The sequence below is a fragment of the Jaculus jaculus genome, chromosome 6 (genome assembly GCF_020740685.1).
Source record: "Jaculus jaculus isolate mJacJac1 chromosome 6, mJacJac1.mat.Y.cur, whole genome shotgun sequence".
Lineage (NCBI taxonomy): Eukaryota > Metazoa > Chordata > Mammalia > Rodentia > Dipodidae > Jaculus > Jaculus jaculus.
In genome coordinates this window covers 14,015,748-14,128,880 of record NC_059107.1, presented here as the reverse complement: position 1 = coordinate 14,128,880, position 113,133 = coordinate 14,015,748, and the positions used below count along the sequence as shown (strand labels likewise).

Genomic DNA, 113,133 nt, shown 5'->3' with positions numbered 1-113,133 from the left:
GAACCCAGGGCTTTGTACATGCTGGACAAGTGCTCTTCCTCTGAGCTACATACATCTCCAGCACTTGGTTTTGAGACAGAATCTAGCCAGGTAGTTGTGTGCCAACTCAAGTGCTGGCATCGCAGGCATGTGCCATGCCTGGACCAATGTGACTTTTTTCTGCCTGTCCTGGCAGGACACCCTGGGCAGCTCGGCGTTCTGCACACAGCACAGAGGAGGCGGTGGCAAGTTCATGGGCGTCTAGAGGCATGTGTGGATAAAGGGGCAGAATCAGCGGTGATTTCAGCCGATGGTGACGAGGAGGGCTGATGTTGGTGCGCATCGGGCAGAGGAGGGGGACATCAGGACAGGTACCACTGCTTGGGGCTTGGGAGAGAGAACTCAGAGCATGGGCCAAGTTCCTTGCCTGAGCACAAACGTCAAACACACTTGGGCAGAAAGGTGACCTCATGGATGGAGATCCAGATGTGTACCTTGGCCTGAAAAGGCACAAGGTCACAACAGGGAGACTACAACCAGAATGAAACATTTAACTTTCTATGTGTGACTTCTCTTGGCAATGGACTCCCCTGACTCCTCCCAACAGCCCCCCCCCCCAAATCAGCAGAGACAAAGTAGCAATATACCAATACAGTCATATTTATTCCAGGTTCCAGACCTCCAGACACATACATAAGCAGAACAGTGTAAACGGGTGTTACTAGCAGCAGCCTTCCTAAACAGGAAGGGTGTGGGTCAACTAAACAATGGGGTTCTCTCAGCAGTTGCTATATGAACACTCAGTTACACACACAGAGTTCCCCACTACTGAAAGACAAGTCGCTGTGCAGATGGGGATCCCATCCCCATGGTTGCCTAATAGAAGGCTGAAGTCTTTAGGTGTCATTATGGAATAAACAAATTATCATTATTACTTTTGAGGAAGGATCTAAACTCTGTATCCCAGGTTGGAACTCACAGAAATCCTCCTGCCTCAGCCTCCTAAGAGCTGGATTATAAGCATAATCCACTTTACCCAGCTGGCAGACCACTTCCTATCAGGACGACAGAAAAAGAAGTGAACAGCTGCTCTGGAGCCCAGCTCGACAGAATGCAGCCAGATAATCACTGCGTGAGGAAGATCCTCAAATCTTCCAGACGGTTTTCTCACAGCTCCAGAAACACAACATGAGACACATACACCAAAAGACTAGAAATCTAAAGAAACTGCAACGTGTTGGGAATCACTTTTACAGCTCTCCTAAGGGACAGTTCCCAAGTTCTCAAAGGGAGTTTTTAAAGGAACACTAACTCTTATCAAACTACTTTTTATTCTGAATACATAAAAGACCAGCTGAAGGTCTCGCGTGTACTTACTATTCTTTCCCTAGATCTTCCAACTGTCCCACGCCATTTCTTGACAGACAGCATTCGTTTTCATTAGGAGGGTACAAGAGAATCTACAGACATTTGAAAAGGTACTCAGAAGACAGAGTAAAGGAGATTGACTCCCCAGAACCCAGAAAGGTGTGCCAGGCCCCCCAAAGGCTCATCATCCATCCATCACTTCAACTTGTCAGACAGTAATGAGACTGCCCACCTTGGCCACGCAGGCTCAGATTAGAGGTTTTGGCTTTCAACCACTAAAACAAGCCTTCTGGGAGAAGAATGCAGGCAGGTAGGCAATTGTTACTGAAAAGAGCTGGTTGCATTCGAGACCCGGTGCGAAATGCAAACGCCACACAGCTGCCAAACTCCCGCACTCATCTCACGACACTCAGGTGAGCCCGGCTTCCCACAGCAGCCGCTTCATTCACGGAAAGTACAGAAAACGGAAAGCTCTGAGGGCAGCACCAGTGACAGCCAGCTGTCTTTTAAGAATTGTATTTTTTTTTCCCCAAAAGAGCAAAATTTAGAGAAAATTTAATGAAGCAATTCATAGAACCAATTGTCCCTTGTGTTGGTGCCTGGGTGGGCCGCTGCGGGATCAGGGCTGGCGGCGATACGAACACCCGCTTTGCGTGGTCAGGCCGCGTCTCTTTTCCTCGGGGGCAGAAGTGGACATGCAGACCTCTGCGAGGCTCACGAGGCTTAAGGGCCGCGAGCTGCTCGGGACTGGACCATCTCTACCAGTGGAATCTTTCAGCACAAGGAAGATAGTCGGGGCTGCTCCTGACCTGCCAGCGCTCACAGCAAAGATCTAGAAGGACTGCACGTTAATGTTGACGTGCAGCGTGCGCAGACAGCAAGGGGACCCGCAGGTCCGCAGCCTTGTCGGGAGCGCCTGCGCAGCTCTGAAGCGAGGCCTTCGCAGAGACTAACCCAGCCACGTGCAGCTGGGCTGGGGACACGCCGCGGGGCCACCGCTGAGGACAAAGGACATGGGAAAGTGTTCTGGGGAGAGATACACCTTCCATCCCTAGTCACCTGGCCCGGGGCGGGGCAGGAAGAGCCCTGTCTTCCACACCAAGATTCCCCAGCAACTCAGACCACTTCGGGAAACAAAGATTCCAGTGTCAAGTTCAGAAGCAGTTGCGTTGCCCCTCGCACGCTTTCCTTGAACCTTCATGCACAGCGCGTCTGAACTTGACCTCTGCTGACCTTCCTGGGTGACGGCCGTGACCGGCTGCAACACCTTGGAGCACAGGCCAGGCCAGCATGCCGCTGGGTCACACCCCAGTGCTGGCAGCAAAGAGCTGACGAGATCTGTGCAGAGACCCCGGGACAGTGGACACAACTGACACTGTGTCGGGGTGGCGACTGCCACTGCCCTCGCCTGTGTTTTGTTCCTTGAGTCCCTAAGACAGCAGCGCAGGGGTCGGTGCGCTGTCTTCCTGATGCTGGAGCGGGCCCGGGAAGCCTTGTTCCGGCTCTTGCCTCCTGCCTCTGCGTCATTGCTATCTGAGACAGAGCCAAGAGCCGGCAGGACTGTGACCTACATTATGGAACAAAGCCCGGCACCCCTGAGAAGACCTCGCCAAGTATACAGGTATTTCTGTGAACGGTGTTCACGTGTCTAGAGATTATTTTAAGCAATCAAAGCTGGCTGTTCAAAATAAGTACTATTCTTAACAAACTGGTCGAGCCAGAACCCTGACCACAGAACAATTTTGCTGCACTCCAGCCGTGTTAAGGTGAAGGAGGGGCGGTACTTCTAGTGTTCTATGTCATTTCTCCTAGGAAAAACCTGTTATTGCCATGGCAACTGTTCATGTGTTGTCTCATTCCCTCACTGACTGGGGTTGGAGACTGGACCAGGGCTTCATGCATGCCGGGCCCGTGTTCTACCATTGAGTCTCCCTCACCAGCCACCATAGCAACTTACTGTCATGGCCTTTCTGCTAACAGTTTTTGAGCAGCAATGCATGACTAGGACCTATTTTTTCTTTATTTTTTGAAAAATTTATCTAATAATACAGAAAAGGCAGTAACTTTTATAAACTGACTTCTCTAAAAATAATTACCATGCTTTGCACAAAGTAGCACATTTACTAAGGTATTCATTCCAAATCACTGTCCAAACTAAACCAATACATGGAGGGCAAATAACAGAGCCCACGAGAGAGCACACAGTTTAAAGAGAATTTTCACGGCCAGAGTGGTCGTGTTGGGGAGAAAATTGTAAATCGATTCTCAATTGGACTTGCGAGAGCTGTACATAAACACAAAAACAGGCGTGTGTACAAAACCAACCAGGTAGATTTAACCCAGCATTAGAATGAATAGAATTCATCACACTCCCTTTGATTGCACATTTCTACATTATTGGGAACATAGGGAATATCTGCTACAGGGTCTGACTGAGGACTAACAGGGCAGATAGGAGAGGCTAGCCACCAAGGTGACGCCAGTAGAGATCTGGGCATGGATACCTGTTCATTTAGACTTGAGAACTGAGATCTGGGACACACTACTGAGAGAATCTCGACTGGCAGGTGCCAAAGATAACGGTCACCTTGAGTTTGTACTTAGAAACTCCGCCAACTTGAGCGCATCTGATCTGTCTGCAGAACGTAAGATACGTTCAAAAATAAAAACAAGTAAACAAAAAAACAAACAAAAAGTCCACAGATTCCCCTTTGGGGATAATGTCATTTTTAAATGCACCTTCTCCCATTGGTACTATCATATAACCTTGGAAAGTTCAAGGGAACTCTTTCTGATCAATATCAGAAAAGGGCGGGGCTGGGTCGTGGGGGAAGCAGCAACATCCCTCTCCCTGCACTGACGGTGTCCTTCTGACGACTGCCACTGTCCCTCCCGAGGAGGGCATGGAGTAAGAAAACTAGCTCCTGGAGTTTTCGCTGCCTTCTGGTGACAGTTACAAGACCAGTGCGTGGCACCCAGGAAGACTCCTGTCTTATATAGCACCTGCCTTGCTCATAAGACACAGAATTCTTACAGAGCTTTGAAACAGGAGTGAGCAAAAATTGCTCATGGCACTTTGACATGTTTAGAGGCTGTAATATGTCTTCTAAAAATTCTACCACATTGCCCCTGTGAGGTAGGTGTCTGATGGGGAAACTGAGGCACGGCGGGGTACTCCTCTCAGTCTTATTTGGCTGGCGAGGCAGTGGTCCAGCTAGCAGAAGAATCAGGTGGCCCGGCTCCCTCCACTTTATCCGCCCTGCTTCTCAGAAGGCTTATCCATGTTGCACAACACACGCAGGGGGGAAAAGTTTCTTTATCACCCATTTTAACTAATTAGTAACTTCTTATTCTCACTCTGAACATAAGTTATCTAAGAGAAAGCAAATATAAACAAAATTAAGAAATCAATGTTGCCTAACAGTTTGTGTCAAGATGCAGCCCACTCGGCACTGGTGATCGAGATGCATATGGAAATAAAGTTCCAGTAGGCGCACTTGTGAGTCCTACAGACCTACTCAAGCCTAGCTGTGAATGAAAGGTCTTTTACGATGTGCCCACTCTACTTTCTAAGCATGTCTTTGGCCTGGCACAGGGAATAAAAGCACACCCCTTTTTCACGGTGAGACCATTCTGAAAGATACGTGACACATGCCAGCCCCGTCTGGAAGGGGGACTCTCGGCCATGCGGTGTATGTACATTACTGAGTTCACGCAGGACTCTGAGGTCAGACATGGAGTCACATCAGGACAGGTTCACACACTACATATAGGGGCAATAAATACCACAGCACATGCACTAGCACCGCGCCACAGAGGTCAGAGGGGACAGAAGCCACCACACAAGCATGTCATAGTCCCATCTGGCATACCACTTACAGAGGCTACCTCTGGTGAGGGGAGACCGCTGAGGTCCTGTGTTCCTTCCCACGGGAGGAGAGGGGCCGAAGTGGAGCTGTCACCCCTGCATCAGTAATAGTTCTTCTAGATTGTATTGATATGAGCTTAATTTCTTGATCAAGAGAGGATGGTGTAGCACACAATTCAAAGGTCAGTTATAAGACATGGAGGGGGCCGCCAGGCAACTTAGAACTACTCTTAAGAGTCAAGTTCACGGCGCTCAGGGCACTGGTGGTTAAGAAATGAGCTCATCCACTGAGAGTATCTGCTTCCTATATAGTTTCTAGAAGTGGATCTTGCTCCCACTGTGACCCGTGACAAAGGGAAGAACTGACCCTTGGCTTGAGAGTCAGAAGCAGACATTGACACCCAACTAGATGCACCCACGAATGGTTCCTGCCTGTGAATGAACTCAAATGCCCGTCCTCCCTTCGCCCGTCCTCCCTCGCGCTCATCTTCCAGAGGCTGAGCCTGCTCTGGCCTCCGCACCTGTACGACCAGAGGGACTCATTCCGACTCAAGAGTTTCAATGGGATGCTAGTATATGGCACAGAAGCAACTCATGCACTTTCTCTCTACACACCAGAGCCCAAGCGAGGCGGAGCTCGTCACTGTGCAAGATGCACCAGCAGGACGTTCTCGCCTCGAATGAAAATCTGGTTTATATGTCGAGTAAATACCTGCTGGTAATCCACCTTGGGCTTTCGCTTTTTCTTACGGGGCTGGCCCCTGGAAAGGGTGGTGGCCCTGGACAAGGTACCTCCCACACTAGACCCTTCTGTCCGAGTTGTCCTCCCAGACAGCTCCGACCTGGACTCCTCCCTTGCAGATGTCTGCATGGAAGAAGGGACAGAGCGGGAACGCTTGTGGGAGCCGCGATCAGTGTCTCCTCGTCCCCACACTGAAGCCACCTTCCACGTGGACGTCTGGGAGTATCTAGACAGAGTGGAGTCTTCAACTGCAGACTTAGAATCTGCTTCCTTCTTGGAGGAATCTTGAAGCTTCAGCCGATCAAACAGCTATAAACAAAGCCATGACAAGTATTATATTCCTCAATATCCATACTCTCCTTCTTTTAACATTCCTTAAAAAAAAATCCTTAATTATGCCCTGTGGGCTCCTTGCTTTGCAGTTTTTTTAAAAAGTTCATTATAGGCTGGCGAGATGGCTCAGCAGTTAAGGTTGTTGCCTGCAAAGCCTAAGGATACAGGTTTAATTACCCAGTATCCATGTAAAGCCAGACAGACAAAGTGGCTCATGCATCTCAAGTTCATTTGCAGTGGCTTGAGGACCTGTCATGCCCATTCCTTCTGTCTCTGTTTCTCTCTGCTTCCAAATAAATAAATAAAAATATTTTTAAAAGTCAGGTGTGGTGGTGCATACCTTTAATCCCAGCACTTGGGAGGCAGAGGTAAGAGGATTGCCATGAGTTCAAGGCCATTCTGAGACTACACAGTGAATTCCAGGTCAGCCTGGGCCAGAGAGAGACTCTACCTCAGAAATTTTTTTTTAAATATTTTAATTAATTTATTTATTTGACAGAGAAAGGGGGAGGAGAGAATGGGTGTGCCAGGCCCTCCAGCCACTGCAAACGAACTCCAGACATGTGTGCCCCCTTGTGCATCTGGCTAACGTAGGTCCTGGGGAATGCCTTAACCACTAAGCCATCCCTCCAGCCATTTTTGTTTTGTTTTTCTAGGTAGGGTCTCACTCTAGCACAGGCTGACCAGGAATTCACTATGTAGTCTCAGGGTGGCCTTGAACTCATGGTGATCCTCTTACCTCAGCCTCTTGAGTGCTGGGATTCAAGGCGTGGACCACTACGCCCAGCTTAAAAAAAAAATTTTTTTAAGTTAGTTATGACATTGATTTCTAGCCATAACTCAGATAAACTGAGCCACCTGTCAAGAGAAAAGGCATCTCCCTATGTTGGTGGGTAGCGTTGGAAGACTTCAATGCCTCCTCCAGGAAACACATCGCTCATAGATGTACTTGGGAAGCAAGATGTGAGAGACAACAAAGACTTGCATAAGCAGCCTGGCACCGGGCTCAGTGGTCTTCACTGCTAAGCCAGAAAGCAGGATGGGTCCCCAGGAGCGAGGTCAGGGGAAACTACCTACCCTGGTAAGAGTCAACGAGGAATCTCGCTCGTACGCTCTGCCTAGGACAGGTTTCCGGTAGGTCTCGTCCACATCTGTGAGTGCCTAGAGGATCAGCCCGGAGAGGAGAGGAGAGGGAAACAGAGCAATTTCATTCCTTGTTTAGGAGCAAAAGGAAAAATATCTACGAGTAGCAGAACTGAACAGGAATCCCAGCTCTTGGGCATGGAAAATGGTCACAGCTGGCACTCGGCCTGGCTGTTCCCAGCTACTACCTTGGCCCCCTCCATGCCACTGTGAGTCCTGACGCTTCCATGTGCACAAACCAGAAGCGGATTAAAATGCAAACCCAAGGCTATTCTTAGAGATGCTTCTTCAGCAGATCTAGGACGAAACCCAGGACACTTTGGTTTAGACCAGAAACCCTGCATGGTTCTGCGGGTGGACACTACAGATCACACCCTGAGAACCCCAAGAAGCAGAAATACACTACTGCTTTCACCCTTCAGTTTCTGTCTCATGGTATCAGGAACGACTGGCCAGGCAGAATTCCCAGTGCAGTGCGCATCAGCAACATCAACCACACAGGCCAACGGCCAGACTCAAATGGGACTGTAGCATGGAGATCACTCTGAAAAAATGCAAATCACCCTACAAACCTAAGGAGACAGTAATTAGAACCATCACTGATAATCAGTATAATCTCGTCAATGCTTCCCTGCAGGGCAGGTACTGTGGCTCACAGATGCAACACTGGCACTTGGGAGGCTGAGGCAGGAGGATTACCAAAGCTTCAAGGTGAACTTGGGCTATATAATGAGTTTCAGGCTCAACACCTCCTCACAATATTCTAAAAAGCCCTGGGCGCAGTGTCTGGCACACAGCAAGAACTCAGGGCTAGCAACAGCGCTAGGAGAACGCACTGCCAGGATGGAGCGTGGCAAGTACAGCTGGAGATGGAAGAGACTAGAAGAGCCTCGGCGGCTCTGTTGACTACGTCCCATTACAGCTGTACCATGAGCACCGTCTGCACAGTGAGCCTCGGTAACGCTAAGCCACGCGGTGCTCAGGGAAGGAAACACTGACCCAGCGCCTCGCTTCTGTGCTGTGCCCCGCCCCCTCCGCTGCTCTTCCTAGCCCAGGACAGGGAGATGCCTCTCTGACACTTCGGCACCAAGCACTGGGCCCTGCTAAGGTGGGAAGTCAATAAGCATTTTCAAATGAATAAAAGAACACTGGCAGGCAACACATCTAAAATTACTAAATAGATGAAATAATTATTCTCCAGGGCTAGCTCTCCAACCCTGGCACTAACGACTTTAGGACAGGCCGATTATTTGGTGGGGGTGTTCTATATTGTAGGGTGCTTAGCAGCATCCCTGACCTTGACCCACTGGGTAGCAGCAGCACCTCACAGCTATGACAACAAAAAAATAATAAGCCACGCATGGTAGTTCACACCTCTATTCCAAGCACTGGGGAGGCTGAGGTAGGTGGCTACCCTGAGACTACATAGGGAATTCCAGGTCAGCCTGGGCTAGTGTGAGACCCTAACTCAAAAAAAAAAAAGAAAATTCCAGGTGTGGTGGCCCATGCCTTTAATCCCAGCACTCAGGAGGCAGACGTAGGAGGCCATGAGTTTAAGGCCACCTTGAGACTACATAGTAAATTCCAGGTCACCCTGGACTAGAGTGAAAGCCTACCTGAAAAAAAGAGAAGGGGAAGGGGCTGGAGGGATGGCTTAACCATTAAGGCGTTTGCCTGCAAAGCCAAAGGACCCAGGTTCAATTCCCCAGGACCCACGTTAGCCAGATGCACAAGGGGGCGCACGCGTCTAGAGTTCCTTTGCAGTGGCTGGCGGCCCTAGTACACCCATTCTCTCTCTCTCCCTCTTTCTCTGTCAAATAAATAAAATAAATTTTTTAAAATCCCTAGTACCCATGTAAAGTTAGATGTAAAAGTGGTGCATGCATGTGGAGTTTGTTTACAGTGGCTAGAGGCCCCGGTGCACCCATTCTCCCTATTTCTCTCTCTCTCTCTCTCTCTGCTTGCAAATAAATTAAAAAGAATATAGCTCCTAGACACTGCCAAATGTCTTTGTGGGGAGAGAGCAGAGCTGCCTTGGTTGAGAACCACTATTGTAGGGAAAGGAAGCAAGAAAGGTTAATTTTTTTCTTGTTATTGTCTGAAAGTATAAAAAGATTTCAGTTCTGACACCTTATTCTGAAGGTTCTGCTCACACATTACAGGAGCTTTCACATTTTGAGCAGGGTTTCCAGCCCTCTTAAGAAAAGTTAATTATCCAGCTGGAGAGGCGGCTCAGTGGTTAAGACAATTGCCTGCAAAGCCCAAGGACTCAAGTTCAATTCCCCGGTACCCACATAAAGCCAGATGCACAAGGTGGCACATGTGTCTGGAGTTTGTTTGCAGTGGTGACAGGTCCTGGCATCCCCATTCTTTCTCTCTCAAATGAATCAATAATTTTTTTTAAAGAAGCTCATTACCATATTCCAGAACTTGTCAAACGCAACGAGGAAGCCTGTGCACACGCCGCGGAGGCCTTTGAAAGTGCGGATGTGCACGTTGACCTTCACCCCCTCCCGGATGCAGCGGTGGAGTTCACCCAGAGGGCTGCCTTCGTGCACTGAAACGAGAGGAGGACGGTCAACACAGCGTGAGCTCCCACATGAACAGCCAAGACCACCCAAAAGACCAGCAAAGCCAAGCCAACAAGCACATAAGAGCCCCAGGAGCAAGCAGCAAAGCCAGTGTGGTGGGCACTGAGGCCGGGTCCCCACAGAGGGTCGGCCAGGCATGTGGATGCCAGAACATAGCTCATAGCTGACACAGCCTTTCCTTAATTACGCCAGAATCCAACATGTATCATCATTTAAGATATTTCTAGGGGGGGCTGGAGAAATTGCTCAATGGTTAAAGGCACTTGTTTGCAAAGCCTAACTGCCAGGAATTTGATTCCCCGGTGAAGCCAGACGCACAGCTGTGTATGCATTGGGACTTCATTTGCAGTTGCAGGAGGCTCCGGTGCTCCCATTCTCCCTCTGCTTATAATTAAATAAGTTTTATTTTATTTTATTTTTTTGAGGTAGGGTCTTGCTCTAGTCCAGGCTGACCTGGAATTTACTCTGTAGTCCCAGGGTAGCCTTGAACTCACGGTGATCCTCCTACCTCTGCCTCCCAAGTGCTGGGATTAAAGGCGTGCGCCACCATGCCCAGCTAAGTTTTTTAATTTTTTTAAAATAAAGTATTTCTGGGACCAAAAAGAAACAAACAAATCTACAAACCAGCAGCTACAGTCCCCTTAATTCTGTGTTTTTCAGCCTAATTCCTGTGAACCACATACAAAGCTTAAAACTTTCCCAAGAACCAAAAGCCTTGTTCATATTGAAGGGAAATTAACACGCCTGCCTTTTAAGAACATACCCTTTTCTCAAGGAGAAGGACTTTTAAAAATTATTTATTTACTGTAGAGAGAAGCATAAACAGAGAGAGAGAATGGACACACCAAGGTCTCCAGCCACTGCAAACAAACTCCAGATGCATGCACCACTTTGTGCATCTGGCTTTACATGGGTACCGGGGAATTGAACCTGGGTCCTTAGGTTTTGCAGTCAAGCACCTTGACCACTAAGCCGTCTCTCTAGCCCAAGAATGGCTTTTTCTAGTATGTGGGTGTGCACAAGTGCCACGATGTGCAGACGGAGGTCAGAGGTCAAACTCAGGTGCTGACCTGTGAGATTTTGGGGTAACGGTGTCTTCTCCCCTCTACCCGTAGGCATGCTGGGATGACAGATAGTCATGCTGCAGGGACTCTGGGGATGTGAACTCAGGTCCTCACACTTGTACAACGAATACTTTATCCACTGAGCCACCTCCCAGCCCAGCAATGTCCTCCACTCTGAGCTCTCAGGCGCAGGCGCTTCCACATCCATCACCAGCACGCGGAGAGCAGCAGGGGACTAGCTGAGCCCCAACCTTTGAGGGTGAAGGGGCACCTGCCGAGCAACTGAGATTCCCAGTAAATACCAGATGAAAAGAACGTATGATGCCGGGCGTGGTGGCGCACGCCTTTAATCCCAGCACTCGGGAGGCAGAGGTAGGAGGATAGCGGAGAGTTCGGGGCCACCCTGAGACTACATAGCTAATTCCAGGTCAGCCTGGACCAGAGTGAGACCCTACCTCGGGAAACCAAAAAAGGGGAAAAAAAAAAAAAAGAGCATATGATGATTCAAGGGGAGAATAATGGATTCTACATGGATATTTTTATCTTGCAGGAGCATTTTCTTAGACACAGCAGAGCAGAGATGGGTTTGGGGGGCTTTTTCTTCTTATTTCACGTTAACTTAGCTCTCACAATATGTTGCTCTGGTATATATACATATATAAAACTTCCAAAAGAACCCTCATCCCACACCCACAGAGTTATCAGGTTTTTTTTTTTCTCCCCAGTTTGCAAGCCAAAATTCTTTGGAGTATCTGTGATGAATAGTAAACAAGTAGAAAAACAGCACTTTTGTTGCTGAGAGTGTAAAAGAAAATACCATCCTGGATTCCAACTCGGATAACTAAGTTGGCTCCTCTCAACCACCTTATCCCTCATTCATGAGCTGGCATAGAAATGACAGAAAATACCCTGGGAAGCATGGCTTAGCAGACGAAAAGTGGGAGCTGGTGTCAGATTGGAAATTTGGCAGTAAAGTACAGTTGGAAGCAAAGTGACAGAAAGAGCGGTGTTGGGGGATAAGGATGGAGCTCAGTTAATAAAGGACTTGCCTGGCATGAAGCCACATCCAATCCCAGAACTGCACAATCCCAGTACTTGGGAGGTAGAGACAGGAGGATCAGAAAGGTCAAATTCAAGGTCATCCTCAGTTATAAAGTGAGTTCCAGGCCAGCTACATGAGACTATTTAAGAAAAAAAAAAAAAAAAAAGGCGAACTAGAGAATATTGATCTAACCATTCTGTTAGCAATGGCTTGAAGTCCTTTGGATCTTTGATGGAGAAGGGTGTGTGCGTGCATGGGCATATACAAGTCAGCTGTGATGTGGAGGTCAGAGGACAACCTTGGGTGTCTGTCCTCACCTCCACCTGGTCTGAGACGGGGTCTCTGGCACCCCACTGCGTTTGCTGGGCTACTTGTCTTCACCTCCCATCTCACCCTAGGAGGGCTGGGATTCCAGGCCCCTGCCACCACGTCCTGGGGAATGTGGGTGCCGGTCCTCATGCTCGTACGGCAGGCACTGGGCCACTGAGCCCATCTTCTTTTCAGTTTCTTTCATGGATCTAACAAGGCGAAATTCCACAAAGCGTCTCCTTCCTTATGTTCTAACACCTACGCTACTTATAAGCTCCTCATTCGAAATCAGAATACACATTCGCTTTCCAGCCATCCCTGTGACAGACTTCAAATGGAAAGGGGCCAGGCTTCTAAAATTTAATGTGACCCAAAAAGTACATGCCTTATTTTGAAGAGACTTATTCTTCTAAATTCCTTTCTCTGTTACGAGCTCTTGGGCTGACGTCTTTCCAAATGCAGGTCACTTCTAGCTCACGTCTTCATCCGTCTGTTCATGGCTATCACCAAGTTCAGACCGCAGAGTCTTAAGAACTGACACCTTTTCCAACTTTCTCTTTCCAGAGCCTTATGAGATGGTTTACTGCAGGCCTCGGGTTCCCCTCACCAATATCATCAACAGACACCAATCTCTGGTCCCGGTGCGGGAGCCAGGCCTCTGGGGACTTTCACCTGACACATATGACTTCATGCCATCTGCCCAAGCCTAACCCCCAGGTGCCACATTACCACCAGGCTGAGGTGCTGCACTTGGACGAGACAGGCAGCTCCGGGTGGGCACCAGCAACTTGCACCTCGTGACGGCTTCTCACAGCAGGGCTCTGGCTCGGTGGTCTGCCAGCGCCCTTCCGATGGCCGGGGCTCACGACTCTCCCACAGTCGGGGCTCTCGGCAGCCCGTCGCCTTCCCTGCGCTAGGCTCTCTCCTGCTTTCTCAGCACTTCCTAACCCTCGCTCTCTGCATTCTCTCTCCCCTGTCGCTCTGTGGAGTGCTTCGGTCTCTTCTGGCTGCTGTTGGCTGCACCGAGAGCTGAGAGCCCCAGCTGTCCGCTCTTCCTGTTACGGCCCCCCCCCCCACCCCCGATTCAGACCCGGAGCAGTCGGCGTGACCATGCGCATGAGGCTTGCCTGGGGCCTGGCGCTGCAGCTCAGGCGCGTGGGCGGGCTTGTGTGGCCAGGCTCGCAAGTGCGCAGCCTCTGGACTGCTGGACCTGGCTGTCCTGGCCAGACGGGTGACCCTCTCCTCATCTGAAGCCATCTGCAAGGTGGGCAGGGCCGTGTGAAGCTGTGGGGCTGATGCAGCACCTCTGGGAGCCTTGGCAGGGTGACTGGAGGCGTCCCTGGCTGAAGCACTCCCTCTAGGTTGAAGGCCTCCACGGGAGATGGCTTTTGGAATGGCCATGGCAGCAACAGCGATTTCTGAGAGGGAATCAGATGGAAGTCTCCCTGGGGAAACCACGGCCCACAAGGGGCTCACACAATGCGTCCCTGAGCACACATGAGGCGTGTAAAGTAGGCAAGGCTGTCAGGAAAACAATTCCCTAGTCATGAAGTCAAAGCAAGCATGAATGGCAGCTCCATGGTTTCCACTGCCACGGTGACAAAATCCTTCACAGCCCCACTGGGCTCAGTGACCACACAGGTGACCACAGAAGCTTCCCTCCTGGCCGCCTTCCCTGCCTGAGCTGGGCCCCTGATCCCTTTGTCTCCTGGGCAGTTTCTGCTAGGGCAGGGCTCTGGGAAGAGTGTGACAGCTGCCCATCAAGCTGTTGAACTGCTTCAGTCACTTCAAAGGGACAGAGAGAAGCGCTTATAGCACGAACCCAGCATGAACCTCACATCCTTCTTTAGGGAGCTTCATCTAACATGGTTAATCCCCAGCCAGATGCCCCAGGAGAGGCTGGCTCCCCCTGATGTTTCACCACCATCTCACTTCCCATTTGTAGACAAGGAAACCGAGGCCCATGAGCAGAAGTTCACGTTACATACATTCTGATTTCTAAATACATCAATCTAACAATACTAATGAACATCACCACAACCTGCAATAACAGTGACACTATTTGGTTGAAATCTCAAATACATTTAAAAAATATATTTTTAAATCACTTTAGGGCCCAGGAGATGGCTTATATGGTTAAAGGTGTTCGCATGCAAAACCTGACAGCCCAGGTTTGATTCCCCAGTACCCACCTAAGAGCAGGTGCACAAAGTGGTGCATGTATTTGAAGTCTGTTTGCAGCAGCAGGAGGCCCTGGTGTGCCCATCCCCACCTCCATTCTCTCTCTCATTCTTTCTCTGCTTATATATCTAAATATCTTAAATATATTTTATTTATTTGAGAGAAAGAGAAAGAGAATGGGCATGCCAAAGCCTCTAGCCACTGCAAATGAACTCCAGATGCATATGTCACCTTGTACATCTGGCTTATGAGGGTTCTGGGGAATCGAACCCGGGTCCTTAGGCTCTGCAGGCAAACACCTTAACCTTTAAGCCATCTTTCCAGCCCTAAATACTTTTTAAACATCTTACTCATACCCTTCTCTAATTTCAAGACCTAAAGCTTACCTTTTGCAAAACTTTTTCCTTAATAAATATAATCCTCACCCATGGATTTTTTTTGGGGGGGGTGGGAGAGGTTTGAGGTAGAGTCTCACTCTAGTCCACACTGACCTGGAATTCACTATGGAGTCTCAGAGTGGCCTTGAACTCACGGCGATCCTCCTACCTCTGCCTCCCGAGTGCTGGGATTAAAGGTGTGCGCCACCACGCCCGTCTCCTCACTCATGCTTTTGTCATTTCCTTGCTTTCTGAAGGTCATTATCTCTTTGTGATATCAACCCAACTTTCATGGTATTCCCAATTGTTTCCAGACCTCTGATTAAATGTTCCAGTGCCTATAGAGGGTAGATTTTGAGATCTGATTCCAGCAACATATTTAACCATGAGAAGCACAAAGCTGGTCTTCACACCATCGTAACAAAGTGCTCCAAGGTAAAGCCCTCACCACACTTACGTATTTCTCTTGGAAAGTGTGGTAGTAAGGCAGTACCTGAAAACATGGGGATAAATGTTACAATCTGAGACTTGGAATGCATATTATTAATAGCCCAACAGTGGCAAAACACAGGTGAAATAAGGTGCCCAGACTGAAATAAGGGGCACAGACACTTCTGCCTTTCTGCTACTGCTGTGCAAGCAGGCTGGGGACCGCAGGGATGCTGGCACCGGAAATCCTCCAACAAGACACCCACAAACCAGCTTTCCAGGATGTTCGTTTCTCTAACACACTTCCAGGAACCACAGAAAGCAACCTTTTTTTTTTCTTTTTTTTTTTTTTTTGGCTTTTCGAGGTAGGGTCTTGTTCTGACCTGGGATTCACTATGTAGTCTCAGTGTGGCCTCGAACTCACGGTTGATCCTCCTACCTCTGCCTCCCAAGTGCTGGGATTAAAGGTGTGCGCCACCACACCCGGCTCCTTTTTATTTTTATTTTTTTTCTTTTTTGTTTGTTCGTTTTTCGAGGCAGGTTCTTGCTCTAGGGCAGACTGACCTGGAATTCACTATCTAGTCTCAGGGTGGCATCGAACTCTTGGCTGACAATCTTCCTACCTTGCCTCCCCAGTGCTGGGATTAAAGGCGTGCACCACCACGCCCAGCTTCAAAACAACCTCTTGCTTAGTCCACTCCTCCATTCACACAGAACTCATTTAACTGTGTAATAATTTAATAATCGGGAAACAGAGCCCTTGAATGACTAAGTAGGTCATTGTGTTCACAGGACAGACGTCAAAACTGTTTGCCAAGACGACAAAAGATACAACCCCAGGCTGTTGATGCCATGTGTACCCGACCTACCTTGTACACAGAAGCCTACAGCTTCAACTCTAAGGATCTACTAGGAAGCTCCCAGAAATCCCCCAGTGCCACTGACACCTTCAGAACTTGAAAAAGCCGGGGCGTCTGGTGCATGAACTAAGACAGTCCTGCTCCCACCACCGGCTGTGAAACGGCACCTGCGCTTCCGTGCCTGCGGCATCCTAACACGGGTTGAATGAGCAATGGGAACCTGAGGGTGTCAAGCCCCAGCAGCCAGTCTACCCCGGGCACCGCAGCCCGAGGGTCACCTCGTGTGCGTGTGTGCGCGCAGGGGACAGTGAGATGTCTCCCGTGTTACCACTCTCCAACTCATGGGGTTCAAATCCCACTTTACCAGCCTCCTTCCCCCTAACAGCCCGTACTCTCCCCCTACAACTCCCGAGTGCCCTCTCCAGCCTAAGGTCCCCCATCACCTACCTCTGCAGAGCCGTGTCTCCTAAACTGTCCCCAAGCCCCAGCCTGGCTCTAGATCAGTCCTCCCCGCAGTGACCCGTGCAGACCTTCCCTCCCCACGGGGCTCAGAGCCAGACCAACTGCCGGTCCCTCGGGTGGACGTCTCTGCAGACCACCACCCCGGGCGTCCCCGGGACGAGCCCACGCGTGTCGCCCGTGCCATGCCCGGGGACTCACTCACAGGGCATCCTCGTGAGCACGTTGCGCGGGGCCTTCCTGGCGCGCCCCGGGCCCTGGCGGCGCGCCCCGGCCTCCTGCTCGGCGCCGTCGGCCTCCTTCACCACCATGAGGCGGCGCAGGCGCTGGATGCGCTCGGGGTCCGGGGCCGCGCGGCGCCGCGACCGGCCGCCCGAGGCTCCCGCGGCGGCTCCCGCGTCCCCGGAGCCGCCCGCCGCGCCCCGCGCCCGGCCGCGCCCGCCGCCCCGGCTCCCGCTCCGCAGGAAGCTCTCGTACTCCGCCACGTTGTTGAAGCACGGCGCGTTGGGGTACGGGATCGGGGGCAGGCGCGGCGCGTACAGGGCCAGCAGCGGGTCGAAGCTGTCCGAGCTGACATCGAGCCGCGGGCTGGGCGGGCTCGCGGGGCTCCCGGCGCGAGCCGGCCTCGCCCCCCGCTCGCGCTCCTCCATGTTTGAAAGGCCCGCAAGCCGAGGCCCACGGGAGGAAGGAGCCCGAGCGCCGCCACGGGGCGGCACTGCGCAGCCGCGGAGGGAGGCGGCGCCGCGCGCGGGCGCGGACGCCAGGGGGCAGCAGCGCTCCGCTCGGCACGCCCGCGGGCCTGGAGGGGGCGGGGCGGGCCTGGAGGGGGCGGGGCGGGCCTGGAGGGGGCGGGGCGGGCCTGGAGGGGGCGGGGCGGGCCTGGAGGGGGCGGGGCCCACTCTGCTACCCGGCCTTATCTGTCAATGCTCACCCACCGGGCGTCTGTTGATCCCACAGTCTCCTCCTGGAGGGTGCAGCATGAGATCAGCTAAACCCCCATGGCGCAAACCCTCAGTTCCCTTTACCTACACACAAAACGCTTTTGCACTAGGCACGGAGGACCCGTGCTTTCAAGGGAGTTTCTATTTTATCACTGATTCAGCCGGCCCCAAACAAGATATACAAGACCTGATCCATACCGTGTTACTTTGTAGCTGTATTTTTTTCTTTAACCATAATTTATTTTTACTTGAGAAGGGAAAAGGGAAGAGAGAGAAAACACACCGGGGCATATAGTCACTGCAAATGAACTCCAGATGCATGCACCACTTTGTGCATCTGGCTTACGTGGGTCCTGGGGAATTGAACCTGGGTCCTTTGGTTTTGCAGGAAAGCACCTTAACCAGTAAGCCAACTCTCCAGCTCACTTTGTAGCTTCAGTTCAGCAAAACTCCCTTAAAGGCAGTCCTTTTTAGATATATTAACTCCTGACCCAGTAGAACTGAGGTAACTCCCGTCACATGCACGCCATACAAATGACGTTGCTGCCACCACTCACCCACACAGGCTGCTTTGGTACATTTTAGTGTCCTTAAGTTTGGAAATGAACCCAAAAGAGTACTAGAGTTATCTGCAAGAGGAAGACGGTACTGTATAGGCATCTATGAAATCCATGCTGGAATAAACACACACAACAAGAGTGAAATAAAAACCAAGCAAATGGCTTTAAGGTATTGGTTTATGGCTTTGTTTAGTCCCCTGCCTAAGCAAAACCTCCAGCCTGCAGATGAATGCTCACCATTTTACTTTTGAAAGAAAAGCAAGTGACAGGCTTTATAGCACCTCAGAACTCCCAAAGCACAAATGCTTGCCAGTGGTGTCCTGAGAAGCTGCTATAACCTCACTCATTTGTTTTGATACAAAACACTATAAACTTGCAATTAAGTTAACTCTTCTTCTCAAAGGCTCATTATGTCACTGCATTATCAGTATACCAAAGGACTGGTCTGCTCAGTGCAATTCACCAACCATGCATTAGAAGCCTTTGGGGTTAAAATCAGATTGCTGAACAAAATTCATTCAGGATCCCCAAACTGGCATTTTGTGTTTATGTTTTTGGTTTTTCGAGGTAGGCTCTTGCTCTAGCCCACAAACTGGCATTTTAGATGAAGTATCCCAAAGTTTTCTAATGTATCCAGAAGTTGATGTGGAACTATGCATCCTGACTCTGCCACAGACAGACACAAGCACCAGTCATACTCTGCATCTGTAGAGGAAATCAATTGAGGAGGGCAAGGGAGTTAAAAATCTTTATTATATTTTTCCCCACAAAAAGACTTTAGCCATTACCAAGCTCTAGCTACATCTCCTCCTGCAGAGTTGGGGGAACAGGAAGGGAAAAAATGGCATCGACAGATGGAATGTCAATTAGTGAGGGATGAAGCCAGACGCTGCTCTTTCAAAAATACACTGTCTTCTTGGCTCTAAGTTCTGCAATGCAAACTGGGCATTGGAACATGGACTGTCTCTCTGTCTCTTAATTCTTAATGGAACCAAATCTTTTTCTTCCAGACTATGAAACAAGGACAAGAGGAGCCACTTCTGCCCATTTAGCAAATCCCCTTTAGAGTCCAACACCTCAGCAACAGTTGCTCAGCTGCCCTGCTCCATCTAGCTCCACTGGCCCAGCAGCAGGCAGGACCCCAAGGGGAGAGTGTCCCTCTCTTGTTAGACTTGTTCTATAGCCTAGGCTTATCTCAAACTTTCAGTCTTTCCACCCAACCTTCTGAGTACGAGAATTGCAGGGTACACCACTTCACCAGGCGCCTCTGATCCAAGTGCCACTGCTGGTTGCATACAGGTTACTTGACAATGCTTGTCAGGAAGTCCCCTGTTCATTGAAGTGCGGAAGAGCCCCGAGCAAATGTTTCTCCATCCTCATCCACGCCTGTGTGTTGTTTCCTGCATGTTCCTCTTCTTAGAAGTGGGTCAGTGGTTTTGCAAACTATGCCCAGGGCAAGAGGTGAAGGTGACCATGCTGACAGCTCCATCCTCCAGTCCTGGCTCAGGATTTCCAGACTATTCCTCATCCATGCTAACAATTCCATCCAACAATCCTGGCTCAGGACATACAGAACACTCCTCATTTGCTCAACCAAAGCTGCCCACTTGGAGACTGGCATAAAGCTCTTTTTCGCCCCGTAATTCCTGAATTCAGAGGCAATGTGCAGGCACGAACCCATAATGACCTCAGGAATGCCAGCGATGAACGCAACTGCATGGGCGGCAGAAGGGAGACTTTCAGTCACTGGGTGTTCCACTTAAGAACAAGGGGGTGGGAGTCTACTTTGGGCTCCTCGTCTATCATACAAGAAAAGAGCTGACAGGCTCTTATAAGACATGCCTTAAAAATGATTCATCCTACAAGGCATGAACTCATTTGTTGATAAAAATAGTACCACAATTTGGAAAGCATCAAGGAAGTCATGTTCGAACACAGCCAAGACAACACTCTGCTTGAACACCGCCCCCAGCCATCTCTTCCTTCACAGGACAGCCCTTCCTTCCCTGTCCCCATCTAACTCCAGTCATGTTGCTCCTAGCACAGTGTCCTGGAGGCTAGGAAAGCTGAGGCCACCTAAGGCCAGGAGACCTGGGGGCCCTGCGTGGATGAGCACAGAACTGCAGAGCGAGGGTCAGCTGTCTTCCTCTAGGATCTCTGGATGTTCCTTCCAGAAAGCATCTCCGATGATATCACAGTACAAAGGCACGGGCTTGGCCCTGCTCTTGGTCACTGCCATCTTTTCCCCTTTCATTTCTGCCGGCAGCTTAACTTCTTTTACCGTGACTTCACATACCTGCAGGCAAAAGTCAAAGCAGTGTTAACCTGAGAGTGGGTTTTGGAGAGAAAGGGAAGACATGGGGAAAGCACACTTTTTGATCCTTGACATACTGCCAGATTTTTATATATCAACAAGATGAACTGCTTTGCAGTTAAAAATACTTTTACAGGGCTGGAGGGATGGCTTAGCAGTTAAGGTGTTTGCCTGCAAAGCCAAAGGACCCAGGTTTGATACCCCAGGACCCACGTTAGCCAGATGCACAAGGGCCGCATGCATCTGGAGTTTGTTTGCAGTGGCTGGAGGCCCTGGCGCGGCCATTCTCTCTCTCTCTCTACCTCTTTCTCTGGCATATAAATTAATTAATTAACTAATTAATTAAAAAATACTTTTAGAGTTGTGGATAACGTGTGGTGGAGTGCATACTTAGCAGATGTGAGGCCCTGGGTTTGATCCTTAGCACCACAAAACAGCAGCAGCAAAACTTTAACAAAGACTGTTGGAGGGCTCACTGGATAAAGTGCTCATGGTTCAAGCCTGAGTACCCGAGCTCATTCCTCAGACCTCACATGGAAATACGGTGAAGGAGAGAGAGCGGAGGGTACCCGACAACTATGCACATGCGTACACATCCCAAAAAATAATTGAAAAGGTTGTCACTATCTTCTAAAAAGTGATCTTAGGAACAAGAACAGATCCCATTCCCTCACAATCAGTGAGTGTGGAGCTAAGGCTATTTCTCTCTTCTCATCTGCATCAAGAAGTATCCAAGGGGGTTCTGAAGAGATGGCTTAGTGGTTCAAGTGTTTGTCTACAAAGTCAAAGGACCCAGGTTCAATTCCCCAGAACCCATGTAAGCCAGATGCACAAGGTGGCACATGCATTTGGAGTTCATTTATAGCATCTGAAGGCCTTAGTATGCCCCTTCTCTCTCTGTCTCTATCTGCCCCAACCCCCAAATAAATAAAATATCCAAGGTGGTGCTAAGGAGCAGCTGTGAGTGGAAACACTAAGAGCTGGCATTGTCAGGGGTGACTAGCTCTCAAAGTACCCCGGAACACCTGACAAACCAAGGACATGAATTTAAGGACTTATGCCTACTAGTGGATACAAGAGAAAATATTTACAAGTAAGGGATAAGTAAATGTACAGATTCATCACTAAATATCAAGGTAAGGGGCTGGAGAGATGGCCTAAGGAATCCAGTTCGATTCCCCAGTACCCACATAAGCCAGAGGCATAAGGTGGCATATACATCTGGAGTTTGTTTGCAGTGGCTGGAGGCCATTCTCTATCTGCCTCTTTCACTCTCAAATAAATAAAATAAAATTCTTTAAAAATATTAAGTACAAATGTCTGGGGAATCTCATGAAATTGATCAAAGTGAAGAATTAGCTGGGTGTGGTGGTGCACACCTTTAATCCCAGCACTCAGGAGGCAGAGGTAGGAGGATCACCAACAGTTTGAGGCCACCTTGAGACTACATGGTGAATTCCAGGTCAGTCTGAGCTAAAGTGAGACCCTATCTCAAAAAAACAAACAAAAAAAAAAAAGTAAAGAACTCTCATATACGACCCCATCCTTCTTCCCAATTTTGTGTGTAGTGTGTGTATGCACGTTCATGTATGTGGACATGTGAAGGACAGAGGCTGAAAGGTATGTCTGTCACTTTCTATCTCTCTCTCTCTCTTTTTTTTTTTTTTTTTTTTTTTGAGGTATGCTCTCACTCTAGCTCAGGCTGACCTGGAATTCACCATATAGTCATATAGTCTCAGGGTGGCCCCGAACTCTCAGCGATCCTCCTACTTCTGCCTCCCGAGTACTGAGATTAAAGGCGTGTGCCACCACACCTGGCTTCCACCTCATTTTTTTAACTAAGTATTTTAATATTTATTTGCAAGCAGAAAGAGACAGAAAGGCAGACGAGAGACGAGAGAGAGCCATAGGTGTGCCATGGCTTCTAGCTACTGCAAACATACTCCAGATGCATGCACCACTTTGTGCATATGACTTTATGTGGGTATTGGGGAATCGAACTCAGTTCTTTAGGTTTTGCAGACAAGTGCCTTAACTGCTGAGCCATCTCTCCAGTGCATCCACCTCATTTTTGAGACAGGGTCTCTCAATGACCCTGGAGCTCACCAATTAGGCTAGACTGACTCATCCAACAAGCCCCAGGTATCCTCCTGCCTCCACCTCTGCCATACTGGAATTACAGCCATGACCCCCACGCCTGGCCTGTACATAGGTGCTAGGGGTCTGAACACAGGTCCTCAGGCTTACAGCACAAGCACTTTACTCACCAAGGCAGCTCCCAGGCTCCTCTCTCTTTGCAGCATCTCTCAGTACCCAACATAACAATTGTCATGAAATGGATGGGTCATGTAACGATATTATCCAATGTGGGAGAAATATGATTTTATTGATTTGTATTTTATTATTATTATTTTGTGGTTTTTTTGCAAGGAGAAAGAGAGAGAAAATGGGCATGCCAGGGCCTCCAGCCACTGAAAACAAACTCCAGATACTTGCACCACTTTGTACATCTGGCTTTACGTGGATACTGGAGAATTGAACCTAGGTCGTTAGGCGTTGCAGGCAAACACCTTAACTTCTGAGCCATCTTTCCAGCCCAGAAGCATGCTTTTTGTTCGTTTGTTTGTTTGTTTTTCAAGGTAGGGTCCCACTCTAGCTCAGGCTGACCTGGAATTCACTCTCAGGGTGACCTTGAACTCTAGGCAATCCTCCTACCTCTGCCTCCTGAGTGCTGGGATTAAAGGTGTGCACCACCACACCCGATTCCAAAAGTATGCTTTTAAAATACTCTATGAATTGAAAGATCCTTCCTCCTAGCTATACTGTAGTCCTGTAGTCCTTTGAAAGGTTTTCACATGAGAACACAAAAAAATTTGGGGTTATCAACTTAAGAAATGTGTGATCCTACTTCCTTCTAATGATAGGAAATTACAAGCCACCCCTGATGGAGAAGATGAGTTTCTGCACTAACCTACACTCCAGATCTGCCCCCACGTCAGCCTGCTGGGGCAGCTGAAACCGGGCCATAGTCTCTTGTGCAATCACCATTTTTCTTTTAACACACTTGATTACCTCCTGCCATATCAACAGCGTTCCCTTTCTGTACATCAGTGGCTCGTTGTTGTAGTTGATGTTGAACTGAGAAAACAAGATTTCATTCTTGTCTGCGGCGAGAGTTCCCTGAGGAAACACGAGGAGAGAGAAAAACTTGCTAGGTCTTCCTTCTCCCTCAACACCGCCTGTCCCTACACCCAAACTGCCGCAGTCAAACCAGGATGGGGAGGAGCGCGCAACACTGAGTGGTTGTGAATGGCCTCCTGCAGCTCAAACCTTGTCTCTCGATGCCCGCATTCATAAATTCTCTTCTGTAGCAGACCCTGGCTTTCTGCGAGGGGGCAGAAGAGCAGAAGCTCTGCACGGACAGTGCTTTGTATGGACACAGTTTACCTTTCTCATTTGGCAACAACGCCACCTCCATTCTGGAGAAGAGCGAGGTGAAGCTGAGCGGTGCTCACCACCCCAGCTGCAGGCTGTCTTTACTCTTCCAACAACAAAGCATGGTGCCTGTCAACTGCATAAGCCTGTTGGTACTCCAGTTGTTGCTATATGTAAACGTTCATCATGAATGTCAGAATAGACAGCCACTTCCTGAGTGGCTGCAATGTAGCAGACAGCGGCTTAGGAGCTGTCACTACACACCACGTTTCAGCCAGTCATCCCCTGCAGCAGTCCTCATTAGGAAAGGCAGCACTTATTGGTATTAGAGTGGATGGCCATTTCCAGGGTGGTCGTAATGTAGTAGACAATGCACTAGGAGCTGTCACAACACACACCACCTTGCTTCAGCCAGTCTCATAAGGAAAGTCAGCACTTACTCAGCGCTTTGCTTTTTTTTTTTTTTTTTTAAAGTGTCCCAGTGTTTAAGGACAGAACTAGCAAACAGGAATTTGCTGGCACCAAAGACAGGGAATGAAGCCTTTCCATCTGTCTCTGCATGTAACGGGGACTGGGGCACACACCCAGCACACACACAAGAAAAGGAGGTTAAACGTTTACTTTTCTATGTTTTTTACAAGTATCTTGTCACTTTAATTCTTATGATAAATCTTTGGGGTAGAAGCTAGTACTTCCTACATTTTACTGAGACAGAGGATAAAATTACAGAGGCATGATTTAAATACGGCACTTCACTCCCAAAGCAAGGACTCTCAACTAGAGACAGGGATTCTAAGTACAAGAAATGACGGGTATCCAGCACTGTATGATAATGAGGGAAGAAGCCTTGGAAACCAGCATGTGCCAGCTGAAGATGCTCAGCAGCCAAGTGCAAGCATCCACAAAGCAGAGCCAGCAGCCCAGAACCCCCCTCCAGGCCTACACAGGAGGCTTGGGGAGTATCCTTTCCCAATGAAGCTGCAGAGGGCGCCAGAGAACATTACAAAACACCTGGAAGAGACTACAGCAAAAGTCCCAGGCAAAGCCGGGCGTGGTGGCGCACGCGTTTAATCCCAGCACTTGGGAGGCAGAGGTAGGAGGATCGCCATGAGTTCGAGGCCACCCTGAGACTACAGAGTTAATTCCAGGTCAGCCTGGACCAGAGCGAGACGCTACCTCGCAAAACCAAAAAAAAAAAAAAAAAAAAAAAGTTCCAGGCAAGTCAGAGCTTCATACCTGTAATCTCTCTTGGGCTTGCACGGGTGTTAGCCCAGACTGTTGGATAAGTGCCCAAAAAACCGTATTGTAAAGATTATTGATGTGACCTGGGAAAAGAAAATAATGTTTACTTTTTAAATACTAGTTATATAGAACATCAATGCTTCCAGAAATACTATAACCCAGTCATTCTCTTTAAAGTAAACAGACTATGGAGTCCTGCAGTGACAGTCCTGCAGAGGGAACACGGAGGACAGAGGGTAGGCACACAAATGTTTCCGGAAAACAGCTTCCTACAGTCATTTCAATAATGGCTTATGCAAGTCTCTCTTTTCTAGTTCTTCTGGTAAATAAAAATAGCGCAAACAAGTAAAAAAATCTCAGAAACATCATCATAGTCACACATGGCAGGGGTCACAATTCACATACCACTGATGCTGGCACAAGCATCAATTCACAGAGCAGTGAGTGACTCCAGGGGAAGAACAGGGAGTAGCAGACTGCAGCACATGACTGTGTGTGCGTGTACGTGCGTGCGTGTGTGTGCGTGTGTGCACATGTGCATGCAGCTGCCACCATACGGGATCTGTCCAATCAAAGCAAGAATGCAAGACTGCCACATCTTCTGACTTACAAAAGCAAGTGAACCACAAACTTGTTATCAAACCTCTCAATCTTTGGTGCTTTTCTGCATTTGTATGTGGTGTGCACATGCACACGGAGGCCAGATGTGGACATCAGATGTCTCTCTCAGTTGCTCTCCGTGCTATTTATTGGGACAGTCTCTTCCTTGAACCCAGAGCTTTCAGCTAGTTTGGCTCACCAGATCATCCTGGGATCTCATCTCTGCCTCCTGAGCCCTGGAATTACAGGTAAGCAGCCATGCTTGCCAGCATTTCCATGGGTGCCGAGGGTCTAACCCAGGTCACCATGCTTGCATTTAAAGTGCTTTACAAGCCCCCTCCACGGCCCCATTTTTTTCTTATGATTTTTGATTTGTTTTTGAGGCAGGTTCTCCCTCTAGCCCAGACTGGCCTTGAATTCAGTGATCCTCTTATCTCAGCCTCCTGAGTGCTGGGATTATAAACCTTAGCTACCACTCCTGGTTTTAGCCAAATATTTTTAACTAACTAAATGTGTGTGTATATATGTATGTGTGTATGTGTGTGTGAGAGAGAGAGAGAGAGTGTGTGTGTGTTGGGTGTGGTGACACACATCTGTAATTCGAGCCCTATGGAAGTTGAGGCAGAAGGATCACAAGTTTACTGCTATCATGAGCTATAGAGAAAGGCTCTGTGTCAAAAAGAAAAAAAAAAAATTAAGTACTACACTCCAAACAAAATACATGAGCCAAACCTGCATCCAAACCACACTCTTTAGGGCACAGATGTAATTACCTAAGTACAACTGTTTCTTCAATGTCACTTACAGTCAGCCTGCCGCCAGCTGAGGTAGTCTTTTAAAGTCTTGTTACTAGGATACACCACAACTCTTCCATCAAAGCCAGGGGGATACAGAAGAGGCTGGTCCTCAAAGTAATCCTGCCAGTAGAACACATAGCTGGAGGCGAACTGCGAGGCTACCAGAGTCATGAACTTACTTGCAAGGCACATTGGGTGGAGCAAGAAAAGAAAAGATGATGTTAATTCAAGACCAAAATAGGACCTGTGGTGTAACACAGAGATTATACAACCTGCAACTGGCAATCAAAACGATTTTAGTATTTTGGTTATGTATTTTCAATGTAATCCACCTCTCCTGACAGGCCTAGGTTATTTACTGTGCTGGTTTGATTCAGGTGTCCCCCATAAACCTAGGTGTTCTGAATGCTAGGTTCCCAGCTGATGGAGATTTGGGAATTAACACCTCCTGGCGGCAGTGTATTGTTGGGGGGGGCGGGTTTATGGGTGTTATAGCCAGTTTCCCCATGCCCGTGTTGGGCACACTACCCTGTTGCTATTGTCCACCTAATGTTGGCCAGGGGGTAATGTCCACCCTCTACTCATGCCATCATTTTCCCTGCCATCATAGAGCTTCCCCTCGAGTCTATAAGCCAAAATGAACCTTTTTTCACACAAGCTGCTCTTGGTTGAGTGTTTTCTGCCAGCAATGTGAACCTGACTGCAACAGTAACATTGGTACTGAGAGTGGTGTCATTGCTGCTTGAAACCTGACTCTATGGCTTTGGCCTTTTGGAGCTGATTTTTGAGAGGAATGTGGAAGGATTTGAAACTTTGGCTTGAGATGCTATAAGTACAGCTTATTGAAGTATTCTGGTCAGAGCTGAAAGACCTAAGGACTATGAGGTTTGGCTTCTGAGGGTGAGAAAGAGCTTTGCCTGGACTGAGTTAGAAGCAATTTGTGTGAGAGGCTTGCTGTTATACCATGCCCTGACAACTTGTGCAGGGATGCTTTGCACAAGAATGGACTGGTGTGAGCTGAGGGATATGGCACAGAAAAAATGAAACTGCTGCCTGTTCAGCTGCAACTGTATGAGAGACTATAACCATTGAGACAGGGCCAGCTGACCTGTATTGGGACAACAGAAAGAATGTAGTCTTCTGAAGGGGCCTGAATGCTGACTATTCAATGTAAGTTGGTTTAGAAGGCAGGCTGACAGGGCGCAGAAAGAGCCAGAAAATGAAAGCACATGAATGATCAGATCTCATATGCAAAAACAACAGTGTAAACAAAAATATACATTGTGAAGTTGCTCTAGAAACATCATGTGTAGTCTAGCAGCAAAACAGACTCAGACACCGTGAAGGAGGCAGGCCATGCAACTACCTGGCTCTTCTTTTAAACCAGTTGCTTTTCCGCTTGAACACAAAGCTGTACTCGTCACTCTGTCCATATGCAATCACAATATCCTCCAGCTCTTCCATGACTCGCTGGGCACACTTGGTCATCAGATGCAGAGCTCGGCTGTCATTGGGTTTGGCAAAGTTGTGCTTCTCAGCAAACCTTCACAGAGCAAAGAGAAGAGGGAAAAGGGCCTGGATGGAGGACAGTTTATCACTGATAGCATAATACAGACAGGAAGGTATTGTAACACCACGACAGTGACAATGCTACTGAAAAGCAAAATGTAATCATGTCTGGTTCCTACGATAATAAATATGCTCTAGTCGTATGTTATTATATAGGACCCAGGGAGTGATGTCTTTCCCACCAATGTTCTTTTTTTTTTGGTTTTTCGAGGTAGGGTTTCACTTTAGCCCAGGCTGACCTGGAATTCACTATGGAGTCTCAGGGTGGCCTCGAATTCACGGCGGTCCTCCTACCTCTGTTTCCCCAGTGCTGGGATTAAAGGCGTGCGCCACCACGCTCGGCTTACCCACCAAAGTTCTAATGAAGTGGCTTCAGCTTGCTTAACATGGACTCCTAAAGCCGGCTTCTGCCCTTTAAATACCAAGACCTAGCACTCCGGGAGACGCCCCATGCTGGGCGCCTATTGGCTGCCGCGTTGCCAGGTAACCACGAGACCGGGGCTGCAACGTCCCCGGAAGTGCAGCGCCGCACGCGGCCCCGCGTCCAGCTCGCTCACCTATGGAAATTGCGGCCGTCCAGCCGCACCACCACCCAGCAGTGAGGAAGACAGGTGTCGTCGGCCTCGAACGCCCGCACGTATTCAAACTTGCTCTTCGCCATGCTCACCCCCAAGCTCAGGCACCGGCTCAAAATGAGAGAACTAGCGGCCCAGCAATCGCGAAGCTTAGCGGCACAAGGAGCCCACATTCCCCAGGCGGAAGGGCGAGGCCCGCGTAGCCCCGCCCCCAAAGTTCCGGTTGCTTTTCGCGGCCGCTCTAGCCCGAATGGAGGCTATAGTCTCTGTGGTATCGCCAGGGTCTTCCTAGTTCTGGGATGTGTGCACGCTTCGATGGGTGCTTGCAGGTCTCCTGTGTCCCACTGTTTTCTCACCACCAAAACAATTCTCAGGAAACTCCTTTTTTTTTTTTCTTTTTTTTTTTTTTGGCGGGGGGTGGTTTCAAGGTAGGTTTTCACTCTAGCCCAGGCTGATCTGGAATGTTTGTAGTCTCAGGGTGGCCTTGAACTCACGGTGATCCTCCCACCTCTGCCTCCCAAGTGCTGGGATTAAAGGCTGCCCCCAGGCAATAGTGACACCACCTTTTTTTTTCCACGAAGCTTCTAAACATGCTTTCCTGACCAAGTTTGAAAGTGTAGTTGTAAGTTTTTTAGCCATTTTTTTTAATTACTCTATTTATTACCAAGCAGAGAGAAAAAAAATGAGAATGGGGGCTGGAGGGATGGTTTAGTGGTTAAGGTGTTTGCCTGCAAACCCAAAAGATCCAGGTTTGATTCCCCAGGACCCATGTTAGCCAGATGCACAAGGGGTCCCATTCATCTGGAGTTCGTTTGCAGTGGCTGGAGGCCCTGGCATGCCCATCTTCCCTCTATCTCTCTTTCTCTCCCTCCCTCCCTCCTCCTCTGTCAGATAAATAAATAAAAATAAAATGTTTTTTAAAAGGAAAATGAGAATGGGCGTACCAGAGCCTCCTGCTGCTGCACACGAACTCGACACATACATCACTTTGTCCATCTGGCTGGGGAATGGAACACAGGCAGTCAGGCTTTGCAAGCAAGTGCCTTTAACCATTAAGCTATCTCTTGGGCTCTTTAGTCCTTATTTCTAAATAGCATATGTTAAGCCAGGCGTGGTGGCACACGCCTTTCTTTAATCCCAGCACTCAGGAGGCAGAGGAAGGAGGATCACCATGAGTTCAAGACCACCCTGAGACTACATAGTGAATTCTAGGTCAGCCTGGGCTAGAGAGTGAGACCCTACCTCGAAAAACAACACAAATAAGTAAATAGCATTTGTTAAACTTGGGGTTCATACATTGGGGACCCCTCCTGAACCCCCAAGTCCTGCATCAATAACAGTACAACCCTCATGTTTGTATGGTGGTTTATGATTTATAAAGCCCCTTCAAGTTTATTGCCCATTTATATTTTCTCATTGTTGAGAAAATTATGTGAACAAAAAGAATATTTGAGAATTTTGCAGGTTACCAGCTTCATGTACTTTTGGCAGCTTCTATTGCCAGTGGGTGGTATATCCAGTGGTTCAGAAATCTATAAGTGTGGGGGTGTGTCCATAATATTACCATAAATCATGGCAGTCATCTCTGATTCGCACAATATCCTCTGCAGTTGAAAGAGAATTAATTCTTCCACTTGATAAAAGAGGAAACAGGAGATTGCAAGAGAAAACAATTTCAGTAAGCTGCCAATAGGACAGAGGCAGGACAGAAATCCATGACTCCATCCTTCCCTTGTCCTGCCTACTAAAGTCAGTTTTCTGTAGGGTACCGTTCTCAGTGTTTAACTTCCACAGCCTCATCTGTAAGCAGACAAAACAAATCTTTCTTCTCTGAAACCCTACGTTCATTAGGTGATTTTAACTTATATTTTTGTTTTTTTGGTGTGTGTGTGTGTGTGGTGTTCACATGTGTGCAGATGTGTGTGGCCCATGAGCACACATGACACATGCAAAGGCCAGAAGAAGACAGCAGTGTCCTCTATCACCCTGGGACAATCTCTCACTGAATCTGTTTTTCCACTAGGCGGCTGTCCTTAATTCCCAAACCTCCATCAGCTGGGAACCTAGCATTCAAAACACCTAGTTTATAGGGGACACCTGAATCAAACCAACAGTCCCTGGCACTGAAATTTTTAGTTACAATATATGGCTTCTGGGGCACCATAATCCAAAATAGCAGGTTTCCATATGGCTAATTCATAACATCTGAAATACTTTTTATTCTTCTTTATTTATTTGAGAAAAAGAGAATGGGCATACCAGGGCCTCCAGCTGCTGCAAACAAACTCCAGATGTGTGTGCCACCTTGTGCATCTGGCTTATGTGGGTCCTGAGAAATCAAACTGGGATCCTTTGGTTTTGCAGGCAAGTGCCTTAACCACTAAGCCATTTCTCCAGCCCCTTAAATATTTGTAATTATTTTATTTATTTATTTGAGAGAGAGAGAGAGAAAGAATGGGCACACCAGGGCCTCCAGCCACTGCAAACAAACTCTAGACTCATGTCCCACCTTGTGCATCTGTTTTACACAGATACAAAGGAATCAAACCTGGGTCCTTAGGCTTCACAAGCAAGTACCTTAACCGCTAAGCCATCTCTCCTGCCCTCCTCAGGAGATTTCTGGAGAGAATCTAGAGAAGATTCCTGGGGATATTCCAAGAGCTGTACTTGAGTGCTTGACACAATTACAGTGTCAGGTCCCGTGTGCCCATACTAGGAAGAGTTTCTAAGAGCCTGGGCCACTACCACTTCCTATCTTCTTTCTTTCATAACTATTTTTATTAGTGAATTTAACTGTACAAAATAATGGTTTCATTTTCATATACACATATAATGTACTTTGATAATATTCATATCCCCATTGAGCTCTCTTTTCCCCCATCTATATTCCACCTGGTCCCCTTCCTTTCCCCTAATGCTTCCTTTTGTACTTTCATATTTTTTCTAGATTCCCCATATGAGAGATAAAAATTCAATGTTTGTCTTTCTGATGCTGGCTTATTTCACTTAATGTGAAGTTCTCCATTTGTGTTAGACTCTGTTCACTGTGACCAAATACTTGACATAAATAATCAAAAGGAAGAAGAATTGGTTACAGCTCATGTGAGTCTGCAGAGATTGCTCAGTGGTTAAAGACACTTACAAATTCTGACATCCTAGGTTCAATTCCCCTGTACTTACACAAAAGCCAAATTCACAAAGTGGTGCATGAATCTGGACTTTGTTTAAAGTGGTAGGAAGCCTTGGCATGCCCATACTCTCTCTCCCCTTCTCTATCTTTCTCTCTTTTAAATTTTGTTTTGTTTTTGTTTTTCAAGGTAAGGTCTCAGTCTAGCTCAGGCTGACCTGGAATTAACTATGTAGTCACAGGGTGGCCTCAAACTCACAGCAATCCTACCTCTGCCTCCCAAGTGCTGGGATTAAAGGCATGCGCCACCACGCCCAGCTAAATTTATTTTTTGTTGTTGTTGTTTATTTTTATTTATTTGAGAGTGACAGAGAGAGAATGGGTGTGCCAGGGCCTCCAGCCACTGCAAATGAACTCCAGATGCGTGCGCCCCCTTGGGCATCTAGCTAACGTGGGCCCTGGGGAATCGAGCCTCAAACGGGGTCCTTAGGCTTCACAGGCAAGTGCTTAACCACTAAGCCATCTCTCCAGCCCCTCCTGTCTCTTTTAAATAAATAAAAGATAAAGATATTATGGCTCATGGTTTCACAGGCTTCACTTCACCATGGTAGAGAAGGTGGGGTGGAGCAGAGCAGCTCATCTTGCGGCAGCCGGGAGGCACAGGGAAGGCCGATGTGTCATAGCTTGTGCAACTGGGTGGTTTGAATCAGCCTTCCACCACACACTCCTGTGTTCTGATGCTTGGTCCCCAGCTGGTGGTACTTTGGGAGGTGGAGCCTTTTTGGAGGAAGTGTGTTGTGGGGGTGGCCTTAGGGGCATTATGGCCAGTTCCCCATTGCCAGAGCTCAGCTCACTCTCCTGCTGCTGACTTCCACCTACTGTGGCAGACGTGATGTCCAGCCTCTGCTCATGCCATGCTTTCCCCTGCTGTCATGAAGCTTCCCTTCAAAACTATAAGTGAAAATAAACCCTTTCTTCCCAACAGCTGCTCCTGTTCAGGTGTTTTGTCCCAGCAACAGGAAGGTAACGGCAGCAGCAAACAAGATTAAGAAGTCTCACCAAGGAAACACTCAAGATGTACCAAACGAACAAAACCAAAACAACTCAGAGTATGGAACATGGTGTGAGATCAATGATGTGACTTCTTCCAAAGGCAAATTTCATCAAGAAGAGAAGGGAGGGCTGGAGAGAGGGCGCAGCATTCAAGGACTTGCTTACAAAGCCTGATGGCCTGGGTTTGATTCACATGCAAAGCACAAGGTGGTAGATGCATCTGAAGTTTGTTTGCAGTGCCTCTTCTCTCTCGCTCTCTCTCCCCCCTTTCTTCCTGCAAATAAGTAATTTAAAGAGAAGAAAAGAAAAAGGAGGGTTGGGGAGATGGCTCAGTAGTTAAAAGCACTTGCTTGCAAAGCCAGCCAGTCCAAGTTCAGTTTCCTAGTATCCATGTAAAGCCAGAAGCATATGCATCTAGAGTTTATTTGCACTGGCATGTCCCTTCACTCTCTCACTCACTCTCTCTCTCTCTCTCTGCTTGCAATTAAATAAATAATATTTTTTAAAAAGAAAAGACAAAGAGGGAAGGGATAAAGGGATAAAGTGGGAACTGTTCCAGAATATAAAAGACTTAAAAGATGTAGAAACTAGATACAGTGCACAAATCTTGACTAAATACTGGTCTTAAAAAAAAAAAAAAAAAAAGAACAGGTCTGGAGAGATGGCTTAGCAGTTAAGCGCTTACCTGTGAAGCCTAAGGACCCCAGTTCAAGGCTTGATTTCCCCGGGACCATGTAAGCCAGATGCACAAGGTGGCACATGCATCTGGAGTTCATTTGCAGCAGCTGGAGGCCCTGGAGTGCTCATTCTCTCTCTTTCTCCTCTCTCAAATAAATAAAAATAAAAAATAGTTGACACAAAATGTCAGTATGGATGCTTTACTCTGTTTTCTGCTGCTGTAACAAAATACCCAAGGCTGAAGAGCCTCAGGATTCTGATTCCACCTCCCACTGCCAGCGGTATGTCGGGGTAACAGATGCGTGCACTGTGCATTGCTTGCGTCAGGCTTCATGTGCATGCTGGGATTCATGACGCATGTTGGCAGAACCTTTAACCACTGAGTCATTGAGTTATATCTGCAGAATGCGTGCTTGGACTTCCGCGTATTTTGGCAGGAAAGGACCACACCTTAATCTGTAAGATGCACATTTAGAAAAGCTAAGAAAACAGTGTAGTGAGTATCCCTAAAATCACCATTAAAATAATTATTATCATTCTTCCATTTTCCTTTTGCTCTGTAAAAAATATTTTGGTTTGTTTGTGGAGGGAGAGAAGGAAGGAGAGAGAGAGAGAGAGAGAGAATGACTACACCAGGGCCTCTTGCTGTTGCAAACAAAACCAAGATGCATGTGCAGCTTTGTGCAATGGTGACTTTATGTGGCTACAAGGAACTGGAGGCCAGGGCCGGCCAGCCTTGCTTGCAAGTGCTGAGCCACCTCCCCATTATTGCTTTTCTACCATCTACTTTTACTGTGCTCATGTAGCTCAGGCTGACCTCGAACTCTCTTTCACCTCCTGGGGACTGGGCTTACCAGCATGCACCATCTTCCCACCGTATCAAATGCTGGGGATTGAGCTCAAGGCTTCACGCGTGCTAAGCAGTCATTCCCCCCACTGCTCCACATGCCCAGCCCTGCATACGTCTTATAGGTTCTAAGGTTAAAGTTATTCTACATAATCACATTTCCATTATCATGCATGTCCCTCTTTTACTTAGTAACCATTTCCCAGTGGACTGTACTATTGTTCAAAATTATTCCTGTCCCCCACTATGGAAGAGGAGAATATGTACACCACTGTTCCATATGCTCTGCTCGCTGCCACGTCACTCCAGCAACAATAATGTGAGCTCTGAGGTGCTGCAGTGAACACAGGAGCTTTGCGAACAGTTTCCTGCATTTTGGAATGAGAACACTGGAGGATCAGTGCTACCTGGAGGAAAGCCAGTGACAAGCAAGAAATAAAATCCCTAATAAATCACCAAAAATTATGAGTTTTGTCATTGCAGTTTTCCTCCAGAGAATTTAAAGCTGCTTTGTTTATTTATATTTATTTATAAATAAATAATAATATATATGTATTAATATTTTATATTTATTTATTTATTTGACAGAGAAAGAAGAAGAGAGAGAGAATGGGCATGCCAGGACCTCCAGCCACTGCAAACGAACTCCAGACACGTGTGCCCCCTTGTGCATCTGGTTAACAGGGGTCTTGGAAAATTGAACCTGGGTCCTTTGGCTTTGCAGGCAAACACCTTAACTGCTAAGCCACCCCTCCAGCATTTTCAGATATTGCTGATGTAGCTCAGAATAAATAGGTTTTTACTTCAAAAGAGTCATTGGCTGTGTGTCCTTAAATGGATTGTTTAGTCAACTACTTGATCCAGCAGAAGTTCCAGAAAGATGCTGCTAGAGGGCTCCAGAAAAGGTTAGGTAGTTTCGTAGTCCACTTGACCTTATTCCATTTATTTCCATAAGTTTGCTCAGTCACTGAACAAAATATATTTTTTTAAATCTGGTATTTATGGCACTTGCCTGTCAAGCCTAAAGACCCAGGCTCAATTCTCCAGATCCTATGTAAGCCAGATGCACATGGCACCACATGCATCAGGAGTTCGTTTCTGGTAGCTAGAAGCCCTAGCGTGCCCATTCTCTCTCTTGCTTTCTCTTCCTCTCTCTAACAAATAAACAAAAATAAAATAAATTTTTAAAAAGAGGAAAAGTGACACATGCTATGACGTGGCTGAACTTTGAAGTGCTATGCCACAAGAAACAAGCCAGCCACAGAGACACAGACAGTGTGTGATCGCTCTCTTATGAGGTGCCTGGGATAGACAAATCCAGAAAACAGATTGGTGAATGTCGAGGGAGAGGGAAATAAAGAGATCTTTTATTTAGTAGATACTGAGTTTAGTTTTTACAAGATGAAGAGAGTTCTAGAGGTTGGTTTATATTGATGCGAATAACTAAGCACTAGTGAATAGTGCACTTAACATGGTTGAGATGGTAAACTTTATATTCTGTGTAGTTTTCAACTATTAAAAAAGTAAGTTGGGGTCAGGCGTGGTGGCGCATGCCTTTAATCCCAGCACTTGGGAGGCAGTGGTAGGAGGGTTGCTGTGAATTCAAGGCCACCCTGACACTACATAGTGAATTCCAGGTCAGCCTGGGCTAGAATGAGACTCTACCTTGAAAAACCAAAATAAAATAAAATAAATTGGACGGTAGAGATGGCTTAGCAGTTAAAGGTGCTTGCTTGCAAAGCCTGATGGCCTGGGTTCAATTCTCCAGTACACAAAGCCAGATACAAAGTGGTACGTGTATCTGGAGATCATTTGCTGTGGCAAGAGGCCCTGGTGTGCTATATACACTCTCTCTGCTTGCCTCTTTCTTTCTGTCTCTTTCCCTCTCTCAAATAAATAAATAAAATATTTTTTAAAAAATCAGTGGGGGGGCTGGAGAGATGGCTTAGCGGTTAAGCGCTTGCCTGTGAAGCATAAGGACCCCGGTTCGAGGCTCGGTTCCCCAGGTCCCATGTTAGCCAGATGCACAAGGGGGCGCACGCGTCTGGAGTTCGTTTGCAGAGGCTGGAAGCCCTGGCGCACCCATTCTCTCTCTCTCCCTCTATCTGTCTTTCTCTCTGTGTCTGTCCCTCTCAAATAAATAAATAAAAATTTAAAACAAAAACTTTAAAAAAAAAATCAGTGGGGCATGGTGGAGCATGGCTTTTCTCCTGGCACTTGGGAGAGTACGGTAGGAAGATCACCAGGTGTTCAAGGCTGACCTTGGGCTGCAGAGTGGAGTGAGATCCTGCTTTGAAAGAAAAAAAAAGACTAAATAAATAATTCTGAACACAACAGGTATTTATAGCCTAGCTAGATGCTGGCCTTCATTTTCATTGTTATCTTACATGAAAAATCACCTACACACAGCAGGTTAATGGACAGAAATATAATAACCCCAACAAGGCAATTGGTATGAAAGTCATATTTCAGTTTGTCTTCCTCTGTGCTGACTCATTTCAATTGTACTAAGAGCTGCATTATGTAAATGAGATCCTGGTAGGAAGGGGCTATCTGTAAAATCCCCCCATCCTGCTGAGCCACTCTAATCCAGTTTCTGGCTGGAAGTCATGGAGAGGCTTCCAGGAAAGACTACCTCATTGTCTTATGGTGGTAAGGCAGACAGGAACATCAGGACATGCCAGGATATACAAGGTTATGGAGTTTAGAAGCAATGTTCTAGAATAATAATGATTTCAAACCCCTGAGATTGCAATAGCATATTTTTTCTGCATTTTCAGATATTGCTGATGTAGCTCAGAATAAATAGGTTTTTACTTCAAAAGCTGTGTGTCCTTAAATGGATTGTTTAGTCAACGACTTGATTCAGCAGAAGTTCTGGAAAGATGTTGCTGGAGGGCTCTGGAAAAGGTTAGGTAATTTCCTAGTCCATTTGACCTTGTTTCATTTATTTCCATGAGTTTACTCAATCACTGGACAAATGTTTCTTTTATCTTATTTATTTATTTAAAAAGTATTTTTTTGCTTTGTTTATTCGAGAGAGAGAAAATGCATGGGGACGCCAGGATCTCCTCCCACTGCAAACAAACCCCAGATGCATACGGCACTTTACATAGTAGTGGAGCATCAAAACCAGGCCATTAGGCTGCGCAAGCAGGTGTCTTTAAATGCTAAGTCATCTCTCCAGCCCAGCAATTTCCTACTATTTAGTATTTATCTGGAGAAACAGCAAGCAGGGCAGTCATGGTGCCTGACAGATGGAGTGCATGGTCAGTTGAGATAGACATTAAACACAGAGTTTTATAACTGTCTGGCTGCAATTGTTTTAAAGCAGGCTGTAGCATTTGCTGTATTTAGGAGGCTAGGATGGCCTCTGAAGTTTTCCCTGACAAAACAGTATTTAAATTGAGAACTAATAATGAATCCAAAAGACAACTTGTTTCATAGGTTCCTGGAATCTACTTTTTTGGTTTTTTTGAGGTAGGGTTTCACTCTAGCTCAGGCTGAGCTGGAATTCACTGTGTAGTCTCAGGCTGGCCTCAAACTCACAGTAATCCTCTGACCTTGGCTTCTTGAATGTTGTGATTAAAGGCATGTGAGAGAGAGAGAGAATGGGCACATCAGGCCCTCTAACCACTGCAAACAAGCTCCAGAGCATGTGCCATTCTCTATGCATCTGGCTTTTTGTGGGTACTGGGGAGTTGAACTCAGGTGGTTACAGGCACGTGCCTCAACTGCTGAGCCATCTCTCCAGCCCAGGTCCTGGAATGTTTGAATTATAATGGTGAATGAACATTTTGCCAAAACATTTTGTTTATGTAAGATTTTCGAAAAGTACTCAGAACAAATGAATTTCCAAGTCATGGATCAGCCAATTCATAATTTTCTATTGATTATCTCTGTTACATCAGGGCACCAGGCTCCATACTACCTGGGAAATATGCAGTAGCTTAAATGTATTGCCCTATAGACTTTTTTTTTTTCAAGGTAGAGTCTTGCTCTATCCCAGGCTGACCGGGAATTCACTATGTAGTCTTAGGCTGGCCTTAAACTCACCGCGATCCTCCTTCCTCTGTTTCCCAAGTGCTGGGATAGCTATGCACCAACATACCCAGCTAGAATCAGGGCATTCAATATTATAATCTGGCAATCCTAAATCACAGAGGGTCTTTAACTTATTTAAAATTAATGATTATACAATCTAAAACAGTGGATTTGCTGACCCTGTGTCAGTGTTGCAAACAGAAACAAAAATCTCCAAGGCAGCTACTGCACAGGACAGAACTCACTTCACCCACCTGGCTGCTCCCTTTGTAATGAATTACTTGTCTCTCAGCGTTGCCAGGATTGTATAAATCCCAAAGTCAGGTCCCCTCTGAGGAGGGCTGGCATAAACCTTATGAGGATTGCCATGGAACGGCAGGTTGGGGCCCAATCAGAGTTTGTAACCTTTCAGCCAGGGACCCACCAACAATCACACCATAGTCACACTCATTCCCACAGACTCCAGACAAGCACCTCCCACTGAGGCGCTAATTGAGCAGTCACAATAACTAAAGAGAGGTGATCAAGCTCTTTCATCTGTCAACTTGATGGATCTGGCTAACTAATGACCTGGTATGTCTTACCAAATTTGGCCACGGTCCTCATCAGGTCCATCAGGCAGAGCATGGTTTGGTATCACAGGCCACAGGCCATGGCCCACAGAATGGCCAGGTGGCACTTTCCAGTTGTTTTTGGGCCACTCCTGGCCACAGCTGAGTCCTGCAGCGATGGTGGCTCAAAGGGCCAACCTTGTCTGTGAGCATAGGGCACAATGGGTTTTCCCAGCCAATGTGCCAAACATGTTATGGGAAACTGAGTCACACAGAGATGGCACCAGGGATAGAGTGGAGAATCAGAAAATTTAATCATGTTGACATGGACTTGGGAATAACTTCCAAAGCCTGAGTCCTGAGCTCTGATAGACAGCTGGGGGTATTATAGGCAAATACAACAGGCAATCTGACATCATCTTGAGTTCTTTACACTATTAATGGGTTTCAAGTTTCTAAGGTTACATGATTTGGGGGCACAAACAGAATATTCTTTAGCAATCAGCCAGTGATAAGGAAGTACAGTGTAGAACAGAAAGCTGTTTGTTTAGGGGTGTTCTTACCCACGGTTTGGGATTCAGTGTCACAGTTGTGCTGAGTTTTGATAAGAGCAGGAAAAAGTTGTTTACATTCTTTTCAACCTAAAATCTAAGGTGTTTGCAAAACACTGCTCAGCACAGAAAGGGGGTGAGGGGGCTTTAGTTTAACTGAAATCTCTACCACACCCTGATGTCAGATGCCAGCTCATGAAGTCTTCCAGTATGACACACCAGCTCTCCAGGGAGCTCCAGACCACTGCACGGACAGAGCAGTTACTGGGCTCTGCCTCTCCAGCATGCAGACAGCCACTGCTGAATTACTTAAGCTTCTGTCATGTGAGCCAATCTAATAAACAGCCTTTTATGATATTGGTCATATACTAGCCTCTTGGTTCTGTCATCCAGTGAACCTTGCCTAACACAAGTGGGTTGAAGGGCGGGTCAAGACCAAAAATGACTCAGAGAGTAGGCAGCAGGAGAAAAAGCTTGAGAGACTAGTCAGGTGAGGAGATGGAACCAGAACTAAGGATTTTGGTCTAGATTTATCTAATGATATTTTATTTATTTATTTATTTGAGAGTGACAGATAGAGAAAGAGGGGGAGAGAGAGAATAGGCACACCAGGGCCTCCAGCCACTGCAAATGAACTCCGGACGCGTGCGCCCCCTTATACATCTGGCTTGCATAGTCCTGGGGAATCGGAGCCTCGAACCAGGGTCCTTAGACCTCATAGGCAAGCGCTTAACCACTAAGCCATCTCTCCAGGCCCTCTGATGATATTTTTCAGAAGATTAACTTGGCCAGTCATGGTAGCACACGCCTTTAACCTCAGCACTTGGGCTGTTGAAGTAGGAGGATCACCACGAGTTCGAGGTCAGCCCAGGTTTACAGAATGAGTTCCAGGTCATCCTGGCCTAGAGTGTGACCCTACCTTGAAACCTCTCTGCTCCCCCCTGCCAAAAAGGATGAACTTGGCTGAGGCATGAAGAGTCAACGACCGTGAAGGAAAAGCCAGGTGAGGTCCTTTTTTTCCCCCCTTGCATATGTGTAGCATGTGCAGGGTGTGGTATATATATGTAGAGCACGTGTGTGTGTGTGTGTGTGTGCACGCGCGTGTGCACATGTGGAGACAAAAGAGCAGACTACTGGGCATCTTCCTCTGCACTCTTCTGCTGCCTGCTGTTTTAAGGTGGAGCCTGCCACTGAACCCGGAGCTGCCAATGTGGTCAGAGTGGCTCTGTTCTCCCCAGCCTCCCAGCCCGGGGCTGACAGCGGCATGTGACCACGCCCAGATTGTTAGGTTCGCTCTGGGAATCAAACTCGGATAGTTCTTAGGCACACGTGCTTGCTTCGGAAGTGCTCTGACCCGCTGAGCCGGTTCCCCAGCCCCTGGGCCAGCTGGGATTCTCTTTTGCTACTTCAGACATACGCTACTGATCGAAAAGGCGGCAAAAGGGTTTCGGGTTTTAAATTACAGTTTTTACCCATTTTCGGAGAGGTGAGGCATTAAGACATCATGACCTAGCCGAGCATCGTGGCACATGCCTTTAGTACTAGCACTCAAGAGGCAGAGGTAGGAGAACCACTGTGAGTTCAAGGCCAGCCTGAGATTGGATTAGTCAACCTGGGCTGGAGTGAGACCCTACCTCAAAAACCATAATAATAATAATAGTAACAATAATAATAATAATATAAATGAATGAATAAATAAATAACAACCATTTTGAACTAATATGAAGATGATCATGGATACAGAGGCAGGGGCATGCTTAATGAAGTCTAAATTCCACCACACTGAGTACCTCACATTAATTCGGTTCTGTGTTTGGCCATAACTAGGTAACAAGATAGACAGAGGCAGGGAGATTTCAATTTAATTTTTTTCCACTGACTAGATTCGTTTATCTTCATATCCTTCTAAAAACAATCTGAAGCATGAGTTGATTTACCATTGGTCTTACAGTGTTGTTGATGTTCATAGAATGAAAATTAAAGACAGTTCATTTGCAGCAGCTGGAGGCCCTGGCATGTACATTCTTTCTCAAATAAGTAAGCTTTTTTTTTTTTCTTGTTTTTTTTTTTTTTTTTTTTTTTTTTGGTTTTTTGAGGTAGGGTTTCACTCTAGCCCAGGCTGACCTGGAATTTACTATGTAGACTCACGACGGCCTTGAATTTATGGTGATCCTCCTACCTCTGCCTCCGGAGTGCTGGGATTAAAGGTGTGTGCCACCATGCCCAGCGAATTTTCCTCTTTTAAAAAATGTTTATTTAAAGCCTGGTGTGGTGGCAGCCCAGCACTCAGGAGGCAAAGGTAAGAGGATGGCCACAAGTTCAAGGCTGCCCTAAGACTACATAGTAATTCCAGGTCAACAGCCTGGGCTAGAGTGAGACCCTACCTCGAAAAAAAAATAAATAAATAAAAGGAAAATTCTATATGTAATTTATGAATTACAAATTGTTTATAAGTTGGGAAGAATTATTTACCAATCAAGCAGGATTCAGTAAGGTTTTTTATTTTAGCAATGGGGGAAAAAAACTGCATGATAAATGCCACTGTTTTGGCTTGAATTTTATTACTGTTTCTGGCTAACTGGGGGGAAACCTGCTTCTCTGAACACTGTTGTAGAGAATTTCCGCTAGGTGTCTGGAGAGTGTCCCTCTGATTCAGGGTGGTCACTGAAAATGCATTAAATTGGGAAGAGAATTCAATGGAACTCAGAGGCTGACCTACATCCCATCACCGGCACTACATGAATTTGCACCATATAAGGAAATTCTTTTTCTCCATCATACTTTGTTGTAGAAGATCACTACTTGAGAACACATTCTTGGGCCAAATATCCACTATTCTTGGCCTCTTGGATTTAACTTATCACAGATAGCATCTGAATGTTCCCTCCTTTTACAATTTCTGTGTTCATAAAATGCAGTTCTGCAAATGCAGAATTCATGACAATAGCTGCATTGTAAATCTGAGCCGCTGCAGCTTGGTCTGTATGAGCATAACCAGATAGCCTCAGGGTTATGTTCAGGCTTCCTTTTATTCACGTAAAGATGAGCATCATCTTTTCCATTTTCACTGAATTTCCATCAGATGTGTTTTCATTTTCCCAGTCAACCAGGCTTGAAAATTTGGACACATTGACAGCTCTGAGGGAGAAAGAGAGGGTGTGTGTGTTCATGTGAGTGAGTGGGGCATGCCCATGCCACTGCCCAAGTGCAGAGGACACTTTTCAGGCTTGATCCTTAACCTTCCACCTTGTCTGAGGCAGGGTCTCTGGTTGTTGTTCACAGCAACTTATGTCCCCCAGGCTAGTTGGCCCACAAGCTCCAGGATGGTCTCCTATCTTCATCTCCCATCTTTCTGTAATTGTGCTGGGATTACAGACGTTCCCCAGCCCCATAGAGTCTGGCTTTAAAAAAAATTTTTTTTTATTATTTATTTATTTATTTGAGAGTGACAGACAGAGAAAGAGGGAGGGAGGGAGAGAGAGAGAATATGGGCACGCCAGGGCCTCCAGCCACTGCAAACGAACTCCAGACGCATGCGCCCCCTTGTGCATCTGGCTAACGTGGGTCCTGGGGAATCGAGCCTTGAACCAGGGTCCTTAGGCTTCACAGGCAAGCGCTTAACCGCTAAGCCATCTCTCCAGCCCGAGTCTGGCTTTTAATATGAGATCTGGGAATCCAAACTCAGGTTCTCATGCTTGCATAGCAAGTGCTTTATCCATTGAGCCATTTCTCCAACCCCAGAGATGTCTTTTTAAAAAATGAACAAAAAATATTTTGGGGGGGGGTGTGCGTTTGAGGTAGGGTTTCACTGTAGACCAAACTGACCTGGAATTCACTATGTAATCTCAGGGTGGCCTTGAACTCACAGCAATCCTCCTACCTCTACCTCCTGAGTGCCGGGATTAAAGGCGTGCGCCACCATGCCCGGCCCGAGGATGAAATATTTAAGGTGATGTCTTAAAGGGTAGGTAGGAGTTTAACAGGCAAAAGGTTAAACATCTTAGAAGATAAGGGATAAGAGGCTATGGAGATGGCTTAGTAGTTAATTGCTTGTCTTAGGCACGAGGTCCTCTCTAGCCAGAGAATACTAAGTTTGACACCGCGGAACCCATGTGCACTGTGGAATCACAGCCTGGGATGGAGTAGACCAGGACTAACTGATGGACAGAAGCTCTGGGTTGAGGGAGACAACCCATGCAGGTAAGAGAGGGACACCTGGCATGCTCCTCTGGCCTGTGTGCACTCACAGGCATACACCACAGATCATACCCACCACATCGATTCTGTACACACACACATGCAAAAGTAAAACCAGAAGGTAAGGAATTAGAGGACCTTCAAGGATATTTAGTACAATCTCCAGTCCAACTTGCATTTCCTTCATAATATTTTCAAATGTGCCTCACATTCCTCATTCCTCTTTGTGATCCACACCTCCATCCAACTCCTTGCTTTGGCCAACAATGAGTATATATGGCAGAAGGGCAAAGATAATATAAACGAAAAAAGCTATATTTTTGCCATTTGATCAAATGCTTTTTTTTTTCCCTAGGCAGGGTCTCACTCTAGTTCAGACTGACCTGGAATTTACTATGAAGTCTCAGGGTGGTCTCAAACTCTGCCCCTGAGTCCTAGGATTAAAGGTGTGTGTCACCACACCCAGCTCAAAGTTTCTTTTAATCAAAATAGAGTATAAAGGACACACAAACACACCATCAGGGACCTCAAATATTTGTTCCTATTCCAGATATTTTTTTCCCCCTCTTTCACCTCTCCTCTTCTTGTCCTTCTCTTATTTTAGGGAATGCTGAAATAAAAAAAAAAAAACAACTATAACTTACTTTGATTTTTCTGGTAGCCACTAAATAAAAAGTATATTAGGATATCATGTGATAGAGGCCCAAAGTTCCACATGCTCTTTATCTGGGATTGAAACTCTGTTAGAGGGCTGGGGACATAGTTTGGTGGTGGGGTGCTTGCACTTGGGCAAAGAACTTGGCTGCCAGAATAGTGAGAAATTTAGTGTAATGAATCACTTTAAAATTTAGCAATTTACATAGTGCTGGAAAGAAGTGACCAGAGTGCTCAGCACTGCAATATCTCTATCACAACTTCCAAGACTCAGGGTCTATTGCCGAAGAGATGGTGGAAAGAATGTAAGAGCCAAAGGAAGGGTAGGACTCCTTACAACATGTTCCCTCCAGACACAAAATGGCCTAGATATCCATGACCTCACAGTGCCTGACACTACCTACACAAGACCATCATAATAATACGAGGAAAAGATCATGACATCAAAGTAAAAGAGACTGATTGAGATGAGGGAGGAGATATGATGGAAAATGGAGTTTCAAAGGGGAAAGTGGGGGGAGGGAAGGTATTATTACCATGGGATATTTTTTATAATCATGGAAGTTGTTAATAAAAAAAAAACTTGAAAAGAAAAAAAAATTATTGATTTATTTCCTTTATATCCCCTTTCTAGCTTACTGGAGGGAGGAGGGACTTAATAAGATAATATTGTATATATATATGTATATATATATATATATACACACATACACACACATATATATACATATGTGTGTGTGTGTGTGTGTGTGTGTAGAAGAACATATTAATGGGGGTGAAAAGGCCTAAGTGAGGTCAGGGGAAGAGATTGAGTAAAGGAAAGGTGGAGGAAGGGCTAATCAAAATCTAAGAGGGTATAAATAAGTCATATGGAAATCTACTTTTTTGCACAATAGAGTACCCAGAAGTCATAGATTGTTACTAGAAAATTTTCAGTGCCAGGGATAGGATCCCTTCCAGTAAGCTGTTGGCCAGCGAAGTCCCTGATGCCCCCAAAACATTACAGACCACTGCCAAGGCCCTTGGTTTCCCACCAGGAATAGATGGTAAGACCCTATTTGTTAAGACTCCACATACTTGGGCTGCAAAGTCATTGAGAAATCCTGCTGGAGCTGAGCTGAAAACCTTTTCCCTATAGATCAGTTCACAGAAAGCTGGATAAAGCTTTGCTGCACGCAGTCCAATGGGAGAGAGAGAAATCACCAGTGGAGATACTCAACAGTGGACACTGCAAGCCTTAAATTTGGCCAGAAAGGCCAAATGAGCCAATGGGTGCAATAGTGGCACGTCTGTTATGGGAGAAACCAACCACTCCATAATTGGACTGGAGGCCCATTCCATGGGAGGGAATACATGCCTAACACTGAAAACCTATGGTAGGGGTAGTCATGAGCCCTGGGGGTATAAAATCTGCTGGTGTCTAGCTAAATGTATACAGTATGCTCACCAAACTGCCCAGTGAGCACTTCTCTTAATGTTCACACCTATATATTAATGCTGCTCTCACTTTTGGCTAGAGAACCTTCCCTCTTCAGTTGGTGGCGACCTTGGGATGACTCAGAAGGCATAATACTGCTAAGAAGTGACAGAGGAGTGCTCAGCACTGAAACATCTCTATTATACCTTCCAAGGCTCAGGGTCCATTGCAGAAAAGATGGCAGAAAGAATTTAAGGGCCAAAAGAAGGTTAGGACCCCATGACCTTGCAATGCCTGACACTATCTACACAAGACCACCATAATAGGAGGAAAAGATCATGACATCAAAAATAAAAGAGAGACTGATTGAGAAGGGAAAACGTTTGATGGAGAGTAGAGTTGCAAAGGTGAAAGTGCAGGGGGGAGAGAATTACCATGGGTTATTGTCTATAATTATGGAAGTGTTCAATAAATTTTTTTTTTAATTTAATGGGCTGGAGAGATGGCTCAGCAGCTAAGGCCCTTGTCTGTAAAGACTAAGGACCCAGGTTCAATTCTCCAGGTCCCATGTAAGCCAGATGCTTACAAGGTGGTGCATGCATCTGGAGTTCATTTGCAGTGGCCAGAGGCCTTGGCACACCCATTCTCACTCTGTCTGTCTCTTTCTCTCCCTGTCTCTGTCTAATAAATAAATAAAAATAAATAATTTACAAGAATGTTTAAAAAATTAGTGGTTTAAAACAACAATAATAAACCTTTATTGTCTCACCCATTTTTAGGAATTCAAGAGTAGCTTAGCCCATGGCTTTGGCCCAGGGTTTCAAAAAGTCATAATTAAAGATGTTAGCCTGTTAAGGCTGGTTAATTCAGCCCCCAAAACTTGGGACCAGGGCTGGTTAGCTCAGTCTTCACTCAAAACTTATAAATGGGACTGAGGAGATGACTTAGTGGTTAAGTCACTTGCCTACAAAAGCCAAAGTTTCAACTCCCCAGGACCCCTGTACAGCCAGATGCACAAGGTGGTGCACGCATCTGGAGTTCATTTGCAGTGGCTAGAGGCCCAGTGCCCATTCTATCTGTCTCCTCTCTATGCATTCCCTTTGTTGTGATTTACATGTTTTGGATGCTCTGGAGAAGTTACCCACATACTCATGAGACAATGAAGTCAAAAGAATATAGAATTATTATGAAATGTTCTTTTAAAAAAAAAACACTCGGAGGGGGCTGGAGAGGTGGCTTAGTGGTTGAGGCATTTGCCTGCAAAGCCAAAGGACCCAGGTTTGACTTCCCAGGAACCACATAAGCCAGATGTGCAAGGTGGCACATGCATCTGTTCATTTGCAGTGGCTGGAGGCCCTGGCATGCCCATTCTCCCTCCCTCCCTCCCTTTCTCTCTTTGCCTATTTCTGTATCTCTCTCAAATAAATAAATAAGTTTTTTTAAAAAAGTTTAAAAAATCAGATGTTTTAATGATTTAATGATTTACTGAGAGGATTTTATATGTGTATAAAAGTATATTTTGATTATAATCCTCTCCATTTTTTTCCCACCTACCCATGCCTACCCATGTCCCTTCCACATAACTCCTTTTTTTCCAGCTAGTGATCCTGCTACCTCTGTCTCCCAAGAGCTGGGACTAAAGGTGTGAGCCACTGTGCCTGGCCATAAAAGCTTTTTTTTTTTTTAAATTTTATTTATTTATTTATTTGAGAGCGACAGACACAGAGAGAAAGACAGATAGAGGGAGAGAGAGAAAATGGGCGCGCCAGGGCTTCCAGCCACTGCAAACGAACTCCAGACGCGTGCGCCCCCTTGTGCATCTGGCTAACGTGGGACCTGGGGAACCGAGCCTTGAACCGGGGTCCTTAGGCTTCACAGGCAAGCGCTTAACCGCTAAGCCATCTCTCCAGCCCATAAAAGCTTTTTGATTGAACCTTATGCTCTGGTTATGGATTTCATTCTTCAAAATCATGAGACAAGAATTTAGAGACATTCTAAAATTATCAGTGTTGACGTATATAACTGCATTGGCAGAGAACACCCCAGAATTCATATATCAATTTGATTTTATTTTTGGCTTTCCTCCATCATCCATGATGACATGTTGATGGGCTTGTACAGGTGAGGTCATGAATGCAATGGACACTTCATGTCTGTGACAGCAGTTTTAACCTAGCAAATTCTCTGAAAGCCTTCACAGTGCTGGGATTGAAGGCCTATGCCACCATACCTGCCTTGATAATTTAAGTAAATAATTTATATTTGTTGAGTCCACTTTACTTTCCTCATTATCAAATAGTAATTGCACAAAATAATGTGCCTCATGGTGACATTTTCATACATGTATCCAATGTACTTTGATCATATCTACTTCCTCATTGTCCTTCTACTTCCTGCCTGGTCCCTTTCCACTTCCCAAATAGTCCCCTTCCATTTTCATGTCTTTTTCTCTTAAATCTAGAAACATGGGAAAGCTTGCCTGGGACTGGGTTATTTTACTTAACAGAATGATCTCCAGCTCCATACATTTTGTTGCAAATGATGATATTTCATATTTATTTAGTGTGTGTGTGTGTGTGTGTGTAAATCCCATTTTCTTAATGAGTTGAGCTACGCGTAGGCTGATTCCATAACTTTTTATGTCTGTGTACATCTTTGCCCATTTCATCTGAGTTGTCAAATTGTTGGCACAAGGTTGCCCGTAATATTTCTTCATTAGCGTTTTCTGTGGGGTTCAGGATGTTTCCTGTTTAGTAAATTTTGGTCGTTTTGTTTTCTTTTTACTTAGATGTTTGTCAAGATTTTACCAAGCTTATAGACATTTTGGATATGAATGTGTGGGGGTGCACATGTACACATACATGTGGGCCAGAGGTCACACTGGATGTCTTCCTCATTCTCCACCTTACTTTTTTGAGACAAGGCCTCTCTCATTGAACCTGGGTTCACTGATTCTGCTAGACTAGCTAGCCAGTCAGCCTAGGAATCTGCCTGTTCCCACCTCCTCAGAGCTGGATTTACAAGCATGTCATCACATTAAACATTTTAGAACTATTTTTAAAATAGAGAAAGAGGCAGATCTGTATAGAGAGAATAGGCACACCAGGACCTCTAGCCACTGCAAATAAACTCCAGATGCATGTGCCACCTGCTGTATCTGGCTTATGTGGGAACTGGGGAATCATACTTGGGTCCCTAGGCTTCTCAGGCAACTCCCTTAACCACTAAGTCATCTCTTCAGCTCCCACATTAAACATTTTTTTACATGGGTCCTGAGGATCTGAACTCCGGTCCTCATGCTTAGATGGCAAGTACTTTACTCAGTCATCTCCCTGGCCCTAAATTCCACTTTTTAAAAAATATATTTTTTTGCAAGCAGAAACAGAGAGGAAGAGAGAGATAGACAGAGAAAGAGAGAGAGAGAGAGAGAGAGAGAATGAGAATGGGTGTGTCGTGATCTCTTTCCCCTGCAAATGAACTCTAAATGCATGTACCACTTTGTGCATCTAGCTTTACATGGGTACTGAGAATAGAACCTGGAGCCATCTCTCCAGCCCCTCACAGATCTTTTTAAAAGATCAAGGAGTCAACTGGAAGTTTTACTAATTTTTCTTTAGTATTTTGCTGTTTTCTTTTTATTGATTTCTTCTGTGATATTTTGTTACTTATGCTTTATTTTCTCTGGCTCTTCTTTTGCTACCCCCCTTTTTTTTCCATAATGGTTTTTCAAACTAGGGTCTTGCTCTAGGCCAGGCTGACCTGGAATTCACTATGTCATCTCAGGGAGGCCTTGAACTCATGGCAATCCACCTACCTCTGCCTCCCAAGTGCTGGGATTAAAGATGTTTGCTACCACACCCAGTTTTTTGTTTTTTTTTTCTTTAAGTAGGGTCTTACTCTAACCCAGGCTGACCTGAGACTCACTCTGTAGTTCCAGGCTGGCCTCCTACCTCAACCTCCTGAGGCCTGCACCACCACACCTGTTCTTTTACTCTTTTTTTTTTTAAGATTTTATGTTATTTTTAGTTATATTTGAGAGAGAAAAAGGCAGATAGACAGAGAATGGGCCTGCCAGGGCCTTTAGCTGCAGAAAATGAACTCCAGACACAAGTACCACCTTGTGCATCTGGCTTATGTGGGTCCTGGGGAATCAAACCTGGGCCCTTTAGCTTTCCAGGCTACTTCCTTAACTGCTAAGCCATCCCTCCAGCCCTCTTTTACACTTTTTCTAAGATGAAGACATAGTTACTAATTTTTTTAGATTGATTTGAGACGAGGTTGGGAGCGTTCGGGGTGGTATGGCAATAGACTAGATTGATTTTAAATCCTTTCTCATCTTTCACAAATTTTCCTCTATGAACTACTTTAACTTAATTCAATTAATTTTAGGTTTTTAATTTTTATTTGTTTATTTGAGAGAGAGAGAGAGGAAGAGAGAGAATGGGCGCACCAGGGCCTCCAGCCACTGCAAATGACCTCCAGATTCATGTGCCCCTTTGTGCATCTGGCTTACAGTGGTCCTGGGGAATTGAATCGGGGTCTTTTGGCTTTGCAAGAAAACGCCTTAACTGCTAAGCCATCTCTCCAGTCCCAATTAATTTTAATACAGACTTTCACTCTACTTTTCCTGATTTCTTTTTGGACTTGTCAGCTGTTCAGAAATATATTTAACTTCTAATTGTGTGAGAATTTTCTAGATTTCCTTGTTATTGATTTGTAACTTCATTTCATGTGGTCACAGACATATGTTGTTTAATTTCAGTCCTTATATATAAAATGTGACTTGTATTATGACCTTTCTGGAGAATGTTCCCATTGTACTTCAAAACAATGTGTATTCTACTGTCATTAAATAGAGAGTTCTTGTCCAGTGGGGCTGTAGCCTTTCTGATGTACTTCCATAATATTATCATTAAGAAGTACTGAAATAACCTGGCACGATGGCACATGCCTTTAATTCCAGCACTCAGAAGGCAGGGTTCAAGGCCATTCTGAGACTACGTAGTGAATTTCAGGTCAGCCTGGGCTAAAGCAAGACCTTATATCTTTAAAAACCAAACCAAAAAAGGGAGGGGGTGGAGAATAGAAATACTGAAATATACAACCATAACTCATGAGTAGTCTCTGTAGTGACATCCCTGGGATTAAAACATATTTAATAGAGCCTTTCCAGACCTTGTATAATTAGTTTGGTAAATCTTTCCCTACTTTATTTATAACTTTCCCTGCCATATTACTTTCAGTCTATTATATTTTAAAGTTTTCTCCAGTAGAAAAAAAAATGTACATTTGACCCTATTTCTGTCTATTCTTTTTTTCTGCCTATTTGTTTTAATGCAGTAAAATTTATTGTTATTACTGGTAGACTTAGCTTTATGTCTGCCTGTTCATTTGCTCCTTCATATCACTATACTGATTTATAGTGAGATATATATATGTATGTATGTATGTATGTATGTATGTATATATATATATATTCAAGATAAATCTATTAGTTCTGATCAGGATATCATTTGGAAATGCAGCAAATATGGAATTTCTTTTTCTTGGTGATGATTCATGGAAAAAAATACAATTTTAGGACTTGGAATAAGCCCTCAAGATATGTTACAAAACTATTTTATTGGACTATGGTAGTTCTCATTTACTCGTTCAACAAGTATTTATGAAATCTTAATAGTGGTGTCATGAGCATTCATTAAAAGAAGTACTTCTGCCCCAAAGTTTCAAAACCACATAGAGAAACACAACTACAAATTGTGGCACAAATTTGTGTGATGGATGTGTTAATGCCAGCACTCAGGGAGGCAGAGGTAGGTGGATCATCGTGAGTTCAAAGCCACTCTGAGACTACATGGTGAATTCCAAGTCAGCCTGGGCTAGAACGAGACCCTACATTGAAAAAAAAAAAAAAAAGCCATGGGTGGGAGGGATTGAGGGTAGGAATGTGGCAGAAACACAGAACCAGACATAATGCTAACCGTGGCAGGAGAGCCTGTCTTTGGGGACTCACAGACTTTCAGACGTTTATCATGTGGACGTTGGAGATTCCGGAACATAACAGGACCTAGATTTGTGGGTTTTGTTTGTTTTTTATTTTATGAGGTAGGGTTTTGCTCTAGCCCAGGTTGACCTGGAATTCACTATGTAGTCTCAGGGTGGCCTCGAACTACTGGCGATCCTCCTACCTCTGCCTCCCTGAATGCTGGGATAAAAGGCATGCACCACCACGCCCAGGTAGATTTATATATATATATATAAATTTTAAGACTATAGTAACTGGAGAGCAGGGGAGGTGAAAACAGGGCTATTTCTTGTAGGACACAGCAGCATCCTGGTGCAAGCAGTGAAGGATGACGAAGGATAACGCAGGGGATGAACCTCGCAAGCATTTCGGAAGCAGTGACTAGTTTCATTAGAGACTAGTGAAAAGATGAATGAGCAGAGTATTCCGATGCCAAGTATCTTTCCCAGCAAGATCAGCTCATGGGCATGCAAGGCATTGGCGCCGCCCAAAGCCGCCGCAGCGCTCGCTCGCTCGGGGCCGGTGCTGCGCACCCAGGCCCGCGGGTCCCGGGAAGCGGCGTGGAACCGCGCGGTCTCCCGGGGCAACGCCATTGTCCACGCTCCAGGAGAGGTAACTAAGGACAAGACCGGAAGAGAACTCGGGCAAAGAGAGGCAGTGTCAGAGGACGGACTGGAGCTTAAAAAAAAAAAAAAAAAAAGGAAGAAGAAAAGAAAAAGAAAAGAAAGAGTCAAGCACGAGCTTCTCCGTGGGTGGGTGGGGGGGGCGTGCTAACGCGGGTGATTCGAGGGGTTCTCGCACGAGGGCCCCAGCGTTGCAAGCAGACGTGCCGGTGATTGGCTGACCGGCGAGGCCGGGACGCTCATGATTGGACGAGGCCGACGAGGGGGCGGGCCCAGTCGGGAGGCGCGCAGGGTTGTGGGTAGCGCGGGCCTTGGAAGGGTCCTAACCGAAAGGGGGAGGGGGAGGTGGCCAACAAACGGCTGAGCTCACAATCCGGGCCGCGCCAGGCCCGGGCCGCCCCCTCCCCCATGGACAGGGCCAGGCCGGAGCCGCCGCCGCCCTCGTCCTCGTCGTCGTCGTCGTCGTCGTCGTCGTCGTCGTCGCAGCCGCCGCGCCAACTGCCGAGGACGACCGCGCCGCGCCCGCTGCGCCCCGCTCCGCCCGCGCTGCTGGTGGACGGCACGTCCTTCCTCCGGCCCGTGGTCGTCGAGCCGCCGCCTCCTCCTCCTCCTCCTCCGTCGTCGTCGTCGTCGTCGGCCCAGGGCGCCGCCATCGCCACGGTGGCCTCGACGTCGTCGCCACGGCGCCTGCTGCGGGTGAAGTCGGAGCAGGTGCTGCTGCTGCCCCCGGCGGCCGACGACGGCGCCGCCGCCGTGGTCGCCTCGTCCGCGCAGGCGCGCTTGCTGCAGCTGAGGCCCGAGCTGCTGCTGCTGTCGCCGTCGGCCGCCGAGGGCCACCGGCCCACGCCGCCGCGGGCGCTGCAGATCAAGGCCGAGAAAGCCGAGCCCGAGCCGCCCCTGACACCGCGGAGGGTCGTCGAGGCCAGCCAGAGAGCGTGCAGGGCCGTCAAGACGGCGGACGATGGCACGGGGAAGAAGGGCAAGCCGGAGGGCGCCGAGGAGCTCACGAGGGACGTGGCGGTGGGCGCCGAAGGACCCACGCCGGCCTTCGGGGAAGCGGTCATCAAAACCGAGGAGCCCGACGGAGCCCGTGAGGACTGCGGCCTGGGCGCGGACGCCGCCGCCGATGGCATGGCCCACGGTGGCAAAGAGGTCCTCGTGGGTCAGCCGTCCAGCGCTTTCGGCGCGCACCAGCAAGACCTCAGGATCCCCTTGACTCTGCACAGCGTCCCCTCGGGGGCCAGGATCCAGTTTCAGGGACCTCCGCCTTCCGAGCTGTTGCGCTTATCCAAGGTCCCCCTGACACCTGTGCCTATTAAAATGCAGTCGTTACTGGAGCCTTCTGTAAAAATTGAGACCAAAGATGTCCCTCTCACCGTGCTTCCCTCAGACGCAGGTATTAAGGCAAGCAGGGGGAATCTGCCTATCAAAAACCCTATCCACGTTGCCCACAGCAGACATGAGGTTAGCACTTCAGAAGCCCGCATTAGAACAATAAAACCTACAGAACTGATTGTGAACCTACCCAGGTATCACTTCTGATGGACTTGGATATATGTGTACCAGTAAAATGCACTTAACACCGTCAAGAGTCCCATTTGCCTTTTAAAATCCATCTTTGTGACCTGGTAAAGAATGAGACTCAGATTAAGTTTTACACTTAGAAATCTTCTTGCTAGATGACACAGACCCTTCAGTTTATAATGCTACAAAAGTTGACATTTAAAGTACCTTACAGTTTTATAGTTTTCTGTGTGTGAGAAATAGGAAAATGAAAAAAATCGTTATAATTAAACCGAAGAGTTTATTAGACTTATCTTTCAAAATGAAAAATAAAGTGTTTTCTAAGAGAAAATATATGATCCCATGTTACATCTTAGTATTTAGCCTATAAACTAAGGAATTATAGAAATACTGAAAATACTGTAGAATAAACTAGAAGAATTGGTTTCAAAGACGTGATAGTAGTTACAATAGTACTAATCAAAATATTTCTTTCAGTCTTTCCCATTATATAGTTAGCAAATCCTTAAGATTTAATTCAGACAGAACACTGTACCAACGAATGTATTGGAAAGTATTATCACTCTTCATCTCATGAACTTTCATGTTTATTTTTATTTTCTAGTTCTACCCACGCTAGCCCTTTGCTGTTTATCTTTGGCAGTGTTAACTGTTTTCATTTTCTAAAGACACTAATAGGAACACATTCTTTACACCTTGACACCGCAGAGGGTCGTTGAGGCCCTTCTGTGTATTTGAAGTGATCCTAAAATAACGAGGAACAATACAAAAACATATAGGTGGTATTTTATGAACTGTAGAGAGATGGGAATTAAGGCAACATCAATTGTAGTAATTTAAACGGATTCTGTGACCCTGGAAAAAAAAGTCACTTTATTATTTTTCTCCTAGGACATGGGTCTAGTGTTGATTCACTTTCATAGTCAAATACAACTATTGTAGCAGTGTTAGAAAAACTAAGGTTTATCAGACACTACAGATACTTCTGTATATGGTCTCAACCTGTGGCCAGTGGGTCACACGTGATATCCCTGTGAATATGGCCCCAACGTATTTGTAGATGACAGCATCATGTCGCAAAGCTAAAACAGCCCTGCTAACCTTTAGGTAACTAGCTCCTACTTAGTGCTAGGCTTGTAGTTTGGAGTAAGTTTATGCCCCCTAATTTTAGTGGGAAATAAGCAAAATGAATGTTCTTGTTAGAGGCATAAATGAAGTGCAAAGAAATAGCAAGTTGCTGTGTCTTCAACACTATTGCACAGTATTTTCAACAATATCCACTTTAGGACTTATTCTGAGCCCCAATTGTAATGCTGAGTTTAGGGAATATAAGCATTTCTGGAATAGTGGCAGGTGTTTTTTTGGCTATATTGAAGTGTATATTTTCAGATACCTTAAGTATAGATACAGGTGCACTTCACTTTAAAATTGTGTGATATATTAACTTAGTCTCTCAATCTTTGTCATATAGGAATACCAGACACTCCCTTCAGTAAAGACAGGAATGGCCACGTGAAGCGGCCCATGAATGCGTTCATGGTTTGGGCAAGGATCCACCGGCCAGCACTAGCCAAAGCTAACCCAGCCGCCAACAATGCGGAAATCAGTGTCCAGCTCGGGTTAGAGTGGAACAAGCTTAGCGAAGAACAAAAGAAACCTTATTATGACGAAGCGCAAAAGATTAAAGAAAAGCACAGAGAGGAATTTCCTGGTAATCAAATGAAACGAACAAGGGCTCTTTCCAATTTCTTTTAAATTTACTTAGGTAAACATTAAGTTAGGTTGAGATTTCCTAACCTGATATATGTGAGAAAGAAAATAGTGGATGCTACCTTAAATGATGGAATTAATAGTGGACATAAGTTTCCTTAAATAGACTAAGTTGGAAAATAACCTGATCTCATATTTACCAAATACTGTAAAGCTGGGGACATACAGTTTTATTGTATGTATATAGTTTTACCCAAAGACATAAATTTAATGACAGCGTATCAACACGGTTACAATTTTGCAAATACACTGGACATCAGGTGATCATGGCAACAGAAAAAATAGTTCATACTTAAAAGATAATTCAAATGCAGAGGTTAACACCATGCTCCACTTTAATTTTGTCTTCAGAATTTTTGATTGATGGATTTATAGTGCTAATTTAAACTGATTGATAGTTTGAAATGTGGTGATTCCTTCCCAGCAGTAAAGACACTGGGACAAAGTTTTGGGAAAATGCCTACTTTGTGACTAACATCTCTGCATGGTGGAAAAAGAACTACTTTTTTTTCTGAAATATGAACAGAAGCATTGTAGAGTGAGCGACTACATGGACCCCCAATGATTCCACTGGTTGCCCAGCGGCTACTAGTGTGTAGCTTCCCTCTTCTGACTGGACGCAAGTAAAATTGTAGTTTTTGGATATTGCTAAATTTAGACCTTCCTGACATAGAAAATAGTAACTATTACACTATTATTAGTGGTTATTACGTTGTGAGATGCAGACAATTGTGTCTTAGAGAAAATGAAGCAGGAGGAGATGAACGCCTTACTGAGGCATTTAAGTAGAGGAGAGGCTTTGGGGGTTGAGCTCAGGGGCCTAGATTATGCTACAACAAATTGCGCATGTCCCTGAACATAAGGTATTTGACCTTCCTTTCAATTATGGGTGACAACGTTGGCTAGTTGGGGGCTATATGAGTATGTATGCTAAAATGCACAGAGGATTCATTCTGAGAAGTAGAAGCATGGAGCTGGAAAATATATTCTAGAATAAGAATTATTTTAAAACAACTTGGTAACATCTCATATTTTCATATAAAAAAGGCTAAGTAGACTGTATATTCCTATTTAAAAGTCTGTATCTTTTTCTATAGGTTGGGTTTATCAGCCTCGTCCAGGGAAGCGAAAACGCTTCCCTCTAAGTGTTTCCAATGTCTTCTCTGGTAGCACTCAGAATATCATTCCTACAAACCCGGCGACGATTTATCCTTACCGCTCACCTTCCTACTCTATGGTAATCCCCAGCCTACAGAATACCATCACTCATCCAGTTGGTGAGTTGGGCTTATGATAGATTATTATTTTATAAATGCTACATGAAATTTTATTTGTTAGAATTTAGAACAACAATGTGAGGAGAACATTATATGGAAGAAAGAAAGATTTCGAGAGACATCAAAACACTTGGGAGACAGTAGTGTACGTGGTAGCTCCACGTGTGAGACCTCAGACGTCTGAGGCAAGTCAGGATGAACCCCGGGTTCGTCATACAATGTAGACGGCTAAGGTCATTCAATAGGAAAGGGGAGTGATTTTTTTCTTTTTAAAAATATTTTTATTTATTTATTAGAGAATTGGCACACAGGGCCTAGCCACTGCAGATGAACTCCAGACACCTGTGCCACCATGTGCATCTGGCTTATGTGGGTTCTGGAGAGACAAACCTGGGCTTAGTAAGCAAGCACCTTAACCAGTGAGCAATCTCTACAGCCTGGTTTTTATTTATTTTTTTCATGTATTTATTTGATAGGGAGGGATGGAGAGAGAGTATGGGTGTGCCAGAGCCTCCAGCCGCTGCAAACAAACTCCAGGCACATGCACCACTTTGTGCATCTGGCTTACATGGGTGCTGGGGAATCAGACCTTGACTGGCAAGCTTTGCAGGCAAACACTTTTAACTGCTGAGCCATCTCTCCAGCCCAAGACCATTCTTTTTTTTTTTTTTAACTTGTTTACTTATTTATTTGAGAGAAAGAGGCCAATAGAGGGAATGGGTGTGCCAGGACATCAAATGAACTCCAGATGCATGTACCACTTGGTGCTATGGCTTTATGTGGGTGCTAGGGACTTGAACTTGGGTCCTTTGGCTTTGCCAGCAAGTGCCTTAACTGCTAAGCCATTTCTTCAGTCCCCAAGACCATTCTTTAAAAAACAAAATTAAAAGACTTTTTAAAATTCTATTTATTTATTTGAGAGAGCAAGAGGGGAAAGAGGCAGACAGACATAGAAAGACAGAGAGAAAGAATTGGCATGCCAGGGCCTCCAACCATTGCAAATGAACTCCAGATATATGTGCCACCACATGCATCTGGCTTACATGGGTTCTGGAGAATCAAACTGAGGTCCTTTGCCATTGTAGGCAAGCACCTTAACCACTAAGCCATCTCTGCAACCCTAAAGCATTATTTTCTCATTTTCTGTGCCAGAAAAGCAATGGAAATTGCTCATTTTATAGAAATATTTGTTGGGTTCATTATATTGTTTTTCTGGTAGTATTAGTTCTTTACAGCAGTCTTGGCTGTTGCTTGTAGGAACAGACAGTTGAGGCTGTCATAGCCCATTACTTGTTACAGGGCTGTCTTATTGTCTGTTTTTTCCAGAGCCTTGTCTCTTATGGGGAACATTGTCCATTCACTACTTGCTACCCAGTGTCTTAAATAAACTGCTCTTCTTATTTCTACCTTCTGGGACTCCTGCTGATAAAGCAAGGCCCTATGAGACAAAAGAGATATCTTGGAAACAGGCTTCTTAGAATATTATGCATTTTGTTGGCTTTTTCAATGTGCCATTTTAGCAACTGATTTCAAGAAAGCTACATTCGAGATTCTTAGGTTCAAGCAAAAGATGCAGAAAGCTGTAACCTTTGTGTCTCATACAGCCAGGTGCCCTTAGGCTGGACTCTGGACTTCTGGCCCGCTGCAGTGCGTGTACTGACCACATGCTGTGCTGTGCTGTGCTGTGTACGGCGTCTGTTATCGAAGCCCCTGCTGCTTCTGCGACCCTTGTTTCAAGACTTCCCATTCACCTGCTTGAGTCCACTGTTACATGCTCCATGCACCTCAGGAGCAGTTATCTATGTTCTTATCTGAAGCACTTGATATTGTAGACAGCATATTAATTTTATGCCATTCTGAGCAAACATGTGAAGTGGGTATAGATTGGAAGATTGTTTATCTATTTTTAAAAATCTGTATTCCTTTGTGTCTGTGGGGATGTGTGTGTGTGCTCCCCCTTCTTGAGACACAGTCTCTTGACACTGCACATGAGCCTGACCCATGGGCAGGTTTACTTGGGTACTGGGGAATTGAACCCTACCTGAGCCATCGTCCAAGCCCAGAAGAGGAGTTTTCTAATGTTAGTAGGATTCTTGCGTCATGATGTTGTATTTAAGTACACTAAACAGAATTTACAGGGTGCATTTCTGATGTATGCATGACAGTAGCAAAGACATGATAATGATTTGTTTTTGGCCAATTTTTAAATTTGTTTGTAATATCCTATATTTCTGATGAGAACAGGATATAGCAAAGATTCATTTCTTGAGAATCAAATCATAAGTGTAGAGCATTGTTATAAGTTAACTTGTGAATTAACTTCCCCATATATGCGCCTCATAGTAACGAGCTTCACCTGCTGCTGTGCTGCCCATCAGACAGCGGGAAATATTTCAGTTTGTTGTCATCGGCGTGGCATTATTTTACTTAAAGGAGACGGCATAGCTGGCAAGCTTAGACACTTTACTAAAGCTCTCATATGCAAGTCATCTATAAAACTAAGACATAAAGCAGAGCACAAGTCTCTTGAAGAACTGTAGCTTTAATTTCTGCAGGTGCTTATCTTTATACCTGTTCTTTTCAGGTAACTGTTACCTAACTAACTTTGTATTCTAAAGCCATGGTTCATTTTACTCTTTAAGTATGTTTTCATCCCCATGGAAGAAACATATGAATGTAGTATATTTTCCTCTTAGACAAATAATTCTTTTTCTCTGAATATGTTATTATTTATTTACTTATGGGTAGGGAGAGACAGACAGAAAGAGGAAGATAAGCACACCAGGGCTTCCTGCCATTGCAAACAAATTCTGAATACATGTTTCACTTTGTGCCCATGCCTTTAACCACTGAGCAATCTCTCCAGCCTCAATTCTTTTTTGACGGACAAGCTTTGTGCACATGTATGATGTTTTTTATATGATACCATATAGGCTGGCCTAGCCAGTACTCAAGATCTCCACTTACACTACTTAAAAATGATGCTTAGGCTGCAGAAATGGATCAGCAGTTATGGCATTTGCCTGCAAAGCCTAATGACCTGAGTTCAGTTCCCCAGTACCCATGTAAAGCCAGATGCACAATATGTGTCATGTATCTGGAGTTTGTTTGTAGTGGCTAGAGGCCCTGGCATGCTCATTGTCTCTATATGCCCCCCCCCAGTAAATAAATAAAAAATATTTTTTTAAAATGATGCTGGCTTACCAAGAACCTTCTAGCTGAGGCCATTATGTCTACTTTATCTCATTTGTTCTGCTCCCCTCTGACTCTCTTTGAGGTGCTTAGAAGTATGCTACCTGAGATGTACATTTATTTTGGTAATTGAATTTCCAATAATCTACTAGCTGATCTAGTATTCTTAAATTGTTTGCTGTGAAACTTAAGAACTTTCAAGGTGTTCTTTTTTATTGTTTTATTTATTTATTGATTAGAGTCAGAGGGACCAAGGTAGCGGGGGAGAGAATGAGCACACCAGAGCCTCTAGCCACTGCAAAGAAAGTCCAGATGCATGTGCCACGATGTGCATATGGCTAACATGGGACCTGGAGAATCCATCCTGGGTCTGCAGGCTTTGCAGGCACACACCTTAACCACTAAGCAATCTCTGCAGCCCTCAAGGTGTTCTTCAGTAGGAAGGAGCAGGTTGTCTTTCCACTTGCCTCTCATCACGGTCAAGACTGAGTATTTACAATAATTTCCCTCCTTCTATAGAAGTCTTCAGACGGTTAGGAATGACTTCAAGGCCTCCTAAGAGTTTGCTCTAGCAATTTCCCTTCATACTGTCCTGCAGTGATGTGATGTGTGCCTCACTTCACACACCTCTGCTTACTTATTGAACACTTTTTAAAAAAGATTTATTTTTATTTATTAGAGACAGAGAGAGAGTGAGAATGGGTGCACCAGGGCCTCCAGCCATTACAAACAAACTCCAGACACATGCGCCACTATGTCCATCTGGCTTATGTGGGACCTGGAGAATTGAACCTAGGTCCTTAGGTTGCACAGGCATGCACCTTAACTGCTAAGCCATCCCTCCAGCCTTTGAACACGTTTGGACAGCTGTGGATAGGCTCTCTGGACTGAGATGGCTCTCTAGTTCGGAAAGGTTTCCTCTTCTTTGTTCTTAGCATCACTGGGTAACATCACTTTCCTGTGAGCTTTGCATTTAAGGTGTCCTTACCAGCCTTCCCCTAGCCATATTTGTGTTCTGGAAAAAAGTGAATAGCTCTGTTCAGCTAGTTAGGAATTTAGAAATTGATTACCCATTATTCCACACAAGCAATCCATGCTGGTTTTGGTAATCCTTCACGACTGGACTCTTAATAAAGCTTATTTCATTGTACTGTGTGTGCATTCTACTAAGCCTGCTCCTTCTAATAAGCAACATGTACCCTGTACCAGATTTTCCCAGAACACTTTTACTTTTACCCTGTGAAGATGCTCAAGAGTGCTTCAGTATTCTCTCTGCTCCAGTGAAGCTTTCTATCTGACATATCTCCTGAGGAAATTTAGTGCCACATCCCATGCCTGCCTGCCTGCCTCTCCCTCTTTAGCCCACTGTTTAATAGGCACAGTAATTCTAGGAACAAAGTATAAAGGTATTTCTAGAGCCAGGCGTGGTAGTGCACACCTTTAATCCCAGCACTCAGGAGGCAGAGGCAGGAGGATTTTCCATGAGCTCGATGCCACTCTGAGACTACTTAGTGAATTCCAGGTCAGCCTAGGCTAGAGCAAGACCCTACCTACAAACCAAAACAAAACAAAAAAAGGTATTTTTATATGCCTTAGCTAAAAGATTTCAAAATACAGTTGTAGCAAAGTTAGATGTGAATTAAACTGATTTTACTATTCCCTTGATAATTACTTTCTTGTTTAGTGTTTTCATGTCCAGTGCACTCTTTACTCTGACTTTCATATTTAATGACACATTGCAAGCTCTTCATTTGTTCATAGAGTGTGTTTATGGCATGGACGTCCAGAACCCTCTGTTGGTATATTTCATCAAATGCCTTTATTGATAGTTAGGCCAGCATCCTCATTCTATATTGGCATTCAAATGCAGTTATAAGCTTTGGAACTTTTGTAGACCATATATTTGTTTTATCCTGACTCATAAATGTCACTTGGCACATATGATTTTTTATTTTTATGCTGTCTACATTTTAGTTGTCAAGAAATTGACATTCTTTAAGAGAAACAGAAACACACAGAGAATAAGGCAGACCAGGGCCTCCCACCAATGCAGATAACTCCAGATGCATGTGCTACTTTGTGCATCTGGCTTTACGTGGGTGCTGGGGGGTGAACCTGGGCCATCAGGCCTTTCATGCAAGCGTTTTGACCACTGAGCCATTTCCCCAGCCCAGCATTCTTGATTATATTTTAATTTAGTTGACATGTTTTCACCTTTTAGAATTCGTACATTTTCTCATACACTATCCTCACAGACTCCTTATCACTTTTGTCTCTCTACCCAATCCTACTTTTTTTAGCACCTAAATAGTCTTTCTTTTTTTTCCTTTCTCTCTCTTTCTTTCTTCTCTTTATCCCAACCCGCATACTGCTTCTCCTCTGTGGTAACCCCATAAAACTCCTGGTACACAACTTCAGCTTGTCATCGGTTTCTGCCATTCTGGTTTCCATCCCAGCCACACAATCAAAACCTGATGGCACCTGCTTCTGCCTGGCAAAGAACAGGCATCAAGGATTTTGGTTGTTTTTTTTTTATTTATTTATTTATTTATTTATTTATTTATTTATTTATTTATTTGCTTTTTGAGGTAGAATTTCACTCTAGCCCAGGCTGACCTGGAATTTACTGTGTAGATTCAGGGTAGCCCCAGACTCACAGCAATCCTCCCATCTCTGCCTCCTAAGTGCTGGGATTAAAGGCGTGCATCACCACATCCAGCGCAATTTTTTTTTTTTTTTTTTTTTTTTTTTTGGTGTTTTGAGGTAGGATCTCACTCTAGCTCAGGCTGACCTGGAAATTCACTATGTAGTCTCAGGGTGGCCTTGAACTCAAGACGATCCTTTTACCTCTGCCTCCTAAGTGCTGGGATTAAAAGGCGTGTGCCACCACACCTGGCGCAAATAATTTTTAAAAAGGAGTTAATAAAACTGTAGGTTTTACATGACTTATTTTTTTTGGGTCTATTTTTATTTATTTATTTGAGAGTGAGAGGCAGAGAGAGAGACAGAATGGGCGTGCCAGGGCCTCCAACCTCTGCAAACGAACTCCAGACATGTATGCCCCCTTGTGCATCTGGCTAACGTGGGTCCTGGGGAATCGAGCCTTGAACCAGTGTCCTTAGGCTTCACAGGCAAAAGCTTAACTGCTAAGCCATCTCTCCAGCCCTACATGACTTATTTTTTTTTTTTTTCTTATTTCTTTACAGTGTAGATCTAAAACTTCCCTCAACTTCATGTAATGATACCTCAAGCTGCTTTAACAAGGTTACATTTAATGATTTAAACACAAAGCTTACTTTTGTACTCATGTATGGGTTCTAGTTAGTACATACGCCTCTGTCCCGAAGGTAATTCATGAACAAGGCTGCTTCTACCTTCCAGCTCTGGTAAGCTTGCCTTGTGGCACCCTAGTGTATGTGAGTCTGCACCAGGGGACAGAACTTAAAAGACCATCTGTTAGTATATTTATAATGCCAAAGAAGTAATGGATGCTGGTTATATTCTGTTGAGTAGCTCTTAGCCATATGGCCACTCCTAACTATGACGGTTCCTAGGAAATATAATTTTCCTGGATGTTAGAAGAGAAACCACATCACTAACTGGTTATTGATTATCTAGTTTCTACTATACCTTGTCTGCCATATCCATTAGAGCTCTGCCTTTTTCACAAGTGTTCCTAGCACTGGTGGCTTATTAAAAAGTTATTGGCTGGGTGTGGTGGCACACACCTTTAGTCCCAGCACTTGGGAGGCAGAGGTAGGTGGGTCACAGTGGGTTTGAGGACACCCTGAGACTACACAGTGAATTTCAGGTCAGCCTGAGCTAGAGTGAGACCCTACCTCGAAAAACCAAATAAAAAGTTCCTGGATTTACCTTAATCTCAGCACTTGGAAGGCAGAGGTAGGAGGATTGCCATGAGTTTGAGGCCATTCTGAGACTGCAGAATGAATTCCAAGTCTGCCTGGGCTAGAGCAAGACCTTACCACAAATAAAGAAAAAGTTTCTGGATTTGTAAGTTTGAGCCTCCTTTTAGGAACATAATGTTGATATTCAAAGATACTGTGTATCTTATAACTCTCCATGTATCTAGTTTTTTTGACCTTAAAATACAGTTCCTGGCATGTTTGTTGCTTAATACATATTTGGTGAATTGAATGAGCATAATTCTCATCCCAGCTCTCATTTCCACCTCTTCTTTTGGAAACTACCTTTCAGAGAAAGAGGATTTAGTAAAAGATGTGGCTCTCTTTCAGTGACTGAAACTCAGTGTTCTTTGTAGCTCTTGAAACTCGTTTTTCTGAGAACTTACAAACTTGTCCTGGGTATAGAACAAAACAATATCAGAGGTGGATTTTCAGGGTAAATGTCTTGAGTATGGTCATAATTCAAGTGGTAGTTTTGAGAGATTTTACAAGTTATCCTGACCTTGAAGCTGTTTAGAGGAATTTTAGCTCTCCTTCCACCCAGACATGGCAGCAGTATCCTCAGCTAGCTGCTGAATCACTGGCTTTTTCATTTTTATTTATTTTCATTATTTATTTATTTATTTTTTTGAGGTAGGGTCTCACTATAGTCCAGGCTGACCTGGAATTCACTATGTAGTTTCAGGCTGACCTCAAACTCATGGCGATCCTCCTACCTCTGCCTCCCAAGTACTGGGACTAAAGGTGTATGCCACCACACCTGGCTTATTATGTTTTATTAATCAGATTCTCTGCTATATTCTAGGCATGCAAACATGAATAAAAGAACTGGGCATAGCGACACATGCCTGCAATTCCAGCCCTCAGGAGCATCAAGAGATTGAGGCCAGTCTGGGCTGCATAGTATCACAACTTATCTCAGAAAACAAATACCAAACTTCATGCATGAAACAGTACCCAGGCTGGAGTTGTAGTAGGAGACATGCAGATAATTAGAAAGGTTTTTACTGTTTCCTGGTAAGGGATAGATTTAGAAGGCTTGAAGGAAAGATGGAGAGAAATTATCTCCTTCATGAATCAGGAAGGGCTGGACTAAGCTCTGTGCCTCACAGATGAGAGAGTCCATGGACTTCTTACTTGAGTGTCCGGACAGCCTCATTTACACCCTCTCCTCTGCTCCACTGACATCTTGAGACAGATGGCCATGGCCCTTCATTCCATACTTCCAGGCTGAAGAGGGGTGAAGGAAGCAGGAAGCAATTTTCTCCATTGTTTAGATTTTTTTTTCAATTACAAAATGTTGAATATTTTTAAACGTAGAAATGTATGCAAAATGAAAGAAAATCCAGACATGGTAACACATGCCTTTAATCCCAGCATTTGGGAGGCAGAGATAGGAGGATTCCCATGAGTTCAAGGCCACCCTGAGACTTCATAGTTCCAGGTCAGCTTGGGCTAAAATGAAAACCTACCTTGAAAAAACAAGAAAAAAAAAAAAAGAAAGAAAGAAAGATGAGGTCATTTTGCTTCTTCAAAGTCATTGCTGCTCCAAACCCTTTTTATTTTTTTCAAAAACCTTATTAATATTAAAAACAAGGGGGCTGGAGATATTGCTTAATGGTTAAGGCATTTGTCTACAAAGCCTAAGGACCCAGGTTTGATTCCCCAGAATCCACGCAATCCAGATGTATGTGGTGTTACGTGCATCTGGAGTTTGTTTGCAGTGGCTGGAGGCCCTGGCACACCCAGTCTTTCTTTCTCTTTCTCTCTCTCAAATAAATAAATAAAAATAAAATAAAATAAATAGGTCTGGGGAGATGGCTGAGCAGGTAAAGGTGTCCTCTGACAAAACCTACAAACCCTGCACCCATGTAAGATGCCTCAAGTGGTGCATGTACGTGGAGTTTACAGTAACAAGAGGCCCTGACACACCATTCTTAGGCATATTCTCTTTCTTATCTCCTTCCTGACAAATAAGTAAAAATAGTTTTCAAAAATAAAATAGGGCTGGAGGGATGGCTTAGTGGTTAAGGTGTTTGCCTGCAAAGCCAAAGGATCCTGGTTCGATTCCCCAGGACCTACGTAAACCAGATGCACTCTATCCCAGGAAGACCTGAAACTTATTCTGTAGCCCAGGCTAGCCTCAAACTCACAGCAATCCTGTTACCTCAGCCTGCCAAGTACTGGGATTATAGTGTGAGCCACCCCACCTGATTAATACTCATTCTTTTAATTTATCAATTAGTAATTTCATTCATTCATTTATAAATGTTGAAGCCTGGCATGGTGGCACATGCCTTTAATCCCAGCACTTGGGGTAGAGGTAGGAAGATTGCCAAGAGTTTGAGGCCAGCCTGGGACTACAGAGTGAGTTCCAGGTCAGCCTGGGCTAGAGTGAGACCCTGACTTGAAAAAACAACAACAAAAAATGTCCTTGAGGGCCAGGTGGTGGACACCTTTAATCCCAGCACTTGGGAGGCAGAGGTAGAAGGATCTCCCTGAGTTGTAGGCCACCCTGAGACTACCTAGTGAATTCCAGGTCAACGTCGGCCAGAGTGAGACCCTACCTCAAAAAGAAAAAAGAAAAAAAAGAAAGAAAGAAAGATAAAAATGTCCTTGAGGCCTGTTCTTTGCCAGACAGAAGTTTGTGCCTGAGAATGTGCTACTGAGCTAAACAGGAACCGTCTGTGTTCTCTTAGAGTCTAGCTGAGAGCAGGGAAGAAAACGTGAATGTCCAGGACACCGTGCCTTCGGTCTGGTCAGAATGCTCTAGAGGAACTATGGAGGGTTAACGTGGTGCGGCGAGGGTCGTGGTTAACGAAGGCTCCACGAACAGTTCATTAACTTTTCCTGACAAAAGAAAAACATGTCGTGATCCAACGATTGCTTAACCTGTGCTGTTTTGATTTCCGAAGGTGAAGGCCGGCCTGCCGTCCAGCTGCCCGCCCCCGCCGTCCAGCGCCCCAGCCCCCTCCCGCTCTTCCAGCCCAGCGTGTCGGGCGCGGGCCAGGTGGCCCTGCAGGCTCCGAACCTCGCGCCGCGGCCCGCGCTCCCCGCCCCGCGCTTCGCCGGCCCTTCCCAGACCGACTCGCACGGGCTCTCGATGGGCGCCAGTCGCTCAGTAAAGAGGCCCACCCCGGTGCCGGTGTCGCTGGAGAGCGCCAGCAGGATTCCGACCACTGCAAGTACTGCCCATGCCAGATTTGTGAGCTCCCCCATCCAGCCCCCCAAAGAGTATCCCAGCGTCGCCGCCGGTCCCCGCAGCACTCCCATCCCCTCAGCCCCTCCCATCCCGCACGCTCACGTCTACCAGCCTCCGCCCCTCGGCCACCCAGCCACGCTGTTTGGAACACCGCCTCGATTCTCATTTCACCATCCTTACTTCCTGCCTGGGCCTCACTACTTCCCATCAAGGTAAATGAACAGTTTTTTCCTCTCACCTAAAAATATAGTGAAAGGTGTTTACTTTTGAAGGCATCCCTTTTCTACCTGAGAAAGGACTTCCTCTGCTCGACTTTAAATCTTGACTTAGGAACTATAAGAACCAAGCATTGCATGAAGGGTGAAGGGGCCAGATGAGGCCCAGTGGAGCTGGAGAGAATGCTCGCTCCGCAGGAGCAGACAAGCTGCAGTGTTGTCAAATACAGTTCTTCATCAGAATCAACTATGAGGATCCTGAGATCCCCTTGTCTAGAGATCTGTGCGTCCCGCCCCCCGCCCCCGTATTGCGTACATGCATAGCAGCATCTTGTCACCATGCAGATCCTCATTCATTAGGTCTGCGGCACAGCAGTGGCCCAACAGGTGTTACGCCTGATCCACCGCTGCGTGTCTTGGGGGCTCCTGAGTGGGGCCAGTTGTGCTCTCGGTGGAGCTAATTTGGAATAACAAGGGCAGAGAGGAGAGCCTTCTTTCTTGAGTGGTTAATGACTAGTTATACCAGACACTTCTCAGGGCCCTTTGACTAAACCAGAAATTTCACCATGTAAACTACAAATAAAGAAACTGATTTTCTCTCTCTGCCTCTCTCTTAAATAAATTTTAAAAAATAACATATTTTAAAGGGGGCTGGAGAGATGGCTTAATGGTTAAGGCACTGGCCTGCAAAACCAAAGGACCCAGGTTTGATTCCCCAGGACCTACGTTAGCCAGATGCTCAGGATGGTGCATGCAGCTGGAGCTCTTGTTTGCAGTGGCTAAAGGCCTTGGTGTATGCATTCTCTCTCTCTTTCTCTTTATCTGCTTCTTTCTCTCTTAAGTAAATAAATAAATGCAATATTTTTAAAAAAGAAAAAATAAGAAACTGATTTTCATAAGGAAGTATTTGGGGAAGCATTTTACAGTGATACAAACTATTGCCCTTGTAAGTATCTTCATAGAGTGGTAATAAGCCTCTACTTTTTTTAAAAAAAAAAGTACTTATTTTTATTCATTTGTTTGAGAAGGAGAGAGAAAGAAAGAGAAGGAGACTGATAGAAAAAGTGGACAGGCCAGGACCTCTAGCCACTGCAAATAAACTCCAGACACATGTGCCACCATGTGCACCTGGCTTATGTGAGTACTGGGTAATCAAACCTGGGTCCTTATGCTTCATAGGCAAGCACCTTAACCACTGAGCCATCTCTCCAGCCTATCCTCCACTTTTCAGCTGCTGTTAAATACAGAGAGTGTTCCTGTTGAGATTTGAGTATTAAATGCTGAACACAAATAGTTCATTGTTTACTTAGAAAGTATTGCAGTCAGGTTCTCATTGCTGGCACAAATCATCTGACCAAGAGCAGCTTGTGGGGGAAGAAAAAAAAAAGGTTTATTTTGGCTTAAAGACTCAAAGGGAAGCTCCACGATGGCAGGGGAAATGATGACGTGAGCAGACGGTGGACATCATCCCCTGGCCAACATAAGGTGGACAACAGCAATAGGAGAGTGTGCCAAACACTGGCAAGGGGAAACTGGCTGTAATACCCATAAGCCCACCCCAACAATACACTCCAGCAGGCATTAATTCCCAAATTTCCATCAGCTGGGAACCTAGCATTCAGAACACCTGAATCAAACCACCACATTCCGTTCCTGGCCCCCATAAACTGATAACCACACATGATAGACACTACAATGTATTCAGTCCAACTTTAAAAGTTCCCCTAGTTTTTGTCAATCCCAGTGATGTCCAAACATCCCCATAATCCAAGGTCTTTTAACTGAGCCATAATACCCAAAATTTCCCCCCAAAACCCATAATGGCACAGAATAAACACACTGCAAAAGATGACATTGGGCATAGCAAAGAAATATTCAACCAATACAAGATTTAAACAAAGCAAACATCAAATTCTAGCTCCAAGTCCAACAACTCTATTCAGTGACAAATCTCCAAGTCTCATAATTCTAACCAACAACAAATCTCTGGAGTTCCAATTCCATCCCTCCAGCTAGGCTACTCACAGTCCTGGAAAACTTCACTGGGGCTGGCAGCTTTCCTTAGCAACCATCTTTGGGTCCTGGCATCTCCAGTGGGTCTCCACTACAGTCCATGGTTCATCCTCATAGCTTCACGGGGTCTCCATGCAGGCATCCAACAAACCTGGTTCACACTGCCCATGGCCATTTCCAAAACATGTTACAACTCAATGACCCTCTCTTTCCTGCAATTCTTATACTCCACAATACCAGGTAGGGTGCCAATTTGTTAATCCAGGGGGGAATACAGCAGACTTTGAAGAACAGGACACTCCTTGAGCACTCAGGCCCCTTCAGAAGAGTCTACATTCTTCCTGTTGCCCCAATGCAGCTCAGCTGACCCAATCTCAAAGGTTGTAATCTCTCATATAACTGCAGCTGAAGGGGCAGTAGTTTTAGCCCAAATATTTCATTTCTGTGCCATATCCTTCTGTTCATACCAGTTCGTTTCTATGCAATGTAGCCCTGTACAACTTCTCAGGATATGGGCATAACTGCATGCCTCTCACACAAACTGCTTATAGCCCAGTCCAAGCAAAGCTCCTTTTCACTCTCATAAGCCAAACCTCACAGTCCATAGTTCTAACTGCATTCAGGTCTTGCAACTCTGACCAAAAGAATCCATCAAGCTGTACTTACAACACTTCAAGGTGTCTCTTAGGCCAAGGTTTCAAATCCTTCCACATTCTTCTTGAAAATTGGCTCCAAAAGTCCAAAGCCACACAGTCAGGTGTCTAGCAGGAACCCCACTCCTCGGCACCAACATTACTGTTGCAGTCAGGTTTGCATTGCTGGCAGAAATCACCTGACCAAGGGCACCTTGTGGGGAAAAACAAATGGGTTATTTTGGCTTACAGACTCGAGGGGAAGCTCCATGATGGCAGGGGAAAACAACAACACAAGCAGAGGGTAGACATCACCCCCTCACCAACATAAGGTGGACAACAGCAATAGGAGAGTGTGCCAAACACTGGCAAGGAGACACTGGCTATAATACCCATAAGCCCACCCCCAACAATACACTGCCTCCAGCAGGCATTAAATCCCAAGTCCCTATCACCTGGGAACCTAACATTCTAAGTTTATGGGGGAACACCTGAACCAAACCTCCACAGAAAGTAAAAACTACTACCCCATTGGGTATATCCATTCCTCAAAGGAAACAACATTTTGGGGAGGTGTGGGATCGAGACAGTGTTCTACTATGTAGTCCAAATTAGTCTGAAATCTGTTATGCATCTAGCCTGGTCTCCATCTTGCAGCAGTCTTCCTGCCTTTGTCACCTCAGTGCTGGGATTACAGGTGTGTTCCCACCATGTCCAGCAAGGAGATAGCTTTTGAGGGTACACTATGCTGTTTCAGTTCCTGTCAGGATTGCTTGTTTTCAAGTACTCAACTCAGGGCTAGAAAAAAGGCCAGAAAATTAGTACAGGACAAGGGCACACCAGAGCCTGTAGCCACTGTAAATGAACTCCAGATGTGTGTGCCACCTTGTGCATCTAGCTTTATTTGGGTACTGGGGAATCAAACTCATGTCGTTAGGTTTTGTAGGCAAGCACCTGAACCACTAAGCCATCTTCCCAGCCCAGGTTTTTCTATATCTTATTGTCATGCAAACATGGATAATTTAACTTCTTCCTTTCCTGTTTGGGTCCTCTAGTTTCTCTTGCTAAGACTTTCTGGAACTTTATTAGACAGGAGTGGAGAAATGGAACCTTTGCTTCATTTCCAACCTTATAGTTAATGTTGCAGCTCTCCCTTTCTCAGTATCACCCTGACTGTGGGTTTTTCAGCCTTCAGTATTTTGAGGGTGTTCCTTTTGCTCATAATTTGTTGTGTTTTTTAGCATAAAGAAATGTTGACTCTTACTGGATTTTTTAACTCTGTAAGATGATCCATGTTATTATTCTTTGTTCTGTTAGGGCATTCTTTCATACTTACTGATTTGTGTCTCTTGAACCATCCTTGAATCCCTAGGATGAATCCCATTTGAGCATGGTGTTATGATCTTTTTCGTATACTGTTGAATTTAGTTTGCTACACTTTTCTTAAGAATTCTTGCGTCTGTGTTCGTTAGGATGAATATACTTGAGAATTAGAATGTTTGTGTACTAGTATACAGCAGTCATTCTGTCCTGGACTTTTATTAACTTGGAAGACTTAATTACTGTTTCAGTCTCTTTACTCAGTATTGCTCTGTTTAGTTTAGATTTTCCTTCCCTCATTTTCTTTCTTTCTTTTTTATTTTGACTTTAGAGACAAGATTACTTTATATAGCCCAGGCTGGCTTTGAACTTAATATGTGACTCAGGTTGGCCTTAAATTTGCCTCACCTTCCTATGTGCTAGGAATAGAAACATATTCTTGACTCAATTTTGGTAGGTTGTATGTGTTCACAAATTCATCCATTTCTTCCAACTGTTTGTATGGTTGTAAGGTCCATTTGCACCATAGTATGATTGAACTAAAGGTTTTTGTTAATTTTTCTGTCTAGATGTTTTGTCCACTGAGAAACTCATGTGTTGAAGTCTCCAACTCATATTACATTCGACTCTTATGTTTGGGTGGTTTTGTGTTGGGTGGACATGTATTTGTAATGGTTGCATCTTCTTTTGAGTTATCCTTTTAGAAATACAGGATAACTTTATCCCTTTTATCGTCTCTGGCTTCAGGTTGATTTACCCAACGTAAGTATAGCTGCTGTTCTCCCTTCTCCTCTTCTTTCCTTCCCCTCCCTTTGCTTTGTCTCTTCCCCCTTCTTCCTGAATGCTCATTTGTCCTTTTCGTTTGGACATTTGGGTACAAGTTGGTTTCTGTGTCCTTAATCTTTGATCAATTTTTGCTGGCTGGCACAATCTGTCACAAGGTCACTTTGTATTTATATGTGCCACACACACTGGCCCCTGCATCCCTAGCTCTTTTCAGGAGGTTGTTTGTGGTAGTTTGAAGATGTGGCTCCATAAACTCAAATGCTTTATTAAAATCGAGCCCCTAGCAGGCAGATCCCTGCTGCAGGGGCATGTCGATAAAGACAGATCTTGGGGTCTAGTCCTAAGGTGTGTGGGGTGGATCGTAAGTCCAGCCCTACAGTGTGTGGAGAACAGTTTGGAGCTTTGGCTGTTGATGGTTTTTGATGTTTGCTGGCTACCTGAGGGTGTCTTTCTGCTTGGACTTAGCTTCTCCTAACATTGATGTGTTACTCTGAATCTGTAAGCCTGAAATAAACTTTCTTCCCATAAGGATGTTTGTCCCAACAATGTGAACCTGGCTGAAGCCATGATTTGGACAATAGACATTTTTATTGTTACTAAATTAACAGAGTATCCAAGTTTGCCCAGTGGAAACTTAGGAAAAAGATAATTTAATTGTTTTTGTTTTATTTATTTATTTATTTTGAAAGAGAGAGAATGGGTTCGCCAGGGCCTCCAGCTGCTGCAAATGAACTCCAGACACAGGTGCCACCTTATGCATCTGGCTTATGTGGGTTCTGGGGAATCAAACCTGAATCCTTTGGCTTTGCAGGCAAATGCTTTAATCAGTAGGTCATCTCTCCCGCCCCCAATATATGTAATTTTTGAATGAGCAAAAAATGATATTCATATTAACATTTCCAAAATAAAAGTAATATTATATTCTAAAATTCTTTGATTTTTATACAGCAAAATCTTTTTCTCCAAAGCTTAAAATCTCAGTTCCTAATGATTACAGTTACTTATCTCCCTTATTGTATACTATATGTACATTTTCTGGTCTGCTTTTTTTTTTTTTTTTTCAAGGTAGGGTCTCACTGTAGCTCAGGCTGACTTGGAATTCACTGTGTAGTCTCAAGCTGGCCTGGAACTCAGGGCGATCCTCCTACCTGTGCCTTCCAGGTACTAGGATTAAAGGTGTGCGCCACTATACGCAGCTCTTGAAATACTTTTATATAGACTTATGTATCTGTTTATAGTGAAGACAACTTTACATAGCCGTACATATCTGTCTGTTGTGAAGATAATTTTGAAACAGCAGCAATAGCTGCAAAGCAAGAATATTCCAAGCAATAAAATTACTTACATTTATGATTTTTTTAGGATGTATGTCATTAGGAAGCAAAACGTGAGCTTTGGATTATCTTGAATTTTTCCTCTGTCATTGACATAAACTTGGGTTCATTCTTTTCAGTGTTTGGGGATGGAGTTTTCTGTCCCTGTAGATTTCCTTTCGGAAAACAGCTGACCACCCCGGGGCAGAGGGCACGGGCCTGGCGGTGTGAGAGGAGCGCCTCCTGGAGCTTGCATTTAAGTCGGCAGACAAAGCAATGGGCTTCCTTTCAGCACTTTGCTACATAAATCCACCAGAAGGATGGATTTGTTTAAACTTACACTTATTTTACAGTCGTGAAACTTATGCCTGTGATTTCAGTGTCAAAGTTATGACTCACGTTATATTTAGAAAGGCCTGGGTGTGTCGCTCTCCTCCCTGCCCCTTCTCTCCTCCAGGGATGGCCACTGCTAGACTTGTTTTACCTTCCTTTGTTTTTCATTTTAATTTCTCTGTGTGTCTGTACATGCGTGTATTTGTGTTCATATCCACGTGGGCACACATGTGTGCAGGTGCATTTGCATTGTGTGTGCACATGCAAGTGGACACCAGAGGTCGATGGTGGGTATCTTACTCACTGTCCATCTTATTTTGAGAAAGTGCCTCCTACTGATCCCAGAGCTCTGACTTAGTGTCTAGGCCAGCTAGCCCGCAGCCCTGGAGAGCCTCCTGTCGCGCCTCAGAACTGGGGTCACAGGCATGCGCCAGCACACCCGCCCAGCAAGCGCTTTACGCCTGGAGCCCGTCTCCCAGCCCCACCTTTCCTTGTTGAAGGGAAAGCAAATGTGTGCCTGTGGGAGTTTAGTTTTCTTTGTTAAAGGTTTTATGACATGGAGTTTGAAATCCTTTATTTCTTCTCTATTTCCATGTCAGTGATTATTATTATTACTATTATTTTTTTTTTTTTGGTTTTTTGAGGTAGGGTCTCACTCTGGCCCAGGCTGACCTGGACTTCACTATGTAGTCTCAGGGTGGCCTCGAACTCTCAGTGATCCTCCTACCTCTGCCTCCCGAGTGCTGGGATTAAAGGCGTGCGCCACCACACCCGGCGTCAGTGATTATTTTTTTTCCTTCCCTTCAGTTATCCTCACCTCCTTCTGCTTCCCAAATTTTGTAATCTGAACTTTGATGAGTCTCCCCACACACACCCCAAAGCCTTTTGTCCCCTCCCTTAGTTATATTAAGATAAATTTTAGGGGCTAGAGAGATGGCTTAGTGGTTAAACCTGTGAAGTCTAAGGACAGGGTTCGATTTCCCAGGATCCATGTAAGCCAGATGCACGAGGTGGCGCATGTGTTTGGAGTTCCTTTGTAGTAGCTGGAAGTCCTGGTGTACCCATTCTCTATCTGCCTCCTTCTCTCTCAAATAAATAAATTTTTTGTTTGTTTTTGTTTTTTGAGGTAGGATCTCACTCTGGTCCAGGCTGACCTGGAATTAACTATGTAGTCTCAGGGTGGCCTCGAACTCCCGATGATCCTCCCACCTCTGCCTCCCAAGTGCTGGGATTAAAGGCGTGCGCCACCACGCCCAGCTAAATAAATATTTTTAAAAAGATAAAATTTATTGGTACAAAATTTATATATTTGTGATATAAAATTAACTGATAGATGTATGAATATAGTCGTTATGAAAGATTAGATCAAAATAATTAATATATCGCCTCTTAATATATCCGTCCTTGGGATCCACTTCTCATATTTAACATTTTCTGTAGTATGAACATTTATTTAACTTGGAACTTGGCTCCTCCCTCACACAGCATGGCACTGATGTCACAACTTATTTGTGGGTGCTTATTAATACATGAATAAATGTGACTTCTTGTGTCTTACCAACTGCATATTAAGATAATGCTTCTAGGGCTGAAGAGATGGCTCAGCGGTTAAAGTGCTTGCCTACAAAGCCTAACAACTTGGGTTTGATTTCCCAGTACCCATGTAAAGCCAGATGCACAAAGTGGCACATGCATCCACAGTTTGCTTGCAGCAGCTGGAGGCCCTGGCACACACATTCTTTCTTCTCTGTCTCTCTCTCTCTGCTTGCAAACAAATAAAAATATTTCTTTAAAACAATATTTTAGGCTGGAGAGTGGTTAAGGCACTTGCCTGTGAAGCCTAAGAACTCAGGTTCGATTCCCTAGTATCCAGTGTAAGCCAGATGCACAAGGTGGAGTTCGCTTACAGTGGCTAGAGGCCCTGGTGTGCCCATTCTCTCTATCTGCTTCTTCCTCTCTCCCTCCCTCTTTCTTGCAAATAAATAAGTAAAATATTTTTAAAAGTATTTTAAGCTGGGCATAGTGTTGTACGCCTTTAATCCTAGCACTTGGGAGGCAGAGGCAGGAGGATTGCTGTGAGTTCAAGGACAGCCTAAGACTACATAGTGAATTCCAGGACAGTGTGAGCTAAAGTGAGACCCTACCTCAAAAAATCCAAACAAAAAGTATTTTAAGCCAGGCATGGTGGTGCACACAAGGCAGAGACAGGAGGATCACTGTCAGTTCAAGGCCAGCCTGAGACTACATAGTGAAATCTAGGTTAGCCTGGGCTAGATTGAGACCCTATAGGCCTTGAAAAACAAAACAACGACGACCAAAAAAAAAAAAAGTATTTTAAAATATCATTTCTAGTTGGCAACATTATTCTTGTTTTACATAAGAATGTAGCCTGCCCATGACACTGCTAGAGCTGGCGCCCGGGGAGTGTGGCATCATGGGCAATCTGGACTCGACTGCCCCGTTTGTTTCTGTCACTTGTTATTATGCCTTTGTTCAAGTGCCTTAACTTCTTTAAGGCTTCGTTCTCCCACCTGTAAAGTGGAGACACCATCTCATAGGGTTGTTCTGAGGAATAACTGAGCTTATGTAAAATCCTTAGCCAATACCTAGAAAACATAGCAAATGTTTACTACAATTAGTGACTATTACCACTCTGATCACTGTAACTGATGCTTTTCCCAATATGGTGCTTTTGATTTAAATTTACTGTTTTCTGTTTTGAGATAGGGTTTGGCTCTAGTCCAAGCTGACCTGGAATTCAAGGCCTTGCACTCACAGCAATCCTCCTAACTCTGTCTCCCAAGTGCTGGGATTAAAGACGTGTGCCACCACACCTGGCCTTGTTTAAATAGTTTTATTTACTTATTTGCAAGCAGAAAGAGAGAGAGGAGAGAGAGAGGAACAGAGAGGAGGAAGATAATGGGCACACTGGGCCTCTTTCCACTGCAAACAAAACTCCAGATGCATTCTCCATTTTGTGCATCTGGCTATGTTGGTACTGGGGAATTGAAGCTGGGCCATCAGGCTTTGCAAGCAAGCACCTTTAACCACAGAGCCAGCCCTCTGTTCCTGTTATATTGCTTTAAAAAAGTTTTTTCAAATAACATTTATTTGTATTTTTATTTATTTGAGAAAGAAGCAGAGAGAGAGAGACAGAGAGAGCTCAAGACACATGCGCCACCTTGTATATCTGGCCTACATGGATATGGGGGAATAGAACCTGGGTCCTTAGGCTTTGCAGGCAAGCACCTTGACCACTAAGCCATCTCTCCAGCCCTATGTTTCCACCTTTGTAGCCCTCTGGGGTCTCCTTTGTCTTCATTGACATGTTGCATGAACATGACAGTGACTTGTCTCTCCCACCCCAGCATAGGTATTGTGATGCAAATTTCATTACAAATTTCCAGTACTCAGCAGTTTGTCGTTTTAAAATTCTCTACCAAGTCTTGCTAATAGCTTACATTGAATTTTGAGTTACTAGGTAAATGATTTCCTCTTGAAGTGAAGGGTTTGTGTAGGAGGTACATTTGATGCCCCTCCTGAAATATGTATGCAAATTCACTGGACAGAATAATTTGATGGTAGAACACTACATGAGCAGTGTCATAATAACACAAAGGACAGTGCATTCAGGGCACACGGTTTCAGTTTAAAATGCTTAAACTAGGATAAGGCTTTAAGAATGTGAACCCGAAAATGTTTTAAAAGCTTGCCTCATACTAGATATTTAAAATGAGCCAGGTACCTAGTACTGAAGATTTCTGAGTGAGAACTTCAGAGAGTTTGACATAGTAGTCAAGTATGTCAGTCATGCTTAGTTTTTGTTTTTGTTTTTTGAAACTTTTAATTAACAACCTCCACGAGTATACACAATATGCCAGGATCATAATTTCTTCCCACCGCTCTCCTCTTCTCCCCCTCCCCATCCACTGAATCCCTTCGTTCTGACTAGTCTCTCTTCTATGTTAATGCCATCATCCCATCCTCCCCCCACCCATAAGGTCATTATAAGGTAGGTAGCAGCACACCATGGGTTTTGTGACCATTGTGTCATCTGTCACTAGGTGGAGTCTGTGAGCTCAACCCCTGTGTAATTCCTATTAATGTTGAAGAAGAATACTTAAAAGGACAATTGGCTAGGGGTTTTGAATGGTAGAATTATTGGTTTTTCCCTTTATAAAGTATCAGTTTAGAAAACTGAAAAGGCCTTTTCTTTACATTCTTGCCCTATAGTTATGGGTGGGGTTTTTTTTTGTGTGTGCAAGGGCCACTAAAGTCATGGCATGTCAGTACTAGATCTTTCTGTTACTGAGAGTGTTTTACATTGGTTTTATTACTGTGTCATTTAAGAAGTCAAGTGTAAGAAGCCAGGCATAGTGATGCACGCTTTTAATCCCAGCACTTGGGAGGCAGAGGTAGGAGGATGGCTGTGAGATTGAGGCCACCCTGAGACAACATAGTGAATTCCAGGTCTAGCCTGGGCTAGAGTGAGACCCTACCTTGAAGAAAAAGGAAGAAAGAGAAAGAGAAAAAGAGAAAGAAAGAAAGAAAGAAAGAAAGAAAGAAAGAAAGAAAGAAAGGAAGGAAGGAAGGAAGGAAGGAAGGAAGGAAGGAAGGAAGGAAGGAAGGAAGGAGGGGAGGGAGGAAGAGGGGCTAGAGAGATGGCTGAGCAGTTAAGGCAATTGCTTGCAAGGCCAAGTGGCCCAGGTTCGATTCCCCAGGATCCACGTAAGCCAGATGCACATGATGGTGCATGTGTCTGGAGTTCCTTTGAAGCAGCTGGAAGTCTTGGTATCTCCATTCTCTCTTTCCTTCCCTCCCTCTTTGTCTCTCTCAAATAAATAAACGAAATATATACTTTAAAAAAAAAAACAAGAAAAAAGATAGAAAGAAATGAAATGTGTTCTGTATCCTAGGACTGCCATGTTCAGAAGCTCTTTATTTCAATCCATTTTACCCTCACCCATGAGCGTCCTTCAAATCCAGTAAGAGCATTGCCATAATTTGCTCTGCTGGGTTTCGTCTTAGCATACTGCAGTGTAGGGCTACATCTCCAGATCTCCCAGGGTATGAGGTACCATATGAAGCCAAGGTGAGTTGTGTTCTCTATCAAGGTCAAGAAGGTGGGATGCCAGAAGCTAACCGGAGACCATAACTGCTGGGATCTTTCAGTCACAGGCTCCTTTTACTGCGGAGTTTGGGTAGAAGTAGGCGGAGGGAAAGCAGCACATGACCCCCTCCCTGGGCCTTTAGCTCAGGTGGTCTGTGTGCCAGGCATTGTGTGGGCAAGATCCGACCTAATTCTGCTCTCTGTTTTTTCTGCTGCAGCACGTGTCCTTATAGTCGGCCTCCTTTTGGCTATGGAAATTTCCCAAGCTCAATGCCAGAATGTCTTGGATATTATGAAGACAGGTACCAAAAGCACGAGGCCATCTTTTCAGCGTTAAATAGAGACTATTCTTTCAGAGACTACCCTGACGAGCACGCGCACGGCGAGGACGCCCGGGCCTGTGAGGGCGCGGACCGAGCTCCGTACTACAACAGTCACGGCCACGGCGGGGAGGAGTACTTGAACCCCGTGCCTCCGCTGGACATGGGGGCCTTGGAGAATGTCTTCGAAGCCCCAACGTCAACTCCCTCTAGTGTCCAGCAAGTCAACGTCACTGACAGCGATGAAGAGGAAGAAGAAAAAGTGCTCAGGAATTTATAATTTATAACAAATATGCACAGAAAATAAACATTTCTTAAAATATATTCTGGGTCAGTTGGTGTGAGAAAAGAGCCTAGAATGCTTTGCTGAGCGTTTTCAGCCATGATTGGAGGAGGCCGAACCCAAGGCTCTCTCTGCCCTCGCACAGCTTTGAGAGTGAAAGTAGACTCCTGCTGTTTTAGCGTAGGGTTGCTTAAAACCAAAAGTAGTTATTTTATGGCTGAAGTTGGCATCAGCACGGGATGTCATTTCTTTATCCTGGAACATGCAGTGTGTGTGAGGACACGGGAAGCCTGCCTGGCAGGACGAGTGTGGCTTGCACTTGACCTCAGCGCACACTTTTCTTAATTTTTGTTTGGTGTTTAATATTTATGGATATTGTCAGTTTTATGTAACATTTTGAAAATATTTTGATAAGTTTTAGAAGTGAATTGGAACTCACTAAACTTAATTTACACTAATAACTAGTAAGTTTCTAATGTATTTTAATGACACACGCAATTCCTTCAGGTAGTCATTTCTGTTATTAAACATTTTTCTCATCATCTTTAATATCTTTTTCCATTTGGTATGCATTGTTGTATTTTTGTTATCATTGAATAAATATAGATAAAATTGTTCTTGTTAGATGTTTTCTGTTCGGAGGATAGAAATGAGCACAGCAAGTCCCGTTCATTTAAGAATACTTTCCAAACCATCACAGGTATTTATTGCTGCCTAATAGTTTCTGGATTGCACAGCATCCTATTGGTTTGCCTGAAACTTAAAATCATATCAAAGATGTGCGCACATCCTGCTGCTCTGTGAGCCCCGTGTGTGTGCACATGTGACGTGGGAAGTTAAGAATAAGCATGGGAACTTAATTCACAATGAACAGCAGCAAAACCCTTGCTTGTGCTGGAAGCTCGTGGGCAAGCTCCCAGTCATGGGTAACAGAGACCTTTCCTGTGCCTGTATGTGCGTGTTCTTGTGCGTGTGGTGCGTGGGGGGGGGGTGCTCGAGCCAGCCGAGGACAACCTCGGGAACACTGCCCACCTCTCTTTGAGACAGGGTCTCTCACTGACCCTACAGCTCACGGATGCAGCCAGAAGAGCTAGCCAGCAAGCTCTAGGTCCTATCTGCCTCCTGAGCATTGGGATAAAAGAGGCACATGCCACCATGCCTGGCATGTGTACATGGGTGCTGGGATCCAAATTTATGGTCCTCAGGCTTTTGTGACAAGCACTTTATTCACTCAGCCATTTCCCCAGCCAAGGAGATCCAGGGTTGGGATCATAGTAAAAGACATATCTTGGGCTGGAGTGGTAGCTTAGCACTCTGTGATGTTCCTTAGCAGTTAAGGCACTTGCCTGTAAAGCTTAAGGACCCAGGTTCAGTGCCCCAGTACCCATGTAAGCCAGATGCACATGGTGGTGCATGTGTCTAGAGTTCCTTTGCAGTGGCCAGAAGCCCTGGTGTGCCCATTCTCCATCTCTGACTCTGTGTGTATGTGTGTGTGTGTCTGTCTGTCTATCTATCTATCTATCTATCTATCTATCTATCTATCTATCTATCTAATAAGTAAGAGGGCTGGACAGATTGCTCAGTGGTCAAGAGGCTTGCCTGCAGAGCCTAAGGACCCAGGTTTGAGTCCCCAATACCCATGTAAAGCCACGTGTACAGAGTGATGGCCCCGGTGTGCCCATTCTCTCTCTCTCTTTCTATCTGCACTCCCCTAATTACCATGCTAAAAGTTATTCTAGTAATTCTCATGAGTCACCTTCTCACTGATGAGATAAAACACCTGACAAAATCAGCTTAAGGGAGGAAGGCTTCTACCAGCTTACAGTTCAAGGTCCAGGACCAGCCATTGTGTTGAGAGAACATGGTGGCAGGAACTTGCAGCAGAGACATTCAGTCGACAGTAAGAGAATTGGTGCACCAAGGCCTCAGGCAAAGCAATGGAACTTCAGTCACTTGTGCCACCTAGTGGGCATGTGCAACTTTGTGCTTGCCTCACTTTTATGTGTCTGGCTTACGTGGGATCTGGAGAGTCGAACATGGGTCCTTAGGCTTTCTAGGCAAGCACTTTAACCATTAAGCTATCCTTCCAGCCTAGATGAACTTTTTAAATCAGAATTTTTTAAACTTACTCAGTTTGGGACTCCTGTTTTGTTTTTAACAAAACTAACCTCTTGCCAAGCATGGTGGCACACTCATTTAATACCAGCACTCGGGAGGCAGAGGTAGGAAGATTACTGTGAGTTCAAGGCCAGCCTGAGACAACATTGTGAATTCCAGGTTAGCTTGAGATAGGAGACCCTACCTCAAAAAAGGGGGGGGGGTGCTGGAGAGATGGCTCAGCAGTTAAGGCATTTTCCTGCAAAGCCTAATGACCTGGGTTCAATTCCCCAGTACTCACATAAAGCCAGATGCACAAAGTGGCACATGCTATCTGGTGTTTGTTTGCAGTGGTTGGAGGCCCTGGGACACCGAGTCTTTCTATCTTCTACCTCCCTCTCTGCTTGCAAATAAGTAAATATTAAAACCAAAAAAATCCACTTTGGTCCTGAGCACTTTTGATGTATTATTATACTCTACCTGTATTAGAATTAAATTGCTTTTTTAAAAAACTTATTTATTAGAGACAGAGAGAGGGAGAGAAAGGAGAAACAGAGAAAAAGACAGAAAGAGGGAGAATAGGCATGCCATGGCCCCCAGCTACTGCAAAGGAACTCCACATGTACCCGCCACCTTGTGCATCTGGCTTATGTGGGACCTGGAGAAACAAACCTTAGGCTTTGCAGGCAAGTGCCTTAACCACTAAGCTGTCTCTCCAGCCCAGAATTAAACTGTTTAATTTTATTATTACTGACTTTGTTTCCAACACTGAGATGATAATATCTTTGCAGCTAGAGTTAGTTTTCTTTAGATGTAATTCCTGTTAGTAAATTCAGAGCTAGAGTTAATGAGTATGACCTTTTACGTTTATTTTTATCTTCTTTTCAGACATGCGATTACTATGCTACCGAGGCTGGGCTTCCAACTCTCCTCAGCCCTTCTGCCTGTTCTGGGGTCACGGGTGTGTGCCATTAGGCCTCACATTTGGCATTCTCAGGTGCTTTCACAGGGTTCTGCTTATCTCAGAGCCCCTCTTGTTTGCTCTGAGCTAAGACAACTACAGGTTTGTTGAACGTGAGTGGAAGTCAGAAGATAACTTGCTCTGTGATGTTCCTGCCCTGACTCACTATTTTCCAAGCCAATAAGTAATTCAAAGGCTGCACTTGGAACCAGGAACTCTTGATGGCAGGTGCAGGCACGTGGCATCCTGCTTCTGGGACAGGTTTCCCAGGGCATCACAGTCTAACCCCCTGTGGAGCCAAAGACCTTCCAGGCCAGAGAAAGCAACCTGAGATCATTCTCCCTTCCCCCATCATTGTTTCACTGGTGTGTGTGCGTGTGACGTGTGGAATGTGGGTGTATCCATATGTGTGAGCGGATTGTGTATCCCATGCACAAGCATGCAGAGGCCAGAGAATTCCTCTGGATCTTTCATCAGGCTTACAAGGTCTGGGTTCCGGGCTCATAACTTGTTAGGAGACTACAGGTATTTAGCTCATCCCTCTTGAGAGTTTTTCACCATGGGACCTGCATAGGAGGCCAGGCTGGCCCATCTCCATCACAGGCTTTTGTCAGGAACTGAGACTTCTAGGTCATTCTGGAATCGGCTCCTTACTAGAAGGTGAAATGGCCCCTCTCCATTCTGATGTGAAGGGCGTGGAAGGGAACACAGCCTTGACCTAGGTTCTTCCTGGCAGCGCGGGTCAGTCTCAATGAAGCCACCTGCAGCCCGCCGCGGTCCAGCCGTCAACTTCTCACTGCCTGTGCTCTGAAACGACTGTCCAGAGCACGGGTGACTCCAGAACCACTTCTCACTTGCAGCATGTCTTGGGAGGCAACAGGACATAGCAAGTGACCCTAGAAAGACAAGTAGAAATGACTTGAGCACTTGATACACCAGTTGTGGTGGCTTGATTCAGGTGTCCCCCATAAACTCAGGAGTTCTGAATGTTGAGTTCCCAGCTGGCGGAGGTTTGGGAATTAACGCCTCCTGGAGGGAGTGTATTGTTGGGGGCGGGCTTATGGGTGTTAAAGCCAGCTTCCCTTTGCCAGTGTTTGGCACACTCTCCTGTTGCTGTGGTCCACCTTATGTGGGGTGGTGTCCACCCTCTGCTCATGCCATCATTTTCCCCTGCCATTGTGAAACTTCCCTTAAAACCTTTAAACCAAAACAAACCTCTTTTCCCCACAAACTGCTCTTGGTTGGGTGATTTCTACCAGCAATGCAAACCTGACTGCCACACCTGCCTTGGGCAGGGACGTTCCATGCAACAAACAGACAGAGCTGGGTGTGGTGGCGCACGCCTTTAATCCCAGTACTCCAGAAGCAGAGGTAGGATCGCTTTAAGTGCAAGGCCATCATCCTGAGACTACATAGTAAATTCTAGGTCAGCTGGGGCTAGAATGAGACCCTACCTCAAAACAAAACAAAATAACAACAACAACAAAAAAAAGTCAGAACAGGCCCTGAGGTAGGTAAAAATGCTAACTAGAAACAAATATGATAAAAGAGGCTACTGATTCAGGACGCTGAATTCCTCCCTCAAGAGGAACTCTGGGTCAGCCTTCGTCACAGGCTAGCTTTGTTTAGCTTATCAAACGTGGACAGAGGTCCAGCCCTAGCATCCATCCGCTCCGCTGCAAACAAGTTTGAACAAGCCGGACACTGTCCATCCGTCACCCAGACGTTTTGATGGTTTAGTCCTGGCCACCAGCCAAGTGTAAATCGAGAGCTCCAAGACATCCATCATGTTTCAGCCACGTGTCAGCTTAACGGCCCGTCTTTTTAAAGCACAAAGGGCCAGTGGAGTGGGAAAGTCCCACCAAATCCTACAGAAACACACAGACCACATTTGGATCCTCTTCTGAACAGCCAGTATCTTGGTTTGGAAGGGGCAGCTGTTGCTCAGACCCCTGAATTCCGCCTGCTGTTCTCAGCGGAGGCCATGGTAGATTAGTGGAGTTAACTTGGGATGCACTGAAGCCCGCCAGACTGCCCCTTCCTCTAAATAGCCTGGCCTCTGAGAACCAAACGCTGGGTTCGGCCAAAGCATCCACGTTTGCTGGCCAGTGGCTAAAGCTGGGGTTGGGTGACCTTAACATCTGGCTGGGGCATAAATCATCGCTCTGTGGGCTTGGTTCCATTGAGTCAAGACGGAAACGAACTCTGCTTATGCTGGAAAGTCCGCCAGGGAGTGAGCGTGGCTTTCTGGAGAGGGCAGTCATTGAAAGGACTTCTCAGAACCAACTCCCAGCAGAGTGGCTGTTAGAGAATTCCCTGCAACATGAGACACGGACCAAGGACAAAGCCAAGATCGGGTTCATCTGCCTCTGACAGCTGCTGTGTTGCGTAGAAGATGAGGAAATAGCAGCTGCCGGTTTCTTGCCCTCAAGATGAGAGGTGATGGTTGCAAATAACCAAGGCTGTGGACAGGTTCCCCCTTCAGGGAGTTTTGTTATGTCTTGGATTCTGTGGCCTAGGGTGGAAATTTAGTGATCCAATGCAACCTATCTAAAGCTGAATGTGTGAATTTAAGAATCTCTATCCCCTATGACTTTCTAAATTCGGATTGTTTAATTTTCTTTTTATATGTTTTACTTATCTATTTATTATTTTTGGTTTTCTGAGGTAGGCTCTCATGCTAGCTCAGGCTGACCTGGAATTCACTATGTAGTTTCAGGCTGGCCTCAAACTCACGGCGATCCTCCTACTTGTGCCTCCCGAGTGCTGGGATTAAAGGCGTGTGCCATCATGGCTGGCTTTATATATTTTGTTTATTTATTTATGAAACAGAAAGGGGGAGAGAGAATATGGGCTCACTTGGACCTCTTGCCCCTGTAAACAAACTCCAGACGTATGTGCCACTTTTTGCATCTGTCTTTACAGAGGTACTAGATCAGTTCTCCACTACCCTCATTTGCAGCAACAAGAGGCCCTGGGATACCCATACTCTTCATCTCATAAATAAATAAAAATATAAATATGAAAAAGCAGGACTCGAGGGATGGCTTAGTGGTTAAGGCGTTTGCCTGCAAAGCCAAAGAACCCAGGTTTGATTCTCCAGGACCCATGTTACCAGATGCACAAAAGGGCACACATGTCTGGAGTTCGTTTGCAGTAGCTGGAGGCCCTGGCATGCCTGTTCTCTCTCTCTCTCTGTTAAATAAAATAAAATAAAAATATTTTAAAAATTAAAAAAAAAGAAAAGCCAGAAATAAACTTATTTGTGATCTTTCTAAAGAATATGATTTTACCTGCCGGGTATGATGGCACATGCCTTTAATCCCAGCACTCATGAGGCAGAGGTAGGAGGATCCCTGTGGGCTCAAGGCCATCTAAGACTACATAGTGAATTCCAGGTCAGCCTGGGCTAGATCAAGACCCTGCCTCAACCCCCCAAATATATATATATATATTCTTTGACTTTTTAATTTTATTTTTATTTATATTTTTGACAGAGAAAGAGGGAGAGAGTGAGAGAGAATGGACACGCTAGGGCCTCCAGCCACTGTAAACGACTCCAGACTCATACCCCCTTGTGCATCTGGCTAACACGGGTCCTGGGGAATCGAACCTGGGTTCTTTGGCTTTGCAGGCAAATGCCTTAACCGCTAAGCCATCACTGCAGCCCAAGAATATACTTTAAAAAAGAAAAGAGAGTTCGATCGGTAGCGGGAGCGGAGAGCGGACCCCAGGGAGCCCTGAGCAGCCCCACCGCCGGCCTAGCTACCATCCCACCCCGGGAGGAGCCGCAGCTGCCGCAGCCGGCGCAGTCACCGTCACCGCGGCATGAACAGTGGGCAGCGGGCAGGGAACGCGCGGCGCCTGCCCGCGGGGACAAGAAGGTCATCGCAACGAAGGTTTGGGGAACAGTGAAATGGTTCAGTGTAAGGAACGGATATGGTTTCATCAACAGGAAGATGTATTTGTACACCAGACTGCCATAAAGAAGAATAACCCCGGGAAGCACCTTCGCAGTGTAGGAGATGGAGAGACTGTGCATCTGATGTGGAAGGAGAAAAGGGTGCGCAGCCGGCAATGCTGCAGGCCCTGGTGGAGGTCCAGGTCACCGCAGCAAACATGCAGCAGACCGCGACCATTATAGACGCTGTCCACGTCGTAGGGTCCTCCCCGCAAGCACCAGCAGAATTACCGGAACAGTGAGAGTGGGGAAAAGAATGAAGGATGGAGAGCGCTCCTGGAGGACAGGCCCAAGGACGCCGACCCGAGCGCGGGCCAGGCTCCCACCTGACCACATGAGGAGGCCCTAGGGCGCCGGCCACAGTGGGACCTCCTGTGCAGGGAGAAGTGATGGAGGATGCTGACAACCAGGGTGCAGGAGAGCAAGGCGGACCCGTGAGACAGAATATGTATCGGGGTTATAGACCACGATTCTGCAGGGGTCCTCCTCGACCAAGACAGCCCAGAGAGGACGGCAGTGAAGGGGACAAGGAAAATCAAGGAGATGACACCCAAGGCCAGCAGCCACCTCAATGTCGGTACCGCAGCAACTTCAATTACCGACGCAGACGCCCGGGGAACCCTAAACCACAAGATGGCAAAGAGACAAAAGCAGCCGATCCGCCAGCTGAAAATTCGTCTGCTCCCGAGGCTGAGCAGCACGGGGCTGAGTAAATGCCAGCTGACCATCTTTACCATCATCCCTTCTAGTCATCCAACAAGAAGAAATGAATATGAAATTCCAGCAATAATGAACAAAAGATTGGAGCTGAAGACCTTAAGTGCTTGCTTTTTGCCCATTGACCAGAAAAACTAGAACTATCTGCATTGACTAAGCAGCATGGGGGTTTTATTATTTTTACCTGAAGATATTTCTTTTTGGTAATGACAAACGTGTTTTTAAAAAAAGCCTGGATTTTCTCAATATACCTTTAAAGGTTTTTAAATTGTTTCATATCTGGTCAAGTTGAGATTTTTAAGAACTTCATTTTTAATTTGTAATAAAAAGTTTACAACTTGAGTTTTTCAAATAAAAGTCCACAAACTGCAAGCACCTGTTAATAAAGGTCTTAAATAATGTCAAAAAAAAAAGAATATACTTTTTAAAAAGAGTTTAAGGGCAGGAGAGAGATAGTTTAGCAACTAAAGTGCTTGGCTGTGATGCCTAAGGACCCAGATTCAACTCCCCAGAACTCATGTAAGCCAGACACACAGGGGACACACGCACAAGGTGGCTGGAGGCCCTGGCGTGCCCATTCTCTCTCTCTCTCTCTCATTAAAAAGGGGGTGTGTCTGGAGGGACTGGAGAGATGGCTTAGTGTTTAAGGCATTTGCTTGCAAGCCAAAGGATCCAGGTTCGATTCTCCAGAACCCACATAAGCCAGAGCACAAGGGGGCGGACACATCTGGAGTTCATTTACAGTGGCTGGAGGCCCTGGTGCACCCATTCTCTTCCTCTCTCTCTCTCCCTCTCCATATATATATATATATATATATATATATATATATATATATATATATATATATATTTTTTTTTTTTTTTTTTAAAGGGCTGGTGCCTGGCATGGTGGTGCAGCCTTTAATCCCAGCACTTGGGAGGTAGAGGTAGGAGGATCACCGTGAGTTCAAGGCCACCCTGAGACTCCATAGTGAATTCCAGGTAAGCCTGGGCTAGAGTGAGACCCTACCTCGAAAAACAAAAAAGGGGGGGGGGCAGAATGGAGAGATGGCTTAGCGGTTAAGGCGCTTGCTTGCGAAGCTTAAGAACTGTTCAAATCCTCCAGATCCCATGTACAGCCAGATGCAAGTGATACAAGCATGTAATGCCCACAAGGGAGCGCACGTGTCGAGTTCGTTCCCAGTGACTGAAAGGCCCTGGTATGCCCATTCTCTCTTTCTCTCTCTCTCTCTCTCTCTCTCAAAAAAAAAAAAAAAAAAACGAGTTTGAGCAGAAGTAAGTAGCCAATATGGTGGATCATGCTGTGCTCAGAAGACACAACTTGTAGAAAAAAGAGATGGGATACCTGTCAGTACATTATTGGTCAGAGAGACCTCCAAAATAACACAGGCCATTGCCAGTGCTCTTGGTTCCCTTCCAGAACTAGAGGATAAGAACCCATGGCTGGGCTGGAGAGATGGCTTGGCGGTTAAGCGCTTGCCTGTGAAGCCTAAGGACCTCGGTTCGAGGCTCGGTTCCCCAGGTCCCACGTTGGCCAGATGCACAGGGGGGCGCACGCGTCTGGAGTTCGTTTGCAGAGGCTGGAAGCCCTGGCACGCCCATTCTCTCTCTCTCTCCCTCTATCTGTCTTTCTCTCTGTGTCTGTCGCTCTCAAATAAAAAAAAAAAAAAAAAGAACCCATGGCTGATGACACCACATGATTGGTTGTAGGACACTGAGAAATGAAACCGAACCTGAGCGGAAACCCTCCTCCTTGCTGGCTAGCTACCACAGTGCTGGGGAGTGCTGGGCAGACTGCTCAGGGAAGAACGCCAGCAGCGGCCTTGCCCAGCAGAGGTCCTTGAAATCTACACAACTGACCCGCCGGGCAAGATGTGCTCTCTGCTGAGCAGAGGCGTGGACACTTGGGGGGTAACCAGCTGCCCTCTGATTGGATTTATATATCTATATCTATATCTATATCTATATCTATATCTATATCTATATCTATATCTATATCTATATCTATATCTATATATCTATCTAGATAGATAGAGAGGGGGGGGGCTCACCAGGGTCTCTAGCCACTGCAAATGAACTCCAGACACTTGTGCCACCTTATGCATCTGGCTTATGTGAGGACTGTGGAATTGAACCTAGGTCCTTAATCTTCAGAGGCAAGTACTTTAACCACTAAGCCATCTCTCCAGCCATACACACACACACACACACACACACACACACAATTTTTATTTTTGAGAAAGATAGGCACAGACAGAGACAGAATAGGTACACCTCTAGCCACCGGAAACAAACTCCAGATACATACCATCTTGACCTGGAATATTCACTATGTAGTCTTAGGCTGGCTTCAAACTCACAGCAATCTTCCTACTTCTGCCTCCTGAGTGCTGGGATTAAAGGTGTGCGCCACCACTCCCGGCTATGTGTATGTGTGTATGTGTGTATGTGTATGTATGTATGTATGTTTATATATATATATATATATATATATATATATATATATATATATATATATATATACATATTTTTTTGTTTCTGTTTTTGTTTTTTTTTCAAGGCCTTGAACTCATGGCAATCCTCCTACCTCTGCCTCCCAAGTGCTGGGATTAAAGGCACCACCATGCCTGGCTTGTTTATATATTTTTATAAGAGAACAATTCAAGCTTCCTTCTTAGAATTTCTGGTTACATTAAATCCTTAATAAGGGGCTAGAGCATGGCTTGGCAGTTAAGGCACTTGCCTGCAAAGCCAAAGGACCCAGATTCGATTCCCCAGGACCCACATTAGCCAGAAGCACATGGGGGCGCATGCGTGTGGAATTCATTTGCAGTGGCTGGAGGCCCTGGCGTGCCCATTTTCTCTCTCTCTCTCTCTCTTTTTCTCTGTCAAATAAATAAATAGACGGGCATGGTGGTGCACGCCTTTAATCCCAGCACGTGGGAGACAGAGGTAGGAGGATTGCCATGAGTTCGAGGCCACCTTGAGACTACATAGTGAATTCCAGGTCGTCCTGGACCAGAGTGAGACCCTACCTCAAAAAAACAAAAACAAAAAATAATAATAAATAAATAAATAAATAAAATATTTTAAACCCTTAATAAGAACACTACTTCAGGTCATAGCCTCAACATGAGCCCATAATGGAACTCTTGCTTGTGACCTGCACTGGAGAATCATTCACCAGTTGTAACGACTGAATGACACTTAACTTTTCATTGCTAGACACTTGGACTTTCCGACTTCTGCTACTCTAAATAATAACATCCAGGCTAAGTCTTCAATCACAGCTTAATTTTCTTAAAACAATTCCGAGAGGAATCTAGGTCAAAAGGGAAAGATATTTTGAGGATCTTTTGAGGGGCTGAAGGTGTAATTTAGGAGTACAGTGCTCACTGAGTAGAAGCAAGGCCATGACTTCAATCCCAGCACCGGAAGGGGGAGGGGGCTTGTGATGCATATGAACATTGTTCCTCGGTGAAGCTCAGAGTAGGGGATGAGCAGCACATGAAAACTGAAAGAGCACTTTGTTGTTTGAGGTAGGGTCTCGCTCTAGCCCAAACTAACCTAGAATTCACTATGTAGTCCCAGGCCAGCCTTGAACTCACAACAATCCTTGGTCTTCCCGAGTGCTGGGATCAAAGGCACGCACCACCGAACCTGGCCTTTTAAACTTTTTATTGACAACTTTCCTATATCATGATCATAGTTCCCGCTCATCACTCTCCCTCTTCCCCCTCCCGAAGCCCATGTTTTTAATAGCTTTCGTAATTAATGCAAGGTATCATTTCTCTTCTTCCTATTTGCATGTTTTGTGTAGCTAATAGTCTAAGATTCTTTTTTTGTTTGTTTGTTTTGTTTTTTGAGGTAGGGTCTCACTCTGGCCCAGGCTGAACTGGAATTCACTATGTAGTCTCAGGGTGGCCTTGAACTCATGGCGATCCTTTTACCTCTCTGCCTTCCAGAGTGCTGGGATTAAAGGCGTGTGCCACCATGCTCTGCCTAGTCTAAGATTCTTAAAGGCAATGAGTTCTTTTTTCATAATCCCCTTGATTGGAAGCCTGATTGACACACAATAAATTAATATGTGCTGAAGACTTATTAAGTGGCAGACTACAGACATTTACTCACGGGGCTTCACAGATGTCTGTCATTTTGTAAAGGAAGCTCAAAGGGGTTAAGCAACTTGCCTAAAGCCACCCAGGGTGGGAGCAAGGCTCCGGGAGTTTGACAAGAGCCCGCTCACTAACGCCTTTGGTATGCTGCCTGTCTATAATCAGGGCAAATAAATATATGTGCACAGGTTTGTCTGGTTCCTTTCCCCTGGCAGGACAGAGACAAGCCACCCAGGAGGAGATCTCTGTAAAGATGGATTCGATTTGAGTTCTTCCAGACAGTCCTGACTTGAGCAGTCCCAAAGAATGTTAGCAATGTTGAACCGGGTTTGAGGCCATGACTCGAGGTAGCATTTTTATTAAGGATTTCTTATGACTGAGAATTCTCAGAGGGCAGCTTGAATTATTCCTTATAAAAATACAGCCATCTAAGATTATCGGTGGCATTTCCTTTTTATAGTGTTTGTTGCTAAGAATAGCCCGAACTCCTCAATCCAACTTTCCAGCTTTTTAAAAGAACAGTGCTTGTGAGAATGTCTGAGGACTGGGAGACAGGTTCCCCCCCACCCAGAGTTTCCTGTGGCTTGCCTCAAGGAGGGGGTGCAGAGGGGCTCAGGTCTCCATGGCTCCCTCTGGTCTCAAGGCTGAGGCGCTGGATTCGTAAGGACCTGAAGGCATGGGGAGTGAGGAAGAGGAGGAGAGATGTCACGGGCTTTGTTATGGAGCTGAGAATCAAGTCCCATCATCTACCCAGGGTTCTGGGCTCAGCTGTCTCCCCACTGCATCCCAGCACCAGCCGAAACACACTCACGGAGAGCCTTGACAATGCTGGAGAGCCCTTACAAAGGAGTCTGTCCCTAGCCCTGTCCTGTCTGATCTCCAAGTTTCTTCCACGGCATGTTTACCCTTCCGGCCTTCTTCCCTACCGTGGCATCTAGGGAATGTCTCAGATGTTTCAAGGATTCTTTTTTTTTTTTTTTTTTTTTTTGTATTTATTAAACGTTAGCCGATCGTGATGGTGCGCACCTTTAATCCCAGCACTCCGGGAGGCAGAGGTAGGAGGATCTCTGTGAGTTTGAGGCCTGCATGAGACTACAATGTAAATCCAGATCAGCCTGGATGACAGTGAGATCCTAACTCAAAATAAAAAATAAAAATAACTAATGTTTTAGGTCAAAATATAAACTAATGGGTTTCTTCAAGATATCTTCATACCCATGCGTCTTTATCTTTTGTTCTCATCTGCGCCCCTCCTCCGCAGCCCCCCCCCATCACCTCCCACCCTCACACAGACGTCTTTCTCTCCCCCAGTTGGTCTCTGCTTCTCTTTTCTTATTACACACATTCTATTACCTTGTGTCTTTCCCATTTATCTCTTCCTCTCCTCTCAGGATCCACTTCCTAGTTCTGTGACCTACATGCGCGCGCGCGCGCGCACACACACACACACACACACACACACACACACTCACAAACACATATAGACAAATATATGATTTTAGATCTAAGTTTGACATATAAAAGAAAATGTGAGGGCTGGAGAGATGGCTTAGCAGTTAAGCGCTTGCCTGTGAAGCCTAAGGACCCTGGTTCGAGGTTCGATTCCCCAGGGCCCAAGTTAGCCAGATGCACAAGGGGCGCACGCATCTGGAGTTCGTTTGCAGTGGCTAGAGGCCCTGGTGCTCCCATTCTCTCTCTCTCTGGCGCTTTCTCTCTCTGTCGCTCTCAAATAAATAAATAAAAACAAAGAAAATATTTGTAAGAAATACTGTGTCTCCACTGAACATCTCTGGATTTCCTCTCTTTTTGTTCTTTAAACAATACAGTGTCACAACTATTTACAGTGTGAGGAAGACATCCCAGGGAACTCAAGAGCATTGCTAATAGCCTAGTCTTGAGCTGTGTAATGCATCACAAGTTTATTTTGTTTTTTTCTTCATAGCTTCTATAGGATGAAGATATATAAATATAATTAATGTTATACTATATTTGTTAATTATATAGACTATGATTGCAATAAATATGTACTTCTTCAAAAGAGGAAATGAAAGTGTTTAAATAAGAGTTTCTTTTGATCGGTTCTTGCAGCGCTGCTCCCCGCCCCCCAAGAGATCTTGTCTTTCCGTTTTACCCCAGGATCTGCAAAGCAACAATATTGTTGTTATGCTTTAAAAATGTACATAGATGTCAAGCGGTTCAGGTCTTTATTCATCCATTGTATTTGGAACACTGTTTGGGAATGTATGGATCTATTTAATTACAACTGCTATATTCTATTGAATAAACACAGTTTATTATTAAATAAATAAATATGTACTAAATATCAGCATATAACATTAGCAAATATTGCATATGCTACAAATTATATAGTATATATTAATCATAGTATATATACACTATAGCATATTATTATATTATATATTCTGCCATGCCATATGCAATATATACTGTAACATATATATATATATATATATGATACTGAGTGGTGGTATTCTGAATATTTTGTTGTTTTGGTTTTTGACTTTTTTTTTTTTTAGATGTAAGTCTTTTATTTATTCTTTCATGCCCAAGCAAGGCTGGGTGGTTTACAGTTGACAGTCACTGTTCATGTCTGTTTCCAATGACCAACCACCACAGGGTTTTGGCTTTTTTTTTTTTTTTACGAGGTAGGGTCTCACTCTAGCCCAGGCTTACCTGGAATTCACTATGGAGTGCCAGGGTGGCCTCAAACTCAAGGTGATCCTCCTATCTCTGCTTCCAGAGTGCTGGGACTAAAGGAGTGAGCCACCACGCCCAGATGTTTTTGTTGCTTTTGAGGTAGGGTCTCTCGCTCTAGCCCAGGCTGACCTGGAACTTACTCTGTAGTCCCAGGCTGGCCTCGAACACACAGCAATCCTCCTAACTCAGCCTCCCAAGTGCTGGGACTAAAGGTGTGCACCACCACATCCAGCCTGAGTATTACTTACTTATTTACTTAGTTTTTTTTTTTTTTTTCACATTGTCTTATATCCCCTTACCCTTGGTCTCCATTTCCCTGAAAACCCTTCTCAGTAGGGTCCTTGGTGTTCACTGTGGCCTCTGTTAATTTCTGGGGTGTTTGGGGGGGGGTGGTGAGGGCTGGACCTCAGGATATTTCTAGCAACACTGTGGCTTTTACAATCTTCCCACCCCTCTTTCCCAATAATCCCCGAACCTTGGGTGTGTCAGCAGGTTGTTTTTAGTGTTGAGTTCACTGTAGTCTCTGTATTTTCTGAATATTTTTCTGCTTTTATAATTCTTACATTTCCCTAATTGTTTAATAGTAGTATAATGCAATTGAGTCATAATATATACCCAACTTTTTATTCATTTTGTTAGTTTTTATTTTAATTTTCTTTCTTTTCTTTTTTTTTTTGCATTTTCATGGAAGGGCTTCTCTCTAGCCCAGGTTGACCTGTTAATAACTATGTAGCCTCAGAGTGGCCAGCCTCTTCTTGAGAGCTGGAAGGAAAGGTGTGGCCGCCACGCCTGACCTATGCCCAGATTCCTCCCCCCCACCACCCCAGTAGGGTCTCGCTGTAGCCCAGGCTGACCTGGAATTCACTATGTAGTCTCAGGGTGACCTTGAACTCACAGCCATCCTCCTATCTCTGCCTCTTGAGTGCTGGAACTAAAGGCGTGTGCACCACACTCGGCTTTTTTAAAACTTTTTTTTAACTTCTTTACTGACAGCTTTCATAATTTCCCCACCCTCTCTTCTCTCTCTCTGCTTACAAATAAGTAAGTTTTCTTTTTAAAATTTTTTTTTCTTTTGGTTTTTTGAAGTAGGGTCTCACTCTAGCCCAGGCTGACCTGGAATTCACTATAGAGTCTGAGGGTGGCCTCGAACTCATGGTGATCCTCCTACCTCTGCCTCCTGAGTGCTGGGATTAAAGGTGTGCTCCGCCACGCCCGGCTTTCTGTGCGTGTGTATGTGAGTTCTGGGGATGGAATTCGGGTCATCATGCCTTCAAGGCAAGTATTTAAGCTAGCAAGCCATCTCCCAGCCTCATGTGATCTTACTGTCTCGATGCAGGCTGTAAGATTGCCGAGGGAAGATGGTCAAGGCAGTCAGCCTGGCCCTAACCCTGCATTTGGGTGGTGGGGACGGAAGTGCAGAGGGCAGGGACATTCTCTCCCGGCACACTCTCTGGGGCTCATGGTAGTGTGACTTCGTTTAGTGATCTAAGAACGTGTCTTCATTCCTGTTTGCATGAATCATGTTTCTGGTCTTTCCTTTCCCTCCACGGAGCTCTCGTTGGTGCTGAAGGAGCCGCACAGGGACAGGCCTCGTCGGGTTTTCTTCCATTGGCCTCGTGGTGCCAATGACTTCATACCCACTACGTCTGAAACTGCGTTCGTCAGCAGGGCTGAATGCCAGCTCCAGGTCACACTGAGCAGAAACTCGCTCAAGCGAATTCACGTTCACAGCAGTGTGAATTGCAGAGCTCACACAGTGAGGAACGAGGTAGGAGGGCAGGTTAATTACAACGAGGCGCCCAAGGAGGGCTTCCCTGGGTAATGACGTTTGAAATGGAGTGGGGCTATATTTGGAAAGGTGACCCAAGGCATGGAAGGATACAACAGTCTGTTTGACACAATGGGTCTGTGAGAAGCCAGCTCATCTTCCCAAGTGGTTATAAAAATGGTCTTGACCCCTAGACACCTTCATGCCGCGGTAGAGCAATGACAAGGTCCGTCTCTGTCATTAGCAGCACCTGGACCTCCACCACAACTGCTGCTCTTGGAACATTTGGGATGTGCCGAGTACTTCTTTATTTATTTTTTTTCTTTTTTGGTTTTTCGAAGTAGGGTCTCACTCTGGCCCAGGCTGACCTGGAAATTCACTGTGTAGTCTCAGGGTGGCCTCGAACTCATGGCTATCCTTCTTCCTCTGCCTCCCGAGTGCTGGGATTAAAGGCGTGCGCCACCATGCACCACCCTCCTTCTCTCTAGAACATGTTCTTCTGTTTGCTGATTGAAAAAGATCTCACGTGACTGACTGGTTTTGGAAACTGTTGAACTATTAATACCATCCTAAACTAAAGATTTTTTTTTAAAGACACAGAGAGAGAATTGGTGCACCAGGGCCTCAGCCACAGTGATCAAACTCCAGACACTTGTGCCACCTAGTGGGCATGTGCGACCTTTTGCTTGCCTCACCTTTGTATGTTTCTGGCTTATGTGGGATCTGGAGAGTTAAACATGGGTCCTTAGGGTTCACAGGCAAGTGCCTTAACCACTAAGCTATCTCTTCAGCTCTAAAGATCTTTTTTAAAACAAGTATGTTTTTACACATGTGAGGGTGGGCATGCCATAGTCTCCTGCCATGACAAATGAACACCAGACATTTGTGCCACTTTTTTTGGGTGTCTGGCTTACACAGGTAGGTTAGGAATTGAGCCCAGGCTGGTAGGCTTTGCATGTGAACACCTTTAACCACTAAGCAATTTTTCTAGCTCCTTGAACTTAAAAAAAAATAATAATAATGATGGGGCTGGAAAGGTGGCTCAGCAGTTAAGGTGCTTGCCTGCAAAGCCTAATAACCCATGTTCCATTCCCTAGTACCCATGTAAAGCCAGATGTACAAAATGGCACATGTATCTAGAGTCTGTCTGGAGGCCCTGACGTGCCCATTCTCTCTGCTTGTCTTCCCTATCTCTCTCCACTTACAAATAAACAAATTTAAAAAAAAAAAATCTTTAACAGGGCTGGAGAGATGGCTTAGCAGTTAAGCGCTTGCCTGTGAAGCCTTGATTCCCCAGGATCCACGTTAGCCAGATGCACAAGGGGGCGCACGCGTCTGGAGTTTGTTTGCAGGGGCTGGAGGCCCTGGTGCGCCCATTCTCTTTCTCTCTCTCTGTCTGTCTCTCTCTGTCTGTTGCTCTCAGATAAATGAATAAAAAAGTAAAACAAAAATATTTTTAAAAAAATGTTTAATGATGACTTCATCAATCACAATGTTTTCTGGCTCTTTAATAGACAGAAATGCATTCTTTTAAAATATTTTCCTGGCAAGCTCTTCTGTGAATGAGACCTTAATCCTCACACCTCTGCGGAACGCTGACTGGGGAGGCAGTCCTGGCCTGGCCTCAGTCACTATTGCTCCTCTCTGGGCAGTGTCTGTTTGTTTCCTCAGCTTGGCTCTGAGAAGAGAACACTGGTTACAGTGAACATATGGAAAGGGTTTCACAACTGTCACTGATCGATAAGCTTCAGGAGGGAAGGAAATGATGGATGTTAGTGTAAGTTGTCCTTCGAGACCTTCCTTGAGCCAAATGTACTTTCAAGACGTTTATAGCACTGGTTTTTTTCTTGCACATTCTTCTTTTTTTTTTTTTTTAACTGTTCCTCATTTTACACCCATGTTTTCATCCAGAGGAAAAGATTCCCTCATGGGTTTATGGCACTTTCTTTTTTTTTTATTTTTTTTTTAAATTTATTTATTTGAGAGCGACAGACACAGAGAGAAAGACAGAGGGAGAGAGAGAGAATGGGCGCGCCAGGGCTTCCAGCCTCTGCAAACGAACTCCAGATGCGTGAGCCCCCTTGTGCATCTGGCTAACGTGGGACCTGGGGAACCGAGCCTCGAACCAGGGTCCTTAGGCTTCACAGGCAAGCGCTTAACCGCTAAGCCATCTCTCCAGCCCTATGGCACTTTCTTTGAGATGGATTTTTTTTTTTTTTTAGCCATCAAAGAAAACCCTCTGGTTTCTAATCTCTGAATCATGCATGGCCCTTGCGTCTGACACTAAAATTACTCACAGTCTGTATAGGGACGAGGGGTTACGGGAGAGGCACTGGCCCCCAGGAAGTAGCATGAATCATTCATATGCCATGCACAGGACACCACTCACTGGAACGTTAAATCACAAGTCTGCCTCTCTTCCTCTGCCCCCATCGTGACCCTGCCCCCCACTCTGCTCCAACAACTTACCCGACACACAGGCTCCTAAGTATGGGTTGAAGTTAATTGCTAATAGAAATTATTTATATTTGAACAGTCTTTGCAGTTTATACGATTTTTGTTGTTGTTGTTGTTGTTTTGCTCTTTTGAGCTAGGGTCTCACTGTAGCTCAGGTTGACCTGGAATTCACTCTGTAGTCTCAGAGTGGCCTGGAACTCTCAGTGATCCTCCTACCTCTGCCTCCCAAGTGCTGGGACTAAAGGCGTGTGCCACCACACCCGGCTCGGTTTATAAGATTTTTGTTTTTTGCAAGGTAGGATCTCACTGTAGCCCAGGCTGACCTGGAACTCACTCTGAAGATCCAGACTGGCCTCAAACTTACAGCAATCCTCCTACCCTCTGCCTCCCAAGTGCTGGGATTAGAGGCATGTGCCACCAAACCTAGCTACTTCATAAGAATTTTGATCATTTGACACCCTTAGCCATTCATTCGATAAACATGCATTTAATAATACTACTGGTAATGGTGTGGGCCTGCCGATGACGTCAAGGCCATAGTCATATGGTCATGATCGCTGCAATGATAGAACTGGTAGTCTAAGGTAGTGGTATGTTGTTTATTTGTTTGGGTTTTTTTGGTGCTAGGAATGAAACCTAGGGCTTCCCTCAGCTTTACTACTGAGCCATGCCCAGCCCTATTGAGAAACACTTGAAGCCCACTGGTGTAGTGGTGATTGACAGATCCTCAAATCCATCCTTCTCCTCACAACCCCTGGAGAGTCGCACGTTCTCGTGCAGGGGAGAGCCCATTCAATTTGCTAGTATTTCTCAGACACCACAGTTCTCTGGAGATGCGAAGGGAGTCACACCCCCGTCCTTGCCTTCCTCCCTTTCAGAGCACCCCACTGCTGTCAAATTGAGGATCCACCACCTTTGCACACACCGCCTGTGGGATGGCTTCTGTCTCGCACTGGCTCCTTTCCCTTTGCTCATTCCGCTCCTTCCCTTCTCTTTCAAATGCTCCTTGACCTCAGGGACCTGGAGAGACCTTTGAGCACTCAACTTCAATAGCACTTCCTCTGTATCTCTGAGCCACTCCTCTAGGCAAAACTGCTTATCATTCGGTCTCCCATAATCACTGTTGTCACCTCCTTCTTCCGGTCATGGCATCGGCCTTTCCTTTGGCTTCTCAGCCCCCTATCTGCTACCCCTATCCACTACCTTGTACTGACAGGGTGGGCTCACGATCATTGCCCAGGACTTCGTATGCTATGATAACTGGCCCAACAATGGCTAATTACTCGAGGAAGGACAGTGGTAAGCCAACATCCACCTCTGTTGTGTTAAGATGGTTTGAACTGGGCTAGGTGTGGTGGCGCACACCTTTAAGCCCAACACTCCCGAGGCCAAGGTAAGGAGGATCACTGTGAATTTGAGGCCAGCCTGAAACCAACTACATAGTGAATTCCCCACCGCAAATAATCATAAATTCTTAAATACACAAAATAAATTGTTGAACACATACTCTGCCCTCTTCCCAGAGGATATCAAGCTGTTTGCATAAAACACAGACATACAAATACTTACAGTAGAACGTTTGGCTTTACATGGGTACTGGGAATCAAACCTGTTCCAGTAGGCTTTGCAGATAGGCGCCTTTGGCTGCTGATATGTCAAATATGATGCTCATATTTGACATGGTTAGAATATAATTGAACATATACCTCTATAACTATTTTTTTTTCACTCAGTAATAGTGTGAAAACTTTCCTATATTAGATATTTTCCACTTTCCATTTAATGTTCCTGGCTATTATTCTGTAATGCGGATAAAATGTACCATAATCTATTTATCAAAACTCTCTCAGGGCTGGAGAGATGGCTTAGAGGTTAAGTGCTTGCCTGTGAAGCCTAAGGACCCTGGTTCGAGGCTCGATTCTCCAGGACCCATGTTAGCCAGATGCACAAGGGGGCGCACGCGTCTGGAGTTCATTTGCAGTGGCGCTCATTCTCTCTCTCTCTCTCTCTCTCTCTCTGCCTCTTTCTCTCTCTGTCACTCTCAAATAAAATAAAAATGAACAAAAAAATTAAAAATTAAAAATAAAATGTTAAAAAAAAACTCGATCAGAGAGCTGTTCATGAAGGATCACTGTGAGTTCAAGGCTACCCTGAGATTACATAGTGAATTCCAGGTCAGCCTGGGCTAGAGTGAGACCCTACCTCGAAAAACCAATATATATATGACACAAAGTTGACCTTTAATATGGCGTTCGGTTTCCCAGAAAAGGGTCTAGGCCTGGCTTACCTAAACTGTCGGCTTCAGGGTTTCACAAAGCTGCACTCGGGGCTGGCCGGGCATGCAGCCCCATCTGAGCCTCAACTAGGGAAGGGTCTATTATCCAACTCCATGGTTATTGGCAGAATTAAATTACTTGCTGGCTGCCAACCTGAGAGACTTGAGCCAAGGGCTGCCCTTATCGCCTTGCTGTGTGGCCCGTCCTTGTGGCATGTCCCGCCGTCGAGGAAGAACGTCTCTGGAGTCTGGTATGGCAGCTTTAGGCAGCATGATCACGTACAGTGCGGGTAATAGTGCCAACATGGCGATTTTAATCTTGGAGATAAACCTGAGGGAGTGTCTGCTAGGGTAATTCCAGAGAGGTTTAGATGCCATGGGAAGACCCACCCTGAATGTGGGTGACACCGTGGCACACGCTGAAGTTCTGGATTGTGTTACAAAGAAAAATCCGAGCTGGGTGTGGTGGCGCGCGCCTTTAATCCCAGCACTTGGGAGACAGAGGTAGGAGGATCGCCGTGAGTTCAAGGCCACCCTGAGATGACAGAGTGAATTCTAGGTCAGCCTGAGCTAGAGTGAGACTCTACCGTGGAAAACAAAACAAAACAAAAGCCTGGAGAGATGGCTTAGCAGCTAAAATGCTTACCTGCAAAGCCAAAGGACCCAGGTTTGATTCCCCAGCACCCATATCAACTCAGACACACAGGGTGGTGCATGTGTGTGGAATTTGTTTGCAGTGGCTAGAGGCTCTGGCATGCCCATTCTCTCTCTCTCTCTTAAATAAATAAATAAAATAAAGACACAAAAAATTATTAAGTAGTTAGGTTCCCCAAACCTTAGTTTATATTTATATCCTAACATCTTAATGTTTGAAAACCAACACATAATATAAAGAAGTTGAAAGAAAAAAAAAGTATTTTGCCTTAGTTTTTTTTTTTTTTTTTTTTTTTTTTTTTTTTGGTGTTTTGAGGTAGGGTCTCACTGTGGCTCAGGCTGACCTAAAATTCACTATGGAGTCTCAGGGTGGCCTCGAACTCATGGAAGTCCTCCTACCTCTGCCTCCCGAGTGCTGGGATTAAAGGCGTGTGCCACCACGCCCAGTTCCTTAGTTTTAAAAATATTTTGTTTCTTTATGTAGTCTCAGGGTGGTCTTAAACACATGGTAATCCTCTACCTCAGCCTCCACAGTGTTGGGATTTAAGGTGTGCACCACCATGCCTGGGCTTTTAAATTTTTTTTTTTAATTAAAAAAATCTTGTTTTTTTTTTTTTCTTTTTGAGAGAGGGAAAGAAGCAGAGAGAGAGAGAGAGAGAGAGAGAGAGAATGGGTGCACCAGTGCTTCCAGCCACTGCAAATTTCCAGATGAATGTGCCACCTTGTGCATCTGGTTTACGTGTGTCCTGGGGAATCGAACTGAGGTCCTTTGGCTTTGCAGGCAAGTGCCTTAACCACAAAGCCATCTCAGCAGCCCCTAATTTTTTAATTTTGTAAATTTATTTATTTATTTATTTATTGAGGTAGGTTCTCACTTTAGCTCAGGCTAACCTGGAATTCACTATGTAGTCTCAGGGTGGCCTGTAACTCAAGGCGATCCTCCTCCTTCTGCTTCCCAAGTGCTGGGATTAAAGGCATGCACCACCATGCCTGGCTAATTTTTTTATTTTATTTTTTTAGTCCGGATAAAGCTGATAAGGGTATAAATTGTTAGAATAATTTTTTGTACATAATAATATAATAATATCTTCTAAAGCCGGTCATACACATCTGTCCACTCTTGTAATCTTGGCACTTGACAGAGTGTCTATGGTGATAGATTATTCAGCCACAAGTGACAAATCCCTATCTCAGGCTAGCTTATGACAAAAAAGGCAGAAAGAGAGAGAAAGGGAGGGAAGAAGGAAGGAAGAAATGAAGGAAGGAAGGAAGGAAAGAAGGAAGGAAGGAAGGAAGGAAGGAAGGAAGGAAGGAAGGAAGGAAAAATGAGAAGGAGGGAGGGAGGAGGGAAGCTAAGAATTTTTCTTAAGGAGTAGATTGACTTTAGACCTGGCTGGGTTCACAGGCTCAAACGATATGATTGGAACTCTGTCTCTCTATCTCTTGCTGCTACACAACTTTGATTTCAGTCAGATTATTTTCTGAAAAGGTACCAAAAAAGACCAGTTTTAGTCCAAAACGTGTAAGTTTACGTTTCATATCAGAGGAAAAGGAAGATCTTTATGGTAGGGCTGTCAGCGTTGGCAAGGATGCTCGCTGGTCCCGCCTCGGGTCCCACGTCCATCACTGAGCCAAGCACACGGGATGCAGGACGCATCTCTGCGGCTCAGCCTGGGTCACTTAGCTCTCTCGGAGCGGATGGATGGGTGGGAAAGGAAGACTACTCCACCCAAAGCCCGGAAGCAGATAGGAACAGGTGCAAGGCCATCTAGGCCTGACTCATTTCCAAACTCCCATCTGATTTTCTACTCAGCTCTCTCACTGCCTGCGTGCAGCCGCGGACTGAAGACCAGACATCTGAGACGTTCAAGCAACTGAGCTGGTTTCCAGATGAGTGGGAGCCAGCTGTGGTTTTTTTTTTTTTTTTTTCAAGGCAGGGCCTCACTAAGCTAAGGCTGGCCTGGAGTTTAGTATGTAGTTGCAGGGTGGCATTATTGAACTCTCGGCAGTCCTCATACTTCTGCCTCCCAAGAGCTGGGATTAAAGGCGTGCGCCACCACGCTCAGCTTTGACTACAGTTTTTAATGGCAGGATACATTGGTGGACTTTCCCTATACGCCTTTGCTCTTTGCCCTCTCTAACAAACAATAGTGGAAGTTTAGTATAATGTTTCCCCCCCTGCCCAATCCTTGTCCTAAATTAGGGCGCTTATACAATGGTCTTGACCTGTTTAAAGATCACGTACATGTGTGCATATGTGCGCACACACACACACACACACACACACACACACACACACTTCAATTTATCTCCTTCCTTTTGCTTCAGCCAGATCCACACGACTTGGGCAACTAACATGAGTCTCCTTATTGGAATGCAGGGACCGTGCAGACGCGTCACGGGCAGCCTCAACATTCACCCCCTCACAGACTCATAGATTTCCAATTTGGCTTCCAGTTCGGCATTTGTCCATGACCTTGAGGAAGTCAATTTCCTCTTTCTGGTCCTTGGCTATAAAAATGAAATAATTATCCTGTCTGCAGAACGAGGCAGTGTCTGTGCAGCTCCTTTGATCTCTTGTCCTGGAGCTACATGTCCCCATCTTCCTTAGATTTGCAATAAGAAGCTGTCGTTCAAATGTAGATTTCAGATGTTGGTGTGTCTAAGGCCAGGTACATGATTTGTGGATCCTGAAACAAAATCAAAATGTAGGGCAATTATTAAAAATTATAAGCCAGGGGCTCAGCCGCTAAAGGCACTTGCTTGCAAAGTCTGCTAGCCCAGATTCAGTTTCCCAATACCCACATAAAGTGAGATGCACAAAGTGGCACATGCATCTAGAGTTCATTTGCAGTGGTAAGAGGCCCTGGTGTGCCCATTCTTCCTCTCTTCTCTCTCTCTCTCTTTCCTTCTCTCCCTCAAATGAATAAATGAAAATTAAAAAAAGAATTTCAAGTCAAGCATGGTGGCTCATGCCTTTACTCCCAGCTCTCAGGAAATTAAAGGTTTGAATTAGAGGATCCCTGTAGCCCGAGCTGCACAGTGAGTTCCAGGTGGGTCTGGGCTAGAGTGAGAACCTGCCTCCAAAAAACAAAACAACAGCAACAACAAATACTTCAAGACGGTAACAGCAGAGCATTAACTCAAGTGTGAGGCTTTCCTGAGAGTGACGTCCTGTCAAACTGAACTGCCCAAGTTACACTTCTGGCCATCCCCCTGGGTGACTGAAGTCATCATTCAGGACACGAGGACAAGACATTAACCAGCTACGGTCATGCTCCTTCTCCAAATTTTGCATTACGTCTCCATCATCTTTTCTTGTTTGTTTGTTTGTTTTGTTTCTTCGAGGTGGGGGTCTCACTCTGGCCCAGGCTAACCTGGAACTCACTGTAGTCTCAGGCAGCCTCAAACTCACAGCTATCCTCCTGCCTCTGCCTCCCAAGGGCCAGGATTAAAGGCGTGCAGCACCACACACAGCTCGTCTCCCTCACCCTTCGTAAGCACACGCAAAGCAAATGCCTCCCCAGGCAGGGCCTCGGGCCTCGGTGACAGTCGGTTGTCGCCGCGGGGGCCGGGGGAGGGATACACGCTCACTGTCTGCTGGATCCAACTTTAAGAGAAGCCAGGATCAGTATGTGAAATATCTGATTTTTAAATATTGCCAGCTCTTGAAGAAACTATTTAGAACTTGGATATAAGGCAAAGGATGCCTGTGCTTCCTCTCCGGGGCATCCAAGATCAATGATTCTTTGCTGTGCCCTGTCGTGCCAGCATCGCCTGAGTGTCGATAGCCTCTCCCAGTGGCAGAATCTCTAGGGCTGAGGCCCAGCACTCTGCGGGGAAAGCCCCGAGTCTGAGAATCACTTCCCTTAACCACTGTCTTTTCTGTTGTCTGACATGCTTGCTATTTTTTAAAATATATTTTTTTTTTTAAGTAGGGTATTGCTCTAGCCCAAGCAAACCTGGAATTAGACTCAGGCTGGCCTTGAACTCATAGAGATCCTCCTACCTCAGCCTTCCAAGTGCTAGAATTAAAGGCATGCACCACCATGCCCAGCTAGATAATTTTTTTTCCAAAAAAATTTGAAAAACCAAAAAAAGAAACCATTTCATTTATTTATTTGACAGAGAGAGAGAGAGAGAGAGAGAGAGAGAGAGAGAGAGAGAGAGAGAGAGTATGGACACACCAGGGCCTCCTGACACTGCAAACAAACTCCAAACACATGTGCCATGAATATCTGGCTTTATGTGGGTACAGGGAAATTGAACCCAGGCCATCAGACTCAAATTATTACACACACACACACACACACACACACACACATTCTTTTCTTTTCTTTTGTTTTTCAAGATAGTGTCTCACTCTGGCTATGTAGTCTGAGGGTGGCCTCAAACTCATGGCGATCCTCCTAACTCTGCCTCCCGAGTGCTGGGATTAAAGATGTGGGCTACCATGCCCACCTCTAAAAAATATTTTTATTTGTCTATTTGCAAGCAGAGAGAGACAGACAGAGAATGAGCATGCTAGGGCCTCCAGTGGCTGCAAATGAACTCCAGATGCATGCTTCACTGTTCATCTGGCTTTATGTGGGTACTGGGGATTTGAACCAGGGTTGTTAGGCTTTGTAGGCAAGCACCATAATCACTGATCCATCATTCCAGCCCCTGAAATTATTATTATTATTATTTTATTTACTTATTTATTTTGGTTTTCTGAGGTAAGGTCTCACTCTCGCCCAGGTTGACCTGGAATTCACTATGTAGTCTCAGGGTGGCCTTGAACTCGTGCCAATCCTCCTATCTCTGCCTCCCGAGTGCTGGGATTAAAGGCATGCACCACCAAGCCCGGCTCAAATTATTTTCGATATAACTTTAATCCAGGTGTTTTTTTAAAACGTTGTTATCAGTCAGTTTTGGTCCACAGATGGCTAACTCATGATCTCTGCCCCCACAGAACTCTACTTTCTTGTTAATCAGACAGAAGGTGACCTTGATCACCTGTTTGTCTTAGCTTCATCTTCTCCTTAGCTCACCATCTCCCCCTGGTCCCAAGGGAGCATTTGCCTTTCCCCACACCGACGACTGCCTGGAGCTGCTATTCCTAGTGCGTCTTCTCCTCCAAGGCTGAGCGGAAGCCAGGTGTGGGGTCGCGTGCTTTTCCTCCCAGCATTCAGGAAGTGGAAGCAGGATGATCAGTACTTCAAGGCCAACCTCAGTTTCGTGAGACTGTCTCAGAAAGCCAGTAAGATGGGGCTGGAGAGATGGCTTAGTGATTAAGGCATTTGCCTGCAAAGCCAAAGGACCTCGGCTTGATTCCCCAGGACACATGTAAGCCAGATACACAAGGTGACACATGCGTCTGTCTGGAGTTTGTTTGCAGTGGCTGGAGGTCCTGGTGTACCCATTCTTTCTCTCCCTCTTTTTGCCTCTTTCTCTCTCTCTCTCTCTCAAAAAATAAAAAATAAATAAAATGTTAAAAAGAATATTATATATATATATATATATATTAAAAAAAAAAGACAGTAAGATAATAAATGAAGATACGAAAAGACTCAGCCGAAACTCCCAACTTTGGAGTCTTCTCCAGTCCTTGTTCATCTCTCCTTAGCCAGGGCTTCCTAAACACCTCGTTCTCTCTCCAGAAAATATTTTTTTCCTCTTGCTATATTCATAATCAATTTTATTGGCTGTCTCTAACAGTGCTTTTCAATTTTTATTATTTTGGTTAATTAATTTATTTATTTTGTGGTAGGGTCCCGCTCTAGTCCAGGCTGGCGTGGAATTCATTCTATAGTCTCAGGCTGGTTTCAAAGTCACAGCGATTCTCCTACCTCTGCCTCCTACGTCTTGCCTTCCTAGTGTGAGGGGATTAAAGGCATGTACCACTATGTCTGGCTCAATTTTTTTCTGTTTGTTTATTTGTTTTTTTCTTCATTTATTTGAGAGTGATAGAGAGAGAAAGAGGCAGAGAGAGCGAGAGAGAGAGAGAGAGAGAGAGAGAGAGAGAGAGACTGGGCACGCCAGGGCCTCCAGCCACTGCAAACGAAATCCAGATGTATGCGCCCCTTGAGCTTCTGGGTAACATGGGTCCTAGAGGATCAAGCCTGGAGAATCAAGCCTTGAACCGGGGTCCTTAGGCTTTACAGGCAAGCGCTTAACCGCTAAGCTATCTCTCCAGCCCTGTTTATTTGTTTTTCGAGATAGGGTCTCACTCTAGCCCAGGCTGATCTGGAATTCACTATGGAGTCTCAGGGTGGTCTTGAACTCACAGTGATCCTCCTACCTCTGCCTCCCGAGTGCTGGGATTAAAGGCGTGTGCCACCACGCCTGGCAAGGGCTCAATTTTTAATTTGCATAAAATCACCTTGGTTTTGGGATCCTTCACAGGCAGCTTCTCATTCTAGAGGTCTGGAGTGGAGAGTTGAAATTTTGCATTTATAACAGGCTCCCAGGGAAGGCCTGGACCAGATTTTAGGTAGAAAGTTTCTGGAAGGCAGAGGCTCTTTTGCCTGGGCACCTTAATTTCCAGGACAGGTTATAGCAATGTGCATATAGCTTAATGAAAATGTAAAGGTTCTGAAGTCTCTTAGATGTGGCCACACATACAGCATGCTGAGCTCTGCACGTCCACCTCACCCACCATGCGGTGAAACACACTAGGGTTCTGCTGCATTTCTCCTTTTGCCTCTTGGCATGTTGTCCTGCCTATGTGCCCTTGGGGAAGCTGTTTACCCTCCTTAGGTGCCCATTGCCTCTTCTCTGCAAAGGGGACCACGCTGATGCCTACCAGCTTGCTGGCTCACACAACTTTCTGCAAGGAGAATGAAATGACTCTGGAAAAGGTAGGTACAATCTGTGAAGATTTGATCAGGGCTGGACACAAACATGCCTGAGGGAGGGAAACAGCTGCAAGGAAGCTCGGCCATAGCTTTTGCATCATTATCTCTGTTAAAAATATTTGACTTCTGGTTTCCAGTCTGGTAAGCCGGGAGTTGAGGAGTTACGTCATCCTGATGATAAGTAGGGAATTTAGCACGCTGCACAATCAGCAAAAAAATCTCCTTGGGCCCCTCAGAGAAGTGAGCTCGTATGACAGACCGTGGCCCCAAACTGGAGACAGACAGACAGACAGACAAGATGCAGAGAATCACAGTTTACAGGAGCAGAAACCTCCTTGGTAACCCCTGAGCGGCTGGACAATGTGAACTAGAGTTGAGGGGTTGCTGGAGGCTCTGGACCGCAGCGCTGAGAGCGGAAAGCTCGGCAGAGGCCCAGCCCCCAGGGGTGTCCCCACACTTCTGCGGGTTCTACTTCCAGGACCTCTATTAGGTCTTGATAGTGATTGCTGGACAAGGGTCCCATTCTGCACTGGGAAGATGATGGCAAGAGGAAGCATTTTGAAATAGGCTCGGACATTCTTGAGAAGGCCTGCCCGCAGGAAAAATGACTTTACTGAGGGACTGACCTTCTAAGGCGTTATCAGAGGAGGAGTGGAAATATCAGTTCTAAAAAGGAAATACACAACCCTGGCTCCCTCCAGCCATCCGGTCCTAGGTCCTACCTATGTGTGGAGGGGGCAGAAAGCACTGGTGAACTCGTAAAACGCAGACCTACGCCTTGACCCCCACCACACCCACCTTAGCTCTACGTGACTAGAGGCATTTTCACTACACATCCTTCTACTTACTATGTTACCTCTGCCTTTCCATAAATGATAGGGTAAGGCCAGGTGTGGTGGTACAAGTGTGTAATCCTAACACATACGAAGTGGCAGGAGGGAGGTCAGGAGTTCACCTGGCACGCCTTTAATCCCAGTAGAGGTAGGAGGATCACTGCGAGTTTGAGGCCAGCCTGAGACTGCGTAGTAGTTCCAGGTCAGCCTGGGCTAGAGCAAGACCCTACCTCAAAACAACAACAACAAGACAATTATTGCTACTGTGCTAATGTGTTTCAGGGAAAAAGAAGAAAGAAAGAAAGAAAGAAAGAAAGAAAGAAAGAAAGAAAGAAAGAAAGAAAGAAAGAAAGGAAGGAAGGAAGGAAGGAAGGAAGGAAGGAAGGAAGGAAGGAAGGAAGGAAGGAAGGAGTAAAAAGTAGAAAGAAAGAAAGAAAGAAAGAAAGAAAGAAAGAAAGAAAGAAAGAAAGAAAGAAAGAAAAAGAAATGCTAGAGATTCTTTAAAAGACCATTAACGGGGGTTGGTGGCTATTGATATTGCTCAGTGGCTAAGGCGCTTGCCTACAAAGCCTAATGACCTGGGTTCGATTCCTCAGTACTCACATAAACCAGATGCCCAAAGTGGCCCCTGTGTCTGGAGTTCATTTCCAGTGTCTGGAGGCCCTGGTGTGTCCATTGTCTCCATCCGTCTCTCTCCTCTCTCTCTCTCTGCTTGCAAATACATTAGTTAATTTAAAAAGTATTAACAGGGGCTGGAGAGTTGGCTTAGTGGTTAAGCGCTTGCCTGTGAAGCCTAGGGACCCCGGTTCAAAGCTTGATTCTCCAGGACCCACGTTAGCCAGATGCACAAGGGGGCACACACGTCTGGAGTTCGTTTGCAATGGCTGGAAGCCCAGGCATGCCCATTCTCTCCCTCCCTCTCTCTCTCTCTCAATCTCTCTCTCTCTCTCTCTCTCTGTCACTCTCAAATAAATAAATAAAAATGAACAGAAAAAAATAAAAAAATATTAACAGGGGCTAGGGAGATTGTTCAGTGGTTAGAGGCACTTGCTTGCAAAGTCTTCATGTTGGGATTCAGTTCCCCAGCACCCATGTAAAACTGGACACAACACGGTCTATATGTCTGGTGTTTATTTGCAGTAGCAAGAGACTCCAGTACAGGCACATAGGCCAGCTTTCCCTCTCTCTCTCTCTCTCTCTCTCTCTCTCTCTCTCTCTCTCTCTCACACACACACACACACACACACACACACACACACAAGTGAATAAATATAATTTTATAAAATATTTATAGATATAAAGAATGTCTCGGGGTACAGAGACGGGATACAGCTGAGAAAAGACTCTATGAGCTCAAGGATGTGACAATAACAACTTACAGATCTGAAAAGCAAAGAAAAAAAATGGGTGGGAGAGAGGGAGACAACACTCCAAAACAAAGTAACCCCGAAGTGTGGGCCAGTCATGAAAGGTGTGAGTACATGAACAGGAAATTCCCAAGCAGAGAGGAACAGAAGATGCACTTGAAGCAATAGTGACTAAGGATGTGTCCACATTCAGAAGCCACTAAACCACAGGTCCAGGAAGCTCAGAGAACACAGGTACTCACGAACAAAGACAACAGGAAAAGACAGTACTGAATGCGATAAGCAATGATGAATCAGATCAATAGTCTCCTTGAATGTTAAGAATCGAACGATGGAGAGACGGCTAAGGAGTTAAAGGGAGTTGCTTTCCTAGGTTCAATTCCCTAGTACGTCCGTAAAGCCAGATGTACAGAGTGGAGTCAGTTTGAAGTGGCAAGAGACCCTAGCATGGCTATTCTCTCTCTCTCCCCTCTTTTAAATGAACAAATGAATGAATGGATCAAACTATACCACCTAAAGGCAGATTATCGGCAGAGCCATGTCGCCCTCCGCGTCAAGCGTTCAGCAACATTACAGTGAGGTGGCTTAGCAGTCAAGGTGTTTGCCCTGTCCCTGTGATGGTTTCTATGGTCAACGTGACTCGACCCAAAACTACCTGTGAGCAATTCTGTGTCTAGATTAGGGTAACCTGTGGCCCTACCAATGAGAGATTATTTTATTGCTAGATTAACTGAAGTGGGAAGCCCTGCTTTAACTGTGAGTGGCACCGTTGCACTGGCCACAGTCCTGGGCTGTATGGAAAGGGACAGCTGAGTGTACCCCGGCATTCATCCCTCTCCCTTCCTCACTGTGGGCTGAATGCGACCCAGCGACGTCAAGGTCTTCCTGCCAAGCCTCTCCCCCTCTCACTCCCCACGTGATGCGCTATGACCTCGATCTGTGAACTGAAATTAACCCTCCCTCCCTTAAACTCGTTTGTATCAGGTATTTTGTCCCAACCACCGGAAGGTAATTGATACAATCCTTTTACTTTTAATCTACTTTTATTTATTTATTGTATTTTTAGGACTGAGACTGTAGTTAAATGGTAGTATAAGTCCCTAGGTTTAATTCCAAAGTATCAAAAATATATAGTCAGTTGGGCTGGACAGATGGCTTAGCGGTTAAGGCGTTTGCTTGTAAAGCCAAAAGACCTCGATTTGATTCCCAGGACCCTCGTAAGCCAGATGCACAAGGGTGTGCATGTGTCTGGAGTTCATTTGCAGTGGCTGGAGGCCCTGGCATGTCCATTCTCTTTCCCTCTCTTTATCTATCTATCTATCTATCTATCTATCTATCTATCTATCTATCTACCTATCTATCTATCTATCTGCCTATTTCTCTGTCGCTCTCAAAGTAAAAAAAAAAAAAAAAAAGCCAACAAAGGCAGTAGCAGGAAGCATGAAACTGGGGTAACGTGATGCCTCCCATACAACACAACCACTCCTTAGCAAGAGGCACATTGAAAAAGATGCCAACTAACTGCCAAAGAATTTAAAAACAATAAATGTCAGGAAACTTAATGAGATACAGGAGAATGCAGACAGATAAGTCATTAAAATCTGGCAGACAATTCATGATATGAATATAAAATTTAGCAGAGAGAGATAATAAAAAAGAGCCAATCAGAAATTTTGGACTTAAAAGAACTCTGTTTCTTTCATCTCCCCCCTAACCTGAACACACATATAAATAAACTTTTCTTTCTTCTTCTTCTTCTTTTTTTTTTTTAAAGAACAGCACCAAACCGGGTGTGGTGGCTCATGCCTTTAGTCCTAGCACTTGGGATGCAGAGACAGGAGGATCACCCTGAGTTCGAGGCCAGCTTGAGACCACAAGGAGGAGGCTGAGGAGGAGAACAGCACCAACAAACACACTGTCAGTGCCAGAGCTCCCTCCCCGTTGCTTCTTAGAATATTCCTTCAGCCGGGCATGGTGGCACACACCTTTAATCTCAGCACTCGGGAGGCAGAGGTAGGAGGATTGCCATGAGTTCAAGGCCACCCTGAGACTCCATAGTGAAATCCAGATCAGTCTGGGCTAGAGTGAGACCCTACCTCAAAAAAAAAAAAAAAAAAAATCCACTTGACTAGAGGCCTTTAATCCCAGCAGTAGGGAGGCTGAGGTAGGAGGATTGCAGCGAGTTTGAGGCCAGCCCGAGACTACATAGTGAATTCTGAGTCAGCCTGGGTTAGAGTGAGACCCTACCTAAAGCAAGCAAGCAAGCAAGCAAACAAACAAAAATCCCTCCCTCCACTAACACTCCCATATATATACATAATTACTAAGGGTCAATTTTTTTTCTTTACTTTTAAGAAAGTGGGGTCTGGGCCAATGACTCAGTGGATAATGCATTTGCCACACAACTCTGAGTACCTGAGTCACAGGACCTGAGACCCCAGGTAATAGCCAGGAGCAGAGGCAGGCTTCCGTAATCCCAGCGTGCCTACAGCAAGAAGTGATACTGACAGATCCGCAAATCAGCCCCTGACCTCCACAGGCGCACCATGCCACACACACACACACACACACACACACACACACACACACACGCACGCACATATACACATACAC

At 45.4% G+C, this 113,133-nt stretch overlaps 3 protein-coding genes, 1 non-coding gene and 1 pseudogene across 7 annotated transcripts; 2 read left to right on the top strand and 3 right to left on the bottom strand.

Moving 5' to 3' along the window:
• Positions 1–623: 623 nt before the first annotated feature.
• Lsm11 (LSM11, U7 small nuclear RNA associated) lies at positions 624–17,395 on the bottom strand. Its single transcript, XM_004657477.2, has 4 exons — positions 16,951–17,395; positions 9,851–9,990; positions 7,368–7,451; positions 624–6,266 (listed from the first exon to the last, which is right to left on the bottom strand). The coding sequence occupies exons 1-4, from the start codon at positions 17,393–17,395 to the stop codon at positions 5,856–5,858; spliced, it is 1,080 nt and encodes a 359-aa protein (XP_004657534.2). The 3' UTR covers positions 624–5,855.
• Positions 17,396–18,981: 1,586 nt separating this feature from the next.
• Thg1l (tRNA-histidine guanylyltransferase 1 like) lies at positions 18,982–28,976 on the bottom strand. 3 transcript variants are annotated; one of them, XM_004657476.3, is made up of 6 exons: positions 28,761–28,976; positions 28,001–28,177; positions 26,643–26,812; positions 25,232–25,320; positions 23,633–23,740; positions 18,982–20,542 (listed from the first exon to the last, which is right to left on the bottom strand). In XM_004657476.3, the coding sequence occupies exons 1-6, from the start codon at positions 28,949–28,951 to the stop codon at positions 20,381–20,383; spliced, it is 897 nt and encodes a 298-aa protein (XP_004657533.1). In that variant the 5' UTR covers positions 28,952–28,976; the 3' UTR covers positions 18,982–20,380. The 3 variants fall into 3 exon arrangements, with proteins under 3 accessions (XP_004657533.1, XP_045008376.1, XP_045008377.1); XM_045152441.1 differs by lacking the exon at positions 28,761–28,976 and adding an exon at positions 28,498–28,551; XM_045152442.1 differs by lacking the exon at positions 28,761–28,976 and having other exon boundaries at positions 26,643–26,721; positions 28,005–28,067.
• Positions 24,467–24,604, bottom strand: LOC123461922. The gene has a single exon (XR_006637967.1). It is a non-coding gene; the product is annotated as a small nucleolar RNA SNORA57 (small nucleolar RNA).
• A 23,977-nt stretch (positions 28,977–52,953) lies between the features above and the next one.
• Positions 52,954–80,139, top strand: Sox30 (SRY-box transcription factor 30). 2 transcript variants are annotated; one of them, XM_045153303.1, is made up of 6 exons: positions 52,954–52,988; positions 53,052–53,941; positions 55,541–55,780; positions 56,937–57,116; positions 67,147–67,645; positions 79,374–80,139. In XM_045153303.1, exons 1-6 carry the CDS (start codon positions 52,954–52,956, stop codon positions 79,753–79,755), a joined length of 2,226 nt encoding a protein of 741 aa, XP_045009238.1. In that variant the 3' UTR covers positions 79,756–80,139. The 2 variants fall into 2 exon arrangements, with proteins under 2 accessions (XP_045009238.1, XP_045009239.1); XM_045153304.1 differs by lacking the exon at positions 67,147–67,645 and having other exon boundaries at positions 79,374–79,564.
• Positions 80,140–85,248: 5,109 nt separating this feature from the next.
• LOC101617700 lies at positions 85,249–87,490 on the top strand (annotated as a pseudogene).
• The last annotated feature ends 25,643 nt before the right edge of the window (positions 87,491–113,133 follow it).

What these genes read in the sequence shown, in the direction of transcription:
- Sox30 (XM_045153303.1), top strand. Translation starts at nt 52,954, where the DNA reads ATGGACAGGGCCAGGCCGGAGCCGCCGCCGCCCTC. An exon ending in CCGGAGCCGCCGCCGCCCTC is followed by an intron (nt 52,989 to 53,051) that starts GTCCTCGTCGTC and finishes CCAACTGCCGAG; the next exon opens with GACGACCGCGCCGCGCCCGC. An exon ending in CGTGCTTCCCTCAGACGCAG is followed by an intron (nt 53,942 to 55,540) that starts GTATTAAGGCAA and finishes TTTGTCATATAG; the next exon opens with GAATACCAGACACTCCCTTC.
- Thg1l (XM_004657476.3), bottom strand. Translation starts at nt 28,951, where the DNA reads ATGTGGGCTCCTTGTGCCGCTAAGCTTCGCGATTGCTGGGCCGCTAGT. An exon ending in GACGGCCGCAATTTCCATAG is followed by an intron (nt 28,178 to 28,760) that starts GTGAGCGAGCTG and finishes TGCTCTGTGAAG; the next exon opens with GTTTGCTGAGAAGCACAACT. An exon ending in CAGCTGGCGGCAGGCTGACT is followed by an intron (nt 25,321 to 26,642) that starts GTAAGTGACATT and finishes TTCTTTTCCCAG; the next exon opens with GTCACATCAATAATCTTTAC.
- Lsm11 (XM_004657477.2), bottom strand. Translation starts at nt 17,395, where the DNA reads ATGGAGGAGCGCGAGCGGGGGGCGAGGCCGGCTCGCGCCGGGAGCCCC. An exon ending in CGTGCTCACGAGGATGCCCT is followed by an intron (nt 9,991 to 16,950) that starts GTGAGTGAGTCC and finishes CTCTCGTTTCAG; the next exon opens with TGCACGAAGGCAGCCCTCTG. An exon ending in TTGACAAGTTCTGGAATATG is followed by an intron (nt 7,452 to 9,850) that starts GTAATGAGCTTC and finishes CTGATCCTCTAG; the next exon opens with GCACTCACAGATGTGGACGA.